General features: G+C 37.3%; 1 protein-coding gene across 1 annotated transcript; it reads right to left on the bottom strand.

The window, feature by feature from the left end:
• Positions 1–59,185: 59,185 nt before the first annotated feature.
• On the bottom strand, positions 59,186–134,586 carry XRCC2 (X-ray repair cross complementing 2). The gene is made up of 3 exons (XM_037835763.1): positions 134,453–134,586; positions 116,985–117,066; positions 59,186–60,154 (listed from the first exon to the last, which is right to left on the bottom strand). Exons 1-3 carry the CDS (start codon positions 134,489–134,491, stop codon positions 59,433–59,435), a joined length of 843 nt encoding a protein of 280 aa, XP_037691691.1. The 5' UTR covers positions 134,492–134,586; the 3' UTR covers positions 59,186–59,432.
• Positions 134,587–144,179: the final 9,593 nt, after the last annotated feature.

Genomic DNA, 144,179 nt, shown 5'->3' with positions numbered 1-144,179 from the left:
CTGTTTCCCTCCCCTACTTTTCTACACATCCATCCATAAACTAGACAAAGTGGTGTTTGGTCCTTATGGCTTTCCCAATCCCATTGTCACCCCTCATAAGCTACATTTTTATACAACTGTCTTCGAGATTCATGGGTTCTGGGTTGTAGTTTGATAGTTTCAGGTATCCACCACCAGCTACCCCAATTCTTTAGAACCTAAAAAGGGTTGTCTAAAGTGTGCATAAGAGTGCCCACCAGAGTGACCTCTCGGCTCCTTTTGGAATCTCTCTGCCACTGAAGCTTATTTCATTTCCTTTCGCATCCCCCTTTTGGTCAAGAAGATGTTCTCCGTCCCACGGTGCCAGGTCTACATTCCTCCCTGGGAGTCATATTCCACGTTGCCAGGGAGATTCACTTCCCTGGGTGTCTGATCCCACGTAGGGGGGAGGGCAGCTTCACTTCACTTTTTATGCTCACTCTTTAGGTGATCTTGTCCAGTCTCATGGTTTTGAATACCATCTATTTGCAGGTGATTCCTGAATTTATATCTATAACCTCAACCTTTCCCCTGGATTCCAGACTCCATATCTAATCATCTGCATGAGATCTCCCATGGTTTAGTGGAAATTCTTTTAATAAACTTTTTATTTTAGAAGAGCTTTAGTTTTATAGAAAAATTGCAAATGTAGTACAGGGAGCTCTCACATACCTCACACCCAGTTTCCCTTGTTATTAGCATCTTACGTTAGTGTGCTACATTTGTTACTATTTATGAACAACTATTGATAAATTATTATCTAAAGTCCAGTCTTTATTCAGATTTTCTTAGGTTTTACACTTACTAGGTATTTTAACTATAGTATAGCCAAACTTAACTCCTGATCACAGCATTCCCAAGCTTGTATCTCTTCCAGTATTCCCCTTCTCAGAAATGTCATCATTATTTTGCTCAGGTCAAACTCTTTGAGGTCATCGTTGGCTGATGTCTACTTTTTTCTCACATTGTACATCAAAACCATTAGCAAAGCATTAAAAATATATGTTGTTTCATATCATTTCTCATCTTCTCCACTGCTACACCTAAGCCTCCACTACCACTCATAATTTCTACAGTGATTGCTTCCTGTTTTTCCTGTTTCCAGTCTGACGGTGATGATCTATTCTCTACAGAACAGCCAGAATTATCCTTCCAAAATGTGAGTCAGATAATGTCACTGCCCAGGACAAAATCCTCCATTGAATTCTGATCACATTTAAAATAAAAGAAAAAATCCTTACCATGGCTTCCAACGTCTTAAATGACCCATCCCCCGACTCCTTGCTGAAATCACCTCCCACTACTCTCCCTTTCACCTTACATTTGAGAACTTTTGCATTTGTTGCCTCCTCTCCTTAGGAGTTTCTTTCCCCAGATTATTTGCAAGACTGTCCCCCTCACTGCTCAAATTAGAACTCTGCTCAAATGTCACCTCCTTGGAGATGCCTTCCCTTACCACCTTATCTAAAATAGCACTCCATCATCACCTACTGCTCCTCTCTGCTCTATTTTTCCTGATAGCACTTGTTAACATCTGACATTATATTATACATTTGTTTATTTATTTGTTATTGTCTGGGTACCTCACTTTATCTTATTCACTGTTATACTCCACTACTTAAAACAGTACCTGGCCAAACTATGTGCTCAGTAAGCTCAGTATTAGTTGAACGAATGAATTTTTGAATCTACTTTTATGTTTTCCACTTGTAAATCTAAGTGGATAGAGACTGTGTCAGCAATAGAATGACCTAGAGGATGAGATGGATGATAAGAGAATTTCAGTTTAAAGAATAGCATCCAAATATAGAATATGATGGGCAGTGTGTGGGAAGACACAAGCAAAAACAGCAGAGTTTGTGTGTGCACAGAGAGAATCAAAAGGAGAAAATTAATTTGGAGAATTTTAAAATTATGAAATGAGTTTTAAATTTTAGAGTAACCTATAGCTGATGCCACAGAAGTGAAGCCAATTTAGAAGATTTGGATGAATTCTTTGATGCTGTTGCCATTACAGTTATCACTATCATCGAGAGGATTTGTTAAGTACTTAATTGGTATATAATGTTCTTCTGGAGAGCTACAAAATCAAGTAAAACCAATATAGTCAGTAGAATAGCAAGATGAGGTAGAATTACTAAATTGAGGTGGGGAAGGAATAAAATTAAATCAACCCAGCAAAAGGTAGAAAGGTTAAAACAAAACTACAAAAATCAAGATAAATAGAAAATTAGACCAGCCAAATCAAGGATCATTATAAATTCAAATAGACTAAATTCCATGATTAAAATACAAAGAACCTTAGATTACATTTTTAAAAAGTTGTATGTTTTTTACAAGAAGCACATGTAAGACAAAATTTCATAGAAGTGTTGAAAATACATGAATCGATAAAGACAAGGAAAAATAATAATAAAGAAAACAAGGCTTGCAAGTCAAGGCAAAAGCATTAATGGTACTAAAACACATACTTTATTGATAAAAGAGAATTTATTAAGAAGATATAATAGTTATGATTCTTTACACATTGAGCAATATAGCTTTAAAATCATAAAGCAAAAACTGGGAGAATATTTTGACATCTAGGAGAATTTGGCAAGCCAACTACAAATAGTGACATAATTTAAGTTCTCTTAAAAATGAAGAAATCAAGTAAATAAGAAATAGGTATAAGAAATCTATTGCAACTTCGTATCAATAAATTTGAAAATATAGACATGACTTTTTTGAAAAACATGAATAAATAAATAAGTATGGAAAAAATTGAAACTGTAGTTACAGATTTATGCCCCCAAAATACACCAAGTCAAGGTGATGCCATAATGGGTAAATCCTATCAAATCTTCCTCAAGTTATGGATAATACAATTTTCTTATTCCACCGTTCCAGAAAATAGAAAAAAAGAGGAAAGATTCTCAATTCATTCTACAAGCCTAGCTTAACCTTGATAACAAAATTGGGCAAAGACAACACCAAAGGAAAATTATAAACATAGATGCAAAAATGCTAAATAAAATACTAGCAAATCAAATCTAGCAGTTGATTAAAAGAATAATATGCAGAGAGATATATTATGAAACCTACTAATAAATTCACTATATTAATAGATAATAGCAGAAAAACAACATATTTCCATAGATGCTAAAGAAGCATTTAATAAAATTCAACAATAAGTCCTGAAAAAAGCTTAGTAATCTAGGAATAGAAGGAAACTCCTTCAACTCAATAAAGAAATTAACAGTAAATGTTATCCTTAAAGGTGAAAGAACATAAGAAAAGGATGCTGAGTGTCACTACTAATTGTCAATTATTTTATTGTAGGCCCTAGCCAATATGATAAAATAAGGAAAGCAAACTAAATTTATAAATGGAAGTGAAAACTTATTATTTAAAGATAATGATTGGCTACTTAAAAAAATCTATGAGAATCAATGGAGAAACTTTCAGATATGAAAAAGACAGTAGAATAACTAGTTATAAGTAAAACACAAAAATGAATAGCAACAGCAATAACCACAATAAATTAGAAGTTTTAATGAAAAAAATCCTATTCAATAGGCCAAAAAAAACCAAAAAAAGCAAAATATTAAAAAATAAACATAACAATAAAAGTGCATGTTTGTATTTCCTATAAAGCAACTCTCTAAAACCAACTGAAGAACATGAAGAATATCTGAATAGAGACTTACATTGGTTATTAGACAGAAAAAGTAGTTATTATGAAGATGCTAATTCTTTCCAAATTCATCTATAAATTCAATGCAATTTTAAATAAAATCCTAATGGGTTTATAATTGTATATTTTTAAGTTGATTCTAAGGTTTATTTAGAAGAGTGTGGGAGAACAACCAGATATATTTTTAAAAAGAAGAATAGTGGTGGGGAAACTTGCCCTCTGAACTATCAACATTTACTTTAAATCTACAATAATTAAAACTGGTATAGGAATAAAGAATGAACCGGAATAAATTCAAGAAAGTTTATAGTTGGAATTTACCATTTGATAAAGATTAAAGATTAAATTTCAATTTAGTAGGGAAATGAAGGTGAAGTAAATACTTTAATATTAAAAACAGAACTACAAAAATACTAGAAGGAAATCTAGGAGGAAAATTTCTGTAATTTTGGGTGTGGAAGGCTCCCCTATGTAAGACACTACCCAGAAGTCATAAAGAATAGATTTTTAGATTTGGTCACTGAAAAAAATGTAAGCTTTCTGTTCAATGGAAGATACCATAATTTAAAGATGACCATCCAGGAGAAGTATATAATGATACAAATAACAAGGGCCAACCAACATAAATAGAGTATTTGTATTTGCCAGGCCTGCTATAACAAATCCCATGGACTGGCTGACTTAAACAACAGGAATTTATTGTCTCACAGTTTTGGAAGCTAGAATCAAAATTAAGGCGTGGGCAGGATCAGGCTCTCTCCGAAGTCTGTAGGCTCTGGTGGTGTCTTACCGGCAATCTGTAACTCAGTCTGTGCCTCTATCACAGAGCCAACTTTTCCTCTATGTCTCTCCCTGTGTGGTTCATTGTTCGAATTTCCTCTACTTGTAAGGAATCCAGTCATATTGGATTAATTCCCCCGTGATTCAGTTTGGCCTCACCTTAACTAACATGATCTTCAAAGATCCTATTTACAAATGAGTTTACATTCACAGGACCAGGGGTTAGAACTTGAACACGTCTTTGTTCAATCCATAACACATAGGGTTTATTATATGGCAGAAATTGTGCTAAGCATTTTAAATGAATTATCTGATTACTACTAATAGGCATTATTATTACTATTCCATTTTAACAAATAAGGAAATTGAGGTTTAGAAAGGTCACATGTATACTAAAAGGCTACTAGAGGGCATTTGCTTTCGGTTGTTTAGCACCCCCATTCTCTGGTCCCATCATTCCCTCGACATGTGAACCAAGTCAACAAATTACAGTCTTTCTGCAGTAGTTTTGGATATGGAGCTAGAGAAGAGTGGACTTATCTCTGGGTTTAAAAAAAACCAGGAGGATGTGAATTTGAGGCTTCCTGTGGCCATCAATGTTTCCGGCTACATAAAGAGAGATTAACACCGGAAGGACGGAATAAAGGCAAACAGAGATAGCTGAGATGAAAAATAGATGGGGAAAAGTTTCGAAGTTATAATTTGGGTCTCTGGATCCAATTGCATCTGAGTTTAGTTTTATTCCTGGACTTCCAATTACGTGAGTTAATGAGCTCCCCCCTTTCTTAAACTAGTTTGAATGGGTTTTCTGATTCTTTTTTTTTTTTTTTTTTTTTTTTTTGTATTTTAAACTTCTGTTTCCACGTTTATTGCTGATACAAAGAAATACAATAAAATACAATAAATTTTTCCATGTTTGTCTTGTATCCTGCAACCTTGCTGAACTCACGTATACACAGCATAGCATGTCATCTGCAAATAGAGGCAAACATACTTCTTTCTTCCTGATCTGTATGCCTTTGATTTCTTTTACTTAACTCATTACCTGACTAGAACTTTCAGTACTATATTGAAGTGGTGAGAGCAGACATCCTTGCCTTGTTACCAATCTGGGAGGGAAAGCATTTAGTCTTTTCACCACTAAGTATAAGATTAGTTGAAGATTTCCTTATCAAGTTGAGGAAGTTCCCTTTTTATTCCTAGTTTGCTAGAAGTTATTATCGTGAGTAGGTACTGAATTTCACCAAAGTTTCTCTGTCAGTGATAACGATTACATGGTTTTTATCCTTTAACCTATTAATTTCATGGATTTCATTTGAGTTTTTAAATATTAAATCAGCCTTGCATCCCTGGAATTAATCCAATCTGATCATGATGTATATTTCTTTTTATATACTGGTGAATTCTATTTGCTAATATTTTGCTAATAATTTTTGTACCTATATTCAAGAGAAATGTCAATATGTAGCCTTCTTTCTGCACTGACTTTGTTTTGGTATCAGGATAATAATGACCTCATAAAATGAACTGGAAAATGTTCTCTCCTCTTTTATATTCTGAAAGTGTTTGTGAAGAATTGGTGTTAATTCTCCTTTAAACAACTGGTAGAATTCTCCATTAAACCAGCAGAGACTGGAGATTTCTTTTGGGGGAGGTTTTTAATTATGAATTTAACTTCCTTAACAGTTGTAGGGCTATTGAAATTACCTATTTCATATTGGGTAAATTGTAGTAGTTTGTGTTTTTTCAAGGAAATGGTCCATTTTATCAAGTGACAAATTAATGTGCATAGAGTATTCTTTCTATACTTTTGATGTTTGTAGGGACTGTAGTGATATCCCCTGGTTCCTTCCTGGCATTGGCAATTCTGCCTTCTTTCTTCTTCATCAGTCTTACTAGAAGTTTATCAATTTATTTATCTTTTCAAAGGAAAGATCAGCTTTTTGTTTCACTGATTTCCTTACTGCTTTTCTGTTTTCAATTTCATTGGTTTCTACCCTTATCTTTATTACTTCCTTCTATTTTTCTGCTTGCTATGAGTTTATTTTACTCTTCTTTTTCAGGTTTCTTAAGGTGGGAGCATAGATAGATAACTTATACTTCCCCCTTTTTCTAATACATGCATTTGGTGCTATAAATTTCCTTCTCAACAATGCTTTAGCTGCATCCCACAAGTTGTGATATCTTGTTTTCTCATTTATATTCAGTCCAATGTATTTTTAAAATTTCCCTTGACCCATGGATTATTTTACTTCTTTGACCCAAGGATTACTTAGACGTATGTTTAGTTTCCAAGTATTTGTATATTTTCCTGTTACCTTTTTGCTAGTGATTCTAGTTTGATTCCGTTGTGGTCAGAAAACACACCCTGAATGATATCAATTCTTTTAAATTTGTTGAGGCTTATTTTATGACTGATAACATGGTCTATTTGGGTTTATGTTCCATGAGCACTTTGAAAGAAAGCATATTTTGCTGTTGGTGGATAGTGTTCTATAAATATCAATGCAATTCTATTGGTTAATGGTATGGTTGAGTTCTATAACCTTAATAATTTTCTGTCTCATTGTTTTATCACTGAGAGAGAAATGCTGAAGTACCCAACCACAGCTGGGGATTTGTCTAGTTCTCTTTTTACTTCTACCAGCTTTTGCTTCACTTATTTTGCAACTCTATCTTTTGGTACATACACATTTAAGGTTCCACTGTCTTGATAGATTAAACCTTTTATCATTATATAATGTCCCTTTCTGTCCCCGGTAATTTTCTTTGCTCTGAAGTCTACTTTATCTCATATTCATGTTGCTACTCCTGTTTGTATGGCATAACTTTATCCATCCTTTTTCTTTAAACCCAGCTATATCATTGTATTTGAAATGAGTTTCATGTAGCTGGGTCATACTGTTTTTAGATAATTTACATGTAATATAGTTATTCATATGTTAGAGCTTAAGTCTGACATTTTATCATTTGCTTTCTCTTTATTCTGTTTCTCCTTTCTATTTTGTTTTTCCTGCCTTTCTAAGGGTTACCTAAAAAATTTTGAGAATCCCATTTTGATTTATTTATACTTTTTTTTTGAATGTATCTTTATATAGTTCTTTTAGTGGTTGCTGTACATATTACATATATATATAATACACATACATACAAATAACTATCCATCTAATGGTGTCAACATTTCAGCAACTCAAGTGACGTATAGAAACCCTACCTCCATTTACATCCCTCTACCCATGCCCCCTATTTATAAAATAACTGTCTTAAGTATTCCCTCTCCATACTCTGAGAACATTTGACAGTGAAACAAAATTTAGAAAACTCAAAACTCATTCACCCATATTTTTGTTCTATTAATCACTCTTTCTTCATTCCTGTTGTTCCAAGATTCCTTCCTTTATCCTTTATTTTCCAGTTAGAGAAACTCCTTTAGCTATTCTTTTAGAGTAGATCTGCTGGTGACAAATTCTTAGTTTTCCTTCATCTGAGAATACCTTGATTTCTCCTTTATTCCTGAAGACATTTTTGCTGTATAGAGAATAATGGATTGACAGTACTTTTTTAGAGCCCTTGAAAAAGGCTGTGCCATTTGCTCATGGCCTCCATGCTTTCATATGAGAAACTGCCTTTCATTTGAATTAGTGTTTCCTTATAACTAATGCTTCATTTCTCTCTGGTTGCTTCCAGGAATTTCCTGTGTTTAGTTTTCAAAATTTTGACTATGAAGTATCTTGGCATGGATTTCTTTCCATTTATCTTATTAGGTGTGTAACCAACTTTTATGTTTTATGTATTTTACCAAATTTGGGAAATTTTCAGTCATTATGTCTTCAAATAGTTTTTCATCCCGACCATTTTTTTCCTCTCCTTCTGGGACTCTGATGACCCGAATGTTACACTTTTTGTTGTAATCCCACAAGTCCGTAGGGCTCTGTACTTTTTTTTTTTTTAGCTCCAGCCTATTTTCTCTGTTTTCGTATTATGTAGTTTCTATCATTCTATTCATAGGTTTACTGATTCAGTCTTCTCTCTTCTTCATTCTGCTATAGCCTATACATTGAGTTTATTTCAGTTACTGTATTTTTTAGATCTAAAATTTCCATTTCTTTCTTCTTTTATCTTTTATTTCTTTGCTGTAAGTTTCTATTTTTTTTCATTTGTTTCAAGCATTCTTGTTATTGCTTGTTGAAGCATCTATTTGATAGTTGCTTTAAAATCTTTCTCAGATAATTCTAGCACCTGTTTCATCTCAGTGTTGGCATCTGTTGATTATTCTTCCTCATTCAGGTTGAGAGCTTCCTAGTTTTTAGGATGGCAAATGATTTTGACGGAGACTTGGTATTATGTCTGTGGATCTAACTGAAATCTTTGTGTTTCGGCAGGCTTTAGGGGGTGTCACCTCATTCCTGCCAGCTGAGGGTGACATCCAGGTGCTTCACTTGGTCTCCATTAACCCCTGGAGATGGAGGGATTCCTTCTGAGTGCTAGGCAGACGCAGAGTTTGGGCTTCCCACTTAGGCCTCTGCTGATACCACCCCAGCTGTAATTTCAATGTATCGATGAATCTATCTTGGTTTCTCACTTCTTGTTCTAGTTGGAGATTATTCTGGTATTTTTCAGCTTCAGAAACTGGAGCCCCTAAACCAAAATCATGTTCTTTGGTGGTACCCTGGCGCTCCGAGCTCCTGCTCCGGCTTCGCGGCCCGCCACCCGCCCCGGAGCTCATCCCGATGACTGCCAGGCCTCGGCCGAAGCCGGTTTTCTGATTCTTACAACCCAAAATGTCTTGACTAGATTAGTACAATATCCACAGTACATAAAGAGTCCTCCTACTAATTAATTAGAAAAAAGAAAAACAAATCAATATTAAAATGCACAAAGCCCGTGATTAGAATTTCAGCGAAGAAATACAAATGGAAGTTAATCCTGGAACTCCTATTTGGTAGGGTTCTAAGCCTCTCTGTGGTAGAGGACCTGTTACTATTTTTATCTGCTCCTCTTGTAGTCTCCCCACGCAGGACATCCATAGTTAGTGTTTAGCAGCTATCTGGGTGTGCAGGTTGTTCTTCATGAGTCCACTTACACCTTACTATATTGATCTATTATTTGGTTCTCAGAAACAATCTTCCTTAAATATGGAGTTAGAAAAGATGAGAAATCGTCAATGCTATATTGTTTCTCCACTACTAAGAAACAGAAAAAAGATTTCCCCAGTTGCTTGGCTTTTGTGAGCACTGTGTGGGCATGGGGGCTTAAGTGTGCTAATGGTGGGGTTTTGGTCATTAACTAGCTGTTTCTCGCAAAATCTTCAACTGCCCTCCCACATGGCTTTCCACAGAGCTGGTAATGAACCTGACAGCTCCAAGAGGCATGTTTTCTTCTTCCTTAATGCGTGGCTTCTTTGGAACAGAATCAATTACAGAATTTTATTTTATTCTATCTCTACTAATCTGTTGTGGGATGACGCTTCTTTGGTGTTGAAAAAAAGTTCCTGGATGAGGGATTGATGTATAGCTGAGAAAGAAATGTCACCACCAAGTATGTGACACAGATGGGGACTTGTGAAAATTCAGTGTAAATGTTTAGTGAGGGCTACTCCGTGCTCAACATTCTGGAGGATTCAAAATGAGTAGAAAACATTCTTTTTGCTCTCAAAAAGCTCTCAATTTGGTTTGGGAGATAAGACAGGTACAAAGATAGATAGATATGAAGTGAGCTGGGAAATTATAAAAACCAGAAGTGCCATTAAGCATTCAGATGAGATATCAATGATGACTTGCAAAATTGGGGAAGGCTTTATGGAAGATGGGAGACTTGGGGAAAAAACTGGTTGGTGAGTAAGACACTGGCCTAATGAAAATAATAACTACCAATAGGGACCCTCTACTATGTGCCAGGCACTACATATACTATTGCTCACCCTCTAACATCACAAGGTATATAGTATTGCTAACCCATCTGACAATATCCTCTTTTACCTATGAGGAAATTGGTCTCGGATGTTGTCTTAGTTTGCCAGGCTATGACAAATACCACCCAAATGATTGCATCAGCAAGTCCCTATCTTTCCCCAAAGTCTGTAGCATTCTGGTGCTGGCTTGTCACAATCCTTGGGGTTCCTTGCTTGCATCTTTGCCTCCCATCACATGGCAATCTCTTTCTCGTGTCTGCTCTTCCAGTTTCCTCTGACTTCTGGTTTCTGGCTCCTCTGTCTGACTTTCTCTGACTTTTGATTTCTTCTCTGCATAAAGCCTTCAGTAATATGGATTAAGAGCCACCCTGATTTAATTGGCCAGAACTTAACTAAAAATAACAGCTTCAAAAGGTATTGTTTCTAAATGATTTCACACCCACAGGAATGTGGATTAAGATTGAGAACATCTCTATGCTGGGGTACATAATTCAGTCTACCATAGAGGTGTTTAATTTGACATGTTAATGGGTCCAAAGTCTCTAGTGGTCTACTCAAACTCTTTGGAAATTAGAAATTAATGCCTCCTCTGGATACATCCAGTCCCCTGGATGCATGACTTGGAAAGTATAAACCATCTTTGAATGAAGGGAATGGTGCCCTTCCTTTTGGTCAATGGAACACTTTTTCCAGAACACTTAGCTTTTGTGGATCAGCCACTGGATTTCATTCCCCACTTGTTCCCTTGGATGGTTCCCAGTTGCACAACCTGTACAAATCTATATTATAGCAATTCAGTATGAGCTATCCAGAGGCGGTACCTAGTGGTCAATTACTTAGCTTTCAAGTCTTAGCTTAAATATCATCTTCTTTAGGGCCTCTCCTTTCCTACACTCTCTAAGGTGGCACTTCCTCCTCAGAACTTTTCATTATATCACTCTATTTGTTGCCTTTATGGAACTGATCAAAACCTATAATTATCTCATATGTCTTTGCTTATTGTCTGCCTTTTGCACTAAAATTTCAGCTCCATGAGTGCAAGGACCTAATGAGGGTGCCCAATGATAGCATGACATTTAAGAGCTGACAGATAATGAGAAACCAGCAAAGGAGATTCTTGAAGAGTGGTCAAAGGCACAGTAGGGGCATCAAGACAGATGGTGTGTTGGAAGACAAGAGAAAAGCTGGTACCAAGAAAGAGGGGATGTTCGAGAGTATGACATGGTACAGAGGAAGTAAGTAAAAGACTAGTGTTCACTGTATTAGGAAATTAGAATGCCAGCAAAGATGTTGGCAAAGTAATTTCAGTGGAGTGGTGATGGAGGCATATGTCAGAATACTACTATTTTAGCAGAGGAAATAAAGTAAGCAAGTGTCAACTTTTTTTTTTTTTTTTTTTACATTTACAAAGTTTTATTTAATATAGAATGAGTAAACATAGTTTTATTTACTGGCTAAACAAGGCTGTTAAAGGGACTTTGTGCTAGTGTTACAGGTTTGTTTGTTACACTTTAAACCTATGGTTTCTATTAGAAGAGGCCTGAGACTTATCAGGTCATCATTTAGCCAGTTTGGGTTTCATTAAGTAGTCTCCCATTCAAATAAGAGTATAGGGACAGATGATAATTTTTTTTTGTTGTTGTTGCTTCATTAACCTTTTTTTTTTGAAATAAATTCAGTTACATGAATAGTTGCAAAAACAATACTAGCCCCATATACAGAATTCCATCATACCCTGACCCCCCTCCCCTGATAACTCAATCCACCAACTTCAACATGCTGTCACATTGCTATTTCTTTCCCTCCCTCCGTCCCTACCTCCCTCGCTATCATCCATCGTCTATTGCTGTCTTCTGAACATATGAGAGTTAGCTGCACACATCCTTGAACATACACTATAATTCACGTATGTACTTCCCATGAACAAGAACATTCTTTTATGTAATTCCATTAAGCACAGCTAAGAAGTATAAGAGATTCAACAATGATACAATGCTTACATTCTATATTTCCTTTTCCTTATGTCTCAACTGTGTCCCTTCAAGCCACCTGTCCTCCACCCTCCAATCCCATCCAAGTTCATCCTTAGCATTCAATTGTCGTCTAGTTAGACTGTCTTTTTTTTTTTTTCTTTTTTCAATTGTGGAAACATATATACAGCCCAAATCTTCCCATTCCACCCCCTCCCTAGCCTTCCATTAGTGGGATTAATCACATTTAGAATGATGTTATGCTCTTTCCCACCATCCATCACTAGAAATTTCCCTTCACCTCAAACAGCAACCCCACACTCATTTCTTAACTCCGCATTGCCCCTTCCCCCATTTCTCTTAACCCAAACTCTACTTTTCATCTCTGTGGTTATATTCTCTGATAATTTCTTTGTGTTTACTGTGGGGCTTAAAATTAACCTTTTAAATCTCTATCAATCTTGTTTTTCTTTGATACCACCTTCACTTCAATAGGGCACATAAACTATGTTCCTATACTCCTTCATTCCCCCACCTTTATATAGTTGTCTAAAATTACGTATTTTACACTGAGTTCAAAACCACTGATTTGTCCTTAGAGTTTGTGTATTTTTTATCATGTAGGAAGTAAATAGTGGAGTTATAGTTCAAAAATTATTGACTTCTATTTGTATTCCATTGTATTTGGAGAATGTTCTTTGAGTATATTCAATTTTTTTTTTTTTTTTTTAATTTCTTGAGGCTTGTTTTATGTCCCAGCTTATGGTCCCTTCTGGAGAAAGATCTGTGATCACTAGAGAAAAATGAGTGTCCTGCTGATTTGGGATGTAAGGTACTATATATGTCTGTTAAAATTCTCTATGTCTCTTTCTCCTTTCTTTGTCTCTCTGTTGGTAGGCTTCCTTTAGAATCTGAAGTAGGGCAGGTCTTTTATTGGCAAAGTCTCTCAGCATTTGTTTGTCTGTGAAAAATTTAAGCTCTCCCTCCAATTTGAAGGAGAGTTTTGCTGGATAAAGTATTCTTGGTTGGAAATTTTTCTCTCTCAGAATTTTAAATATGTCATGCCACTGCCTTCTCACCTCCATAGTGGCCACTGAGTAGTCAGTCACTACTTAGTCTTATGTTGTTTCCTTTGTATGTGGTGAATTGCTTTTCTCTTGCTGCTTTCAGAACTTGCTCCTTCTCTTCAGTATTTGACAGTCTGATCAGAATATGTCTTGGGGTGGGTTTATTTGGATTTATTCTATTTGGAATTCGCTGGGCATTTATGCTTTGTGTGTTTATATTGTGTAGAAGGTTGGGGAAGTTTTCCCCAACAGTTTCTTTGAATACTCTTTCTAGACCTTTATCCTTCTCTTCCCCTTCTGGGACACCAATGAGTCTTAAGTTTGGACATTTTATTTTATCTATCGTTTCCCTGAGATCCATTTTGATTTTTTTGATTTTTTTCTCCATTCTTTCTTTTGTTCCTTCATTTTCTGTTCTGTGGATTTCTGGGACACTGAGATGTTGTTCAGCTTCCTCTAGTCGTCTTGTATTGTGAATATCCAGAGTCTTTTTAATTTGGCCAATAGTTTCTTTTATTTCCATAAGGTCTTCTTTTTTTTTTATTTACTCTTGCTATGTCTTCTTTATGCTCTTCTAGGGTCTTCTTTATGGCACTTATATCCTGGGCCATGGTCCTCTTGATGTCCTTTAAATCCTTTGCCATGTTTTTGTTCTTCGATTGTAGTTCCTTGATTAATTGTGCAAGGTATAATGTTTCTTCCGAAATCTTGATTTGTGTGTTTGGAGCTGGATTCTCCATATCGTCTGGTTTTATCATATGCATTAAGATTTTCTGTTGTTTTTAGCCTCTTGGCATTTGTTATGCTTGATAGGGTTCTTTCAAGTTGTAACAAAAAAATGGCTATCGATCTAATTTTTCAGAGACACAGTTTGGTGATGTACACTTTCTTTAACTAACCAGCAGATGGTGTCTGTGAGTCACCTATATCCCTCAAGTCAGTTCTAAGCCTTTTTTTCCACGGTGTGTGGGGAAATGATTCTTGTGGGTTCAGTTGGAGAACTCAGTTTGGGTGTGTTGCTGGAGCCGTCCGCCCTGAATGTGGGGCGTGTGTACGGGTGGCCAGGGAGGAAGGGCAGTTCTACTGTTCAAATCTCCCAGGTTCCAGGAGATTCAAGGCTGCCTCAAGAGTCTAAGCCTTCATTTCAGTTCAGCCCCAGACCCTCTCTCTTGCTGTCCCACCAACCACCGGACTTGGCGTAGTGCCCCTGGGTTCTCCGAGCATGTCCCCCCTCCCAGCCGCGATCCTCCAGGAGCTCAGCTGAGGGAATGCTGTGCTATGTCACCAGTGCACGCCATCCCTCAAGGGAAGCCCTGGGCCGCTGGGCTGTGCCACGGGGCTCTCAGCTCATTTCAGAATGCAGAATGTCTGAAGCTGTCTTTACTGCAATGTCTTGCAGGCTGAGAACAGCTGAGGTTTTCTCCACAGAGAGAGCGAGGGACAGAAAAACTCCTAGGTTCACCCATCAGCCAGAGATAGCACCTGATTCTCTGGGCTCCCTATCCTGAGACAGATATGTCCCCTGACTCTCCCAAGGTCAGTTGTCACCAAAAGCCTCTGTCTGCTTATTGAGGATTTGCTGTCTGTATTGAGCAGTTAATATTAAAACCTCACTTGGAGCTGGGCTGAAAGAGTGCACAGCGCGGCTTCCGTGAGGGAGGGGCTCTCGGTTCTCAGCGCGGGTCCGCAGTTTTACTTACAGATTTGATGCTGTGATCTCGGGCATCCCTCCCAATTCATGTCAGTGGATGTTGAGTGTACAGTCACGTTTCTCTCCCCGCTGTTATTCCAGGTTATTTACTGGTTTTTTGTTCATTTATGAATTGTTCTGGGGGAGACTAAGTCTTCCACTTCTTTCTATGCCACTATCTTCCCAGAATCTCCAGCATCAACTATTCTTTTGAAAGCCTTGGCTATGTAAAAGAGAGGACGGTCACTAAGGGAACAGAGGAGATTTGTTGATTTTTTAGGATGGGGAAGACTTGAGCTTGGTTTTAGGATGAGAAGCTGCCAACTGTTTCAGTCAGAGAGAGTTTGGTGACAAGAAACAGAAACCCATACCAGAGAGCTTAAGCAAAGAGGTGGTTTATTGAGAAATCAAGGGGAAGGAACCTGATTGTACAACATCCAACTGGGCCTCTTCGGAACTGTCTACATTTTTTTTTTTTCCTAATTCCAAATTCTTGTGAGAAAATCTAACTGGCTCAATCCATCTGATAGGTTGTTATCCTGGCTCAAATGTTCATCTCTGACAAAATAGGCTAAAGCAAGGGCCACTTAGTATGAACTTGGCTCCTTAGTGTACTCTTTCAGCAGGAAGTGGGCTGGAATAGATGTTCTTAAAGGGAGTATTGTTGGGGAAGCAATGCTTGCCAGAAGGAGGACTGTGGTAGATTAAGACATAAGACATAATCCTAACCCACATTCCTGTGGATGTGAACCCTTTTGTAAATAGGACCCTTTGAAGACCTTTACCAGTTAAGGTGTGAACTCATTTATGAATAGGATCTTCTAAGATCCTATTTAGGTGTGGCCAAACTGAATAAGGGTGGGCTTTAATCCATATTACCGGAGGACTTATAAAAGAGGAGGATGAAGCCAGAAGTCTGTGGAAACAGAGGAGCAGACACAAAGAGAGAGAGATTGCCATGTGATAGGAAGCAAAGATGCAAGCCAAGGTACCCCCAGGACTGTTGTGACCAGAAGGCTACAGACTTCAGGCAGAAAGCATGGCCTTGCCTATAGCTTGATTTTAGACTTCTAGCCTTCTAAACCATGAGACAATAAATGCTTGTTTAAGGCAACCTATTGCATGGTATTTGTCACAGCAATTGGCAAAGTAAGACAATTGCCATCTCTGTCCACTGATAGGATAAAGCTGAAGAAAAATGAGAGTAAGGAGATAATTGATGGAGCTTGGTATGGAAGTAAAGATACCAAAAGCATATTTATATATATATATATTTATATATATATAGTTACCCTGCCTTTCCAAACATAAGGGAAAATTCTTCTCTACAGAGAAATCACAGTTAATATATGCCAAGAGAAATGAAAAAAATTAGAATATTACCATTTATTAACCTCTAATGAAATAATCATTTGAGGTATTGATCATCAATATCTGCTAAAACTATTAGGTAAAATGTTTATGGTGAACTTTATAATGGATGGATCAGGCTGACACTGTCTGAACTCACTGATCAATTTTAACATCAGTTAGACATTTTGGGGCTCCTGAAATAAAGGAAAAGAAAGTTCACAGCAACACGTGCAAAGTACCCTTGAAAAGAAAATTATCATTAAGATTCTAGATTTTACTACCAATTTACAGAAAATATGGGGACTACAGAAATGTCAAAGAACACCATGAAGATATAATCTGCCAAGTTTAGAATGCAAAATTCTATAGAACAAATGACCATCTAGTCATTCAGTCATAACAAATACAGTGGTGGATCTTGATTATATCCTGACTAAAACAAAACAAAAAAGTCATCTTTTAAAAAATTCAATTTTATTGAAATATATTCACATACCATACAATCATCCAAAGTGTACAATTGTTCACAGCACCATCATATACTTGTACGTTCATCGCCACAATCAATATTTCACCATTTTCATTACTTCAAAAAAAAACAAATAAAAATTAAAGTAAAAATGAACACCCAGAACATCCCATCCCCCCATCACCCCCTATTATTCATTTAATTTAAAAAGTCATTTTTAAGGCATTGTGGAAATATGAATGTGCCTAGACATTGGGTGATATTAAGGAATTACTATTTATTTTGTTGGGTGTAATAGTGGTACTGTGATTATATTTTTTGAAATGTCTTTAACTAAATTATTATTACACATTAAAACAATTAAAAGTGAAATATGTCTGGGGTTTGCCTTTTAAATGCTTCAATAAAAAGGAAATGAAAAATAGTGGAGTGGGGGATAGATCAAAAACAGTGTAGAGAATTGAATGATGGATACATGGGAGCTTATTATACTCTACTTTTGTGAATTTTAAAGAATTTCCATCACAGAACTTTTTATTTTTAAATCCTTCTCCAATTTCTCCTCTATGATGTAATCCCTGCTATAGGGCAGTTATGCACTTCATTCTTTATCTTCAGTAACTTTGGTGAAAATGTAACCCAAGCCTGTCAGCAGTTTTCCAAAATAAAGAAAAAACATCTATCCATACTCATTTCATGTGAGGAGGAAATTTGCTAGGTCAAGAGTTCTTGTGGAGTCCGGGATACTGGGGGTTAACAGCCTGTCCCTGGCAGTTGGTGGCCCCACAGCTGTCAGCAATTAGGCTAGATGGCATTAGGAAACTCCTGCTGCCTGATTAGGACTAATTGCTAGCCAGAAGCTAAGTCCCTGATCAATAGAAATAGAAATCCATTAGGGAAAGGCTGGGTAGGGAGATATCAGAGACTGACTTCTGGAGAGTATGCATGTATATCCATATGCAAGTATATTAAATAGCTCCCCCAGCACAGGTGGAGTGCTCCAAATGTAGCCCACCTTAGCAGTGTTCCTGGAAAATGACACTGAAACACTCTCTTGGTTTCCTTTTGACCCTAAAAGGAAGTAATCTTTTCCCCCTGATTATATAACTGAAAAAAGCCTCTTTCTGCCGAGACAGACATTATGACAATTGTTTCCTGAAGACACAAACAATGTGTCATGGGAGTGTGGCAGAGGGTAAGATTAATGCTGACTGGGAAGATCTGGAAGGGCTTCTTGCAGATGTGGGAATTTAGCTGAGTTTTGGAGTTTCTGTGTGAGTAGACCCAGTCCAGAGACTCATTGGCAACCTGCTGAAAAAACTTACTTCAGATTCTTGCCAGTTAGAAATCTGTAATTGGGCAAAGACAGGACTGCAGTTTTCATGGGAATGATTTCTACTGACTACATGCTAGGTTCTGAGAATAATAAGAAAGATCTGGTCTTTGCTCTCAAGAATTATATGCTATAAGAAAGTTCAAAAACAAAGAAGACGTGACAGAAGAACTATTTAAACTATGAGAGCAAATGAAGGAGGATTTATACACCCCCTCCCTCCAAATTTTCTCATTTATTTGAGTATTTTGCAAAACGACACACACACATGCTGCCCAAAGAATTTTGATTTTAACCTAAGATATGTCAAAACTCAGGGATATTATAAGGAAGTATGGAATGTATTAATTTGAGAAAATACATGTATGAGAGTATGAGATTACTTTGGATAATTTTCACAAGTGGACACAAATCACATAAAAAGTCCTTGCTTATCAAGTTTTCAGGAACTTTCCTCTATAGATTATTTATAAAGAAAAGATAAATTCAAACTGTGAATTTGCTTCTTCAGAAGTAACATGCTTGTTTTTACAAATTTATGAAAATTAGAGAAGATGAGAGCCACGCTATTATTTTGTAACTTCATGTGGTGCAAATTCTTGCACTAAAAGTGCAAGAAGTCTTGAAGGTGTTAACGTAAAACAATGAATATGATGTGTTCTAAACTTGTGATTTACATTAAATAAAATCTAGAACAACTTTTTTAAACACTTAAGGATATTCATTTGCATTAAAATCAGGTTTGTTACAAATGATCCATTTATTATAAGAAAATTTGGCATCAGCAATTCATTTCAGTTGCTGTGTATGTATGAATTAATGAAACTACATTTCTGTAAAAATGTTCTAAGATTCATATTTTCCCAAAGTAGAATTGCCTTGATGTTCAATTTAGACTTAAATTGATTTTACATACCATAACCACATTATAGGGAAGCACTTAAAATTCCTAGAGGGCTCTCTTTTAGATTAAGTGCTGCAAAAGGGGATAGAAAATATTCCAGCAGAAATTATCTGGATTAAGCTTTATAGTTATATCTCTAAGGTTTTTTGGCTATTAAGCCACTTTTCATTTGAAAGATTACTTGGTAGAAGTGAATTCTTACTATTATTTCATGTTGATGACCTGTGATGAGGTCATGTAGGAACCTAAAAGGGACAGATGAGTTTCACTGACTGAAGAGAGTAGGCCATCAGGAATAGAATTTGTCAGTGACAAGAAAATTTACATTTTAAAGTAGTATTTGTTTCAGAGTTTTCATAAAATAGCCAGATCATAAAGTAAAGAGACTAGTTTTATAAACTACAAAGGAAAACAGAACACATTGTTCTATGCACAGAACTCCTACTTTGTCATTTGACTCAAAGGAAGACAGGTATTAATTATTATTTCATTGGCTAACAATGCAGAGAAAGGAAAGATTTATTAATTGGAATTGGCCCAGGGATCTGATTCCCTCAACTTCTAATCCAATGCTCATCCTTTACTATTCTTTTGATCTTGCTATTTTTTTCCTCAAATGGTTTGTTAATTCTTTATTTCCTTTTTCTTTTCACTCCCTATATTTTCCTCATTTGTATGCTTCTGCTTTCTGCTCTCTACTTTTCTTATAATTTCCTTCTTTCATTGTTGTTTAGTTTTTTATTTCATAATCATAAACTTTGCAATCTAGTTAGACTTGGATGGGGAGTAAAATGTGGAACCCAAAGAACTACAGTGAGACCATAAAGATTATATGATGCTGAGAGCAGACTGGAGGTGGTAGGGTGCTCTCCTGAGCTACACAATGATCTGGTGGTTTAGATAAAACACAAATCAAATTTATCAGACTTGTCTGCAGTCAGCAATGGTAACCTACTTGTGGGTCTTGTCATTCCTGGACTTAAAGTGCTCAACGGCTTCTGCTAATTCTGGTCCCAAAGTGCTTCATGGCTTCCACCATATTCATGCCCTCCTTCACCTTGCCAAAAACCATGTGCTTGCCATCCAACCACTGCCTTAGCAGTGCAGATGAAAAACTGGGAAACATCTGTGATGGGTTCAGCATTGGCCATGGACAAAATGCCAGTCCCGTATGATTCTTTTTTTTTTTTTTGGTATTTATATTTACCATGTGATCTTTACTGGAAATCTTTATTTCTTCATGTAGTTTCAGTCAATTGTTTAGTGTCCCTTCCTTTCACCCTGCTCAACTCCCTTTAGCATTTCTTATAGGACTGATTACTGGTGATGAAGTCCCTCAGCTTTTGATTATCCGGGAATGTTTTTATCTCCTCTTCATTTTTATCCTCCAGGTGTTTGTGAATTCTCCAAGTCTCTGATGGTTATTGACTTCTATTTGTATTCCATTGTGGTCAGAGAATGTGCTTTGAACAAATTCATTTTTTTTTTTTTAATTTATTGAGGCTTGTTCTTATGCCCCAGCATATGGTCCATTCTGGAGAAAGATCCGTGATCACTAGAGAAGAATGTGTGTCCTGGTGACCTGGGATGTAATATTCTATATATGTCTGTTAAAATTTTCTATCTCTCCCTCTCCTTTCTTTGCTTCTCTGTCAGTAGGGCTCCCTTTAAGTATCTGAAGTAGGGCAGGACTTTCATTAGCAAAATCTCTCAGCATTTGTTTGTCTGTGAAAAATTTAAGCTCTCCCTCCCATTTGAAGGAGAGTTTTGCTGGATAAAGTATTCTTGGTTGGAAATTTTTCTCAGAATTTTAAATGTCGTGCCTCTGCCTTCTCGCCTCCATGGTGGCCGCTGAGTAGTCACAACTCTTATGTTGTTTCCTTTGTATGTGGTGAATTGCTTTTCTCTTGCTGCTTTCAGAACTTGCTCCTTCTCTTCAGTATTTGACAGTCTGATCAGAATATGTCTTGGAGTGGGTTTATTTGGATTTATTCTATTTGGAGTTCCCTGGGCATTTATGGCTTTGTGTATTTATATTGTGTAGAAGGTTTGGGAAGTTTTCCCCAACAATTTCTTTGAATACTCTTTCTAGACCTTTACCCTTCTCTTCCTCTTCTGGGACACCAGTGAGTCTTAAATTTGGACGTTTTATTTTATCTAACGTATCCTTGAGATCCATTTCAATTTTTTTGATTATTTTCCCCATTCTTTCGTTTGTTCTTTCATTTTCTGTTCTGTGGTCCTTGAGGAGGCTGAGTTGTTGTTCAGTCTCCTCTAATCTTGTATTATGAGTATCCAGAGTTTTTTTAATTTGGCCTACAGTTTCTTTAATTTCCATAAGGTCTTCTATTGTTTTATTTACTCTTGCAATTTCTTCTTTATGCTCTTCTAGAGTCTTCTTTATGTCTTTTTTTTTTTTTACCAGGGTTATGATTGTTTATTTGTTCAACAAACATTAATTAAGTTATTGTGTCAGACCAATATGTTAAAGTTTTATAAGCAGGCACAAAATAAGTTGATCTTTAAAAAATATTGTAAGTGTACAGTTTTACATTATAATAAAGAAAAAGAACAGGAAAATATACAGAATGTAGAGTGAATTGTAGTACTTTAAAAGTATCTTAAATCATATAATATACTTGATATTTCTTATTAAGTGATATATAATATATTGGAATAATACAAGATATCTAGATGCTTCTTTATGTCTTTTATATCCTGTGCCATGCTCTTCTTCATGTCCTTTACATCCTGAGCCATGCTCTTGTTGCCTGTCTGTAATTCTTTGATTAATTGTGCCAAGTACTGTGTGTCTTCTGATCTTTTGATTTGGATGTTTTGGTTTGGGTTTCCATATCATCTGGTTTTATCATATGCTTTAAGATTTTCTGTTGTTTTTGGCCTCTTGGCATTTGTTTTAGTTGATCCCTAATTTGACAGAACTGCAGCTTGGTGGTGTACACTTTCTCTAACTAACCAGCAGATGCTGTCCGTGAGTCACCTATTCCCCTCAAGTCAGTTCTCCCCAACTTTGTCTTTGTGGTGTGTGGGGGTGTGATTCTTGTGGGGTCCAATTGGTGCACGAAGTTTGGGTGTGTTGCTGGTGCTGCCCACCCTGAATGTGGGGCATGTGTCTGGGTGGTTAGGCAGGCAGGGCAGCTTTAATAATCAAACCTCCCAGGTGTCCTGGAGATTTAAGGCTGTTCTCTGCCACTGACCCACAAGTTCTTGGTATTGGCATAGGTTCCCTGGGATTTCCAAGAGGTTCCCTCTTCCTGGCTGTGCTCTCCCAGGACCTCTGCTGAGGGAGGGCCACACCACGTCACTAGTGAGCACCGGACCGCCAGGGAACCCCTGGGTCGCTGGGCCATGCAGGGGCGCTCCCAGCCCTCTTCAAAGAAGGTTAAATGGGAAGCATTAACTTCCCCCTTTTTTGCACAGCTCTGCCCTCCCAGTTCCAGGACAATCAGCCGTGGGTGTATTAAAGGCCACTGTCCACGGCTGATATTGTGGCTTGTGTGTAGTGCTTCGAGAAAGATTCCCTGTCACACTGGGTTTCTTGGTGCGGCTCTGGGCTGTGGGTCTGGCCCCGGGCAGGAGCGTCTCCCGCCCACTAAGGAGATGGCTGCAAGGAATGAGGTTTTTTTTTCTCCTTTTGGCTCCCCTCTGCTCCTCTGGTCTCAAGACAATCAGCGGCAGATGTGGGAAGGGGTATCCTCCATGCCAGACACTGAGGCGTTAGCCCAGCCCGCTCCCACTGTGCTTCACTGCGCAGCTCTCCCCGTCGTATCTGCAGCCACTCCTCGGCTTTTTTTTTTAAAGAACTAGTCCGTCTCCAAACACCAGCCCACTGTTTCTCCACACTGCAGCATGGCTGTGGGACTTTCAGCCGACTCACTCACTGGTTTCAGAATGCAGGCTCCTGGTTTCACCAAATGCACGTTCCCTGTGGATTTAGCAGACCTTGTCCAGCTGGCACATTGCTGGCAGTGGTGTTCTGGGTCACTCTGGTTTTTATCTAGTATTTTTCATGGAGGTGTTTTTTTGCCCTGTCTCACCTAGCTGCCATCTTAGATTCTCCTCCTGTATGATTCTTGATGAAGTTCTCATCATCAAACTTCTCCTCATGGATGAACTTGCCACCAGAGCCAAAATGACAGCATGTGAAGCCACATAAACCCAGGAATAATTCTGTGAAATAAGGAAATCTTATAAACAAATTCTTTCTCCCCAGTGCTCAGAGAACAAAATTTTCTTCTATCTTTGGAACTTCGCTGCCAACAGTTTATAGGAGACCTGACCCAAGGGCTTGCCTTTGACAGCAATGTCCAAGAACGTGGAGTTGACCAGGGCTGCACATGGGGCTCCAGATGCGGGGTTAGCAAGATCTTCTTCTTTCTAATTATGCAAATTTCCATTAATCTAGGAGTAGTTGACGGCCTTTCTCAACCTGGAAATCTGGGTGTGAGGAGTCTTTACAAATGTATCAGGTATTAGAGACCTTGCTACCTCAAAACTGAAGGACAAATTTACTATTTACAAACTAGAATACTATTCAAACTTGGTATAGTTGATCATACACTTTAGTTTTATGTGTCAACAAGGAGGAAGTGTAAAAGAAAAATACAAATCCTAAAAGGACCTTGATCTTAAACTTTCACATTCTTTTTTTTTTTTTAACAATTTCAGTTATTTCCTTATTGTGAAATATAACATATATACAGAAAGGTGATAACTTCCAAAGTATGATTCAACAAGTAGTTATATAGCAAATTTCAAGGAATGTTGTGGATAACATTTCCACAATTTCAGTTATTTCCTTATTTCACATTCTATTTTTAGATAATTTTAAAAAGAAGTCATCAAGGAGAAACTAAGATGGTGGCTAGGTGAGACAGGGCAAAAAAACACCTCCATGAAAAACACTAGATAAAAACCAGAAAGTGACCCAGAATACCGGTTACAGTGATGCGCCAGCTGGACGAGGTCTGCTAGTATCACAGGGGCCTTATACTTGGTGAAACTGGGAGTCTGCATTCTGAAACGAGTGAGTAAGCTGGCCGGAAGACCCACAGCCACGTGGCGTTGTGCGGAAGCCAGGGCTTGGCATTTGGGGACTGACTGGCTCTTAAAAAAAAAAAAAAGGGAAAAACCCAGGAGCGGCTGCAGTTGCGGGAGCGGGAACCACGCAGTAAAACACAGCAAGAGGGGGCTGGGCCAGCCTCTCAGTGTCTGGCCTGGAGGACAGTCCACTGCAGATACCCTTGGAGCCAGGGGAACAGAGGGGAGAGCCGGAAGCTGAAAGAAACCCTGAGGCTCGCAGCTGGCTCCCCAGAGGGCTGGATAAAATCCTGCCTGGGGCTGTGCCCACAGCCCAGAGCCCCGCCAGTTGTCCCAAAGCTGGGAAGGAGGAACTGTGTGAGGAGAGGGGGGTTGAGACGTCCTGTTTGGCCATCTTTGCATCAGGCGGAGAGTGCCGCTGCATGGCCCAGTGGCCCGGGGCTTCCCTTGAGGGACGGTGCGCACTTGTGACGTAGCACAGCATTCCCTCGGCAGAGCTCCTGGAGGATCGCAGCTGGGAGGGGGGACCCGCTCAGAGAACCCAGGGACACTATGCCAAGTCCGGTGGTTTGTGGGACAGTGAGAGAGGGTCTGGGGCTGAACTGAAATGAAGGCTTAGACTATTTTTTTTTTTTTTTTTTTTTTTTTTTAATCCTTTATTAATAAAGCAACTTATAATCCTTTTCAATATACAAAGCATTCTAATATCCATTATCACATTTAATCTTCGCAATAACTGAGTTAGAAGTGTTCTCATTTTACAGATGAAAATACTGTGATCCAAGGGAGAATAACCTCCCCAATATCATACAACCAGTAGGCTTAGACTCTTGCAGTGGCCTTGAATCTCTGGGAACCTGGGGGATTTGAATATTAAAGCTGTCCTTCCTCCCTGGGTACCCGTACACACACCCCACATTCAGGGCGGACGGCTCCAGCAACACACCCAAACTGAGTTCTCCAACTGAACCCCACAAGAATCATTTCCCCACACACCACAGGAACAAGGTTGAGAACTGACTTGGGTATAGGTGACTCACAGATGCCATCTGCTGTGAGTTAGAGAAAGTGTATGTCACTAAACTGTTTCTGAAAAATTAGATTGGTATCTTTTTTTTTTTTTACAACTTGAAAGAACCCTATCAAGCAAAGCACATGCCAAGAGGCCAAAAACAACAGAAAATCTTAAAGCATATGATAAAACCAGACGATATGCAGAATCCAACTCCAAACACACAAATCAAGATATCAGAAGAGACTCAGTACTTGGCAGAATTAATCAAAGAACTATAATCGAGGAATGAAAACATGGCAAAGGATTTAAAGGACATCAAGAAGACCATGGCCCAGGATATAAGCAACATAAAGAAGACCCTAGAAGAGCATAAAGAAGACATTGCAAGAATAAATTAAAAAATAGAAGATCTCATGGAGATAAAAGAAACTGTTGGCCAAATTAAAAAGACTCTGGATATTCACAATACAAGATTAGAGGAAGCTGAACAACGTCTCAGTGTCCTAGAAGTCCACAAAACAGAAAATGAAAGAACAAAAGAAAGAATGGAGAAAAAAATCGAAAAAATCAAAATGGATCTCAGGGATATGATAGATAAAATAAAACGTCCAAACTTAAGACTCATTGGTGTCCCAGAAGGCGAAGAGAAGGATAAAGATCTAGAAAGAGTATTCAAAGAAACTGTTGGGGAAAACTTCCCCAACCGTCTACACAATATAAACACACAAAGCATAAATGCCCAGCGAATTCCAAATAGAATAAATCCAAATAAACCCACCCCAAGACATATTCTGATCAGACTGTCAAATACTGAAGAGAAGGAGCAAGTTCTGAAAGCAGCAAGAGAAAAGCAATTCACCATACAAAGGAAACAACATAAGACTAAGTTGTGACTACTCAGCGGCCACCATAGAGGCGAGAAGGCAGTGGCATGACATATTTAAAATTCTGAGAAAAATTTCCAACCAAGAATACTTTATCCAGCAAAACTCTCCTTCAAATTGGAGGGAGAGCTTAAATTTTTCACAGACAAACAAATGCTGAGAGACTTTGCCAATAAAAGACCTGCCCTACTTCAGATTCTAAAGGGAGCCCTACCAACAGAGAAACAAAGAAAGGAGAAAGAGATATAGAGAATTTTAACAGACATATATAGTACCTTACATCCCAAATCACCGGGACACTCGTTTTTCTCTAGTGATCATGGATCTTTCTCCAGAAGGGATCATAAGCTGGGACATAAAACAAGCCTCAAGAAATTAAAAAAAAATTTTTTTTTTTTGAATATACTCAAAGCACATTCTCCAACCACAATGGAATACAAATAGAAGTCAATAATTTTTGAACTGTAACTCCACTATTTACTTCCTACATGATATAAAATACACAAACTCTAATGACAAATCAGTGGTTTTGAACTCAAGGTAAAATATGTAATTTTAGACAACTATATAAAGGTGGGGGAATGGAGGAGTTTAGGAACATAGTTTATGTGTCCTATTGAAATGAATGTGGTATCAAAGAAAACCAAGATAGTTATGGATTTAAGAGGTTAATTTTAAGCCCCACAATAAACACAAAGAAATCATCAGAGAATATAACCATAGAGATGAAAAGTAGAGCACGGGTTAAGAGAAATGGGGGAAGGGGCAATGGGGAGTTAAGAAATGAGTGTAGGGTTGCTGTTTGAGGTGAGGGGAAATTTCTAGTAATGGATGGTGGGAAAGAGCATTACAACATTCTAAATGTGATTAATCCCACTAATGGAAGGCTAGGGAGTGGGTGGAATGGGAAGATTTAGGCTGTATATATGTTTCCACAATTGAAAAAAAAAAAAAAGACAGTCTAAATAGATGACAATTGAATGCCAAGGATGAACCTGGATGGGATTGGAGGATGGAGGACAGGAGGCTCAAAGGGACACAGTTGAGACATAAGGAAAACGAAATATAGAATGTAAGCTTTGTATCATTGTTGAATCTCTTGTACTTCTTAGCTGCGCTTAATGGGATTGCATAAAAGAATGTTCTTGTTCATGGGAAGTGTAAAGTGAATTATAGTGTATGTTCAAGGATGTGTGCAGCTAGCTCTCATATGTTCAGAAGACAGAGCAATAGATGATGGATGATAGATAGGGAGGGAAAGAAATAGCGATGTGACAGCATGTTAAAGTTGGTGGATTGAAATATCGGGGGAGAGGGGTCAGGGTATGATGGAATTCTGTGTATGGGGTTAGCATTGTTTTTGCAACTGTTCCTATAACTTTGAATTTATTTCAAAATGGAAAAAAAAAAAGAAGTCATCATGTTTCAGAGGCTCTGCCATTCTGTTAGTGTAAAGTGGGGAACCCTGAAATTACAGGTATTATTTAAGTTACTCATCCTTAGGATCACTTCTTCACCTTCCTTAGTATAACAGGGCTGATGAATTGCGTATTTATTGGTCTGCTTTCAATTCCATTGTCTTTATTTGAACTCTTGTTATTGAATTCTAAGAAGCCCAAAATCTTCCTTAAAGAAATGGTTTAGTTTCACAGGGAAAAGGACTCTAGATTTCAAAACATTCAATGCATTGTATGAAGTGAACTGATAAGAATAAACTCGAGTTAATGGAAAACAAAGAATTAAAAGAGGATGGCTAACGTAGCACAGCAGAGAACTTGAGTGCTCCTAGATGAATATGAAGAGGGCTGTCTCAGGAAGGGCAACTTCATGATTGAAAAAATGAAATCCTGGCTAAAAACTCTTTCACATTTGATTAAAGCAGAATACTGTTAAAAAATTTGTTAATATTTTTCCACGTTTTGTTTAAATGATGTATTTATTTTATTTTTAACAGCTTCATTGAGATATAATTCACCCATTTAATGTATAAAATTTAATGGGTTTTGGTGCGTTCACAGAGTTGTGCAATGACAATCAACATTACAACATTTTCATCTCCCTAAAAAAAGAAATCCTATGCTCATTAACTCCCCAATCAACCATCCCTAATCAATCACTCATTTACTGTCTCTATAGATTTGCCTATTCTGGAATTTTCATATAAATGGAATCATACAACAGGTAATTTTTTTGTGTGTGACTGGCTTCTTTTATTTAGCATGTTTTCAAGATTCATCCATTATATAGCATGTATCAGTAGCTCATTTATTTTCAATGCCAAATAATATTTCATTGAATGGATATATCACCTATAAGAATTTATCCATTTGTCAGTTGAGGAACATTTGGGTTGTTTCCACTTTTTGGCTATTATGATTAAAGTTGCTATGAACATTTCTACAAATTTTCCTGTGGACATATGTTTTCATTTCTTTTGAGAAGATACCTAGGAGGGGAACTGCTAGGTCATATGACAACTCTATCTTTAAACCTTTAAGGAACCACTAGACTGTTTTCCAAAAGTGTTGTACCATTTTACATTGCCACTAGCAGTGTATAAGGACTCCAGTTCTCCACATATTCTACAACACTTGTTATTACTTGTTTTTTGACAAAGTGTGGACTGGTATCTCATTGTGGGTTTTGATTTACATTTCCCTGATGGCTAATTACATTGAACATCTTTTCATCGGGGTATTGGTCATTGTATACCCTCTTTGGAGGAATGTCTACTCAGATACTTTACCAATTTTTAAATCAGGCTATTTGTCTTATTATTGAATTGTAAGTGTGTACTTTATACATCCTAGACACAAGTTCCTTATCAGATATTTTGTCCTATTTTGCAGGTTATCTTTTCACTTTCTTGACTTTTTTGAAGCACAAAAAATTTTAATTTTGATGCAGTCCAATTTATTCTCTTTTCTTGCTTGTGCTTTTAATGCCTTATCTAAGCAATCACTGCCTAATCCAATGTCATGAAGATTTACTGCTATGTTTTCTTCTGAGAGTCCAATAGTTTGAGCTTTTGCATTTAGGTCTATGATCTGTTTTGAGTTAATTTTTGTGTATGGTGTGAGGCAGACATCCAACTTCATCCTTTTGTATGTGGATATACAGTTGTCTCAGCACCATTTGTTGAACAAGAATTCTTTCCCCATTGAATTGTCTTGACAGCCTATTGAAAACCATTTGCCAGTAAACGTGAGGGTTTATTATTCTATTCCAATGATCTATATGTCTATCCTTATGACTTGATTACTGTCATTTTGTAGTAAGTTTTGAGATTGGGGAGTATGTGTCCTCCAACTTTGTGTTTTTCTTTCTTCAATACAGTTTTGGATAATCAGGATCCCTGGAATTTCCAAGTGAATTTTAGGATTAGTCTGTAAATTTCTGCAGAAACAGCAGCTGGGATTTTTATAGGAATTGTTTTGAATCTGTAGTAAATTTGAGGAGTACTACCATTTTAATAATACTAAGTCTTCTAATACATGAAAACGGGGTTTCTTTCCATTTATTTAGGTCTTATTTAATTTCTTTCAACTGTTTTGCAGTTTCCAGATTGTAAGTTTTGCATTCCTTTTTAAAAATTTATCCCTAATTATTTTTATTCTTTTTGACGCTATTGCAAATGCAATTGTTTTCTTTATTTACTTTCGGATTTTGCATTGCTAGTATACAGAAATACAATTGAGTTTTTTTTTTTAAGATTTGAGTAACAATTACTTATTAAATCAGTGCATTTGTTCTTTTATCCCATGCTCCAAGAGAACATCTTTTCGCTGATTTTTATTGCCATTTCTTTTTTTTCTTTTTCTTTCTTGTTTTTAATTCATTTTTACTGAGATATGTTCACATACCATGCAGTCATACAAAGCGTACATTCAGTTGTTCACAGTACCATTATACAGTTGTGCATTCATCACCAAAATTAATTTTTGAACAGTTTCATTACCACACACACAAAAATAATAACAATAAAAATAAAAGTGAAAAAGAACAATTAAAGCAAAAAAAAAACACTGGGTGCCTTTTTTTTTTTTTTTTTGCCCCCATTTTTCTACTCATCCATCCATACACTGGACAAAGGAGAGTATGGTCTATATGGCTTTCTCAATCACTTTGTCACCCCTCATAAGCTACATTTTTATACAATTATCTTCAAGATTCATGGGTTCTGGGTTGTAGTTTGATAGTTTCAGGTATTTACTACTAGCTATTCCAATTCATTAGAACCTAAAAGGGTTGTCTATATTGTAAGAGTGCCCACCAGAGTGACCTCTCAGCTCATTTTGGAATCTCTGTGCCACTGAAGCTTATTTCATTTCCTTTCACATTCCCTCTTTGGTCAAGACACACTTGAGTTTTGTATATTTCTTTTGTATCCTGTAACCTTAAAGAACTCATTTTTAGTTCTAATAATTTTTAGTGAATTCCTCAGTATTTTTTACATGCAAGATCATGTCACCTGCCAACATAGATAGTTTCTCTTTTTCTTTTCCAATCTGTATGCCTTGTATTTCTTTCTCTTGCCTGTTTACCCTGCATTCAATACAATGTTGAATACAAGTGTTTAAAGCAGACATCCTATTCTTGTTCCTGATTGTAGGAGAAAACATTCAGTCTTTCACTATTAAGTATGATGTTAACAGCGAGGTTTCCCTGATGCCCTTTATCAGGTTGAGGAAGTTCCCATGCTTCTTAGTGTGTTATTTTTATTATGAAATGGTGTTAGATTTTTGTCAGATTATTTTTCTGTGTCTGTTGAGAGGAGCATGTGGTTTTTGTCTTTTATTCTGTTGATTTGGTGTAATACATTAATTGATTTTCAGATGTTAAAGCAACCTGGCATTCCTGGGATAAATCCCATGTGGTCATGGTATATAATACTTTTTAAATGTTTCTGGATTCAGTTTGCTAGTATTTTATTGAGGATCTATTATTTCAAGCCTTTTACATGTATTAAGATTTGATTTATGGCCTAGTATATGGTCTCTTCTAGAGAATGTTTCATGTACTCTTGAAAAGAATATGTACAATGCTGTGGTTGGATGGAGGACACTATAGATGTATGTTAGGTATAGTAGGTTTACCATATTGTTTGAAGTTTCTATTTCCTTGCTGATCTTTTGCCTTTTCTACCCAGTAATGAAACTGGGCTACTGAAGTATCCAACTATTGTTGAATTGTCTATTTTTCTCTTTTATTTGTGTGTGTGTGTGTGTACCATGTATTTGTGGCTGTGTTGTTAGGTGCATATATGTTTATAATTTTATTACTTTCTAAATGATTGACACTTCTATTATAAAATGATGCTCTTTATCATGAACTTTTTTTTTGTTTTAAAGTCTATTTTTTTCTGATAGTAATATAACCACTTCAGCTTTCTTATGGATATATGTTTCCATCCTTCTGTCACCAATTTGTATCTTTGAATCTTCAGTGCATCTCCTAAAGAGAGCATATCATTAGATCTTGTAAAGTTTCAGAAGTGGAAAAACCTTGAAGTTGTCCATTTCTCACTAGTGGCAGGTCCATAACTAACTATTTAGGGGTAAGACCAAATTTTGTTTCCTAGATTGCCACTCTACTTTGAAAGGGAGGAGAACTTAACAGTGGCAAAAGTAGAAAGATTTTATCTCATTCATACTGACTGAAAAAAAACATGAAAGTCTTTGAATGGGTGTCCTGTCTAGCACACTCTTCTAGTTTCTTACCCTTTCATTGAATGAGTTATTTTACAACTTTTTAAGCTGAAAACAGAAATGCAAATGATTCTTATCCAGAGAAATGCAAGCAAATTTTTCTAGGAGATGCAATTAATTAACCCTGTGTGATACTGACCAGTTTTCCACCCATTAGCAAATTCATTTTTGCACTCCTCATTGCCAGTATATCTATGTGCTCTTTGAATTCACTTTTGAGCCAGATATAATATCTTCTGGTAATAACGAGGAAACTACACTGGTTCCCTCATTCATTAATGAGTTTAATAAAATCTTTGATATATGTTTATTTATAGTTATCTGAGTGTCACAATTCACCCTTTTTGAACATTATCATTTAACAGTTTTAATGAACTGGATAAAGAAAGCAAAGGATTTGCCATTGTCACAGGCAAAACCATACTCAATCCCAGCCTTGTAAAGGCCCCTAAGTAGAAACAACTTGAAGTTGTATGAACTGTCTCCCACCTGTGGCAGGTCCATATTAAACCTATTATAGGCTAGATTCACGTTTTGTTTCCTAGATGGCCACTATATTTTGAAGTGACAAAGGTAGAAAGATTTCATCCTACCCACTAATACCTTCTTTGGTCAATATCTCCATATTAGCCCAGGCAGTTTCACAATACCAGTGGAAACACAGTACCAGAGGCCAGGTGAGGGGAGTTTTCTAGGGAATGCTCCTGTACGCAGTTAAATTATTCCTTACATTAGAGAAGACCTTTTAGTTTTTTATTTTTGCCTTTAAGACAAAAGAAGGATCATAGTGCAAATTACTCACAAAGCTTTCTAGGTCTTAAGTAACCAGAGGAGCTAAAGAGAAGGTATACAGTTAACCCAGAACAGTGTCCTGTATGTGTGCTACAAAGTTTATGTAGCTGATAGCTATTTAGTATTATTTCTTTTTTGTTTTCTTCACTATCTCACATTTAAAACATTACTTAAAATTTACATTTGGAGCTGGAATTTGAAGACATCAAGGTACTATTCCGTTTGTATTTGTTTGTAGAATGGCTGGAAGTTATTTTCTAAATGAAAATCAGCAGATACACGGTCTTCTGGTTACTGTCCTCCAAAGTTTCCAATTTTCAATACAAAGAAAACTATATTCTGAGATAGAAATTCAGCTTGGTGTGTCATCTCTGTAACTCCTATTAAATACTACTTTGGGTCAAAAGGTGAACACTTGCTTATAAGGTAAAAGACCTAACATTTGTTGGTTTGAATAATCTCGGATGCAGTGAATTCATGTCTGGGAGGCATCTAATACCTTACTTCCTAGTCCTGCTTTGCTATTCCACCACAAACAGCTTATTATTGGAAAGGTAGGGGACTGAGTCCTTTTTGTGTCGGTGAAATGACAGGGATACCCAGTAGGGAGGACAATGGGTCTATGATCTAGAACAAGAAGGAGAAATAGAAACTAAAGGAGCCTCAGGTATAGATAGGTTAGGGCAGCACTGAAAGGTATGAAATTCTCTGAGGCAGTGAATTTCAAAGTGCAATCCAAGGCCAACATCATCAGCACGAAGTGGTTGCTTGTCAGAAATGTTGACTCTCAGGCACACCCAGACATACTGAATCAAAACCTGCACTTTGACTAGATGCCCGAGTGATTTATATATACATTAAATTTTAAGAAGCACTGGTTGAAAGTTCTTGGAATAGGGTTTATAATCACACAGGATAAAATGGCTCCTCATGCTGCCTCTGTGTTAACTGGCAGTTTACACTAACGACTCAGTCAAGAAACATTTAATAAGTCCTATGAGCAAAGTACTATGATATGTGTTATGGAGGACAGATATATTTAAAAACCTCAACTTCTGTGACTGGGAGACATGCTATCTTTAAATAGGAAGTAATCCAGATACCACCCACAAAAAAACCCTTTTAGACTCTAACCTGAAGTGCCAGTTTGTGTATATTATGTCCCTCAGAAAAAGCCATATTCTTTAATGCAATCTTGTGGGGGCAGATTGATTAATCTTTTTGATTAGGGTGTGACCTCTTGATTGAATGGTTCCATGGAGATTTGACCCCACCCATTCAGGGTGGGTCTTTATTAGTTTACTGGAGTCCTTTAAAAGGAGCAGACCCACATGCTAGCTGATGCTTTGAGTTGCTGGCCTAGGGTTTGCTCTGGAGAAGCAAAGAGAGGACAAAACCCCCCAAGAGCAGTTGAGAGAGACTTTTGGAGAGACGTTTGGAAGCCAACGCTTACAGATTCTTAGAGATGCTTGGAGTTGCGAATGGAAAGACTTTGGAGATTCTAAGCTAAGGACACACAGCAGCTGAGAGAGGAGCTGAAACACAACCTGGGACCAGCAGACTGCAGCCATGTGCCTTCCCAGCTGACAAAGTTGTTCCGGAAGTCACTGGCTGTTCTTCAGTGAAGGTATCCTATTGTTGATGCCTTAGTTTGGACACTTTTATGGCCTTAGGACTGTAAATTTGTAACCAAATACACCCCCTTTATAAAAGCCAATCCATTTCTGATATTTTACATAACGGCAGCATTAGCAAACTGGAACACCTGACTGGCTGCCATGAGAGATAAGGCTTGTTGGTGTAATAAATGTTTCATTCAAACAAATGTTAAATGCCTGTGATTACAGAATTAGATTTGCGATCTTACCCTGTTTACACTCTGTTCTTCATTACATGAGTCAAATTTAAATACTACACTGAAAATTTAATAATAGTTTCAGAAGCTCTCTGCTAAATAACTGCAACTTCAATTTAAAGTGCAGTATTGTTCAAAGAAAACAATTATGGGTATGTGTAGCTGAAAAGCTGCTGAACAGAAGACTGTACTTCAAGATCATTCAGAAGTAAATTGTATTATATGCCAACGAATTTGCTTAACGCCTTAAAAAAAAGTTAGGCTCTAGTAACTTTTCTACCTATTTTGGCCAGGAGTAATCTACATTTCCATTGAACCAACCATTCATTATTTAGTGACTACTATGTAACAAACACTAAAGGGCAAAAGGTATAGAAGACAAAACTGGTAGTTCAGGAATATACAGTCTAGATCAGGAGAAAAATTACATGCACATAAGTTAATATTCAAGAGTACAGAAGTCTCAAAGGAGGGATCAAAAAGTGTGCAGAAGTTAACATTGACCTAAGATGATCAGGGAAGCGTCACAGAAAATGCAGTATTTGAGTTGGGACTTGAGGGTCAATCTCAAGTTTCAAAAAATGAAAGAATCAATGTTTTGAGTAAAAGATTCTTCCTCAATTATAGATCTTATGTTGCTTTTCTCAAAGGAAGTATTTTCTTGTGACTCTTAAGTATGAGATCTGATTCTGAGGTCTAAATCTGCTAAGCCCTACTAGAATATTATCCATTCTGTAAAGAAAATGCTAATGTGTTAATTTAATTTCATTACACCTTGTGATTTTTTTTTCCTCCTGATATGGCTAAGAATTCTGTTGAAAACAATAAATAAAGTCAAGCAGCCACCCCTTTATTATGTGCTTCCTGTGCCTTCTAGAGCAGTGCTCTTCATGTACAAATGTTGTTAGCAGATGGATTAACTACAGGAACTACTATGGCAAAGCTCTCTAGCACATCTTTTATAGGTTACAGACAGAGAAAGTATACAATAGTGAAAGATGAAAAAATAAGAAGGCTGGGATTTGATTACCAGTTGGCTTATTATTATTTTTTTGTTGTTTAAAAATTGACATAATCTACATGGAGGCTAAAGAAAATTAACATGACTCTAATACTTTGCCAAAGAATAATTTTCAAAAGGTTACACAACTCTCATGCAAAAATAAAATGAACCATTGAAGCACAATTGGTTTTAATTTTGATGAAATCCGACTTATCTACTTTTTCTTTTGTTGCTTCTCTTTTTTGGTGAAAAAAAAAAAAAAAAGAAATCTTGCCTAACACAAGGTCCTAAAGAATATACCGTATGTTTTCCTCTGGGAGTTTGATAGATTCAGCTCTTATATTTAGGTCTTTGATCCATTTTGAGTTGATTCTTATATATGGTGTGAGGTAAGTGTCCTCTTTTTAGTGTTAATGGAGATCCAGTTTTCCAAGCACCACTTATTGAAGAGACTGTTCTTTCCAAATAGAGTGGTCTCTGCCCCAACTCAAAAATCAATTGGCCATAAATGTGAGGATCGATCTCTGAGCTCTCAATTCAACTCCATTGGTCTATATGCCTGATCCTGTGCCAGTATCATGCTCTTTTCATTACTGTGGCTTTGTATTAAGTTTTAAGATCAGGAAGTGTGGGTCCTCCAACTGCATACCTGTTTTTCAACATGGCTTTAGCTATTTGGGGCCCTTTACCCTTCCATGATTGGCTTTTCCATTTCTGCACAGAAGGCTGTTGGAATTTTGATTCAGATTGCAATGAATGTATAAATTGCTTTGGAGAGTATTGACATTTTAATAATATTTAGTCTTCCAATCAACAAACATGGAATGCTCTTCCATTTATTGAGGTCTTCTTTGATTTTTTTTTAAGCAATGTTTTGTAGTTTTCTGTGTACAAATCCTTTATATCCTTGGTTAGAATTATTCCTAGATATTTAATTCTTTTAGTTGCTATTGTAAATGAAATTTTTTTTCTTGGTTTCTTCTGACTGTTCATTGTATGTGTATAGAAACACTACTGAGTTTTGGGCGTGGATCATGTATCCCACCACTTTGCTGAATTCATTGGTTGTTTAAGAGTATGTTGTTTCATTTCCACGTTTTATGAATTTTTCATTTCTCCCTGTTATCGATTTCTAGCTTTATTCTGTTGTGGTCAGAGAATATGCATAGTTTCATTTCAATATTTTTGAGTTTATTGAGACTTGTTTTGTGACCCAACATATGGTCTATTCTGGAAAATGATCCATGTGCACTAGAAAAGAATGTGTATTCTATTTTGTTGTTCCATATACATCTGTTAGGTCTAGCTGGTTTAGAGTATCATTCAAGACTTGTACTTCTTATTGATCTTCTGAGTAGATGTTCTATCCTTTATTAGGGGTGGTATATTAAAGTCTCCTACTCTTAATGTAGAACTATCAATTTCTCCCTTCAATTATGTCAGTATTTGCATTTGCTTCATGTATATTAGGGCTCTGCTGTTCAGTGTATGTGTATTTATAAGTGTTACATTTCCATTTCCCTGTTGAATTATCCCCTTTATCAGTTTATAATGACCATCTCTGTCCCTTGTAGCTGTTTTTGACTTAAAGTCTATTTCATCCATTATTAGTATTGCTATCCCAATTCTCTTTTGGTTACAACTTGCATGGTATAGTTTTTCCATCCTTTCACCCTCAACCTACTCATATCTTTCACTTTAAGGTGAGTCTTGCAGAAAGCATATAGTTGGATCATGCTTTTTTATCCATTCTGCCAACCTCTGCCTTTTGACTGGAGAGTTAAATCTATTTACATTTAAAATCACTATTGATAATACAGGACTTTCTTCTTCCATTTTGCTATTTAGCCTTTGTAAGTCTTTTATACCTTTTTCTGTCCCTCACTTCTTTTAATGTCTACATAGGTATTCATTTTTGTGTGTGTGCTGTACCATATTGAGTGACTTTTCATTTCTATCTTGATATTTTTCAATTATTTTCTTTGTGGTTACCATGGGGTTAAAATTTAACATCTGAAATATATAACAATCATATTTGGCTTAATAACTTATTTTTAATAACATGCACATATACTTTTACTACACTCTTCCCATTATTTTTTGCTTGTTACCCCATTATATCTTTGTACATTGTATGTTTAACAATATAAATTTATCATTACTTTTATGCATTTGCATTTTAGCACCCAGAGGAAGAAGTGGCCTTAAATGCCAAAGAATACACTACAATAATACTGGCATTTATAATTACCCAAATGGTTACCTTTACCACAGGTCTTCATTTCTTTTTGCCACTTTGAACCATTTGTGTGTTGGTGATGAACTCCCTCAGCTTTTGCTTATCTGAGAATGTCTTTATCTCTCCCTCATTTCTGAAAGAACGCTTACTGGATATAATATTCTTGACAGGCAGTTGTTTTCTTTCAGTACTTTAAGTACTTCAACCCACTGTTTTCTTGCCTCCATGGTTTATGAGGAGAAATCAACACTCAGTTTAATTGGGACTCCCTTGTATGTAACACACTGCTTTTCTCTTGCAGCTTTCAGAACTTTGTCCTTGTCCTTTGCATTTGATAGTATGGTCAATATATGACAGGATGTACTTTAGTTCATGTTTATCCTGTTTGGTAGTCTCTGAGCTTCTTGGATGGGTATATTCACATCTTTTGCTAAGTTTGGGACGTTCTCTGTCATTATTTCTTTGAATATTCCTTCTGTCCCTTTTCTCATTCTGTTCCTTCTGAGACTCCCATAATAAGCATATTGGTGCACTTTGATGGTGTCCCAGAGGCATCTTAGACTATTTTTGCTTTTAATATTTCTTTTTTTCTCTCGGCTCCTCGGCCTGACTCATTTCACGTGTCTTGTCTTCAAGTTCACTGAATCTTCCTTCTTCCATCTCCATTCTGTTCTTGAAAACTTCCTGGGCACATTGCAATTATTGTAGTCTTCAACTCCAGTAGTTCTGTTTGGTTTCTTTACAAAACTTCTGTCTCTTTAATAATATTGCTTGTTCATTGTTTTCCTGATATCCTTTAGTTCTTTCTCTGTATTTTAGTTTATCTTCTTGAGCATTTTTAAGATCATTTTTTAAAAATTCAGTTTTATTGAGATATATTCACATACCATACAGTCATTCACAGTGTACAATCAGTTGTTCACAGTAACATCATACAGTGTGAATTCATCACCACAATCAATTTTTGAACACTTTCCTTACAGCAACAAAAAAATAAGAATAAAAGTAAAAGTATAAAAGAACACCTAAAGCATTCCATCTCCCCATTCCACCCTATTTTTCATTTAGTTTTTGTCCCCATTTTCTACTCATCTGTCTATACACTGGATAAAGGGAAGGTAAGCCACAAGGTTTTCACAATCACACAAACACACTTAACTATGTGTAAGCTACATAGTTATACAATCATCTTCAAGAATCAAGGCTGCCAGACGGCAGTTTGACAGTTTCTGGTATTTCCTTCTAGCTATTGCAATACACTAAAATCTATAAAGGGATATCTACATAGTGCATTAAGAATGCACAAAATTTTGTACAGGAAGCGAATGGAAATACAATTAAGGAAACTAGGAATGATATAAAAAGACTGACTATTAAATACAAACTTTTCTTTTGCATTTAAAAATGGATAATGAGTATCAAATGGCTGATATATAGGTTTTGTTGGATACATTTAATAAATGATACATTTTACTTTAAAATGTTACTGTGTCAGAAATTAAATCCTTTGCCAATATTTAAACTTATGAATGAAAATTTTGAATGTCAACTGAAAAGACAGAGGTGATACATAGTTTTCCAAAAATTTTTCATAGAGCATTGAATAGAAGAGAAGCCCACTGATCCTAATTCAGTCTCTTTATTTTATAAATAAGAGATTACAGGATTTGGATAAGGTAACAGAGCTAGTTGATTGTACTGCATCAGCAAGAATCTAAAACTCCTGACACTCAAGAGTTCCTTCCAATCATAGACTGTCTATAAATTTTATACATTTATTTCAATTTTAAGCACACTAGTCACATATAACCTTATGTGCGAATATTTTGTTTAGTTAATAAGTAATGCCCTATAATTTATCTCTAGCAAAAGTGAGATTTTTATGCAATAGATTTAATTGGTAAACCCATATTTAGTAATATAGTTAGTATTTTATTTTAAATAGGATTAACTGTATCACCCTATAAATGATTAGTACAATAATATGGACTTGTAGAAGAGGTCTTGGAGGTTATTTAGTCCAGAGAACTAGAGAAGAATAAACTAAGGCACAGTGAAGTAAATGATCCCCAATAGCCTTCAGGAAATTCTGAACAATATTTGAAATATTAAAGACATGAATTATGTGACTATCCATAAATATTTCTTAATCTTTTAAAAGGGACCCTGTAAGAAACTTCAAAATAAATGAATGGAATCTAATAATTTAAAACTCAAGTGCTGTTATTTCTACAAGATCTTGGATTATATGTTCATTTCCTCATTGGAAGAAAAACGACATTTTCATTTCGTATATTTTATTTATATTAGAAAGAGCACTTCAATATTAATTCAAATATCTATCCATTAAATGCAAAAATGTTAATGTAATATTAAAAATGAAATTTAAATGAAAGCAAGGGAATATTACATTAAGGTTCCCATGGTAACTCTCTCTACACTTTTCAGCTTCTGAATTGTAATATGGTCATTCATTACAGTCTCACATAAAATATAATTTTGCAGATATTTAAAGATGTATAGGTTAATTCATGTCAACTCAAGACTTCAGTTGAAATGTAATATAATACATCAGGTCAAGAATCCTCCAAACGTTAATCCATATTCTTAATTTAGACATATCTACATAAATCAGATGCAATTTCCTCAATTTTGAGTAATATGATAGAACCCACATGAATCATACCACTTTTACAGCTCCCATCACAGTTGCAATCTGAACCTTACGTTACTTAGATACTAATATAGGCATTGTAAAGCGTCCTTCAGTTTAGCCATATTTGGAAATTACAAACCACAAATTTTGTCAGATAAGGTAAAATGGGAATTCATTAGTTCACACAAAGTCCAGTGGCTGGGTTAAGTAAGAAATCAAATGATACTCATATAGCCCCACCTATGTCACTGGCTCTGTTTTTTTTAATACAGTCTTCAGTAGTGCATATTAATGTATTAAAAACTTACAAAAGTAAAATCATTTAAGCCAGAAATATCTATTTATCAAAAGGAAATAATTCGATTACTACAAAGTCATATGTATGAGAATTCAAGAAAAAATACATACAATCTAAATGTCCACCAATAGGCAGCAAACTAAAGTACAAAGTATACAAAATCATTAAAAATGATGAGATAGGACAATATGTATTGATATTAAAGATGTTCACAGTATATTATTAAGTAAACAAAGTATAAAAAAATGTATAGTAACAACAAAAAAACCCAACAAAACAAAATGCTGAAACATTATCTCAACAATGTGTGTGTATGTGTGTGTGTGTGTGTATTATATATATATATATAGACAAAGTTTAGAATAATATACTCCAAAATGTTAATGGTAGAGATCTCAGGATGGTGGGATTATGGATGGCACTTATTATTTTTCTGAATTTTTTAAAATTCAGATTTCAGATTTTTTCAAATGAATATAATGAGAAAATTAGTAAAGTTTTAAGAAAAATAGTACTAAGTACTGCCTGTTATTGGGTTGGAGACTTTTGATTGGATGTTTCTGTGGAGATGTGATCACTCAACTGTGGCTGAGATCTTTCACTGGATAATTTCCATGGAGGTGTGGCCCCACCCATTCAGTGTGGGCCTTGATTAGTTTACTAGAGCACTATATAAGCTCAGACAGAAGGAGCAAGCTTGTTACAGCCAAGAGGCACACTTGGAAGAAAGCACAGGAGCTAAGAGAGGAGCTTCAGCTTACAGAGACATTTTGGAGATGGACTTTGAAAGTAGACTTTTGCTCTGGAGAAGTTAAGAGAGGACAAACGCCCCCAAGAGCAACCAAGAGTGACATTTTTGAGGAGCTGACACCTAGGGAGGAACGTCCTGGGAGAAAGCCATTTTGAAACCAGAACTCCGGACCAGATGCCAGCCATATGCCTTTCCAGCTAACAGAGGTTTTCTGGATGCCATTGGCCATCCTCCAGCGAAGGTACCTGATTGCTGATGTGTCACCTTGGACACTATGGCCTTAAGACTGTAACTGTGTAACCAAATAACCCCCCCTTTTATAAAAGCCAATCCATTTCTGGTATTTTGCATCCTGGTGGCATTAGCAAACTAGAACAGAGGGAATGATATGCACCTATTAAAAATCATACTGTAGAATATTTATGTGGGAAAACTCTATTTATATACTCTCAAATCAGGTTGCTTTTAGCTGCAAGTAATAGAAAGACCTGACAGCTTAAATTACAAAAGTTTTGGATACCTATGGCAGTTGAACATGCCCATTCACCTCTAATTCCTCTTGAAACTGTAGTAAAATGACAGAAAAGGGACAGGAGTGGGGAGCATAAGCCCATAAAGACAAAGAAAGGGAAGAAGAAAAAATAGCAACAAATTTTTGAAGCCAGAAAGCTGGTGATGGGGTTAGGTCTATTGACCTAGTAGGAAAAATGATATGGAAACAAGCAGACAGCTCAGAACCAGGCTGATTTACCCATCAGAACTAAAAATTTGCTCAGGAAGTGGATCCACATAGAACGTGGGAGTGCAGATGGGGATGAAAATGGAGAGACTAGATGAAATTCTCTATAAGAAATGAGTAGATGCCCATGTTCCCCTAAGAAACCAAAAACTATTTGTAGTTCTCCTGGCTAGTTCTCTTCCTACATCCAACCACTGAACTTTTTAAAATGTTATAGACAGAGCACCCTATTCATATGTATTTGTGTCTATATATGTATGTGCTGGTTTGGAGCTGTTATGTATGCCAGAAAAGGCCATGTTCTTTTAATCCATTTTTGTGGGTGCAGACCTATTGTGGGTAAGACCTTTTGATTAGGTTGTTTCCATGGAGACGTGACCCAGCCCATTCAAGGTGGGTCTTAATCCCCTTGCTGGAGTCCTTTATGAGAGGATAAAAGACAGATGAAACTCAGAGAGTGCAGAGAAGCTGAGAGATGAAATCCAGAGTTTGCTATGGAGAAGCTAAGTGAGAACCCACAGATGCTAAGAAGGAAACACTCAAGAGACATTTTGGAGAGAGCCATTGAAACCAGAACCCTGGAGAGAAGGACCAGCATTTGTCACCAAGTGACTTCCCATGTGACAGAGGAAACCTGGATGCCAGCAGCCTTTCCTCAGAGAAGGTATCTTCCTCTTGATGCCTTAATTTGGACATTTTCATGGCCTTGGAACTGTAAATTTGTCACTTAATACATCCCCACTGAAAAAGCCAACCCATTTCTGATATACTGCATTCCACCAACTTTAGCAAACTGAAACAGTACTTTATGATCATTGTAATATGTGATACATATAAGTTATGAGGCTTGTTAAAAATGAACTTGAATGAACCAGTCAAACCCCAAATCTCCTTCTGCTGTCCTCTTGCTTTTCTAATTTTAGTATGTATTGTATAGATTTGCTTGTTTTTGAACCTTACAAAAAAGTTATCTTCACACAAAAACTTGTATATGAATGCTCATAACATTATTCATAATAGCCCAAAGTTGAAAACAACCCAAATGGCCATCAACTGATGAATGGATTAAGAAAACAAGTGGTATATCTACACAAATGGAGTATTATATGGCAATAAAAAGGAATAAACTACAGATACATACTACAACGTGATCAATCTTGAATACATTATGCTAAGTGAAAGAAGCCTGTCATAAAATACCACATATTGTGTAATTTCATTATATGAAATGTCAAAAACAGGCAAGTCCATAGAAACAAAAAGTCGATTAGTGGTTGTTAGGGGCTGAGAAGTGGGAAAAATGGGTGTGCCTGCTAATGGGTATGGGGTTCCTTTTTGGGTTGATGAAAATATTCCAAAATGAGATGATTGCACAATTCTGAATATACTAAAAACACTGAACTGTATTGTTTAAAGAGTGAGTTTTATGGTATGTGAATTTTATCTCAATAAAGCTGTTAAAAAGGGATTATATTGAATGTATTCTTTAAGAATATTCAACATTGTTTCTTAGATTTATCATATATTTATGCATCTTGCAGTAGTGCATACACTTTTTAAAATTTTTTACAAGTGTTAAGTTTACAGAAAAATCATGAATACAGAGTTCCCCTAAGTGCATTCATTTTTAACAGCACTCATTGTATGAATTTACTACCACTAATTTATCCACTGTATTGTGAAAGAATATTTTAGTTGATTCCAGTTTTTGCCATTATAATGCTAATATAAATATATTTATACCTCTTTTTCAATGCATATGAGCATGAATTGCTGAAGGATATAGACCAGGTTAAAGGGGATACGTATAACTTTATAAAATAATCCCAAATTAGTTTTCCAAGTGCTTATATTACTATGGTTTTATATTCCTATTAAAAATCATACTGTAGAGGCAGGGCAAGATGGTGGCATAGGGAGGTGTGGAATTTAGTTAGTCCTCTGGAACAACTAGCATATAACCAGGAACAACTAGTAAATAGTCTGGAACAACTGTTGGGGGACATCTGTGACCAAACACAATCGTACACCAGTCTGGAATGGGTGGAATGGCTGAGATCTCAGCATAAGAACTGTAAGTAAAGTTTCCCAAACTGCAGAGCTCGTGCTCCTCCCCCCACCAGTAGGGCAGGCTGAGCTGAAACAATTCTTTGTGGGAAAAAGAAGCAGTCTACTAGTAAAATGGGAAGGTAGCTCAACCAAGCTCCAAGTGCAGTTTTAGTTAACAAATTTGGACTACTGAATACAAGCTGTGAGCACAGATAAATCTGGAGCAAGCAGGAAAGGAACCTGGAGGTTTCTCCTGACACAGAGGAGGTGGGTCTGAGTCTGGACCCAGCATCGTGGGATTGAGAAAGCTTTCTTGACCAAAACAGGGAAATGAAACAAAACAAAGTTTCAGTGGCTGAGAGATTTCAAACGGAGTCGAGAGGTCATTCTGGAGGTTATTGTTAGACATTTTATAGATATCCCTTTTTAGTGTATTAGAATAGCTAGAAGGAAATACCTGAAACTGTTAACTGCAATCCAGTATCCTTAATTCTTGAAGATGATTGTATAACCATATAGCTTATATGGTGTGAGGGTGTGATTGTGAAAACCCTGTGGCTCACACTCCCTTTATCCAGTGTATGGACAGATGAGTAGAAAAAAAGGGGGACAAAAAGTAAATGAATAATGGGGGGGGGGAAGGAGTAGGGTATGTTTTGGATGTTCTTTTGTACTTTTATTTTTGTTTTTATTCTTATTTTCATTTTTATTTCTTGGAGTAATGAAAATGTTCAAAAAATTATTGTGGCGATGAATGCACAACTATATTGATGATACCGTGAACAACTGACTGTACACCTGGGATGACTGAATGGCATGTGTATATATTTCAATAAAATTACATTAAAATTATATTGTAGAATATTTACCTGGGAAAATTTCTATTGGTATATTGTCAGATCAGGATGCTTTTAGTAGCATGTAATGCAAAACCCTACCTTGACTTAAATTATAAAATTTCTGGATAGACACAGCAATTCTGCACTGTATAAGAGCTCTCTTTGTCACACATATTCTTCAATACTGATATTGTCACCCTTTAAGTTTGTTATCTAAATGTGTATGAAACATTTTATTGAGATCTTAATTTGTATTTCCAATGACCAATGAAATTAATCCTCATTTCATGTGTTTTGACCATTCATGTTTCTTCTGTAAAAGGCCTCCGAATATCTTTTCCCATTTTTCTGTTCATTAATGTCTTATTGATTAGTTTTGTATACTAAACATTTTTGTTCACGTGGTTGCAAATACACTTTCTCAGTTTGTAGCTTATCTTTTCACTTTGTTAATGGTATCCTTTGATGAATAAAAATTTTAAGTTTTAATGCAATTAAATTTATATCTTTTCCATTAAGAATATTACTTTTCATGTCTGGTTCAAGAAGAACTTCCCTACCCCAAGCTTATAAATATATTTTCCTATATAATCTTCTGTAGTTTGTAATGTCTTGCTTTTATATTTGTCTTTAATCATTTGGGATGGATTGTTATTTTGTAAAACTTTGGTATTATGTAAAGACCTAATTTCCTTTTTTCCATATGCATAGTCCATCATTGCTACAAAGAATCAAATAGTGTGTGAATCCTTTCCACAATGACTTGCTAATTATGACATATATTAAGCTCCACACATGTAGGTTTGTTCTGGAGTTCTATATTCTGTTCTATTTGTTTATCCCTGTACCATTACCCATTATCCTAATTACTTTACATAATAAGTTTATGTCTAGTAGGTGAAGTCCCCCTACCTCAGCCTTCTTTAAGAATGTATTATCAGTTGTGGGATTGTCCTGCTCAGCTCCCGTCAAGAGAGAATCTCCCACAATGAGTGGAGTTAGTTGACAGCCTTCAGCTAAAACCTTCTAGATCTGCTGTAGCACTTGACCTGAGGTTACGCTTTTCTTGGGCAGCGAACCAATGCCCAAGTAAGGCAGGGGTACTGAAGTCTGGCCATTCTGCCCAATGTGGGACTCCTCCACAGATAATGTTTGCATTACTCTGTCATTTCCTCTTTCTATATCCTTTGTGTTTATTCTGTTTTCCTTTTTCTAACTTGTTTCTAGTACCTCCTAATTTTGAATATGATTTATCTGACCTATAAGTAATTTAGAGTTTTTGGAAAAAACATTTCTAAACTTGGAATCTTTCTAGTTATCCTTTTGCTATTGACTTCAAACAATTGCACTGTAATCAAGAGTTGGTCTTCATACTGATTTTTTGAAATTTGATGAGATGGTTTTTATAGTCTACTATGTGCTCAGTTTTCATAAATTTCCCTTTTGTGTTGACACAAGCATTCTTATTCTGTAATAATGAGTTCTATATGTTTATAAGTTCAAGTTTAATTTTGTTCAGATTTCTCTATACTTACTGATTTTTTTAACTGCTTGAACACTCAGTTACTGAAAGAGGTACATTAAAATATCTACCATGATGACTGTCAATTTCTCCTTACAGTTCTCTACATCTCTGCTTTCTATTTTTTGAAGTTATCTTATGAAGGCATACACATTTAAATGATAAATCAAACCTTATATCATTCTGTAGTGATCTTCTTTAAAATAGATTTATACATCTACAAGAACTTCCTTTTGACATTTCTCTGGTATATCTTTTTTGATGTTTTGGCTTTCAATACTTCTTTATCTTTGATTTAGATAAATTTCTTTAAAAAGCATATAGCAGGATTTTAAAAACAAAACAAACAAAAAACTGGTCTGATGACCAAAGATTTTCTACAGAATTCATTCCATTTATATTTGGATTGATTTTTACCACACTGTTTACTGCTTATTTAAGTCCTAACCACTTTTCTCCTGTGCCTTTAATGTTTAGTATTTTTTTAATGTCACATTACTACAGGAACATATATTAATGTTTCTTTTAGAGGCTGCCCTTCAAAATTTCAAATTTTTACTTGATCAAGTCTAAAGTTGGTCCATAACTTTACTTTCCTTCAGGCTAATACAAGATCTTTAGATGGATATAATTTTAATTATCTACCTTACATGTACAGGTTTACATGCAATAGAATACCCAGAATTTTCACTTTATATGTTTTTTTACCCCTACAAATTATATATTATTATTGTTTTATACTATAAATATTTCTTTAGATTTACTCAAGTGCTTACCAATTTCTTTATTTACCATCACTTCTTACATCTCAGGCCCTCTGGGATAATTTTTCCTCCTCATTGAACTATATCTTTTATTTATTTATTTTTTTATCATCATTTTGAGATATATTCACATACCATGCAGTCATACAAAACAAATTGTACTTTCAGTTGTTTACAGTACCATTACATAGTTGTACATTCATCACCTAAATCAATCCCTGACACCTTCATTAGCACACACACAAAAATAACAAGAATAATAATTAGAGTGAAAAAGAGCAATTGAAGTAAAAAAGAATACTGGGTACCTTTGTCTGTTTGTTTCCTTCCCCTACTTTTCTACACATCCATCCATAAACTAGACAAAGTGGAGTTTGGTCCTTATGGCTTTCCCAATCCCATTGTCACCCCTCATAAGCTACATTTTTATACAACTGTCTTCGAGATTCATGGGTTCTGGGTTGTAGTTTGATAGTTTCAGGTATCCACCACCAGCTACCCCAATTCTTTAGAACCTAAAAAGGGTTGTCTAAAGTGTGCATAAGAGTGCCCACCAGAGTGACCTCTCGGCTCATTTTGGAATCTCTCTGCCACTGAAGCTTATTTCATTTCCTTTCACATCCCCCTTTTGGTCAAGAAGATGTTCTCCGTCCCACGATGCTGGGTCTACATTCCTCCCCGGGAGTCATATTCCACGTTGCCAGGGAGATTCACTCCCCTGGGTGTCTGATCCCACGTAGGGGGGAGGGCAGTGATTTCACCTTTCAAGTTGGCTTAGCCAGAGAGAGAGGGCCACATCTGAGCAACAAAGAGGCATTCAGGAGGAGACTCTTAGGCACAAATATAGGGAGGCCTAGCCTCTCCTTTGCAGCAACCGTCTTCCCAAGGGTAAAACTTATGGTAGAGGGCTCAGCTCATCAAACCACCAGTCCCCTATGTCTGTGGTCATGTTAGCAACCATCAAGGTGGGGTAGGCGAATACCCCTGCATTCTCCACAGGCTCCTCAAGGGGGCACTACATCTTTTTTTTTTTCCTTGTTTTTCTTTTTTCTTTTTTTTTTTAACTTTCCCTTCTTTTTTAAATCAACTGTATGAAAAAAAAGTTAAAAAGAAAACAAACATACAATAAAAGAACATTTCAAAGACACCATAACAAGGGAGTAAGAAAAAGACAACTAACCTAAGATAACTGCTTAACTTCCAACATGTTCCTACTTTACCCCAAGAAAGTTACATAATATAGCAACATTTCTGTGAACTTGTTCCTACTATATCCATCAGAAATTAACAGACCATAGTCATTTCTGGGCATCCCCAGGACGTTAAATAGCTTATCTGTTCTTCTTGGATTATTGTTCCCCCTTCCTTAATTGCTCTCTACTGCTAGTTCCCCTACATTCTACATTATAAACCATTTGTTTTACATTTTTCAAAGTTCACATTAGTGGTAGCATATAATATTTCTCTTTCTGTGCCTGGCTTATTTCGCTCAGCATTATGTCTTCAAGGTTCATCCATGTTGTCATATGTTTCACGAGATCGTTCCTTCTTACTGCCGCATAGTATTCCATCATGTGTATATACCACATTTTATTTATCCACTCATCTGTTGAAGGACATTTGGGTTGTTTCCATCTCTTGGCAATTGTGAATAATGCTACTGTGAACATTGGCGTGCAGATATCTGTTCGTGTCACTGCTTTCCGATCTTCCGGGTATATACCGAGAAGTGCAATCGCTGGATCGAATGGTAGCTCTATATCTAGTTTTCTAAGGAACTGCCAGACTGACTTCCAGAGTGGCTGAACCATTATACAGTCCCACCAACAATGAATAAGAGTTCCAATTTCTCCACATCCCCTCCAGCATTTGTAGTTTCCTGTTTGTTCAATGGCAGCCATTCTAACCGGTGTTAGATGGTATCTCATTGTGGTCTTAATTTGCATCTCTCTAATAGCTAGTGAAGCTGAACATTTTTTCATGTGTTTCTTGGCCATTTGTATTTCCTCTTCAGAGAACTGTCTTTTCATATCTTTTGCCCATTTTATAATTGGGCTGTCTGTACTATTGTCATTGAGTTGTAGGATTTCTTTGTATATGCAAGATATCAGTCTTTTGTCAGATACATGGTTTCCAAAAATTTTTTCCCATTGAGTTGCCTGCCTCTTTACCTTTTTGAGAAATTCCTTTGAGGTGCAGAAACTTCTAAGCTTGAGGAGTTCCCATTTATCTATTTTCTCTTTTGTTGCTTGTGCTTTGGGTGTAAAGTCTAGGAAGTGGCCACCTAATACAAGGTCTTGAAGATGTTTTCCTACATTATCTTCTAGGAGTTTTATGGTACTTTCTTTTATATTGAGATCTTTGCTCCATTTTGAGTTAATTTTTGTGTAGGGGGTGAGGTAGGGGTCCTCTTTCATTCTTTTGGATATGGATATCCAACTCTCCCAGCCCCATTTGTTGAAAAGACCATTATGGCTCAGTTCAGTGACTTTGGGGGCCTTATCAAAGATCAGTCAGCCATAGATCTGAGGGTCTATCTCTGAATTATCAATGCGATTCCATTGATCTATATGTCTATCTTTGTGCCAGTACCATGCTGTTTTGGCAACTGTGGCTTTATAATAAGCTTCAAAGTCAGGGAGTGTAAGTCCTCCCACTTTGTTTTTCTTTTTTAGAGTGTCTTTAGCAATTCGAGGCATCTTCCCTTTCCAAATAAATTTCATAACTAGCTTTTCCAAGTCTGCAAAGTAGGTTGTTGGAATTTTGATTGGGATTGCATTGAATCTGCAGATGAGTTTGGGTAGAATTGACATCTTAATGACATTTAGCCTTCCTATCCATGAACATGGAATATTTTTCCATCTTTTAAGGTCCCCTTCTATTTCTTTTAGTAGAGTTATGTAGTTTTCTTTGTATAGGTCTTTTCCATCTTTGGTTAAGTTTATTCCTAGGTACTTGATTTTTTTAGTTGCTATTGAAAATGGTATCTTTTTCTTGAGTGTCTCTTCAGTTTGTTCATTTCTAGCATATAGAAACATTACTGACTTATGTGCATTAATCTTGTATCCCGCTACTTTGCTAAATTTGTTTATTAGCTCTAGTAGCTGTATCGTCGATTTCTCAGGGTTTTCTAGATATAAGATCATATCATCTGCAAACAATGACAGTTTTACTTCTTCTTTTCCAATTTGGATGCCTTTTATTTCTTTGTCTTGCCGGATTGCCCTGGCTAGCACTTCCAGCACAATGTTGAATAACAGTGGTGACAGCGGGCATCCTTGTCTTGTTCCTGATCTTAGAGGGAAGGCTTTCAGTCTCTCACCATTGAGTACTATGCTGGGTGTGGGTTTTTCATATATGCTCTTTATCATGTTGAGGAAGTTTCTTTCAATTCCTACCTTTTGAAGTGTTTTTATCAAAAAGGGATGTTGGATTTTGTCAAATGCTTTTTCAGCATCTATTGAGATGATCAATTGATTTTTCCCTTTTGAGTTTTTAATGTGTTGTAATACATTTATTGTTTTTCTTATGTTGAACCATCCTTGCATGCCTGGAATGAACCCCACTTGGTCATGGTGTATGATTTTTTTAATGTGTCTTTGGATTTGATTTGCAAGTATTTTGTTGAGGATTTTTGCATCTATATTCATTAGGGAGATTGGCCGGTAATTTTCCTTTTTTGTAGCATCTTTGCCTGGTTTTGGTATTAGATTGATGCTAGCTTCATAAAATGAGTTAGGTAGTGTTCCATTTTTTTCAATGTTTTGAAAGAGTTTGAGTAAGATTGGTGTCAGTTCTTTCTGGAAAGTTTGGTAGAATTCCCCTGTGAAGCCATCTGGCCCTGGGCATTTATTTGTGGGAAGATTTCTGATGACTGATTGGATCTCTTTGCTTGTGATGGGTTGGTTGAAGTCTTCTATTTCTTCTCTGGTCAGTCTAGGTTGTTCATATGTTTCCAGGAAATTGTCCATTTCTTCTACATTATCCAGTTTGTTGCCATACAGTTGTTCATAATATCCTCTTATAATTTTTTTAATTTCTTCAGGATCTACAGTTATGTCACCTTTTTCATTCATTATTTTGTTTATATGGGTCTTCTCTTTTTGATTTTGTCAGTCTAGCTAGGGGCTTGTCAATCTTGTTGATCTTCTTAAAGAACCCACTTTTGGTGATATTTATCCTCTCTATTGTTTTCTTGTTCTCTATGTCATTTATTTCTGCTTTAATCCTTGTTATTTCTTTTCTTCTACTTGGTTTAGGATTGGTTTGCTGTTCATTTTCTAGCTTCTTCAGTTGATCCATTAGTTCTTTGATTTTGGCTCTTTCTTCCTTTTTAATATATGCGTTTAGTGCTATAAATTTCCCCCTTAGCACTGCTTTTGCTGCATCCCATAGGTTTTGGTATGTTGTGTTCTCATTTTCTTTCGTCTCTATATATTTAGCAATTTCTCTTGCTATTTCTTCTTTAACCCACTGATTGTTTAGGAGTGTGTTGTTTAACCTCCAGGTATTTGTGAATTTTCTAAGTCTCTGATGGTTATTGACTTCTAATTGTATTCCATTGTGGTCAGAGAATGTGCTTTGAATAATTTCAATCTTTTTAAATTTATTGAGGCTTGTTTTATGTCGCAGCATATGATCTATTCTGGAGAAAGTTCTGTGAGCACTAGAAAAGTATGTGTATCCTGGTGATTTGGGATGTAATGTACTGTATATGTCTGTTAAATCTAATTCATTTATCAGATTGTTTAGGTTTTCAATTTCCTTATTGGTCTTCTGTCTGGTTGATCTATCTATAGGAGAGAGTGATGTGTTGAAGTCTCCCACAATTATTGTGGAAACATCAATTGCTTCCTTTAGTTTTGCCAGTGTTTCTCTCATGTATTTTGTGGCACCTTGATTGGGTGCATAGACATTTACGATTGTTATTTCTTCTTGCTGAATTGCCCCTTTTATTAGTATGTAGTGCCCTTCTTTGTCTCTCAAAACATCCCTGCATTTGAAGTCTATTTTATCTGAGATTAATATTGCTACACCTGCTTTCTTTTGGCTGTAGCTTGCATGAAATATTTTTTTCCATCCTTTCACTTTCAGTTTCTTTGTGTCCCTGTGTCTAAGATGAGTCTCTTGTATGCAACATATTGATGGTTCATTTTTTTTGATCCATTCTGCCAATCTATATCTTTTAATTGGGGAGTTTAATCCATTTACATTCAACGTTATAACCGTGAAGGCATTTCTTGAATCGGCCATCTTATCCTTTGGTTTATGTTTGCCATATTTTTCCCTCTCTCTATTAATATCCTTTATTGTACCCATACCGAATCTCTTTAGTACTGAACCTTTCTCCAAGTCTCTCTGTCCTGTCTTTGTTTCTCTGTCTGTAGGGCTCCCTTTAGTATCTCCAGTAGGGCAGGTCTCTTGTTAGCAAATTCTCTCAGCATTTGTTTGTCTGTGAAAAATTTAAGCTCTCCCTCAAATTTGAAGGAGAGCTTTGCTGAATAAAGTATTCTTGGCTGGAAATGTTTCTCACTCAGAATTTTAAATATATCGTGCCACTGCCTTCTCGCCTCCATGGTGGCTGCTGAGTAGTCACTACTTAGTCTTATGCTGTTTCCTTTGTATGTGGTGAATTGCTTTTCTCTTGCTGCTTTCAGAACTTGCTCCTTCTCTTCTGTGTTTGACAGTGTGATCAGTATATGTCTCGGAGTGGGTTTATTTGGATTTATTCTATTTGGAGTTCGCTGAGCATTTATGATTTGTGTATTTATGTTGTTTAGAAGATTTGGGAAGTTTTCCCGAACAATTTCTTTGAATACTCTTCCTAGACCTTTACCCTTTTCTTCCCCTTCTGGGACACCAATGAGTCTTATATTTGGACGTTTCATGTTATCTATCATATCCCTGAGGTCTGTTTCGATTTTTTCAATTTTTTTCCCCATTCTTTCTTTTATGCTTTCATTTTCCATTCTGTCATCTTCCAGGTCACTGGTTCGTTGTTCAACTTCCTCTAGTCTTGTACTATGAGTGTCCAGAATGTTTTTAATTTGGTCAACAGTTTCTTTAATTTCCATAAGATCATCCATTTTTTTATTTAGTCTTGCAATGTCTTCTTTATGCTCTTCTAGAGTCTTCTTGATTTCCTTCATATCCCGTACTATGGTCTCATTGTTCATCTTTAGTTCTTTGAGTAGCTGCTCTAGGTGCTGTGTCTGTTCTGGTCTTTTGATTTGGGTGCTTGGGCTTGGGTTATCCATATCGTCTGGTTTTTTCATATGCTTTATATTTTTCTGTTGTTTTTGGCCTCGTGGCATTTGCTGAACTTGATAGGGTTCTTTTAGGGTTTGTAGACCTATTGAAGTCCTTATCTCTAATTTATCAGATCTACTGCTTCGTGGAGTACACTTTCTCTAACTAACCAGCAGGTGGCGTCCACGAGCCACCGGTTCTCCACGAGCCAGTTCTCCCCTGCTTAGCCTTTTTGGCGTGTGGGGGAGTGAGTCTTGTGGGGACCAATTGGTGTACCAAGCTTGCGTGTGTAGTTGGTGTTGCCTGCCCTGTATGTGGGGCGTGTTTCTGGGTAGTCGGGGAGGGGGGGTGGCCCTAACAATCAAATCTCCCTGATGATCCTAGAGTTTTAAAGCTGCTGCAATAGTCTAATCCTTCAGTTCAGTCCTGCCACAGTTTGTCTCTGCCACTGACCCACAAGTCTTTGGTATTGGCGTATGGCTCCTGAGACTTGCAAGTGGGCCCCTCTTCCAGGCTGTCCACCCCGGGTCCTCTGTTGAGGGATGACTGTGCTATGTCACAGGTGAGTGCCGTCCCCCCAGGGCAGTTCTGGGCTGCTGGGCTGTGTAGGGAGGCTCCCAGTCTGCTGAAATGATGGCTGAATGGGGCTTTGTTAATTCACACTGCTCCACATTCCCAGTTCTGGGACAATCAGCTGAGGTTGCAGGGAAGGCTAATGTCCACGCCCAGTTTTGTGGTGTGTGCCTGTTATTTGAAGCACTTCCGTCACACTGGGTTGTCTGGGGCAGCTCTGGGCTATGGGGCTGGTGATGGGCAGGAGTGTTTCCTGTCCACCAGGATGGTGGCTGTGAGCGGACACCCCCCTTTTCTTGGGAAGTTGTGGTGTTTAGTGAATTTTCTCAGCCACTGGATTATTGCGTTTTGTCTCAGAGCTCTCTTAGTTCTGCTCTTGACTTGACCTGCCCAAATTGCAATTCTTTGAAGCTTTCTGTATTGGGCTTCTTAGAGTAATTGTTTTTGAAAAAGAAAAAAGGATTAAAAAAAAAAAAAAAAAAGGGCCCTCCTCAGAGATCTAATGGGTTATTGAAATGCTAATAGACAAAGCAACCAGGGCCATTAAGGAAAGGTCCACAGGGCAGAGAGATCAGCTTTTCTTCGGGATTTGCATATGTGCCTCAAGGCCTGAGCTCCGCCCTTCCCCTTTCTGTGTTCACCAGAACTCCAAAAATCCTCTGCTTTTATTTTGGAGTTTTTTGTGTTATTTTTTTTTTTTTTCTATGCCTGTCTCCTCTCTGCTGGGCTGGCAGCTCTCAGATTCTCTGGTGTCTGGTCTCAGTCTATCTATGGTTGGAGTATGGATCAGTAGAATGAGTTTCCGAGAAGGGCTACCACTGCAGTTCTCCCTTCTCCTTCCCGGAGCTGGCAGCCCCTCCTCCCACAGGACTGAGCCTGGCAGGGAGGGGCGCGGGTCCCCTGGCCGCAAAAACTCACAGATTTCGCTGATCTCAGCAGTTCGACATTTTCATGAGTGTTGTATGAAGTATGCCCAAAGACAGATTGCTCTGTGGTGTCCAGTCCACGCAGTTCCTGGCTTTTTACCTACTTTCCTGGAGGAGTAACTAAAACTTACAGCTCACCAGTCCTCCATCTTGCCCCGCCTCCCTGAACTATATCTTTTAGAAGTTCCTTTAGTGAGGTAATTTGGGGGTTAAATTCTCAGTTTTGTTCATTTGAAAATATTTTTATTTCACCCTCATTCTTGGATAATCCATACAGCAAAGAGTGTGCATCATTTTTTAAAAGGATATTAATAATACAGAATTTTATAGTTGCAAGCTGAAAGCTTTATTCAAATAAACTGATAAGTACTGTCTTACTTTTATATAGCATTTGTCAAATGAATGTCTGAAATACCTTTCACATGCATTTTTTTCACTAGATTCTCTCACTGACCCTGAGAAGTCTTCCTGTATGCCAAGTATTTTACAATCCCTACTTTTTATAGGTGAATGGGATAAATTTTCTAAAATATTTTCATCACTCACTCCCATTATTATTTTGGCTCTGTCCATCATATCTTGGTACCTATTGCTATACAACTTAAGATTTTCCATTTCTCTCTCTTTCTTTAAAAGCTTGATTTTTTTATAAATATTAAAACTTCTACAGTATTCACAATGTTCCATTAGTATAATTTTTAGTTAAAAAGGTATTCTTAATTCCTTCCAGCATGCCAGATAACAAACCTTTTTAAGATAACTAAGTCTTTTCTAGCTCTGACATGCTAATATATAATTGATAATTTAAGTTAATATAAAAGTTCATTATTTTTTAATGTTCCCAAAGAATAAGTTATAAATTTGTGAATAAGTCCATAAAATTAACACTTCATTTATACAAAGGAGAAATGGAACATCCTATCATATTCAAGGGTAGAATTCTGGTAATAAAAGTTGCTAAGGTTTTCATATACATGTGAGTAACACACATAAGCACACCATCAGGCCACTAAGCTTGAAAATTAAGAGAATTTTCATACAGCTGAAAGGAGAAGTATTCCTAGAGTAGAACAGATTATTAATTTTATTGATCACACATTCTTTTATCGGGGGAAAAATCAACATATTTCCCAAACATACAAATATTTACAAATCACTATGTATACCATATATTGCACATAATAAAAATGCACAAAAATATAAATTGAAAAAGGATGAACTATAGATAACATATTTTCAACTTTAAATTATATTTGTTAATTATAAAAGTAATATTCAGTGAGAGCATAGAGGTGTTTGTGTGAACAACAGTAATGTGCTCCAATGTAATTTAATTTAATTACCAGTTAGACTGCCATTCTTTTTTTTTTTTTTTTTTTTTTAGGGCTTCCGGTGATTATGATTTCCCTCTCTCCTAAGGCTGTTTCTATGAAAACTCACCTGGCCTTTTCTGAGGAAGTTTTCCTATAGTGTTGTCCTACTCAGGCGTCCCTTACTCACCGACCCTGGGGGAGTTTACTCAGTGTCAACAACTTTTACATAACCTTTAAGCCCATATACTACATTGTTATTATTTTTGTTCCAATAGTCAATTATCTTTTTTTTTTTTAATCTTCATTTTATTGAGATATATTCACATACCACGCAGTCATACAAAACAAATCGTACTTTCGATTGTTTACAGTACCATTACATAGTGGTACATTCATCACCCAAATCAATCCCTGACACCTTCATTAGCACACACACAAAAATAACAAGAATAATAATTAGAGTGAAAAAGAGCAATTGAAGTAAAAAAGAACACTGGGTACCTTTGTCTGTTTGTTTCCTTCCCCTATTTTTCTACTCATCCATCCATAAACTAGACAAAGTGGAGTGTGGTCCTTAAGGCTTTCCCAATCCCATTGTCACCCCTCATAAGCTACATTTTTATACAACTGTCTTCGAGATTCATGGGTTCTGGGTTGTAGTTTGGTAGTTTCAGGTATCCACCACCAGCTACCCCAATTCTTTAGAACCTAAAAAGGGTTGTCTAAAGTGTGCATAAGAGTGCCCACCAGAGTGACCTCTCGGCTCCTTTTGGAATCTCTCTGCCACTGAAGCTTATTTCATTTCCTTTCACATCCCCCTTTTGGTCAAGAAGATGTTCTCCGTCCCACGATGCCAGGTCTACGTTCCTCCCCGGGAGTCATATTCCACGTTGCCAGGGAGATTCACTCCCCTGGGTGTCTGATCCCACATAGGGGGGAGGGCAGTGATTTCACCTTTCAAGTTGGCTTAGCTAGAGAGACAGGGCCACATCTGAGCAACAAAGAGGCATTCGGGAGGAGGCTCTTAGGCACAACCATAGGGAGGCCTAGCCTCTCCTTTGCAGCAACTGTCTTCCCAAGGGTAAAACCTGTGGTAGAGGGCTCAACCCATCAAACCACCAGTCCCCTATGTCTGTGGTCATGTTAGCAACCATGGAGGTGGGGTAGGCGAATACCCCTGCATTCTCCACAGGCTCCTCAAGGGGGCACTACATCTTTTTTTTTCCCTTGTTTTTCTTTTTTTCTTTTTTTTTTTAACTTTCCCTTCTTTTTTAAATCAACTGTATGAAAAAAAAGTTAAAAAGAAAACAAACATACAATAAAAGAACATTTCAAAGAGACCATAACAATGGAGTAAGAAAAAGACAACTAACCTAAGATAACTGCTTAACTTCCAACATACTGCCATTGTTTTTTAATTTCAAAACGTGGCTGCAGAGCAAATGTTGGGCCCAGAAAAGCTGTTAGTCTGGTGAATTTTACTGCCTGCTGACAGTTTGGTTCAACACCTCAACAAATTTCCATAGTAGAATTTGTAGCACATTTGGGAGATGATCCCAGGAAGTACCATGAGAGAGTGGGCAAGTGAGATAGAGAAGGGAGGAAGGCCAGTAAACAGTATGTTAATGAACAGATTATTGCTGTAAGCAACTGGGAATCAATCCTACTGGAACCACTCAGAAATACCTCAGTGTTGCCTCACTGAGGGGTAACGAAGCTGGGGTATTTATATGCCAAATTCTGGGTCCTTAGTGGGAAGGATTTCCCTTTGGGTTTTACCCTTGGCACTTTATGTAGCCCAGGAGGCTCTGGCATTCAGAAGATATCCTCGAAAGTCCTAGGTTTGTGGAAACTTCAGGTGAGTCAGAGAAGGCCCAAAGTATAAGGGTGGGGCACAGACAGCAAATGCTACATCTGTTATGCCCGCATTATTAAGAATAATATCTCCAACCTGTTATCTAATTGATATTAGATAAGTGAATTTATAGTTACAAAGTTTTAAACCCATGAGAACACCACTATCAATCCCTTCCACTTTTCCCACAGGATACTTCAGATACGTATGTGACATAGAACAATCTAACAAATGGATTGAATGAGAGCACCAGTTTTTCTCAGATTAAAATGTATTAACAAAAGTTCTAAATTTCCTTCCCTTGCTGCAATATATTATCTTGTATATTACATTATCTTGTGCACCCTTTGAGGTACACATTCCCCATTCTGGCTGTCACTGGACCAAAAAATAAACAGCCTCATCCAACCCTCAGTTGATATTCAACTCAGTTCAGGGTATGTCTGGACTATTCTCAATGGGTAAGAAAATACTAGTAACATAATGTTCTAATATAGTTTTAGCATTTATCTATCACTTAATGAGGAGATGAAATTTTCAAAAGAAACTTCACAGAATTCCTTGAATGGGTATCTTATTTCCCTGTGTTTTAAAAATTATACTGAAACCCAACCATAATGCACCTCCAACTTGGAATTCGATATAATTCAGATCAAAATGCTGACATTCCATAACCATAGTTTCCATAACCTCGTCAACCACACAAAAGGATATTAATTTTTGATGTGAAAGGTAAATGATTAGTTGTTGATTTCATCCCAAATACAGAAATAGCTGTTATAATGTTTACGTATGTAAACATTATCTGAAGTCACGGTTCCCTAAAAGAATTACATAAGAGATTACAAATGCATTTGAATTTTTCTAAACAAATGAGTATTTACCTGAATTCCAAAAATGTGACACAAGTTATAAAAGTCCATTTTATTTAGGCTGAAATGTGTATATAATTTATTTAGTTTTTTAAAAAGTTTAATACAAAGTTTAATTACTAATATCACTTTGATTAACCTTCAGTGATCTACAAACAGAATACTCTGAAATTTTTCTGTACTAACGTACTAGTTTAATTCCCCTAGAGTTTAAAATTTTAGACTCAAACCACTTAGCCTATGAAAGACTTTTTAAAAATTGCATGATATCCTGCAAAAGACTATTTTATGATACATATCAACAAAACTCAACCCCACTTTCTCTAATAATAAAAAAATGTTTTTTCGTATTGTTACTTTTTAAATGACGTGAAACTAAAGAAAACTGGTTGCTACTTTTAGAACCATCCAGTTTGGAAAAAAAAAATCTATGCTTTACTATTTGTTGCCATGCCTTACAGAGATAGGGTCTATAGTCTACATCTGTATCACACTGATGTTTAAAGGCAAAGGAAGGTCCTTCTGCTGGGTTTGAGGTTTTTTGCATTATAGTTTGTGTTGTTACAAAAAGAACCAAGCGAAACTCATTTACTAGTTTCTCCAAGAACAGAGAACATTTCTTCAGAATAGACTCCTGTAAGTTAACACTTTCTCCTCCATTCACCCGGTCTATCCAGTAAAAAGCCGACAGGCTATCCAAAATCAAAAGGCAGAGAGAGGGGTGACTGCAAAACATAGTTTCTAGTGAGTAGAGTGTGAGAAGTAACTGAGTGCTACTACTGCAGTATACCAAAAAAAATCTTCCAAGGCAATATTTTATTATCTCTTCAGAGCTTTGAGAGAGTCTATGCTCAAGAACTGTAACAAGCCGGAGCATATCAAAGTGGTAGTCTGTATCAATAAATAAGACTTCTACTTCCAGTCCACCTTCTGATTTTGGAAGTATACATCGTGCTGTTAAATGATAAAGCATTTCTGTTTTTCCTGTTCCTTCTGGACCATGAAATTCAAGAATATCACCTGTGTAAAATTTAAGAATGTCAATCAAAATGCAGCAGCATAATAACAGTAGACTACAAAATAAGAACTCTGCAAAAATGTTTAAAAAGACATTTACTGGAATGTGAAAGAAAATCTAAATCCATTTGCCAAGTTGGTCTGTATGAACAAATACAAATAAATAGGAAATCAAAATAAATAATTAAATTTCACATTTGAGAAAAAAGGCAGCAATCAATTAGCATCAAGAAAATTTGAAAAACACAATGACAAGGTTAAAGGTGACTTATGGGAATCTCCTGGGGATGAATCCATGATGCATTCACACTTAAAATGATGATATTAGAGTGCTAAGAATAAGTGCCACAGATCTATGTACTATGGAACACACCTTTTCTGGTAACTGATTACCCAGTATCCATTTTCCCCATCTTCTTTAAGTAAAATAAATCCAACTTTGTTTGGGAAGGTAATGTGCTCAGCTTAAAAACTGTTTTTCTTACCTCCCTTGCAAAGAGTGATCACCAGGTATCATACAGGCATACCTCGTTTTATTGTGCTTTGCTTTATTACACTTCACAGATATTCTATTTTTTTTCTTACAAATTGAAGGTTTGTGGCAACCTTGTGTCAAGCAAGTCTATCAGCACCATTTTTCCAAAAGCATGTGCTCACTTTGGTCTGTCACACTTTGGTAATTCTTGCAATATTTCAAAATTTTTCATTATTATTATTATTTTTTCTTTTTTTCATTTTTATTGAGATTGTTCAGATACCATACAATTATCTAAAGTGTACAATCACTTGCCCCTGGGTACCCTCATACAGCTGTGCATCCATCACACTTAATTTTCGTTCAATTTTTAGAAACTTTTCATTACTCCAGATAAGAAATAAAGTGAAAGATGAAAAAAGAAAAAAAGAAAAGGAAACTCTAAATCTCCCCTATCCCTAAACAACCCCCCTCAATTGTTGACTCCTAGTACTGATATAGTACGTTTGTTACTGTTTATGAAAAAATGTTGAACTACTACTAACTGTAGTATATAGTTTGTAATAGGTATATAGTTCTTCCCTATATGCCCCTCTATTATTAACTTCTAATTGCATTGTCATACATTTGTTCTGGTTCATGAAGTGATTTCTAGTATTTGTACAGTTGATCATGGACATTGCCCACCATAGGATTCAGTTTTATACATTCCCATCTTTTGACCTCCAACTTTCCTTCTGGTGACATATATGACTCTGAGCTTCCCCTTTCCACCTCATTCACACACCATTCAGCGCTGTTAGTTATTCTCACATCTTGCTACCAACACCCCTGTTCATTTCCAAACATTTAAGTTCATCCTAATTGAACATTCTGCTCATACTAAGCAAGAGCATCTACATTTCTTCCACAAGGCAGGAGGGAGAGTCAAAGAGGGTAGAGAGGCAAAAGAAAGAGGAAACAAAAAAATGACAGCTAGGAAGCAGCAAAAGGAAAAATAACCTTAAACCAAAGTAGAATAAAGAATCAGACAATACCACCAATGTCAAGTGTCTAACATGCCTCCCCTATCCCCCCCTCTTATCTGCATTCACCTTGGTATATCACCTTTGTTACATTAAAGGAAGCATAATACAATGATTCTATTAGTTAGTCTCTAGTTTATGCTGATTGCATCCCTCCCCCAATGCCTCCCCATTTTTAACACCTTGCAAGGTTGACATTGGCTTGTTCTCCCTTGTAAAAGAACATATTTGTACATTTTATCACAATTGTTGAATACTCTAGATTTCACCAAGTTACACAGTCCCAGACATTATCTTTCCTCCTTTCTTGTGGTGTCTCACATGCTCCCCACCTTCCTCTCTCAACCGTATTCATAGTTACCTTTGTTCAGTGTACTTACATTGTTGTGCTACCATCTCCCAAAACTGTGTTCCAAACCACACACTCCTGTCTTCTATCACCCTGTAATGCTCCCTTTAGTATTTCCTGTAGGGCAGGTGTCTTGTTCACATAGTCTCTCATAGTCTGTTTGTCAGAAAATATTTTGAGCCCTCCCTCATATTTGAAGGACAGCTTTGCTGGATACAGGATTCTTGGTTGGTGGTTTTTCTCTTTCAGTATCTTAAATATATCACACCACTTCCTTCTTGCCTCCATGGTTTCTGCTGAGAGATCCACACATAGTCTTATTAAGCTGCCTTTGTATGTAATGGATTGCTTTTCTCTTGCTGCTTTCAGGATTCTCTCTTTGTCTTTGACATTTGATAATCTGATTATTAAGTGTCTTGGTGTAGGCCTATTCAGATCTCTTCTGTTTGGAGTACGCTGCGCTTCTTGGATCTGTAATTTTATGTCTTTCATAAGAGATGGGAAATTTTCATTAATTATTTCCTCTATTATTGCTTCTGCCCCTTTTCCCTTCTCTTCTCCTTCTGGGACACCAATGATACGTACATTATTGTACTTTGTTTCATCTTTGAGCTCCCGGAGACGTTGCTCATATTTTTTCATTCTTTTCTCCATCTGCTCCTTTGCGTGTAGGCTTTCAGGTGTTTTGTTCTCCAGTTCCTGAGTGTTTTCTTCTACCTCTTGAGATCTGCTGTTGTATGTTTCAATTGTGTCTTTCATCTCTTGTGTTGTGCCTGTCATTTCCACAGATTCTACTAGTACGTTTTTTGAACTTTTGATTTCTGCCGTATACATGTCCAGTGCTTCCTTTACAGCCTCTATCTCTTTTGCAATATCTTCTCTAAACTTTTTGAATTGATTTAGCATTAGTTGTTTAAATTCCTGTATCTCAGCTGAAGTATACGTTTGTTCCTTTGACTGGGCCATAACTTTGTTTTTCTTAGTGTAGGTTGTAATTTTCTGTTGTCTAGGCATGGTTTCCTTGGTTATCCAAATCAGGTTTTCCCAGACCAGAACAGGCTCAGGTCCCAGAGGGAAGAAATATTCAGTATCTGGTTTCCCTGAGGATGTGTCTTAGAAAATTTCTCCACCCTTTGATGCCTCGGGTCACTGTGCTTTTCTGCCCAGCAGGTGATGCCTGTTAGCCTATAATTCTTGACTGGTGTGAGGAGGTATGGCCGTGTTCCCCCAGGCTCTGGGGTCTGGTTCTGAATGGAAAGGGCCCCACCCCTTTCCTCCTAGAGAAGACAGACCCCTCAGGTGGAGGTCATTAGCATTTCAATGGTCTCGCTCTCTGCTTGTGGTGTCTCCACCCTTACCAGAGTCACAGCCCTGGAAACTGAAAATGACTGGGGCTTTCTCCACTGAGCCAAAGAAGAAACAGATAGTCCCTTTCAGACCGAGTCCAAGGCGACCCTCTGGCTCTCCCAGGTCAGTCGTCACCCAAAGCCTCTGTGTGTTTTTTGGGGCTGCGTACCTGTAGTGAGCAGTTCACACTCGCTACTTAAAACCCCAGTTGGAGCTCAGCTGAGCTATATTCGCTTGCTGGAAAGCTTCTCTGTGGCACCACGAGGCTTTGCAGCTCGGGCTATGGGGGAGGGGGTCTCCTGACCTGGTTCCGCAGGTTTTACTTACAGATTTTATGCTGTGTTCTTGGGCATTCCTCCCAATTCAGGTTGGTGTATGATGAATGGATGGTCTCGTTTGTCCCCCCGCAGTTATTCTGGGTTATTTACTAGTTGTTTCTGGTTTTTTGTAGTTGTTCCAGGGGGACTACTTAGCTTCCACTCCTCTCTATGCCGCCATCTTGCCCGAGTCCCCCATTATTATTTTATCTGTTATGGTGATCTGTGATCAGCGAACTTTGATGTTCTATTGTAATTGTTTTGGGGTGCCACAAACTGTGCCCAATAAGACAGCAAACTTAATCAATAAATGTTGGATGCTCTGATTGCTCCACCAACCAGCCATTCCCAGTCTCTCTTCCTCTCCTTAGGTCTCCTTATTCTCTGAGACACATTGATATTAAGGCCAATTAAGAACCCTACAATGGCATCTAAGTGTTCAAGTGAAAGGAAGAGACCCATGACTCTCACTTTAAATCAAAAGCTAGAAATGATTAAGTTTAGTGAGATAGGCATGACAAAAGACAAGACAGGTCAAAAGCTAGGCCTCTTGCACCCAAGAGTTTGCCACATTGTGAATGCAAAGGAAAAGTTCTGGAAGGAAACTAAAAGTGCTACTCCACTGAACACACAAATGGTAAGAAACGAAACAGCTTATTGCTGATATGGAGAAAGTTTTAGTGGTCTGGATAGAAGATTAAACCAGCCACAACCTTCCCTTAAGCCAAAGCCTAATCCAGAGCAAGGCCCTCACTCTCTTCAATTCCATGATGGCTGAGAGAGGTGAGGAAGCTGCAGAAAAAAAAAAATTGAAGCTAGCAAAGACTGATTCATGAGGTTTAAACAAAGAAGTGGCTTCTCCATAACATAAAGGTGCAAGGTGAAACAGCAAGTGCTAATGTACAAACTGCAGCAAGTTATCCAGGAGATATAGCAAAGATAATGGAGAAGGTGGCTTCATGAAACAACAAATTTTCAGTGTAGACAAAATAGCCTTCTATTGGAGGAAGATGCCATTTAGGACTTCACAGCTAGAGTGGAGAAGTCAATATCTGCCTTCAAAGCTTCAAAGGACAAGCTGACTCTCTTGTTATAGACTAATGCAGCCGGTAACTTGAAGTTGAAGCCAATAATCATTTACCATTCTGAAAATCCTAAAGCTCTTAAGAATTATATTAAATCTTCTCTTCTTTGCCTATGCTATATGAATAGAACAAAGCCTGGATAGGAGCACATCTGTTTAAAACACAGTTTCCTGAATATTTTGAGCCACTATTGAGATTTACTGCTCAGAAAAAAAGATTACTTTCAAAATATGACTGCTCACTGACAATGCACTTGGTCACCCAATGCACCTGACAATTCACCTGGTCACCCAAGAGCTCTGATGGAGATGTACAATGAGATGAATGCAGAATCCATTCTGCAGCCCATGGATCAGGGAGTCATTTTGACTTTAAAGCCTTATTATTTAAGAAATATATTTTGAGTGGCTATAGCTGCCATAAACAGTGATTCTTCTGAAGGATCTGAGCAAAGTCAAGTGAAAACCTTCTGGAAAGGATTTGCCACTCTAAATGCCACAAAGAACTATTGTGATTAATGGGAGGAAGTGAAAAATACCAACATTAACAGGTGCTTGGAAGAAGTTGATTCTAACCCTCATGGATAACTGAGGGAGTCAAGACTTCAGTGGAGGAAGAAACTGCAGATGTTGTGGAAATAACAAGAGAAGTAGAATTAGAAGTGGAGCCTGAAGATGTGATGGAATTGCTGCAATCAATTCTTGAAAAAACTTGAATGGACAAAACTTGAATGGATGAGGAGTTGTCTCTAATGAATGGGCAAAGAAAGTGGTTTCTTCAGATGGAATCTACTTCTGGTGAAGATGCGGTGAACACTGTTAAAATGACAAATGATTTAGAATATTACTTAAACTTAGTTGATAAAGCAGAGGACTAAAGAACGTTCTACTGTGGCTAAAAGGCTATCAAACAGCATCACATGCTTCAGAGAAATCTTTCATGAAAGGAAGAGTCAATTGAAGTGGCAAACTTCATTGTCTTATTTATAAAAATTGCCACAGCTACCCCAACTTTAAGCAATCACCACCCTGATTAGCAGACAAAAGCCTCCACCAGCAAACGATTATGACTCACTGAAGATGAGTTTAAAAATGGTTAGTATTTTTTAACCACTAAAATTTTTTTAAATTAAGGTGCATACATTTTTTAAGACATAATGCCATTGCACGCTTAATAGACAACAGTATGGAATAAGCATAATTTTTATATGCACTGGGAAACCAAAAAATTCTTGTGACCCGTTTTATCTGGAACCAAACCCACAATATCTCCACGGTATGCCTGTACTTCTAGCCAATAAGAAGGAAATTGAGGTCTGCTGTGGATTTCTAAATGTTATTTTCCTGATATAGGTGTCACTCCTGTCGTCCTGCTGCTCCCTTCTTTGGAGTTGAGGCAGCCATCTTGAAACAATGACATGGAAGGCATATGTTAAGGATAGTGGAGCAGGAAGATAGTAGGTGCCCAGAACAAGGATAAGAATGAGAAGCCTGCACCAGCCATGCACAGCCTGCCTCCAAACTACTTGTTATGTGAGGAAAATAAGCCTCTATCTGGTTAAGCCACTAGGTTGGACTTCTCTTACATGCAGTTAAAAGCAATCCATAATTCAGTGTTTTCTCAATGTTATTGGCATTATAAGTAGAACAATTCTTGATTGTGCAGTTTCACTATGATAGGATGCTATAATAGGCCCTAAATGCCAATAACATCCCTCAGCCATTCTGTCAACTAAAAACAGATATACAATCTGCCCTCAGTTATACTTTGCTATATGAATATATCATGAAACTGTGTCGAAGTGGAATGACACCTGAAATATACATTATTTTCCTAGCATTATAAATCAAGGTCAGCTACTCTGAATGTTAAAGACTCCAAATGTTTTTCTATATAGGTGTCAATTAACTCTCTTTCATTGAAGTCTGCACAAGTCAAATAAAACACCTGGAGAAATTTTCTTGCTTCCTGAGGTCTTCAAAACCCACTCTAAATAGTGGCCTTCTAATCCTTGCTAGCTTGTTCGCTTTTATTAATGGCAGAACCACCTGATTAGAAACACTGTGTGAAAAATGCAGATTCTTAGTCCCCAAATTGTAGTCCACCTGAGAATTCAGTTACTTTATTTCCTATTATTACTTAAAAAAAAAAATCACTGTATCTTTGGACAATTACATATTATATATAAGAAATCTAGCAAGTTGCCACCATACCATATTATAAGGTAGTATAAAGCTTCAGCCAATTTCAACTATAATTTACATGCAATTTACAATTCTAAATATTCATTATATTAAAAAGATTCCAGCCTCAAGGAATAAAACCATTTTCATATTAACAACTGTTCATGGATACTATTAAAAACTAATATGACTAAAACTATATTCCACCAGGTGTTCAGTTTACCCTATCCTATTAATTATTGAGGATTTAAGCTGAAACCAATCCCTGACCAAAAAAAAAAAATGGAGGGGGGGGCTTTTACTTTCTATATGTTATAGAAAGAGAAGAAACTATATGTGCTAAATGAAGAAACTTGAGCATAAAACCAATATTAACGGTAGTGAGGGAATGTTGAAAACATACTTTCACAAGATTAATCTGGTTGTTTGTAGGACACAACTGTTTAGAAACAAGAGATTAGGAAACCCAAGGACAGACTGCACTAAATCCTCACTCTTCCTTCCCCAGTAGCCAAACTAGGTGATAGCAACTAACCTTTCTAGAATACTTTATAACTGAAAAAGTGTTTCTTCATACCTCATTTGATCTTAGTAAGACCACCATCCCCATCATCACATTTATCACAATATATAATAATTGACTATTCACTGGATTATGTTCCCTGGTACTTTAGGGTTCTGACTCAAAAATTCTACTCCCAGCACAAAAGACAGTATCTTTTGAATGCACTTCATCAGATTACTTTCTTTTTAAGAAACTCTTAAAAGCCATCTTAAGAATAGGAATGTGAGTCCTGACTTGGTAAGGGTTGAAGGCACAAAATACAAGTTTGAAATGTGGCACTTTGAAAGAAAACAGAGTATTATATGTAGTAGCGTAGTGGCTTTGGTTAGCCAGAGTTCTGTAGATCTGAGCCCTGGACCAAGGCTTGCAACAAGGGAAGAAAACAGGAGCCAAAACAAGAACAAAAGAAACTGCCCAAATACTGGCCTCTGCTCCTCCCCCAGAGACCAAGTATCATTGACACTTGGCTTTTGTCAACTCTTCAGTCCCTTACTCTGCCTAAAATAATTACCGGATTCAAAGGGTAAGGATAAACCTAACGTAAGTGATTTTAAAGTTCTTTTCAGGGATAGGCTTGAAAACACTTGTATGCATAAATATGTGAAGTCACGAAATTTGAGGGAGTATCCTAACAAGAATTTAGCTTTCAAAAATGGTGTATTAAGATATATCTGTAGGTATCACAAAATAAAAATGTCCTGGAGAACCTAAGATGGCAGCTAGGTGAGATGGAAAAAAAACACCTCCGTGAAAAATACTAGATAAAAACCAGAAAATGACCCAGAATACCACTTCCAGCTATGCACCAGCTGGACAAGGTCTGCTAAAAGCATAGGGAGCGTGCACTTGGTGAAACTGGGAGTCTGCATTCTGAAACAAGTGAGTAAGCTGGCTGAAAGTCCTGTGGCTGTGCTGTGGTGTGGGGAAACTGCGGGTTGGCGTTTGGAGATGGACTAGTTCTTTTTTAAAAAACAAAACAAAACCTGGGAGCAGCTGGAGATACAGCAGTGAGAACCGCGCAGTGAAACACTGCAGGAGCAGGCTGTAGCCAATGCCTCAGTGTCTAGCTTGGAGGATAGCCCTCCCCACACCTGCTGCTGATTGTCCTGGGGCCAGAGGGACAGAGGGGAGATCCAAAAGGAGAAAGAAACCGCACCCCTTGCAGCCGGCTTCCCAGCGTGCTGCCAACACTCCTGTCCGGGGCTGTACCCACAGCCCAGAGCTGTGCCAGGAAACCCAGTCTGACGGGGAGTGTATCCCACGGCACCGTGCACACACCACAATATCGGCCGTGGACAGTGGACTCAGGTGCAACCACAGCTAGTTGTCCTGGAGCTGGGAAGGCGGACCTGTGCGAAAAGGGGGGGGGTTGAGATGCCCCATTCAGCCATTTTTGCATCAGGCTGGGAGTGCGCCTGCACAGCCTGGCAGCCCGGGGCTTCCCTTGAGGGAAGGCGTGCACTTGTGACATAGCACAGCCTTCCCTCAGCAGAGGTCCTGGAAGATCACAGCTATCAAGCAAAGCAAATGCCCAAAGGCCGAAAACAAAAGAAAATCTTAAAGCATTTGCTAAAACAAGACGATATGAAGAACCCAATCCCAAACACCCAAATCAAACGATGGGAGGAGACACAGTACTTGGCGCAATTAATCAAAGGACTACAGTCAAAGAATGAGAGCATGGCACAGGATATAAAGGACATGAAGAACATGGCACAGGATATAAAGAACATAAAGAAGACCCTAGAAGAGCACAGAAGAAATTGCAAGAGTAAATAAAAAAAGAGAAGATCTTATGGAAATAAAAGAAACTGTTAACCAAATTAAAAAGATTCTGGATACTCATAGTACAAGACTAGAGGAAGATGAACAATGAATCAGTGACCTCAAGAACCACAGAACGGAAAATGAAAGAACAAAAGAAAGAATGGAGAAAAAAATCGAAAAAATCTGTCCTAGTTAGCTAATGCTGCAGAATGCAAAACACCAGAGATGGATAGGCTTTTATAAAACGGGGGTTTATTTCACTACACAATTACAGTCTTAAGGCCACAAAGCATCCAAGGTAACACATCAGCAATCGGGTACCCTCACTGGAGGATGGCCAATGGCCTCCGGAAAACCTCTGTTAGCTAGGAAGGCAGCTGGCGTCTGCTCCAAAGCTCCGGCCTCAAAACGGCTTTCTCCCAGGAAGTTCCTCTCTAGCAAGCTTGCTTCTCTTCAAAACATCACTCCCAGCTGCACTCTCCTTCTTCCCCCCAAGTCAGCTCATTTATATAGCTCCACTGATCAAGGCCCACCCCGAAGGGGTGGGGCCACGCCTCCATGGGAACATCTCATCAAAATTATCTCCCACAGCTGGGTGGGGCACACTCCAAGCAAATCTAACCAACACCAAAACTTCTGCCCCACACAAGACTACAAAGATAATGGCATTTGGGGGACACAATACACTCAAACTGGCACAAAATCAAAATGGATCTCAGGAATACGATAGATAAAATAAAACATCCAAATTTAAGACTCATTGGTGTCCCAAAAGGGGAAGAGAAGGGCAAAGGTCTAGAAAGAGTATTCAGGGAGGCGGGGCAAGATGGCAGACTGGTGAGCTGTAAGTTTTAGTTACTCCTCCAGGAAAGTAGGTAGAAAGCCAGGAACTGCGTGGACTGGACACCACAGAGCAATCTGTCTTTGGGCATACTTCATACAACACTCATGAAAACGTGGAACTGCTGAGATCAGCGAAATCTGTCAGTTTTTGCGGCCAGGGGACCAACGCCCCTCCCTGCCAGGCTCAGTCCCGTGGGAGGAGGGGCTGCCAGATCCAGGAAGGAGAAGGGAGAACTGCAGTGGCAGCCCTTATCGGAAACTCATTTTACTGATCCATACTCCAACCATAGATAGACTGAGACCAGACACCAGAGAATCTGAGAGCTGCCAGCCCAGCAGAGAGGAGACAGGCATAGAAAAAAAAAAAAACAACACGAAAAACTCCAAAATAAAAGCAGAGGATTTTTGGAGTTCTGGTGAACACAGAAAGGGGAAGGGCGGAGCTCAGGCCTTGAGGCGCATATGCAAATCCCGAAGAAAAGCTGATCTCTCTGCCCTGTGGACCTTTCCTTAATGGCCCTGGTTGCTTTGTCTATTAGCATTTCAATAACCCATTAGATCTCTGAGGAGGGCCCTTTTTTTTTTTTTTTTTTTTTAATCCTTTTTTCTTTTTCTAAAACAATTACTCTAAGAAGCCCAATACAGAAAGCTTCAAAGAATTGCAATTTGGGCAGGTCAAGTCAAGAGCAGAACTAAGAGAGCTCTGAGACAAAACGCAATAATCCAGTGGCTGAGAAAATTCACTAAACACCACAACTTCCCAAGAAAAGGGGGGTGTCCGCTCACAGCCACCATCCTGGTGGACAGGAAACACTCCTGCCCATCGCCAGCCCCATAGCCCAGAGCTGCCCCAGACAACCCAGTGTGACGGAAGTGCTTCAAATAACAGGCACACACCACAAAACTGGGCGTGGACATTAGCCTTCCCTGCAACCTCAGCTGATTGTCCCAGAGTTGGGAAGGTGGAGCAGTGTGAATTAACAAAGCCCCATTCAGCCATCATTTCAGCAGACTGGGAGCCTCCCTACACAGCCCAGCAGCCCAGAACTGCCCTGGGGGGACGGCACTCACCTGTGACATAGCACAGTCATCCCTCAACAGAGGACCCGGGGTGCACGGCCTGGAAGAGGGGCCCACTTGCAAGTCTCAGGAGCCATACGCCAATACCAAGGACTTGTGGGTCAGTGGCAGAGACTAACTGTGGCAGGACTGGACTGAAGGATTAGACTATTGCAGCAGCTTTAAAACTCTAGGATCATCAGGGAGATTTGATTGTTAGGGCCACCCCCCCTCCCCGACTGCCCAGAAACACGCCCCACATACAGAGCAGGCAACACCAACTACACACGCAAGCTTGGTACACCAATTGGGCCCCACAAGACTCACTCCCCCACTCACCAAAAAGGCTAAGCAGGGGAGAACTGGCTCATGGAGAACAGGTGGCTCGTGGACGCCACCTGCTGGTTAGTTAGAGAAAGTGTACTCCACGAAGCAGTAGATCTGATAAATTAGAGATAAGGACTTCAATAGGTCTACAAACCCTAAAAGAACCCTATCAAGTTCAGCAAATGCCACGAGGCCAAAAACAACAGAAAAATATAAAGCATATGAAAAAACCAGACGATATGGATAACCCAAGCCCAAGCACCCAAATCAAAAGACCAGAACAGACACAGCACCTAGAGCAGCTACTCAAAGAACTAAAGATGAACAATGAGACCATAGTACGGGATATGAAGGAAATCAAGAAGACTCTAGAAGAGCATAAAGAAGACATTGCAAGACTAAATAAAAAAATGGATGATCTTATGGAAATTAAAGAAACTGTTGACCAAATTAAAAAGATTCTGGACACTCATAGTACAAGACTAGAGGAAGTTGAACAACGAACCAGTGACCTGGAAGATGACAGAATAGAAAATGAAAGCATAAAAGAAAGAACGGGGAAAAAAATTGAAAAAATCGAAACAGACCTCAGGGATATGATAGATAACATGAAACGTCCAAATATAAGACTCATTGGTGTCCCAGAAGGGGAAGAAAAGGGTAAAGGTCTAGGAAGAGTATTCAAAGAAATTGTTCGGGAAAACTTCCCAAATCTTCTAAACAACATAAATACACAAATCATAAATGCTCAGCGAACTCCAAATAGAAAAAATCCAAATAAACCCACTCCGAGACATATACTGATCACACTGTCAAACACAGAAGAGAAGGAGCAAGTTCTGAAAGCAGCAAGAGAAAAGCAATTCACCACATACAAAGGAAACAGCATAAGACTAAGTAGTGACTACTCAGCAGCCACCATGGAGGCGAGAAGGCAGTGGCACGATATATTTAAAATTCTGAGTGAGAAAAATTTCCAGCCAAGAATACTTTATTCAGCAAAGCTCTCCTTCAAATTTGAGGGAGAGCTTAAATTTTTCACAGACAAACAAATGCTGAGAGAATTTGCTAACAAGAGACCTGCCCTACTGGAGATACTAAAGGGAGCCCTACAGACAGAGAAACAAAGACAGGACAGAGAGACTTGGAGAAAGGTTCAGTACTAAAGAGATTCGGTATGGGTACAATAAAGGATATTAATAGAGAGAGGGAAAAATATGGCAAACATAAACCAAAGGATAAGATGGCCGATTCAAGAAATGCCTTCACGGTTATAACGTTGAATGTAAATGGATTAAACTCCCCAATTAAAAGATATAGATTGGCAGAATGGATCAAAAAAAATGAACCATCAATATGTTGCATACAAGAGACTCATCTTAGACACAGGGACACAAAGAAACTGAAAGTGAAAGGATGGAAAAAAATATTTCATGCAAGCTACAGCCAAAAGAAAGCAGGTGTAGCAATATTAATCTCAGATAAAATAGACTTCAAATGCAGGGATGTTTTGAGAGACAAAGAAGGCCACTACATACTAATAAAAGGGGCAATTCAGCAAGAAGAAATAACAATCGTAAATGTCTATGCACCCAGTCAAGGTGCCACAAAATACATGAGAGAAACACTGGCAAAACTAAAGGAAGCAATTGATGTTTCCACAATAATTGTGGGAGACTTCAACACATCACTCTCTCCTATAGATAGATCAACCAGACAGAAGACCAATAAGGAAATTGAAAACCTAAGCAATCTGATAAATGAATTAGATTTAACAGACATATACAGGACATTACATCCCAAATCACCAGGATACACATACTTTTCTAGTGCTCACGGAACTTTCTCCAGAATAGATCATATGCGGGGACATAAAACAAGCCTCAATAAATTTAAAAAGATTGAAATTATTCAAAGCACATTCTCTGACCACAATGGAATACAATTAGAAGTCAATAACCATCAGAGACTTAGAAAATTCACAAATACCTGGAGGTTAAACAACACACTCCTAAACAATCAGTGGGTTAAAGAAGAAATAGCAAGAGAAATTGCTAAATATATAGAGACGAATGAAAATGAGAACACAACATACCAAAACCTATGGGATGCAGCAAAAGCAGTGCTAAGGGGGAAATTTATAGCACTAAACGCATATATTAAAAAGGAAGAAAGAGCCAAAATCAAAGAACTAATGGATCAACTGAAGAAGCTAGAAAATGAACAGCAAACCAATCCTAAACCAAGTAGAAGAAAAGAAATAACAAGGATTAAAGCAGAAATAAATGACATAGAGAACAAAAAAACAATAGAGAGGATAAATATCACCAAAAGTTGGTTCTTTGAGAAGATCAACAAGATTGACAAGCCCCTAGCTAGACCGACAAAATCAAAAAGAGAGAAGACCCATATAAACAAAATAATGAATGAAAAAGGTGACATAACTGCAGATCCTGAAGAAATTAAAAAAATTATAAGAGGATATTATGAACAACTATATGGCAACAAACTGGACAATGTAGAAGAAATGGACAATTTCCTGGAAACATATGAACAACCTAGACTGACCAGAGAAGAAATAGAAGACCTCAACCAACCCATCACAAGCAAAGAGATCCAATCAGTCATCAAAAATCTTCCCACAAATAAATGCCCAGGGCCAGATGGCTTCACAGGGGAATTCTACCAAACTTTCCAGAAAGAACTGAACACCAATCTTACTCAAACTCTTTCAAAACATCAAAGAAAATGGAACACTACCTAACTCATTTTATGAAGCTAACATCAATCTAATACCAAAACCAGGCAAAGATGCTACAAAAAAGGAAAACTACCGGCCAATCTCCCTAATGAATATAGATGCAAAAATCCTCAACAAAATACTTGCAAATCGAATCCAAAGACACATACACCATGACCAAGTGGGGTTCATTCCAGGCATGCAAGGATGGTTCAACATAAGAAAAACAATAAATGTATTACAACACATTAAAAACTCGAAAGGGAAAAATCAATTGATCATCTCAATAGATGCTGAAAAAGCATTTGACAAAATCCAACATCCCTTTTTGATAAAAACACTTCAAAAGGTAGGAATTGAAAGAAACTTCCTCAACATGATAAAGAGCATATATGAAAAACCCACACCCAGCATAATACTCAATGGTGAGAGACTGAAAGCCTTCCCTCTAAGATCAGGAACAAGACAAGGATGCCCGCTGTCACCACTGTTATTCAACATTGTGCTGGAAGTGCTAGCCAGGGCAATCCGGCAAGACAAAGAAATAAAAGGCATCCAAATTGGAAAAGAAGAAGTAAAACTGTCATTGTTTGCAGATGATATGATCTTATATCTAGAAAACCCTGAGAAATCGACGATACAGCTACTAGAGCTAATAAACAAATTTAGCAAAGTAGCGGGATACAAGATTAATGCACATAAGTCAGTAATGTTTCTATATGCTAGAAATGAACAAACTGAAGAGACACTCAAGAAAAAGATATCATTTTCAATAGCAACTAAAAAAATCAAGTACCTAAGAATAAACTTAACCAAAGATGTAAAAGACCTATACAAAGAAAACTACATAACTCTACTAAAAGAAATAGAAGGGGACCTTAAAAGATGGAAAAATATTCCATGTTCATGGATAGGAAGGCTAAATGTCATTAAGATGTCAATTCTACCCAAACTCATCTACAGATTCAATGCAATCCCAATCAAAATTCCAACAACCTACTTTGCAGACTTGGAAAAGCTAGTTATCAAATTTATTTGGAAAGGGAAGATGCCTCGAATTGCTAAAGATACTCTAAAAAAGAAAAACGAAGTGGGAGAACTTACACTCCCTGACTTTGAAGCTTATTATAAAGCCACAGTTGCCAAAACAGCATGGTACTGGCACAAAGATAGACATATAGATCAATGGAATCGAATTGAGAATTCAGAGATAGACCCTCAGATCTATGGCCGACTGATCTTTGATAAGGCCCCCAAAGTCACTGAACTGAGCCATAATGGTCTTTTCAACAAATGGGGCTGGGAGAGTTGGATATCCATATCCAAAAGAATGAAAGAGGACCCCTACCTCAGCCCCTACACAGGACCCCTACCTCACCCCCTACACAAAAATTAACTCAAAATGGACCAAAGATCTCTATATAAAAGAAAGTACCATAAAACTCCTAGAAGATAATGTAGGAAAACATCTTGAAGACCTTGTATTAGGCGGCCACTTCCTAGACTTTACACCCAAAGCACAAGCAACAAAAGAGAAAATAGATAAATGGGAACTCCTCAAGCTTAGAAGTTTCTGCACCTCAAAGGAATTTCTCAAAAAGGTAAAGAGGCAGCCAACTCAATGGGAAAAAAATTTTGGAAACCATGTATCTGACAAAAGACTGATATCTTGCATATACAAAGAAATCCTACAACTCAATGACAATAGTACAGACAGCCCAATTATAAAATGGGCAAAAGATATGAAAAGACAGTTCTCTGAAGAGGAAATACAAATGGCCAAGAAACACATGAAAAAATGTTCAGCTTCACTAGCTATTAGAGAGATGCAAATTAAGACCACAATGAGATACCATCTAACACCGGTTAGAATGGCTGCCATTAAACAAACAGGAAACTACAGATGCTGGAGGGGATGTGGAGAAATTGGAACTCTTATTCATTGTTGGTGGGACTGTATAATGGTTCAGCCACTCTGGAAGTCAGTCCGGCAGTTCCTTAGAAAACTAGATATAGAGCTACCACTCGGTCCAGGGATTGCACTTCTCGGTATATACCCGGAAGATCGGAAAGCAGTGACACGAACAGATAGCTGCACGCCAATGTTCATAGCAGCATTATTCACAATTGCCAAGAGATGGAAACAACCCAACTGTCCTTCAACAGATGAGTGGATAAATAAAATGTGGTATATACACACGATGGAATACTACGCGGCAGTAAGAAGGAATGATCTCGTGAAACATATGACAACATAGATGAACCTTGAAGATATAATGCTGAGCGAAATAAACCAGGCAGAAAAAGAGAAATATTATATGCTACCACTAATGTGAACTTTGAAAAATGTAAAACAAATGGTTTATAATGTAGAATGTAGGGGAACTAGCAGTAGAGAGCAATTAAGGAAGGGGGAACAATAATCCAAGAAGAACAGATAAGCTATTTAACGTTCTGGGGATGCCCAGAGATAACTATGGTCTGTTAATTTCTGATGGATATAGTAGGAACAAGTTCACAGAAATGTTGCTATATTATGTAACTTTCTTGGAGTAAAGTAGGAACATGTTGGAAGTTAAGCAGTTATCTTAGGTTAGTTGTCTTTTTCTTACTCCGTTGTTATGGTCTCTTTGAAATGTTCTTTTATTGTATGTTTGTTTTCATTTTAACTTTTTTTTTCATACAGTTGATTTAAAAAAGAAGGGAAAGTTAAAAAAAAAAAAAAAGAAAAACAAGGAAAAAAAAAAGATGTAGTGCCCCCTTGAGGAGTCTGTGGAGAATGCAGGGGTATTCGCCTACCCCACCTCCATGGTTGCTAACATGACCACAGACATAGGGGTCTGGTGGTTTGATGGGTTGAGCCCTCTACCATAAGTTTTACCCTTGGGAAGACGGTTGCTGCAAAGGAGAGGCTAGGCCTCCCTATATTTGTGCCTAAGAGTCTCCTCCTGAATGCCTCTTTGTTGCTCGCATGTGGCCCTCTCTCTCTGGCTGAGCCAACTTGAAGGGTGAAATCACTGCCCTCCCCCCTATGTGGGATCACACACCCAGGGGAGTGAATCTCCCTGGCAACGTGGAATATGACTCCCAGGGAGGAATGTAGACCCGGCATCGTGGGACGGAGAACATCTTCTTGACCCAAAGGGGGATGTGAAAGGAGATGAAATAAGCTTCAGTGGCAGAGAGATTCCAAGACGAGCCGAGAGGTCACTCTGGTGGGCACTCTTATGCACACTTTAGACAACCCTTTTTAGGTTCTAAAGAATTGGGGTAGCTGGTGGTGGATGCCTGAAACTATCAAACTACAACCCAGAACCCATGAATCTCGAAGACAGTTGTATAAGAATGTAGCTTATGAGGGGTGACAATGGGATTGGGAAGGCCATAAGGACCACACTCCACTTTGTCTAGTTTATGGATGGATGAGTAGAAAAATAGGGGAAGGAAACAAACAGACAAAGGTACGCAGTGTTCTTTTTTACTTCAATTGCTCTTTTTCACTCTAATTATTATTCTTGTTATTTTTGTGTGTGTGCTAATGAAGGTGTCAGGGATTGATTTAGGTGATGAAATGTACAACTATGTAATGGTAGTGTAAACAATCGAAAGTACGATTTGTTTTGTATGACTGCGTGGTATGTGAATATATCTCAATAAAATGATGATTAAAAAAAAAAAAAAAAAGAAAGAGTATTCAAAGAAATTGTTGGGGAAAACTTCCCAAACCTTCTACACAATATAAATACACAAAGCATAAATGCCCAGCGAACTCCAAATAGAATAAATCCAAATAAACCCACTCCGAGACATATTCTGATCAGACTGTCAAATACTGAAGAGAAGGAGCAAGTTCTGAAAGCAGCAAGAGAAAAGCAATTCACCACATACAAAGGAAACAACATAAGACTAAGTAGTGACTACTCAGAGGCCACCATGGAGGTGAAAAGGCAGTGGCACGACATATTTAAAATTCTGAGAGAGAAAAATTTCCAACCAAGACTACTTTATCCAGCAAAACTCTCCTTCAAATTTGAGGGAGAGCTTAAATTCTTCACAAACAAATGCTGAGAGTTTGCCAATAAAAGATCTGCCCTACTTCAGATACTAAAGGGTGCCCTACAGACAGAGAAACAAAGAAAGGAGAGAAAGATATACAGAATTTTAACAGACATATATAGAACCTTACATCCCAAATCATCAGGACACATTTTTCTCTAGTGATCACGGATCTTTCTCCAGAATAGACCATATGCTGGGACATAAAACAAGCCTCAATAAATTAAAAAAAAAAAAAATTGCATATATTCAAAGTATATTCTCTGACCACAATGGAATACAAATAGAAGTCAATAATTTTTGATTTGTAACTCCACTATTTACTTCCTACAGGATATAAAATATGTAAACTCTAATGACAAATCAGTGGTTTTGGACTCAACATAAAATATGTAATTTTTGACAAGAACTATATAAAGGTCGGGGAATGGAGGAGTATAAGAACATAGTTTACGGGTCCTATTGAAGTTAAGTTGGTATCAAACAAAACCAAGATTGTTATGGATTTAAGAGGTTAAATTTAAGACCCACAGTAAACACAAAGAAATTATCAGAGAATATGACCATAGAGATGAAAAGTAGAGTACGGGTTATGAGAAGTGGGGGAAGGGGCAATGGGGAGTTAAGAAATGAGCGTGGGGTTGCTGTCTGAGGTGAAGGGAAATTTCTAGTAAAGGATGGTGACAAGGTGACAGCATTACAACATTCTAAATGTGATTAATCCCACTAATGGAATGCTAGGGAGGGGGTGGAATGGGAAGATTTAGGCTGTATGTATGCTTCCACAATTGAAAAAAAAAAAAAAAAAAGACAGTCTAAATAGATGACAATTGAATGCCAAGGATGATCCTGGATGGGATCTGAGGATGGAGGACAGGAGACTCAAAGAGACACAGTTGGGACATAAGGAAAAAAAAAAAAAAAGGAAATATAGAATGTAAGCTTTGTTATTAATGTTGAATTTCTTGAACTTCTTAGCTGCACTTAATGGGACTGCATAAAAGAATGTTCTTGTTCATGGGAATTATATATGTGAATTATAGTGTTTGTTCAAGGATATGTGCAGCTTGCTCTCATATGTTCAGAAGACAGAGCAATAGATGATGGATGATAGATAAGGAGGGAGGGAGGGAAGGAAAGAAATGTTGGTGTGACAGGATGTTAAAGTTGATGGATCGGGGTATCGGGGGAGGGGGGTCAAGGTATGCTGTGTATGGGGTTTGTATTGTTTTTGCAACTGTTCCTGTAACTTTGAATTTATTTCAAAATAAAGTTAAAAAAAATGTCCTACAGCAGCTAGGATTTAAGATTCAAAACAGTAATAAGAGGCCAGATAGCAATCTGAGAGTAAACTTACACAGAAACAATAGTTTAAAATGAGAGTACAGAAAACTCTTCTTAGAGAAGTGGGTATAGACTTAAATTTAAGAATAAATGGTCAAACTTAACTCTTGACATATATCCACAGAAGACAGATAAAACAGAAATTTAATAGAAAAATCAAGGAGAACATCTCAGGGCAGAAAAGATGGGTTCAAAAAAATGAAATAGTATTAATATATACTATATGCAGCAGAAAAGTCATAAAAAAAAATTGCAGGGCAGAGACAGAGAAAATATCACTGAATTGATTCAGGATATTAGCCTTAGAGCAGTAAATGTGCAGTTTGTAAAAGTACATTTAATATAAGTAATATTTTATGAAGCAAACTTAAAAACTGAGATACTCAGATGATAGAGTGAAAAAGCACCATAGGGGGAATTCACTGCTTTTAGAAAAGCATCAAGGATAGAAATCAGACAATAGGAAGATAGCAAATACATGAGTAATTAGAAAACGGGTAACTATGGTTTACATTCATTATTCAAAAAGTAAAAAATTAAGTAGTTACATGAGGCTGGAGGGTAATTTAAGGAAGATAATTTAAGGAAATGGAAATATACCATAGTCTAAAGTGAAGAGGAAGGAACATCAGAGAGCGAGAAATATGTATATTGGTCAGAGGGTAAGTGTGAACTATCTCTGGATGTTTCTGGAATTTCCAGAGTGGTGAAATGATGACAACTTTGCCGTGTATTTTTTTGGAGTAAGGGTGCTACTAATAAACATCTTTAGCACAACTCAAAATAATAAGGACTTTAAAGCACTTACCTACATGGTTTAACAAGGGTTTTCTAAATTCATACAGTAACTAAGAAAAACCTGAGATGAATCTATGGATTCCTTAGTTCACTGGCTTGACTTGAATGAAGTTGCGTCTAAGAGTTTAAGGTTAAATCTTTGATTAGGAGATTTTTAGGTAGAGAAAACACTCTTCTTTTCCAGATTATTAGCAAAGCAAAGAGGACATTTTTTTTTTAAATTCAGTTTTATTGAGATATATTCACATACCATACTATCATCCATGGTGTACAATCAACCGTTCTCAGTACCATCATATAGTTGGGCTTCATCACCCCCATCTATTTTTGAACATTTTCCTTACACCAGAAAGAATCAGAATCAGAATAAAAAATAAAAACAAAAATAAAAAAGAACACCCAAATCATCCCCCCCATCCCACCCTATTTTTCATTTAGTTTTTGTCCACATTTATCTACTCATCCATCCACTGGATAAAGGGAGTGTGATCCAGAAGGTTTTCACAATCGTACTGTCACCCCTTATAATCTACATTGTTATACAATTGTCTTCAAGAGTCAAGGCTACTGGGTTGGAGTTTGGTAGTTGCAGGTATTTACTTCTAGTTATTTCAATACATTAAAACCTAAAAAGTGTTATGTATATAGTGTGTAAGAATGTCTACCAGAGTGACCTCTTGACTCCATTTGAAATCTCTCAGCCACTGAAGCTTTATTTCATTTCATTTCACATCCCCTTTTTGGTCAAGAAGATGTTCTCCATCCTACAATGCCAGGTCCAGATTCATCCCCGGGAGTCATATCCTGTGTTGCCAGGGAGCTTTACACCCCTGGGTGTCAGATCCCACGTAGGGGGGAGGGCAGCAAGATCACCTGCCAAGGTGGCTTAGTTAGAGAGAGAGGGCCAAATCTGAGCAACAAAGAGGCACTCAGTGGGAGACTCTTAGGCACAATTACAGGCAGGTTTAGCCTCTCTTTGCAGTAACAAGCTTCATAAGGGCAAGCCCCAAGACAGAGGGCTCAGCATGTCAAGCCGTCAGTCCCCAGTGTTTGTGAGAGCATCAGCAACAATCCAGGTGAGGAAGTCCAACAAAAGAGGTCATTTTTAACAACTGGAAGAGTAAAATCTGTAAACTTGTAAATAATCCATTAATATTATAATTAATATCACTAGGTTTACTATAAATACGTTTAATGCTGAATTGAAATTAGTTAACTGATTTCATAAAAATGTACTGTTTAATCTTATCAAAAATCATATTCAAATATTATGTTCTATAGGACTCTACACAGTCCTTTTAACTTAATTGAAGTCTCTATCGCATATGTTTCTATAAACTGTTACAAAAAATGCACCCTTGCCCAGCAAAAGGATTAAATATGACAACTTGCGGTTAAAAAAAAATCCCTACAGTTTGGCACTTGACAAATTAAACTAACTAAGAAAATCTGGATGGTTTGGCCTTGACAGTTACTCTCACAAATAGAATGCTGAAAGGAGTTTGGGTAACAGATTGTTGGAGTGAGTTTATGAATCTAAAGATCCTTCAAAATAAGGAAAAGAAAGAAAGCCAAAAAAATACATCTTGGTACCAATGAACTAACTGTATAACAAATTTTTGAATTTGCAGATTACAATCATTACAATACTGAAGACGTAAAGAATTGGTAATTGGTGTTGAGTAACTACTATTAAAAAAAAGCATTAAAAATGTTTACAATAGCATTAGAGACTTCTATAACCCGAAATCTCTTACTGCTTCAACATCAGTTACCCTATAACAATTTCTGATAAATTGTTGTTGATAAATAAACCTTATGATACCAGTCTTATATTTGCTATTGCTCCAATGGAGTATTTATCTAACTAGTTTTCAGCTATAAGAACTACAGTAGTTTTAAGTAAACTTTTTTGTTAGTGACTAAACATGATAGCATTTATTGACTTTTCTATAAATGTAATATTGTAATATAGAAGTTGGGCTGCAGACTACTTTCTATAATAGATTACTTCTCTTCATGTTAGTCTTTACAGAGTATACTAAAATACTGACATAGTACTGACTTACTCTAGTGGGCACAGAGAAACAACACTCAAGAAAAAAAATCCAGATACATATATGAGAGTCATAAGAGTCATAAGAGCTATTACAGTATATAGAATAATGGGATAGAGTGTAATTAATAGAAAATTTGGTAACTTGAAGTGGAGAGCTACTGTAACAGAACCCAAAATTGGTGGCATTGATGTAGCAGGCAATGAGAATAGATATTAAAGGATGGACAGCTGGGAACAAGTGTCAGGCTGGGATAAAACTATTGTCTATATATGTAGGAAAACAGACTATAGGCCTAGCCTGTGCTCTAGAGGAAGAGACTGGGGAGAGCCAGAATGTTAGTAGGTGCTGGCTGCCCTTGCCTCTTCAACCAGGGTTCAAAGTTAGCCAGTTTGCAAGCAGAAATGGAAGGCAAGAGAAATGGCTTTTGTAAAGGTAGCTTAAGTAGGAAGTAAAAACGGTGTTTCCAAACCTTTTTCAAGTACCTCTCAACAGTTCTTCACCAGACATCTTGTGCTAGGAGTCTTTATGAGAGGATACAACACAGAAGAATCCCAGAGATTTCAGAGAAACAATCAGAGAAATTTGGAGAGAAAAAGCCCCTGGAGATGCTGAGAGAGGAAGCCACTGAAGCCAGGAGCTGAAAGCAATGACACCCAGGAGAGAAGGACCAGCCAACACCAGCAATGTGCCTTCCCATGTGACAGAAATCTATAACAGAAATGCCAGTGGCCTGTCTTCAGAGTCCAGGTATCAGCCTATTGATGACTTAGTTGAGACATTCTCATGGCCTTAGAACTAAATTGTAAGTTAATAAACCCTCATTGTAAAAGCCAATCCATTTCTGATATATTGCATTCTGGCAGCTTTAACAAACCAAAACAACCACCTCTAGAATGGCTACTATTTAAAATATGAAAAATAATAAGTGTGAGGATGCAGAGCATTGGTAAAATGGTGCAGACACTGTGGAAAAGCGTTTGGGGTTCCTCAAAAAGTTAAACATATAACAATTATATAAATCAGCAATTGTACTTCTAGGTACATACCCTCAAAAATCGAAAGGAGGGACTTGGACAGATATTTGTACACCAATATGCATAGCACATATTATTCACAATAGCCAAAAGGTGGAAACAACCCAAATGTACATCAGCAGATGAATGGGAAAACAAAATTTTGTATATACATACCATGGAATAGTATTCAGCCATAAAATGGAATTAAGTTATGATACATGCTACAATATTAATGAACCTTGAAAATAATATGCTTAGTGAAATAAGCAAGACACATAAGGGCAAACAATATTATTCCACTTATATGAAATAACTTGAATATGCAAATGCATAAAGATAGAAAGTAGAGTACAAGTTGCCAGGGGCGCAGAGTAAGGAAAAGGGGGAAGTTAATACATAATGGGCAGAGGGCTGCTGTTTGGGATGATTGGAGAGTTCTAGTAATGGATGGTGGCGAGTAGCATAACACTGTGAAAGTGATTAATCTCACTGAATTGTACACTTGGGAGTGGCTGGTGTGGGAAATTTTATGTTGTAAATGTGGATGCATATTTAAAAAGATGAGTGGCTAAAAAGAGACAATTAGAATTAAATGCAATATGTAAGCCTCTATTGGATGTAATAGAAGAGAAGATGCCTAAGACATTATTGAGACATAAAAAAAAAATGGAAAATAGACTGTAAGCCTTATATCAATGTTGTATTACTCGAACACTGTAACTGTACTTACATGGTTACGTAAGTCAATATCCTTGTTCTAAGAAAATATATATGGAAGTATTAAGTGTTCTAGGAGCATGATGTATACAACCTACTCTCAAATGTTTAAAATACAGATAGACAGATAGATAGATGGAGTGGGAAAGAAAGAAAGAAATGGCAAATTGGCAAAATGTTAAAAGTTGTTCCATCCAACAGGTTGGAAGTAAAGCAGTTATCTTAGGTTAGTTGTCTTTTTCTTACTCCCTTGTTATGGTCTCTTTGAAATGTTCTTTTATTGTATGTTTTTCTTTTTTGTTTTTTTGTTTTTGTTTTTAATTTTTTTTTTCCATACAGTTGATTTAAAAAGGAAGAACAGTTTAAAAAAACAAACAAACAAACAAAAAAAACCAGGAAAAAAATATGTAGTGCCCCCTTGAGGAGCCTGTGGAGAATGCAGGGGTATTGGCCTACCTCACCTCAATGGTTGCTAACATGACCACAGACATAGGGGACTGGTGGTTTGATGGGTTGAGCCCTCTACCGTAGGTTTTACCCTTGGGAAGACGGTTGCTGCAAAGGAGAGGCTAGGCCTCCCTATAATTGTGCCTAAGAGCCTCCTCCCGAATGCCTCTTTGTTGCTCAGATGTGGCCCTCTCTCTCTGGCTAAGCCAACTTGAAAGGTGAAATCACTGCCCTCCCCCCTACGTGGGATCAGACACCCAGGGGAGTGAATCTCCCTGGCAACGTGGAATATGACTCCCGGGGAGGAATGTAGACCCGGCATCGTGGGACGGAGAACATCTTCTTGACCAAAAGGGGGATGTGAAAGGAAATGAAATAAGCTTCAGTGGCAGAGAGATTCCAGAAAGAGTCAAGAGGTCACTCTGGTGGGCACTCTTACGCACAATTTAGACAACCCTTTTTGGTTCGAAAGAATTGGGGTAGCTGGTGGTGGATACCTGAAACTATCAAACTACAACCCAGAACCCATGAATCTCGAAGACAATTGTATAAAAATGTAGCTTATGAGGAGTGACAATGGGATTGGGAAAACCATAAGGACCACACTCCACTTTGTCTAGTTTATGGATGGATGAGTAGAAAATTAGGGGAAGGAAACAAACAAACAGACAAAGGTACCCAGTGTTCTTTTTTACTTCAATTGCTCTTTTTCACTTTAATTATTATTCTTATTATTTTTGTGTGTGTGCTAATGAAGGTGTCAGGGATTGATTTAGGTGATGAATGTACAACTATGTAATGGTACTGTGAACAATCGAATGTACGATTTGTTTTGTATGACTGTGTGGTATGTGAATATATCTCAATAAAATGAAGATTTAAAAAAAAAAAAGTTGTTCCATCTAGCTATGTGGACGGGGGGTATGTTGGAGTTCTCTTTACGAGTTTTGTATTATTTTTGCAACTGTCCTCTATGTTTTAAATTATTTGAAAATAAAGATTGAAAAAGAAATGAAGCAGAATCAAGACATTCCAGTTTTATCAAAAAGAAAAAAAACCAAGGGAATATTTCTAGAGCAGACCTGCCCTACAAGAAATACTAAAGGAAGTCCTTCAGGCTGAAGTGAAAGGACACTAGACTGTAACTTAGTACATGTAAGGAAATAAAAGAGCACAGATACAGGTAACTACACAAGTAAGCAAAGAAGACAGAATAAATGTGTTTTTGTTAGTTTTTTTTTAAAATTTCATCTACTGGATTTAAAATAAAACTGCATTAAGTAATAATTATAAATATGTGTTCAAAGGCCATAAAATGTATAAAGTTGTAATTTGTATAACAATAACAGCACAAAGAAGGGGAGAAGGAATGGAGTTATGTAGGGGCAAAGTTTTTCTAAAATACCGAAATTAAGTTTGTCTTAATCCAACCTATTTATTCAAATAAAGATGTTAAGTGTAATTCCCAGGACAAACATTAATAAAATAACTAAAAAATATATAGCAAAAGTAAAGACAAGAGAATTAAAATGGTACACTAGAGAATATCTATTTAGCACAAAAAAAGGCAGCAAAGGAGAAATAAAAATTCATTAGACATAAAGAAAACAAATAGACCTTATATTAAAGGCTGTTTAAGATTTTCACTTTACATTATTTTCCTAATAGTTGTTGGAAATGATCTGATTTCTTCCTTGCAAGGTGACCAGCCTCCCCAACAATTACCTGTTCTCCCGAACAGTCTGGTATTCTTCATAGTCATCATCTCAAGAGGAAATTGGTTCATATCATATGGCAGCTTCTCTTAAAGTTCTTCTGTAGGTGCTCAAGGAAGCCCAGGGACATGGTAGGGGTCTGTTGAGAGCTTAACTCTTCCTGGGGACAGAGGGCACTATGATGTACTCAAACAATCCAAGGAAAATTGGTGCTGGGGATCACTGCATATCACCGGTGATGATGTTTCAGATATGTTTTTACCAATAAAACTTAATGTTTGATGCAGCCATGAATTATATTTCACCAAGTGATCTTAGACTATACTGGAGGTTCAGGGATGGGTAAAAGAAAGGTTTTGCTTGTGTGTTTGTTTCTTCATTTTGTTTTTATTTGTTTTTGTTTCCCCAAAAGGGAAAATTTTATTTTGATTGCATAGAATTGAGAAATGATTAGAAAACTTTAGCTGGACTTACTACTTTGAATTTTGAGAGAATGGTCTGCACTAGAAATACAGCCTTGTGATTCTTCAAAAGATGGACAGTAATTGCAGCTACTGGACTGTGTGGTAGAGTAAGGAGGAGACATGTATGCAATCTTTTAAATTTCCTGATTAACTTGTTTCCTAATTTCTCCATATGTAAAACTTTGCCTGAATAAAAACGTCATCATTAAATGTAAAAAAAAAAAAAGAAAAGAAAATAAATAGTAAAAGAGGAAGCATAAATCCAATCTTAATAATTACACTACATAAGTGGATTAAATACTCCAATCAAAAGGCCTGAGTAGTGAAATAGAATAAAAAAACATTATTCAGAGAGTTGAACCCTCTCTCTCTCCCCTATTGTGATACCCTTCCCTACTACATTTAACTTTGTAAAAGTCATTCTTGCTTGTTTAAAAAAAAAAACATGATTCAACTATAGGCTGTCTACAATGGACATATTTTAGATTCAAAGACGCAAATAGGTTTTAACAAAAAGCGAGCTCAGTGGCTATACTATTGAGAGAAAACAGACTTTTAAGACAAAAAATATTAGAGACAAAGAAGAGTATTTTATAATTATAAATGGGTGATATAATCAAGAAGATATTGCAATAAAATTACTTACATGGAATTGACTGAGTCCCAAAATACATTAAGCAAAAACCGACAGAATTAAAGGGAAAAATAGGCAATTCAACAATAACAGATGAACAGGTCAGTAACCCATTTTCAATAATAGATAGAATAACTAGACAGAAGACCAGCAAAGAAATAGAAGACTTGAACACTATAAACAATACCAAAGCTTACAGACATCAATAGAATGCTCAATCCAACCACAACAGAATACTCATTCTTTTCAACTGCACATGGAACATTCTCCAGGATACATCATATGGCCATAAACCAATTCTCAATAAATTGAAGGACTGAAATCATAGAAATATATTTTCCAATCAGAAAAGAGTGAAATTCACAAATAAATGGAAATCTAAAATTATGCTCCTAAGTAACTGCTCTAGTTTGCTAATGCTGCCAGGATGCAAAACACCAAAAATGGATTGGCTTTTATAAAAGGGGGGTTATTTGGTTACACAGTTACAGTCTTAAGGCCATAAAGTGTCCAAGGTAATGCAACAAGAATCTGGTACCTTCATAGGAGGATGGCCAATGATGTCCGGAAAACCTCTGTTAGCTGGGAAGGCACGTGGCTGGCGTCTGCTCCAGAGTTCTGGTTTCAAAATGGCTTTCTCCTGGGACATTCCTCTCTAGGCCTCAGCTTCTCTCCAAAACATCATTCTCAGTTGCTCTTGGAGCATTTGTCCTCTCTTAGCTTCTCTGGAGCAAGAGTCTGCTTTCAACAGCCGTCTTCCAAACTGTCTCTCATCTGCAGCTACTCTCTCAGCTTCTGTGCATTCTTCAAAGTGTCCCTCTTGGCTGTAGCAAGTTCGCTCCTTCTGTCTGAGCTTATATAGTGCTCCAGTAAATAATCAAGGCCCATGCTGAATGGGCAGGGATGCACCTCCATGGAAATTATCCAATCAGAGTCATCACCCACAGTTGGGTGGGGCACATTTGCATGGAAACAACCTAATCCAAATGTTCCAACTTAATCCCCACTAATATGTCTGCCCCCACAAGACTGCATCAAAGAACATGGCTTTTTCTGGGGGACACAGTATATACAAACCAGTACAGTAACCAATGAGTCAAAGAAAAAAACCACAAAGGAAATTTAAAAATGCTTTGAAATGAATGAAAATAAAAACACAACATAGCAGCTAGAGTAGTGCTTTGAGGGGGCAATTTAGAGTTGTAAACGCCTATACTAAAACATAATTTATAATACATCAAACCGTAATCTAACTTTCCATATTCAGAAACTAAGAAAAAGAGCAAACTAAACTCAAAGTAAGCAGAAGAATGGACTTAATAAAGATTAAGAAATAAATAAAATCAAGAATAGAAAAAAAAAAAGAAAAATCAATGAAAAGAGTGGGCTCATTGAAAAGATCAACAAAATTGACAACACTTTAGTTAGACTGACCAAGAAAAAAATAGTGAAGATGTATATTAGAAAAATCATGAGTGAAAGACAGCACATTATTCTAGACCTTATTGAAATAAAACTAATTATAACTATGAATAACTGTTCTAGTTTGCTAATGCTGCCGGAATGCAAAACACCAGAAATGGATTGACTTTTGTAAAAGGGGGTTTATTTGGTTACACAGTTACAGTCTGAAGGCCATAAAGTGTCCAAGGTAATGCATAAGCAATCGGGTACCTTCACTGGAGGATGGCCAATGGTGTCCAGAAAACCTCTGTTAGCTGGGAAGGCACGTGGCTGCCATCTGCTCCAAAGTTCTGGTTTCAAAATGGCTTTCTCCCAGGACATTCCTCTCCAGGCTGCAGTTCCTCAAAATGTCACTCTTAGTTGCACTTGGGGTATTTGTCCTCTCTTAGCTTCTCTGGAGCAAGAATCTGCTTTCAATGGCTGTCTTCAAAATGTCTCTCATCTGCAGCTCCTGTGCTTTCTTCAAAGTCTCCCTCTTGGCTGTAGTGCCTCTTGAGAACATCACTCACAGCTGCACTGAGTTCCCTCTGCCCGTCAGCTCATTTATATGGCTCCACTGATCAAGGCCCACCCAATGGGCGGGCCAACACTCCATGGAAATTATCCAATTGAAGTCATCGCTCACAGTTGGGTGGGGCGCATCTCCACAGAAACACTCAAAGAATTACAATCTAATCATCACTGATAATGTCTGCCCACACAAGATTACATCAAAGATAATGGCATTCAGGGGACACAATATATTCAAACTGGCACAATAACTATGCCAACATATTAGATAACTTAGAAGAACCAGACAAATTCTTAGAAAGATAAAAATTATCAAAACTGAATCAAGAAAAAATAGAATATCTAAGCAGACCTATACAAGTAAAGAGATTGAATTAGAAATCAAAAAATCTCCTACAAAGACAGCCAAGGACCAGATGGCATTATTGGTGAAGTCCTCCAAATACTTGAAGAGGAAACCATACCAATTCCTCACAAACTCTTCCAAAAAATAGAAGAGGAGGAAACACACTTCCCAACTCATTCTATGAGGCTAGTATTACACTAATACCAAAACCCTACAAAGACCTCAAAAGAAAACTAGGGCACCTATCCTTTATGAACAAAGATGCAAAACTCATCAACAAAGTATTAATACACCAAATCCAGCAACATATAAAAAGGATTTTACACCAGCAACAAATAAAAAGGATTTATCCCAAAGATGCAAGTTGGTTTAATGAAATCCAGAAATCTGTTACTTTAAAAACCATGATTATCACAACAGATACAGCAAAATCATTTGACAAACTCCAACACCCTTTTGTGATAAAAACACTCAAACTAGGAATACAAGGGAACCTCCTCAACTTCATAAAGGACATCTAGGAAAAACCTACAGCTAACCGCATACTTAATGGTGAAAAACTGAATGCTTTCCCCTAAGATCAGGAATAAGAAGAGGATGTGTACTCTAATCACTTCTACTTAACGTTATGTTCTGTATTCAATGGGATGTTCTATCCAAGGCAATTAGGCAAGTACAATTTTTTAAAAAAGGCATTTAGATTGGAAAGAAGTAAAACTGTCTCTACTTGCATATTATATGATGTTGAAGGTAGAAAACCCTAAGGAATCAACAAATACAAAGAAAAAAAAAACACTTCAGAACTAAAAAAAATAAGTTAAGCAAGGTTGTAGGATACAGGAACAATATGTAAGAATCCACTGTATTTCTATACACTATTAAAGAACAATCCAAAAAGGAAATTAAGAAAACAGTTTCATTTACAATAGCACAAAACAGAATTAAAAGTTATAAGTAAACAAAAGATGTACAAAATTTATACTCTGAAACTACCAAACATTATTGAAAGAAATTAAAGAAAACTTAAATAAATGTTAAGACATCCTGGGTGCTAGATTCAAAGACTTAATTATATATTAATAATTATATATTAATATTGTTCTACATATTTAATAATTCTCTTTCAAAATTCCATGTACCCCTTTTCCAGAAATTGGCAAGCTGACCCTAAAATGCACATGGAAATTCAAGGGACCCAGACTAGCCAAAACAATCCTGAAATGTAAGAGCAAAGTTGGAGGACTCACATTTTCCAATCTCAAAACTTACTACAAATCTATAATAATCAAGACAGTGTGGTACTGGCATAGTTAAATATATGGATCAATGGAATAGAATTGAGTCCATAAAGAAATGGAAATGTTCTCATATATACTGTGGTGGTGAATGCATAACCATGTGATTATACCGGGAGCTACTGATTATTCACTTAGGATAGATTGTATGGTGTGTGAATAAAACTGTTTGAAAAATAAACAGAAAGATACAGGGCTAGAGAAGCTGTGGAGAGAGAGAGATACCTATTCACTGTTAGTAGTATACTGATTCCACCAGAGGCTAAGTATAGGGTTGCCATATGATCGTGCAACACCATTATTTGATATATACTTGAAAGAACTGAAAGCAGGGACACGAATAGGCATTTGCATACAGTTTATGGCAGTAGAATTCATGACTTGCAATGGATGGAGGTGTCCTAAGGGTACCTCGACAGATGAATGGAAAGGCTAACTGTGGTGTATAGATACAGTGGAATATTGTTCAGCTGGAAGAAGGAATGAAGTTGTAAGGCAAGCAACTAGGTGAATGAACCATGAGGTCATTATGTTGAGTGAAATAAGCCAGAAATGAAAGGACAAATTGTAAATCTAATATAAACTAATATAAACTTAGTATAATGAGCAAATGCTGAGAATTGAATTCAAGAGCATAGGTTATCAGGGGCTAGAATGTGGGCAGAGATTGGGCAATTGATGTTGCAGGAGTACAGAATTCAATAAGGTTTATTGTAAAGTTTCCTAGATTGTCAGCTCTTAAAGCAGTCACATCTATTCCTGAGTTTTAACTGTTATTTAAGAGATGTTTATTTATTAAAAAATTTATATTCTCTGTAGCACACTAATTTAACCTGTATGGTCAGTTTATTTAAACAAGATAATTACATAGAACCTAGAATGGGGAATGAGATTTTGCTATTCTGTATAGTTAATGTAATACTCTGATACATCCCAGAGTATTTTGGGCAGAAAATAAAGTAGTATTTGCAAAGTTCCCTTGAGGGACTGGGGAAAAACGTGAAAATATTAAACTTCTCGACCTGGGGAATTCCTGATATTCTCACAAGCATTAGGGACTCTCAATTTAGCAAGTCAAGCCCTTGATCTTGGGGCTTGCACTGATGAAACTTATTCCTGCAAAGAAGAAGTTAAGCCTACTTATAATTATGCCTAAGAGTCACCCCCAGAGAACCTCTTCTGTTGCTCAGGCATGGCCTCTCTCAGCCTACCTGCTAATAAACTCACTACTCCCCACCCCTCCACCACCTCCCAAAGTGGGACATGACTCCCAGGAGTGTAAGTCTCCCTGGGAATAAGTGACAGGGCTCCTAGGGATGAGTGGCCCTGGCATTGGAGGACTGAGAAAGCCTTCTTGACCAAAAGGGGGAAAAGAAATAAACAAAATAAAATTTCAGTGGCAAAGAGATTTCAAATAGCATTGAGAGGTCATTCAGGAGGTTATTCTTAGGCATTCTGTAGATATTCCTTTTTAGTGTCTAGTGTATTAGAATAGCTAGAAGGAAATACCTGAATCTGTTGAACTGTAATCCAGTAGACTTGATTCTTGATGATGACTGTGTAACTATATAGCTTTTATCACGTAACTGTGTGATTGTGAAAACTTGTGACTGACACTCCCTTTATCCAGTGTATGGGCAGATGAGTAATAAAATAAAGACAAAAAATAAATAAATAATGAGTGGGGGGAGGTAAGGGGTATAGGATGTTCTGTTGTCCTTTTCTCTTTTTCTTTTTTACTCTTTTTTCTTTTTCTTTCTTTATTATTATCATTATTATTATTTTTGGAGTAATGAAAATGTTCTAAAATTGTTTGTGGTGATGATGCACAACTATTTGATGATACTGTTTGCCACTGATTATATACTTTGGATGATTATATGGTGTGTGAATATATCTCAATAAAACTGCATTAAAAAAGTATAAACTATAAAGGAAACATTTCACAAATTAGCCTAAATTAAAACTTTATGACTCAATAAAGTTACCATAAACAAAGTAAAAAAAAAAAGTAAAAAAAAAAAAAAAAAAGAGAATTTAGTCCATAAATAAATCCATACACTTAAGGCAAATTAATTTTTAACAAGGGTGCCAAGCCAATTAAAAGGGAATAGTCCTTCCAACAAATGGTGCTAGGACAACTGGATATCTACATGAGAAAGAATAAGTGATAAATTTGATTTATCAAAATTAATAACTTTTGTGCTTCCAAGTACAGTATATAAAAAGTGAAAAGATAATCCAAGAATAGAGAAAATAATTTGCAAATCATGTATTTGATAAGGAACTTGTATTTAAAATATGTAAAGGACTTTTACAACTCAACAACAAAATAACAAATACTCCAATTAAAAAATGGGCAAAGGATACGGACATTTCTTCAAGGAAGATATATAAATGCCCAAAAAGCACAAAGATGACCAACATCATTAGCCAACAGCGAAATGCAAATCAAAACCACAATGAGATACCACTTCATATCCACTACGATGGCTAATCAAAAAGACAATAACACTTGTTCAGAGGATATCAAGAAACTGGAACCCTGGTGGCAAGGTTATATAAAATACCATAATGATTTTTGACTAAGAGAAGATCAATGTTCATTTACATGCTAAAAATATATAACTGCATTTTAAGAAATAAGTCAATCAAAAGAACTCCCCCATTTTATATAACAATATTTAAACATGCTAGCATTGTACAAAATTAAATTCATGCATAACTATGTAAAGAGCAAAATATAAACTACTTTTCTATATGTGCTCCATTCATTAGTAGGTGACCACTTTCAAGAATTTAGTATATATTTTTCTTAACTCCTTTCTATATGTCTGCATGTTGACAGATTGGTATGGGTATACCACCAGGCACCTACAGGGGCACAAATGAACATACCACATACACACTGTGTCCATGTTCACAGTTACCTGTATGCTGAGCCACATGTGCTCATAACTACTCAGCTAGCTCCTTAAAGATCTTTCCATGTCAGCATTTCCTTCTTTCCCAACTGATTTTTTTTTTATTGAGGTTGTTCACATACCATACAATTATCCAAAGATCCAAAGTGTACAATGAATTGCCCACGGCATCCACTACCACAATTAATTTTTGAATTTTTAGAACATTTTCATTACTCCAGAAAAGAAATAAAGACAAAAAAAGGAAACTTAACTCCTCCCATACCCCTAACCAACCCCCATCCAATACTGACTCATAGTATTGGTATAGCATATTTGTTACTGTTGATGAAAGAACGTTAAAATACTACTAACTGTGGTATATAATTTGCAATAGGTATATTTTCCCCCATATGCCCCTCTATTATTAACTTCTAGTTATATTGTCATATATTTGCTCTAGTTCATGAAAGAAATTTCTAATATTTGTCCAGTTAATCACGGACACTGCCCACCACAGGATTCAGTTTTATACATTCCTATCTTTTAACCTCCAAATTTCCTTCTGGTGACATATGTGACTCTGAGCTTCCCCTTTCCACCACATTCACACACCATTCAGCACTGTTAGTTATTCTCTCAATGTGCTACTGTCACCTCTGTCCATTTCCAAACACATAAGTTCAACCTAGTTGAACATTCTGCTCATGATAAGCAATCGCTCTGCATGTTTAAATATTGTTATATAAAAAGGGGGAGTTCTTTAGTCTTATTCTATATCCTGGTAACTTATATTTTGTGCCTGAGTTTACATATTATAATTAGTTCATATCAGCAAGACCCTGCAATATTTGTCCTTATATGTCTGACTTATATACTTAATAGAGTGTCCTCAAGGTTTCTTCATCAACCCATTGTTTTTAAAGATGGTTTTGTTCACACACCATACATTCCGTCCTAAGAAAACAACCGATGGCTCCCTGTATAGTCACATATTTATGTATTCACCACCATCACCACTATCTATAGAAGGACATCTCCACTTCTTCCACAGAGGAGGAAAAGTCAAAGATTGAGACACAAAAGAAAAAGAAAACAGAGTTAAAAAAAAGAAACTTGACAGCTAGGAAGCAACAAAAGGAAAGACAGCATTAAACTAAAGTAGAATAAAGAGTAAGACAACATCACGAATGCCAAGGGTCCCATACCCCTCCCTTATGTCCCCCTCTTACATGCATTCAGCTTTTGTATATTGCCTTTGTTACATTAAAGGAAGCATAATACAATGTTTAATTATAGTCTCCAGTTTGCATTGACTGTATTTTCCCCCCAATACCACCCTACTTTTAACACCTTGCAAGGTTGACATTCATTTGTTCTCCCCCATGTAAAAACATATTTGTACATTTTATCACAGTTGTTGAGCACTCTAGGTTTCACTGAGTTATACAGACCCAATCTTTATCTTTCCTCCTTCCTTCTGGTGTCCCACATGCTCCTAACCTTCCTCTTTCAACCATACAGTCATCTTTGTTCAGCATACTTACATTGCTGTGCTACCATGACCCAAAATTGTGTTCCAAATCTCTCACTCCTATCTTTCCCTATTTGTCTGTAATGCTCCCTTTAGTATTTCCTGTAGTGCAGGTATCTTGTTCACAAACTCTCTCATTGCCTGTTTGTCAGAGAATATTTTAAACTCACCCTCATATTTGAAGGACATAGGATTTTTGGTTTGCAGTTTTCCTCTTTCAGTATCTTAAATATATCACACCACTGCCTTCTTGACTCCATGGTTTGTACTGAGAAATCTGCATCTAGTCTTATCAAGCTTCCTTTGTATGTGATGGATCGCTTTTCTCTTGCTACTTTCAGGATTCCCTCTTTGTCTTTGATGTTTGATAATCTGATACATTAAGTGTCTTGGTGTAGGCCTATTCAGATTTATTCTGTTTGGGGGACGCTGCACTTCTTGGATCTGTAATTTTACGTATTTCATAAGACATGGGAAATTTTCATTGATTATTTCCTCTATTATTGCTTCTGCCCCTTTTCCCTTCTCTTCTCCTTCTGGGACACCATGACACATACAGTCATGCATTTCATGTTGTCATTCAGTTCCCTGAGACGTTGCTCATATTTTCCCATTCTTTTTCCTATCTGTTCTTTTGTGTGTAGGATTTCAGGGTCTTGTTCTCCAGTTCCTGAGTGTTTTTTTCTGCCTCTTGAGGTCTGCTGTTGTATGTCTCCATTGTGCTTTTCATCTCTTGTGTTGTGCCTTTCATTTCCATAGATTCTGCCAGTTGTTTGTTGTAGTTTTCTGTTGTCTAGGCATCTGGTTTCCTTGGTTACCCCAATCAGTTTTCCCAGACAGAACGAGATCAGATTTTAGAAGGGGGCAATATTCAGTAACAGGTTTCCCTGAGGGTGTATCTTAGAAGATTGACACACCCTGTGAGGCCTCTAGCTGCTGTGCTTTTCCTAACCTGCCCAGTGGCGTCTGTCAGCCTGTTGCTCCTGACTGGTGTAAGGAGGTGTGGCCCACTTAGTTTCTGTTTTGGCTGCTTTCCCCCAGGCTCTGGAATCTGGTTCTGAATGGGAGGGTAGTAGGGCTGGGTGCCACCTCCTTCCTCTTAGGGAAGATACACCCCCTAGGGACTGATCGTCAGTATTTAAATAGGTTCTTTGTCTCTCTGACTCTGCTATGTCCACCCTTGTCTGGGTCAGAGCGCTGTGAATTGAAAATGGCTGTGGCTTTCTCCACTGAGCCGCCCAGGTTGAGAAAGATAAAAAGGGACAGAAAGCCCCCCTTCAGGGCCAGTCCACTCCCCCCATCCCTACCCCCCCAGCTTCACCAGTCAACCAGAGACAGCACCTGGTCCTCTGGGCTCCCCCTCCCAGGACAGAGAATTCCTTCGGCTCTTTAAGGTCAGTCAACACTAAAAGCCTCTGTCTGCTTGTTGGGGATTTGTAGCTTGTATTGGGCAGTCCACGTTTGTTAATTAAAACCCCAGTTGCAGCTGGACTGAGGCATATTCGCTTCTTCAGAGAGTGCTGCTCTCTATCACAACAAGGTTCTGCAGTTGGGGAAGGGGGCTCCTGGCTTGGGTCCACAGTTTTTACTTACAGATTTTATGCTGCGATCTCAAGCATTCCTCCCAATCCAGGATGGTGTACAATGTGTGGATGGTCACGGTTCTCCCCCAGCTTTCATTCCAGATTGTTTACTAGTTGTTCCTGGTTTATTAGTTGTTCAGGTGGACTAGCTTCCACTCCTCTCTATGCCACCATCTTCTTCCTTCCTTTCCATCTGATTTTAATTATCCTATTATAGTCTGCATTTAATTAATTCTAAAATGCACAACTTTTTTCAAACTTCAAACCTCTGATGTTGGGATACATCTTACAATTCATGGTGACTTACAAATGCTATAGGCCAAGTGGTGAAAATATTGCCTGCCTATGTGAGAATGAATGGTTGTTATTTCTAATGCCATACTAAGACAACAACATCACCTTAAAGTTTTAATTAAACTATTTAGGGGCCATTTGAAAAAGGCATATGAGTCCTCATTGCGCTCTGAAACCTTTCTTTAGTATCTGCTACTAAGATCCATAAAGTCATGCAAAATGTGTGTCAGCAACTTGGAAGGTAATCCTGGAGATAATCCTGGAGAGCACTCATTTAAGAAAGACTTTATTAGAAACAATTTGATGGCAGAGCAAATGATAATGCATGGAAAAACAGACATTGTGATTCCAAATCAAAAAGTGATTCTGAAGAATCAAACTCCCTGAAAAGGTCATAGATATGTTACCCAATTTATTTAGCTTACATTTGCCCAACAGTCTATGCTTAACAAAAAAAAAAAAAAAAAAAAAAAATCAACATCTAAATTAGTCTACGAGAATTCTTCCAATAAGTATAAAATAACATTTGTAAGCAGAAAGAAGGCACTTTCAGTTTAATAGGCAGTCTTCTTTGTCTTCTTAGAAATACATAAAATAGTAGTGTGCCTTATATTCGATAGCTTTTTATATTTGATGTAATATGGTATTTTGATATTCAAAGGAACGACTAAATATACCTTCAAGTACCTCAACTATTCAGGTACTTGAAATAATGGCTGGATTGCCGTTAATTGGACAGTTTACTTAGTTCCATCAAACTTGTTTAAAACCTAGTTCTCAAGCAGGGATCCAGCATTTGAGATAGATATTATAAATATATTTCAAAATTTCATCTTTCAAACTCGGAATTTAAAGAGTTTATTTGACCTTGCTAACCAAAAGTGGGGTTTGAGGGAATGACAACTGAAAAGGAAAAGAAGTATTTATCTAATGTTAGCAAGATCATAGGGTTTTAGTTCTTATGTACTTTGTGACAAAATTTTCTATTCATTTATGTACCACAATAACTTCTTTCTATTTCAAATAATGTTATAAGGGCAATATTTGCTTGCATTATATTCCATGGAGGTTAAGTGCTCTGGAAATTGTGTCTTAATAATTTATATTTTTCCATTTAATGAACTATTTGCATTAATTCAAATTTGAAAGTTTTAACTTTTATGTGAAAATAAACACAAATGTGATCACAATCATGGTAATGATGCTAATTAGTAAATATATTCTTTTCTATGAATTTACGTAAAATACTTTCCTACAACCGGGTATCTTATTAGGTTCTTTAGCAATAGCATTTCTATTTTGATGGAGAATTTCAGTTTTACACATAAGAAAACTAAAGAAAAGAAATTGACTTTAGAATTGAATTTCTCTCTAGCCTTAGTATATTAATTCAGACCTACAATAGCTCTCACTTGGATTAATAAAGTAGACCCTCAACTGTTGCTATTGACTCAGTGTTTTGCAGCCAGTCCATTTTCAACATTGCTGTAAGACTCATCTTTTCATAAACATATACAATTATCTCACCTTCTTACTTAAACTCTCTTGATCACTCCCCCTGATTTTCTCCAGCATTTCCCAAAATGTTTCATGGAATTCTAATTCTAAATGTTAATACAGGTGTTTCCTATTTTAAAAAGAGTTTTACGGTCAAACACAGTGGGGCATAGTAAGTTAAACATTTCTTTTATTATAGGACTTCTCAGAGCCATAAATAGTAATTAATCTCCAGAAAGGGGAATGTAGTATCTGGGCACAGAATTCTTTTCCAACAGAGTATCTTATGGGATAGGGCTCGCGGAAATAATTTTTTGGAAATAAGGCCTACAGAATGTACTTTCAACTTTATTTCACATGACAAACTAGACTTTTCATAAACAGGACAACAAGCACTCTAGCCTCATTCCATCCCAACCTCCTCTAAGCAAAAACACATACCAAGAATAAATACCTTCTTTCTAAATACACTTTTCTTTCACAATTTTTTGATTCTGTACTTCGTATTCTTCTCACCTGGACTGCCCATCACCCAATATTGTATTGGCCAACTCCTATTCATCTTTCAAAAACAATTTCAAAGGTTTCCATTTCTATTAGGACTTCAATTCAGTCCAGAAGAGTTAAATGGTACCACTTCTAAACTTGCAGCATTTTGTACATATTTCTAACAAAAGCAATTATCATTCTGCAATATAATTATTTTCTTATATTATGTTCCCTCTGAATGCTCCTTGATAGGGATGATATCTCATTTACAGTGTGCTCTTTGTTAACCACAGAAGCTAATTACAGTAAGCATTATATTAAATGCATTAATAATAAAGTCATGGACACATTATTTTAAGAATATAATTTCATTCTGAGATCTATTTCTTTTGAAAAAAGAGTGCTATTACCCAAACTAACTTGATCCAAAATTTCAAACTGAACCATTTTATGTAGATTGTGACCTATGAATTTGCTTTTTTTGTGGATTAAAAATTGTCACATATTAGCAATTTCACATTGTTCAATTTATACGCACTGAATGCAGACTATATTATTTACTAAGGCCAAAAAAGAATTCCTCCATAAATTAAGCTTTGGATTCAGTGCATTTTCATTACTAATTTAAAAGCATAAAAGTACAATTAAACACGTGTTTCTAATATACTTGGTAATTTAAAAATAACTACACCTGTGTTTACTTCAATAATTATATATTTCCAAAAGCAAACATTATGCTTGTAGAAGGTAAACAGCAAAATGTAGTTAGAGAACACAAACCACACAATACTCTTTTATCTAGTATCACTTACCAGGTAAAACTAGATATACTCTGTCACTCAGAATAACATAAAATATTTTGTTAATACTGTACTAATTTCCTCACTTGATTTAATTTAATTAATACAATCTTTTTTGGTGTATCAGTACCATAATGCTGATTCAATTCTTTTTTCCTACTATTTAATAACTTTGATAATTAATAGAGATATTCCATTAAGTACATGTTTTCCATTAAGTACATGTTTTCTATAAAATTCAAGAAAAAAATAAGGAAAAATTATTTTTATAGCATGATAAATGTTCTATTATTAGTCTTCCTGATCATTTAAATTAAAGAGCAGTTAAATGGATGGTAATTCAAAATTGGTTCTATTGCCTCTATTTTGGCTTAAATATCTAATTTTTTTTTTTTTTTTTTTTTTTTTTTTTTTTTTAATTTGCCTGCTTACTCCTTCATTTCAACTAGACCTGAACTTCTCTGCTCAGGAAAAAGATGGCCACAGCCTTTAAGGATTGACACGCTAACCCTCAGGGGGCTGTGGTATTTAAAAACTATTGGTTTGAATTAAGATATTGGTCAAGGACAGGGTTCTCAAAGCCCCTTGGAATATCTCAAAGCTGCAGCCTTCCCCAGCAGCTAAGCCCTTTGGGGTGGGGTTGAGAAGCATTTGCTGCCATGGAACCCCCGAGGGCAGAGCCTCCTCCTCTGCCTCACCCCCAGACTCTCAGGATCTTGAGACTTTGGATAATTACAAAAACTTCTCTCTTCATGCCATGGCAGTGAAGAGGTGATGTTCTGGAAGAAGTTTCCTGGTCTCTGGTCTTTGTGGTCCTTTCAGGAGAGGTGGGGTGGAAATGTGGTGGAATGCCCAGCGTATCTCAGTCAGGCCTTCATGTAGCAAGTGAGGGTTTTATTTTCTTGTTTGGTGCTATCAAAGTCAGCACTGTTATCAGTGTGCTTTTCCTAATACAGCCCCCTCCCTTCCGTGGCAGTAAAAAGCTTAGAGCATCTTGGAGTGGGGGCAAGTTGTGGAAAAGACTACCATTTCCAGAGCCTTTAGTTGGCTTTTTTTTTTTTTTTTTAAGAAAGTTTTAGATTTACAGAAAAATGGGGCAGATAATACAGAGAGTTGCCATATACACCTCCCAAGTCACACACAGTTTTCCTCTATTATTAACATCTTATATTAGTACAGTACAGATGTTATAATTAATGAACCAATATTGATACATTATTACTAACTAAAATCTATACTTTAATCATATTTCCTTAGTTTTTACCTAACATGCTTTTATCTTCCAGGATCCTACCAGGATACCACATTACATTTAGTTGCCATGTCTCTTACTTGGCTTTTCTTTTTTTTTTTTTAAATACATTTTTTACTGTGAAATTTAACATACATAAAGAGCAGTAATAACTTTCAAAGTACAATTTAACAAGTAATTAGAGGGAGCAAATTTCAAAGAATGTTATGGGTTACAGTTCCACAATTTCAGTTATTTCCTTATTGTGATATATAACATATATACAGAAAGGTGATAACTTTCAAAGTATGATTTAACAAGTAGTTAGAGCCAATTTCAAAGAATGTTATGGATTACATTTCCACAGTTTCAGTTATCACAATATCTAATTTGGTCTGGAATATTCTCTATGAAAAAAACAGACAAAGACCTTGGATGCAACAGTAATTACAGAATAAGATATGTATTATATAAATAATTACTTAATTCCGTACAATGGTATGCACTCCCCCACCTCTACTTTTTATCAAAGCATAAAAAAGAGATAGCGAAGTACATCAAATGCCAAGGACAGAGAGAGAGTTCCGAAAGCTGCAAGAGAAAAGCAACGTGTTACATACAAGGGAGTCCCAATTAGATTGAGTGCCAATTTTTCATCAAAAACAATGGAGGCAAGAAAGCAGTGGGAAAAAAAATAATTAAACTTCTGAAAGAAAACAATTGACAACTAAGAATTTTATATGCAGCACAACTTTCTTTTCAAAAATGGGGAGAGATTAAGACATTCCCAGATAAACTGAGCTGAGGGAGTTCATCACGAGACCTTCCCTACAAGCATACTAAAGGAAGTTCCTGAGACTGAAAGGAAAGGACACGAGACAGCAGATCAAAGACCTCCAGTATAGGTAACCATATGGGTAATTATAAATGCCAGTACTATTGTATTGTGTGTTTTTGGTATACAACTCCAATTGTTACTTCTTATAGTTGGTAAAATGCAAATACATAAAAAGTAATGATAAATCTATGGTTTGGGACAAACAATGTACAAAGCTATAATATGTAACAACAACAAAAAAAGGTGGGAGGACGGAGGAGTATAGGAACACTATGTGTATGCTATTGAATATAAGATGGTATAAAATAAAACGTGATTGCTATTTAGGATTTTAACGCCATGGTAACCACAATGAAAATACATAAAAAATAAATTCAGAAAGAAATAAGAAGGGACTCAAAATGGTACATATAAAAATACAAATAAATATGAAAGTAGGCATTAATGAAAGTACTGAGGGTCAAAAAAGATAATGAGATTTACAATGACAAAATAGAAAAATGGCAGAAGTGAGTACTACATTATCAATACTTAGTATAAAGGTGAATGTATTAAACTATCCACTCAAAAGGAAGAGACTGGCAGAATGGATTAAAAGCATGACCCAGCCATATACTGCTTATAAGAGACTCACCTTAAATTCAGAGATAGGTAAGTTGCAAGTGAAAGGATGCAAAAAATATATAACATTCAAATAGTAACCAAAAGAGATCTGGGGAGCTATACTAAGATCAAATAAAATAGACTTTAACAAAAAAATTGTTACAGGGGACAAAGAATGTCATGATGTACTGATAAAGGTGTCAATTCAAAAACAAGACATAATAATTTTGAGTATAAATGCACCTAATGGCAAAGACCCAAAGTATATGAAGCAAATATTCACAGTTTTGACAGAAGAACTAAACAGTTATACATTACTAGTAGATTTTAATGTACCATTTTCAATAATCGATAGAACATCTTGACAGAAGATTAATAAGGAAATATGACTTGAACGATACTTTAAATCAACTAGAGCTAATAGACATATAGAATGCTTCGCCCAACAGCAGCAGAATACACATTCTTCTCTAGTACATGTGGATCATTCTCCAGGATAGACTATATGTTAGCTCAAAAACCAACTCTCAATATATTAAAAAAAAAACAGTGAAATCATACAATATATATTTTCTGATCAAAATAGTTGAGGCCAGAAGTCAGTAACAGAGGAAGAAATGAAAAATTCAAAAATAAATGGAAGTTAAACAACGTACTGTAAAACAAACAATGGGCAAAAAAAGAAATAACAAGGAAAATTTAGAAATATCTTGGGGCAAATAAAAATGAAAACACAATATACCAGAACATGTGGGATGCAGCCAAGTGAGTGCTGACAGGGAAATTTATAGCTCTAAATACTTCATCAAAAGAAGGAAGATCTCAAATCAGAGACCTAACCTCAAAACTAGATCCTCTAGTAAAAGAGGGGAAAAAAAGAAAGTCAAAAGTGGGTAGAAGGAAGGAAATAATAAAAGTCTACAATGGACATAAATGCAATAGAGGTTAAAAAAAAAAAAAAAAACAGAGACAATCAACAAAATAAAAAATTAGTTTTTTGAAAAGATGTATAAAATTGTGAGCCTTTAGCAAGAGAAAGAAAGAGAGGTCACAAATAACTCAAATCAGAAATGAAAAGGGGAACATCACTAGCAAACCCACAGAAATAAAAAGGACTATAAGAGGTACTGTGAACAACTGTACACCAAGAAATTAAATAACCTAGGTGAAATAAATTCCAAGACTCAAACTACTTTCAGAGACTTTAGAAGAAATAGAAGATCTCAACATACCAATAACAAGTAAAAATATTGAATCAGTAATCAAAAATCTTCCAACATACTGAGAAAGTCTTCTTGACCAAAAGGGAGAAGAGAAATGAAACAAAATAAAGTTTCAGTGGCTGAGAGATCTCAAATGGAGTCAAGAGGTCATTCTGGAGGTTATTTTTATGCATTATACAGAGATCTCTTTTTAGTTCTTAAGTGTATTGGAATAGCTAGAAGGAAATATCTGAAACTGTAGCCTTGATTCTTGAAGATGACTGTATAACTATATAGCTTACACAGTGTGACTGTGATTGTGAAACCTCTGTGGCTCACACTCCCTTTATCCAGTTATGGATAGACGAGTAAAAAAATGGAGACAAAAATTAAATGAATAATGGGGGGGATGTGGGCGGTGGGATGTTTTGCATTTCTTTTTTACTTTTATTTTTATTCTTATTTTTATTTATTCATTTACTTTGGAGTAATGAAAATGTTCAAAATTTATTGTGGTCATGAATGCACTACTATACGATAGTACAGGGGACAAATGATTGTACACTTTGGATGACCGTATGGTATGTGAATATATCTGTGCTGGTTTGAATGTATTATGTCCCCCAGAAAAAGCCATATTCTTTGATGCAGTCTTGTGGGGCAGACGTTTTGGTACTGATTAGATTTGCATGGAAATGCACCCCACCCAACTGTAGGTGATAACTCTGATGAGATATTTCCATGGAGGCATGGCCCCACCCGTTCAGGGTGGGCCTTGATCAGTGGAGCCATATAAATGAGCTGACAGGCAGAGGGAACTCAGTGCAGCTGTGAGTGACATTTTGAAGAGGAGCTACAGCCAAGAGGGACACTTTGAAGAAAGCACAGGAGATACAGATGAGAGACATTTTGAAGACAGCCATTGAAAGCAGACTCTTGCTCCAGAGAAGCTAAGAGAGGACAAATACTCCAAGAGCAACTAAGAGTGACATTTTTGAGGAACTGCAGCCTAGAGAGGAATGTTCTGGGAGAAAGCCATTTTGAAACCAGAACTTTGGAGCAGACACCAGCCACGTGCCTTCCTAGCTAACAGAGGTTTTCCGGACACCACTGACCATCCTCCAGTAAAGATACCCGATTGCTGATGTGTTACCTTGGACACTTTATGGCCTTCAGACTGTAACTGTGTAACCAGATAAACCCCCTTTTATAAAAGCCAATCCATCTCTGGTGTTTTGCATTCCAGCAGCATTAGCAAACTAGAACAATATCCCAATAAAATTGAATTAGAAAAAAAAAATCTCCCAACAAAGAAAATCCCAGCACCAGATGGCTTTAAAGGTGAATTTTACTAAACATTCCAAGAATTACCACCAATCCTGCTCAAAATCTAACAACAACAACAACAAAAAAAAAAAAAAAATGAAGAGGAGAAAACATTCTCTAACTCATTTATGAGACCAACATCAACCTAATACCAAAGACAGACTGCAGCTTTGGATTAACAATTCAGATTGCTGGGTTCCAGCTCTGAGGACAGATAACAGTTTCAACCCGCCCAGGACAGAAAACAGCCATGGCCTCTGTTTCAACCTCTCCCCTAGCAGGGGTGGAAACTGGGCTGAATTAGAGACACAATGCCTTCTTTGGGCAGTGAGAAATGGTTTGCTGAAAGGCTGCTCTTCCCCAGGGAATTCGGGTGGGGTAGGATGGGAGGGAGGCATAGTCCAGCCTAGTTTTCAGCCTATGATTACAGAATTATTCAGATCACAGGGTCTGGAATTCGATCAACAGTTTGTACCCCACTCTGGCCAAAAATTGCTGGAAGTCTCTGTCCCATCCATGCTCCAGGCAGGAGCAGAATTGGTTGAGTACCACTTTAGGATTGCAGGGAACAGCTGGTTGAAGATTACCACCTGCTGGTCAGGCCAAGAAAGCACAGATTTGGGGTGCCGTCAAAGAAGATTGGCATCCTTCCGGGACTCTGAAACCAATCTGCACACTTTCGTGGGTCCCTGGGCCAGTCTGACTAGGAAAAAATGACTTGGGGAAGTTCTCTCTGGGGGGAAAACCCTCCTTTAGAATTAGCCCTCCAGATAAAAGCAGCTAGAGAAAGTCAAAGGAGAGTTAAAAATACAGAGAGGCAAATCAAAAATAAACACTACAGATCAGCTTTACCAGAGGAGGAACAGGGGAAAGGAAGCTTTCTCCTGGTAGTGAAAGAATTGGACAAATAGTACAATCTAAAAAATTGTACCATGTATCCAGGGCAAGAATTAGATGAATAAGAGCTGACAAAATCTGATCAGTTAAATGCAAGCTATTCTAAAGCTCAAGAGTAAGTCAAACCAAGTGTAAAAGAAGAGCTTTCACGCAAAGCCAATCAAACAAGAAAACCCTAGGCAAGAGAGAGAAACTGATCTCCAAAGTAAACTTAGCAAAAAAGTCAGATGCCTAGACACCAGCAAAAAATTACAAGCCAAACTAAGAAACAGGAAGATATGATCAGTCAAAGGAACAAATTAAAACTTCAGATGAGACACAGGATTTGAAACAACTAATCAATGATTTTGAAACAAATCTCCTAAGTCAACTCAGGAGATGAAGAAAAATATAGCAAAAGAGATAAAGGATATGAAGAAGACACTAGGTGGGCACGAAGAATTTAACACATGCCAAAAAATAAATAACAGAACTTACAGGAATGAAACATATAATGAAAGAGATTAAAAATATAAGAGAGGCATACAACAGCAGAATTGAACAGGCAGAGAAGAAAGAATCAGCGAACTAGGATAGAACAACTTAAATCTTATACACGAAAGATCAGATAAAGAAAAGAATGTTAAAAATTGAGTAGGAAATCAGAGAATTGAATTACAGCACAAAGCACATAAATTTATACATCATGGGTGACCCACAGGAGAAGAGAAGGGAAAAGGGGCAGAAAAAAATATTTGAGAAAATTTGGCTGAAAATTACCCAACTCTTATGAAAGACATAAAGGTACATGTCCAAGAAGCACAACATCAAACAGATTAAATCCTAATAGACCCATTCCCAGAAACATACTAATCAGAATGTCTAATGCAAAAGACAGAATTCTGAAAGCAACAGGAGAAAAGTGATTCAACACATACAAGAAACATTCAGTAAGACTAAGTGCTGATATCTCATCAGAAACGATAGAGGCTAGAAGGCAGTGGTATGATATATTCAAGGTACTGAAAGAGAAAAACTGCCAGCAAAGAAGTCTTTATCCACAAAATTGTCCTTCAAAAAATGAGGGAGAATTTAAAATATTCACAGAAACAGAAACTGAGAGAGTTCATCAATAAGAGACCTGCCCTACAAAAAATACTTAAGGGAATTCTACAAGCTGAAAGGAAAAGACAGGAAAGAGAGGCTTGGAGGAGAGTGTAGAAATGATGATTATCAGTAATGGTAGCTAAAAGGGTAAAAAAAGAGACAAAAGTAGGATGATATACAAAAGTCAAAGGATAAATGGTTGCAGTAAGTACAGCCTTTACAGTAATATCACTGAATGCTAATGGATTAAACTCTCCAATCAAAAGACACAGATTGGAGAATGGAAAAAAATGTACGAAAGTGAAAAGTTGGAAAAAATATTCTATGCACAAAGTAAACAAAACAAGAGCTGGAGTAGCTATACTAATATTGGACAAAACAGACTTTAAATGCAAAACTGTTATAAGAGACAAAGAAGAATACTATATAGTAATAGAAAGGGGCAATCCACCAAGAAAGAATAATAATAAATATTTATGCACCTAACCAGGGTGCCCCAAAAAACATGAGGCAAACACTGGCAAAAAGAGAAGTGACAAATAGAAATCTCTACAATAATAGACTTCAGTACACCACTCTCATAAATAAAACATCTAGACAGAGGATCAATAAAGAAACAGAGAACCTGAATAACATGATAAATGAACTAGATCTAACACACACATATAGAACATTATACCCCCAAATAGCAGACTACACATTCTTTTCATGTGCATATGGATTGTTCTCCAGGACAGATCACATGTTGGCTCTCAAAACAAGTCTCAGTAAATTTAAAAAGATTCAAATTATACAATGTACTTTCTCTGACCATAATGGAATGGAGCTGGAAATCAATAACAAGTGCAAAACTGGAAAATTCACTAATATATGGAGTTTAAACAACACACACTCAAACATCAGTGGGTCAAAGAAGAAATTACAAGAGAAATCAGAAATAACCCTAGACAAATAAAAATGAGAACACAATATACCAAAACTTATGGGAGGTAGTACTGAATAAGAAATTTATAGCCCTACATGATACATTAAAAAATAAGAAAGAGCTAAAATCAAAGACCTAACTGAATGTGGAGGAACTACAGAAAGAACAGCAAACTAATCCAAAGCAAGCAGAAGGAAAGAAATAAAGATTAGAGCAGAAATAAATGAAATTGAGAACAAAAAAAAAAAAAAGAGAGAGAATCAACAAACTAAAGTTGATTCTTTGAGAAAATCAACAAGATTGACAAACCCTTAGCTAGACTGATGAAGAAAAGAGAGAAGATGCAAATAAATAAAATCAGAAATGAGAGGGAAGACATTATTACTGACCCCACAGAAATAAAAAGGCTCATAAGAATATACTATGAACAACTGTACGCCAACAAATTAGAGAACTTAGATGAAAATGGACAAATTCCTAGAAACACACAACCAAGCTAAAGTGACTTGAGAAGAAAAAGATCTCAACAGATGAATTGCAAGTAAAGAGATAGAATTAATTATTCAAAACCTCCCAACAAAGAAAAACCCAGGACCAGATGGCTTTACAGGTGAATTCTAGTAATCATTCCAAGAAGAATTAATAACAATCCTGCTCAAATTCTTCCAAAATGTTGAAGAGGGAACACTACATAACTCATACTATGGGGCCAACATCAACCTCATACCAAAGCCAGATAAAGGTACTACAAAAAAGAAAATTACGGACCAATTTCTTGAATGAATATAGATGCAAAAATCCTCAGCAAAATATTTGCAAATCAAATTCAACAGCACATTAAAAGAATTATACACAATGATCAAGTGGGTTTTATCCTAGGTAAGCAAGGGTGGCTCAACAAAAGAAAATCAATTAGTTTAATTCACCACATTAGCAAATTGAATGGGGCAAAACACAAGATCATCTTGATTGATGCAGAGAAGACATCTGACAAAAATCCAGACTCCTTTCTTGATAAAAACACTTTGAAAGAAAGGAATAGAAGGAAACTTCCTCAAAATGATAAAGGCTATATATTAAAAACCCACAGCTAACATCATACTCACTGTTGAAATACTGAAAGTTTTCCCTCTAAGATCTGGAATAAAACAAGGATGCCCACTGTTGGATGCCCATTGTTATTCAACATTTTGCTAGAAGTTCTAGTTAGGGCAGTTAGACAAGAAAAAGAAATAAAAGGCAGTCAAATTGAAAAGGAAGAAGTAAACCTTTCCCTATTTTCAGATGACATGATCCTATGTATGGAAAGCCTTGAAAAATCTACAACAAAGCTACTAGCTCTAATAAATGAGTTCAACAAAGTGGCAGGATAGAAGACCAACACACAAAAATCAACAGTGTTTCTATACACTAGTAATGAGCAATCTGAAGAGGAAATAAAAAAAATTCCATTTATAACAGCAAGTAGAGGAATCACGTATCCTGGAATAAATTTAAGCAAGGATGTAAAGGACCTGTACCCAGAAAACTACAAAACATTGCTAAAAGAAATCAAAGAAGACCTAAATAAACAGAAGGACATTCCATGTTCATGGCTTGGAAGACTAAATAGCATTAAGATGTCAATTCTACCCAAATTGATTTACAGATTCAACACAATCCCAATAAAAATTCCACAGCCTACTTTGTAGAAATGCAAAAGTCAATTATCAAATTTATTTGGAAGGGTAAGGGGTATGGAATAGAAAAAAACATACTGAAAAAGAACAATGAAGTTGGAGGACTCACACTTCTTGACTTTAAAGCATATTACAAATCTACAGTGGTCAAATAGCATGGTCCTTGCATAACGACAGATATATTGGCCAATGGAATCATACTGAGAGGTCAGAAATAGACCCTTACATCTATGGTCAATTAATTTTTGACAAGGCCGCAATGTCCACTCAACTGGAGCAGAACAGTTTCTTCAACAAAAGATGCCGTGAGACTGGATATCCATAACCAAAAGAATGAAAGAAGACCTTATACAAAAAGGACCATAAAAAAGAGGACCTTGTACACCTTATACAAAATTTATCTCAAAATAGATCAAAGACCTAAATTTAAGAGCCAGGACCATAAAAATCCTAGAGAAAATATAGGGAAGCATCTTCAAGATCTTGTGGTAGGCAATGATTTCTTAGACTTTACACCCAAAACACAAGCAACGGAAGAAAAAATAAATAAATTGCCACCTCCTCAAAACTGAAAACTTTCATGCTTCAAAGGGCTTTGTCTAGAAAGTGAAAAGGCAGCCTACTCAATGGGAGAAAATATTTGGAAACCACATATCCTATAAGTGTTTAATATCCACAATATATGAAGAGATCCTACCACTCAACAATAAAAATTCAAACAACCCAATTTTAAAATGGGCAAAAGACTGAATAGACATTTTTTAAAGAGGATATACAAGTGGAGAAAAACCACATGAATACAGAATTTTTAACTAGGTCAAACTTAAATGTTTGGAAATGAATAGAGATGATGATAGCATGCTATCATGGGCATAATTAACATGCTGAACTGTGGGTGAATGTGGTGGAAAGGGGAAGTTTACAGCCGTATGTCACCAGAAGGAAAGCTATCAGTTAAAACATGGGAATGAATAACACAGTGAATCTTGTGGTGGACTATGACTGTGATTAACTGTATAAATATTAAAAAGTTCTTTCATGAACTAGAACAAATGTATGACACTATTACACGGAGTTAATAATAGAGGGGTATATGGGAAAAATGTACCTATTGCAAACTATGGACTATACTAAATGGTAATATATTAATATTCTTTCATCAACAGTAACACATGTACCACATGAATACAAGGGGTCAATAATGGGGAGGAGATTAGGGGTGTGGGATGTTTTGGGTTTTCTTTTCTATTTTTGTTTCTTTTTTTGAGTAATGAAAACGTTCTAAAATTGATTATGGTTATGAATGCACAACTATGTGATGATACTGTGAGCCACTGACTGTATACTTAGGATGGATTGAATGGTGTGTGAATATATTACAATAAAATTGCATTAAAAATAAAAGCACATGAAAAGATGCTCAACATCATTAGCCATCAGGGAAATGAGAATGAAAACCACAATGAGATATTTCACACTTACTAGAATGGCCACTGTTGTAAAAACCGAAAAATAACAAGTGTTGGAGAGGATAGAGAGAAACAGCAACACTCATTCATTGTTGTTGGCAACGTAAAATGGTATAGCTGGTGTGGAAGACAGTTTGGCAGTTTTCTCATGAAGCTATGTACAGATTTGCTATATGATCTGGCAATCTGGTATATCCCCAAAAGAACTGAAACCAGGGACTCAAACAGATAGGGACTGGAGACTAAAGTTCAGCCATGTGAACAGTGTAACAACTCTAAAAAGGCTCAGGTGAGCTTCCCTAGCTGCCAATATTTGAAGCATATGTCACAAATCAATGGCAGGTACCATAATGGGTCTAGCTAGACTCAATGGTGGGAGCATAATGGACACTCTACATTTGGTACTTCCCTGAACCCCTTCCTTTGTGCTCTTGCCTTGGCTGATTTAAACCACATCCTTTCTCTGTAATAAACAGCAACCGTGCGTGTGACAGCTTTCAGTAAGTTCTGTGAGTCCTTGTGGCTTATTATCAAAACTGGGGGTGGTTTAGGGAACCCTACAACTGACTATTGGTGTCAAAAGTGAGGGTAGTCCTGTATGGATTCTGCTACCCCAAATTCTATAGTTGGCTAAAATCTCTACAAGTAAAGAGAGTTAGTTGATAATCAAGTAATAGAAGAGAAGGGAAGCCGCCTCAATTCATCCTATGAGGCAGAATTACCCTGATACTAAAACCGCACAAAGCTCACAAGAAAAGACATGTTGTAACATGTAGTGACTACCACTTATGAATATAAACAAAAGAAATCCTCAACAAATACTAGCACACTGAATTCAGCAGCACATAAAGGATTATGTACCATAACCATATGGGATTTATCCAAGGAATGCAAAGTTGGTTTAATATCTGAAAATCAATTAATGTAATACACTCTAATAATACAATCAAGGGGGAAGGGCACATTTTATTTCAATAGGTGTAGAAAAAACATTTGACAAAATCCAACATCCTTTATAATAAAAACACTTTACAAACTAGGAACAGAAGGGAACTTCTCTAAACTCATTATATGGATAAGCTCTGAAGGAGAGCACTCATACAGGTTAATCTTCAAAGACCAGGAAAAGTGTTTTCTTCCTTCCCCTCTCTCTCTTTTTTTTTAAGCTCCTGGCATTCAAGGAAAGCTGTGTCATTAACACTAGCCGGATACAAGATTAAGTAATAGACACTTCAGAGTCTAAATTCCAGTGTAAACACATTAAATTATCAAAATGTCAAAGTTTCAATGAAAGATTATAATACATACAAAGAAACAGAAATTGATGGTTCAGGCAAAAGAAAGATTAAAGCATTGGAAACTACCAATGAGAAGGACCAAACCTGGGACATTCCAGACAGATACCTCAAAAAATAAAAAAAGAAAAAAAGAATCCTAAACATGCTTAAAAGCTAAAGGAAAGCATTGACAAATAACTAAAGGAAATCAGGAAAATGATAGATGTGAACAAAGAGAATATTAACAGAGGGGTGGAATTATGAAAAGGAATGAAATAGAACTGAAGACCACAGTAATAGAAATTAAAAATTCTCTGGAAGGATTCAATAGCAGATTAGAGCCAGCAAAAGAAAGAATGAAAGAACTTGAGGACAATTCAAATCATTCAGACACCATCAAGCGTACCAATATTTGCACTGTGGGAATCCCAGAGGGAAGAAAGAAAAGAACAGAGAGGATATTCAAAGAATAATGGCTGAAAACTTCCCATATTTAACGAAAGACATGAATCAACACATCCCAGATGCTCAATGGATTACAAACAGGGTAAACACAATTAGACCCATACCACACACCACGTTGTAATCAAACTGTTTAATGTCAACGAATTCTGAAATCTGCAAAAGAGAAGCAGGTGTCACACACAAAGCAGCCTCAATTAGTTTAGATACTGATTTTTCATTGGAACCATGGAGGTAAGAAGGCAGTGGAATGACATATTTAAAGTGCTGAAAGCAAAAAACTGTCAATTAGGAATTCTATATCCTCAATACTGTCTTTCAAAAATGAAGGAGGTTGGGGCTTGCCCCTATGAAGCTTGTTACTACAAAGGAGAGGCTAAACATGCATATAAATTTTGCCTAAGAGTCTCCCCCTGAGTGCCTCTTTGTTGCTCAGATGGGGACCTCTCTCTCTAACTAAGCCACCTTGGCAGGTGATCTCACTGCCCTCCCCGCTACATGGGACCTGACCCCCGGGGTGTAAATCTTCCTGGCAATGCAGGTTATGACTCCTGGGCATGAATCTGGACCCAGCATCATGGGATTGAGAACATCTTCTTGACCAAAAGGGGGATGCAAAATGAAACAAAATAAAGCTTCAGTGGCTGAGAGAGTTGAGAGGTCACTCTGGTGGACATTCTTACACACTATATAGATAAGACATTTTATGTTTTAATGTATTGGAATAGCTAGAAGTAAATACCTGAAACTATCAAACTCCAACCCAGTAGCCTGGACTCTTGAAGATGATTGCATAACAATGTAGATTACAAGGGGTAACAGTGTGATTATGAAAACCTTGTGGATCGCACCCCCTTTATCCAGTGTATGGATGGATGAGTAGAAAAATGGGGACAAAAACTAAATGAAAAATAGGGTGGGATGGGGGGGATGATTTGGGTGTTCTTTTTTATATTTATTTTTTATTCTTATTCTGATTCTTTCTGGTGTAAGGAAAATGTTCAAAAATAGATTGGGGTGATGAATGCCTAACTATATGATGGTAATATGAACAGTTGATTGTACACCATGGATAACTGTATGGTATATGAATATATCTCAATAAAACTGAATTTAAAAAAATGAAGGAGGGATTAAGACATTCCTATATAAACAAAAGCTGAAGGACTTCATCTCTGCCAGACCAGCCCACAAGTAACACTAAATGTAGTTCTGCAGGTTGAAAGGAAAGGGCACTAGACAACTGACTGAAGCCACATAAAGAAATAAAGATCTCTGGTTAAGAATAATGACATAGGTAAATATAAATACAAGTAATATTATTTTGTGTTTTTTTTTTTTAACTCCACTTTTTATTTCCTACATGAACTAAAAGATAAATGCATAGAATGTAATGATAAATCAGGGATTTTGGAGTCATAATATACAAATATGTAATTTGTGACAAGAACTACATAAAGGTAGGTGTATAGTATAGGATCATAGTTCATATATGCTCAGGAAGTTAAGTTGGTATCAAAGCAAAAATGATTGTTATAGACATAGGATGTTAAATTTAAGCCCCATGGTAACCACAAAGAAAATTTTGGGGAATATATAAACTCATAGAGACAGAAAGTAGAGTATATGTTATCAGGGGTGGGAGGAAGAAGCAATGGGAAGTTATCACAAAATGAATGTAGGGTTTCTCTTTTAGGTGAAGGGAAAGTTCTAGTAATGGATGGTGGTGACAGTACTGCAACATTTGAATGTGATTAATCCCAATGAATCGTATGCTTAGGAGCAGTTGGAATGGGAAGATTTATGTTGCATATGTTTCGACATTAAAAAAAAAAAAGAATGAGAAACTAAAGAGATAATGACAATTAAATGCAATGCATGATACTAAGTGGGATCAAAGAATGGAGATGAAAGGCTCAAAAGGACATTTTTGGAACATAAGAAAAAGTTGGAATATAGAATGTAAGCTTTATATCAATGTTAAATTTCTTGAAATTGATAACTGCACTTAAGGTGATTACATAAGTGAGTATACTTGTTCATAGGAAATGTACAGGGAAGTATTATGTGTTCAAGGAGTATAATGTGGGCAACCTGCTCTCAAGTGTTCAGAAGAAAGACAGAAAGACAAATGGAATAAATCAAAAAGAGAGAGAGAGAGAAGTGAAAGAAAAAAGAGATGGCAAAGGTGCCAAAATGTTAAAATTAGTGGATCTAGGTGTCTGGGGAGGTGGGGTTATGTTGGAGTTCTCTGTGTGGGATTTTATCATTTTTGCAACTGTCCTGTTACTTTGAAATCATTGCAAAATAAACAGCTGAAAAAAGAAAACAAAAGAAAGCATAGCCATAAATCTCTTGGATCAGGCAATAGTTTTCTTAGATAGACACCAAAGGCATGAGAAACAAAAAATTAGATAAATGAGATGCCTGCAAAATTAATAACTTTTCTGCTTCAAACACTACTATCAAGAAAGCAAAAAAGACAACAGAAAATGACAAATTATTTGAAAATCATGTATCTGATAAAGGATTTGTATCTTGAATACATAAAGAAGTTTTGCAATTCAATAAATAAATAATACAACATCATTAGTGATCAGGGAGACATAAACCAAAACCACAAGATAAATTTTACAAATTTATCAAAAAGATGATAACTGTTGGAAAAGATGTGGAGAACCTGGATCTTTCATATACTGCAGATGTGGCAGAGTAAAGTGCATAGCTCTTTGGTAAACTCTCTGGCAGTTCTTCAAAAGGTTAAACATAAAGTTATCATATGACCTAGCAATTACACGCCTACACATATACTGAAGAGAACTGAAAACATGCTCACACAAAAACTTGCACACAAATTATCATAGCAACATTATTCATAACAATAAAAAACATGAAAACCACCCAAATGTCCATCAATGAGTAGATAAACAAAACATGGCATAATGGACTATTATTTAGAAAATGAAAAATAATGAACTGCTAATACATGGTACAATATAGATGAACTTTATAGAAACTACGCTAAGTGAAAGAAGCCAGTCACAGAAGACCACATTATTGTATGATTCCAATTATATGAAATGTCCAGAATTGATAAATCTATAAAGTGAGAAAGATTATGGTTGCCTAGGGGTACGGAGGTATAGAGTTTCTTTGTGGAGTGATGAAAATGTTCTAAAATTCACTGTGGTGATAGTCACACATCTCTGTGAATACACTAAAAACCACTGAATTGTAGTTTAAATGGGTTAATTGTATGGCATGTGAATTAGATGTCAATAACACTGTTACATTTTTTAAAAACCAACAACAATCTAAGCACACTACCTTCCTTATAAATTTTTTCAATTATAGAGGTGCTGATAGAATTAGTGGATACCTATTTTCCCCCGTGTAGAACTACTAATAGAACATGCTGACACCTAAGGATTTTCCTGTGACTCTGCAAACTTAAGAGGGAGAATAAAAAATAAATGACAATTTTAAAAAACCTCCCACAAACATAATATGGGATTAAAGAGGGAAGTCAATGTTTATTCCTATGACTTACCACATATAAGCAAGAATTCATCTCATTTGGCACAGACAAAGAAGGATTGAAGAGATCTGGTTAATGACTCTTCAATCATGGTCTGTTTCTCAATTTTTAATTTTACCATTTAACCTATATGACCTCTTGGTAGGAGTATGTATAACATATGTAAATATACGTGAAAAAATTTGCTTTATAAAACTTAATTTATGCCATCATATTATACTTTGAGGTTTTTTTTTTTTTTTTTTTTTTTACCATGCACAGGTGATTCTTCATCAGCAAACAGATATGGTTCTATTTCTTTCAAGGAACTTCTACCTTCAAGTCGGGCAAGAAGCTTACGAAAGAAAGAAAGAGAAGGAAAACTTATTACTAGAAATCTACATTTATACAACTTTCCTACTGTCTATAAAAAAGAATGATTTTGAGAAAATTATGAAATAGGAAATACAATTTTTGAGAAATATTACATTCATTTATTCAGAAAACATTGTGTTTTTATTAAATAACAAATACTGATGATATAAAATGAGTCCCTATCCTCAAAGGAGCACATAGTTTGGTTTGGGATATAGGACCAAACTGCTAATTGTAAAATATATACCTTCATTATACCATATTATATTTCTCACTACTTACCATGCATGTTATACAGTTATCTGCTTTTATCTGTCTCCCCCATTGTATCAACAACTCCTTATCTAGTAGGGAGAGGGGACAAAGAGAAAGGTCAAGGAAAACTTCCTTGGGTAGCTACCACCTGGGCTGTGTCTCAAAAGATAAGGAGGAATTTCTTAGGTGACTGGTGCAGAGGCAGGCATATAGGGAGATGGGACAGCATCAGCCATGTACAGAGGTTATAAATACCATTGTGTGTAGGTAAATAATAGGCAAATTGGAATTGCTAGAGTCTATAGAATGAAACAAGCACAAGGAAATAATGATGCCCTAAAAGAGAGCAGAAGTCAGATTGTGGATGGTCTTAAATTCATATTTAGGAACTTGGTCTTGAGCCTGTAGACAAGAAGAGCAACCAAGAGTTTTTGATTTTCTTTTCTTTTTTCACCAAGGGGTTTTAAGCTAGCAGAGTCAGGCTAGCAGAGTAGTTGACACTGGGACTCCAGAATCAGAACATCTAGGTCATTTCTCTGGGACTTACATTTCTGATTTGTAAAGTGAGGATACCAAACAAACTTCCCTCACAAGGTTGTTGAAAGTTAAATGTGTTAAAAATTACACAGCCCTGCAGCCCAGAACTGCCCTGGAGGGACGGCACTCACCTGTGACATAGCACAGTCATCCCTCAACAGAGGACCTGGGGGTGCACAGCCTGGAAGAAGGACCCACTCCCAAGTCTCATGGGCCATACGCCAATACCAAGGACTTGTGGGTCAGTGGCAGAGACAAACTGTGGCAGGACAGAACTGAAGGATTAGACTATTGCAGCAGCTTTAAAACTCCAGGAACACCAGGGAGATTTGATTGTTAGAGCTGCCACCCCTCCCTGACTGCCCAGACACATGACCCATATACAGGGTGGGCAACACCAACGACACACACAAGCTTGGTACACCAACTGGACCCCACAAGATTCACTCCCCCACTCAGCACAAAGACAAAGCGGGGGAGAACTGACTTGAGGGGAATAGGTGGCTCATGGACACCACCTGCTGGTTAGTTAGAGAAAGTGTACTCCACGAAGCTGTAGATCTGACAAATTAGAGATAAGGATTTCAATCGGTCTACAAATCCTAAAAGAACTCTATCAAGTTAAGCAAATGCCAAGAGGCCAAAAACAACAGAAAATTTTAAGGCATACGAAAAAACCAGATGATATGGATAACCCAAGCCCAAGCACCCAAATCAAAAGATCAGAGGAGGCACAGTACTTGGAGCAATTAATCAAAGAACTAAAGATGAACAATGAGACCATGGCACAGGATATAAAGGACATGAAGAAGAGCATGACACAGGATACAAAGGACAACAAGAAGACTCTAGAAGAGCATAAAGAAGACATCACAAGAGTAAATAAAAAAATAGATGATCTTATGGAAATTAAAGAAACTGTTGACCAAATTAAAAAGATTCTGGATACTGATTGTACAAGACTAGAGGAAGCTGAACAACGAATCAGTGACCTGGAAGACGACAGAATGGAAAATGAAAGAACAAAAGAAAGAATGGGGAAAAAAATTGAAAAAATCGAAATGGACCTCAGGGATATGATAGATAATATAAAATGTCCAAATATAAGACTCATTGGTGTTCCAGATGAGGAAGAGAAGGGTAAAGGTCTAGGAAGAGTATTCAAAGAAATTGTTGGGGAAAACTTCCCAAATCTTCTAAACATCATCAATACACAAACCATAAAAGCCCAGCAAACTCCAAATAGAATAAATCCCAGTAAACTCACTCCGAGACATATTCTGAACACACTGTCAAATACAGAAGAGAAGGAGCAAGTTCTGAGAGCAGCAAGAGAAAAGCAATTCACCACATACAAAGGAAACAGCATAAGACTAAGTAGTGACTACTCAGCGGCCACCATGGAGGTGAGAAGGCAGCGGCATGACATATTTAAAATTCTGAGTGAGAAAAATTTCCAACCAAGAATACCTTATCCAGCAAAGCTTTCCTTCAAATTTGAGGGAGAGCTTAAATTTTTCACAGACAAACAAATGCTGAGAGAATTTGCTAACAAGAGACCTGCCCTACTGGAGATACTAAAGGGAGCCCTACAGACAGAGAAAGAAAGAAAGGAGAGAGAGACATGGAGAAAGGTTCAGTACTAAAGAGATTCAGTATGGGTACATTAAAGGATATTAATAGAGAGAGGGAAAAAATATATATGACAAACATAAACCAAAGGATAAGATGGCTGATTCAAGAAATGCCTTCACGGTTACAATGTTGAATGTAAATGGATTAAACTCCCCAATTAAAAGATGTACATTTGCAGAATGGATAAAAAAAAAATGAACCATCAATATGTTGCATACAAGAGACTCAACTTAGATACAGGGACATAAAGAAATTGAAAGTGAAAGGATGGAAAAAAACACTTCCTGCAAGCTACAGCCGAAAGAAAGCAGGTGTAGCAATATTAATCTCAGATAAAATAGACTTCAAATGCAAGGATGTTACGAGAGACAAAGAAGGCCACTACCTACTAATAAAAGGGGTAATGCAACAAGAAGAAATAACAATCATAAATGTTTATGCACCCAATCAAGGTGCCACAAAACACAAGAGAGAAACACTGGCAAAACTAAAGGAAGCAATTCATGTTTCCACAATAATTGTGGGAGACTTCAACACATCACTCTCTCCTATAGATAGATCACCCAGACAGAAGACCAATAAGGAAAATGAAAACCTAAACAATCTGATAAATGAATTGGATTTAACAGACATATATAGAACATTACATCCCAAATCACCAGGATACACATTCTTCTCTAGTGATCATGGAACTTTCTCCAGAATAGATCATATGCTGGGACATAAAACAAGGCGCAATAAATTTAAAAAGATTGAAATTATTCAAAGCACATTCTCTGAACACAATGGAATATAATTAGAAGTCAATAACCATCAGAGACTTAGAAAATTCACAAATACCTGGAGGTTAAACAACATGCTCCTAAACAATCAGTGAGTTAAAGAAGAAATAGCAAGAGAAATTGCTAAATATATAGAGACGAATGAAAATGAGAACCCAACATAACAAAACCTATGGGATGCAGCAAAAGCAGTGCTGAGGGGGAAATTTATAGCACTAAATGCATATATCAAAAAGGAAGAAAGAGCCAAAATCAAAGAACTAATGGATGAAATGAAGAAGCTAGAAAATGAACAGCAAACCAATGCTAAACAAAGTAGAAAAAAAGAAATAACAAGGATTAAAGCAGAAATAAATGACATAGAGAACAAAAAAACAATAGAGAGGATAAATAACACCAAAAGTTGGTTCTTTGAGAAGATCAACAAGATTGACAAGCCCCGGCTAGATTGACAAAATAAAAAAGAGAGAAGACCTGTATAAACAAAATAATGAATGAGAAAGGTGACATTACTGCAGGTCCTGAAGAAATTAAAAAAATTATAAGAGGATACTATGAACAACTGTATGGCAACAAACTGGATAATGTAGAGGAAATGGACAATTTCCTGGAAACATATGAACAACCTAGACTGACCAGAGAAGAAACAGAAGACCTCAACCAACCAATGACAAGCAAAGAGATCCAATCATTCATCAGAAAGCTTCCCACGAATAAATGCCCAGGGCCAGATGACTTCACAAGGGAATTCTACCAAACTTTCCAAAAAGAACTGCCACCAATCTTACTTAAACTCTTTCAAAACATCAAAGAAAATGGAACACTACCTAACTCATTTTATGAAGCTAACATCAATCCAATACCAAAACCAGGCAAAGACGCTACAAAAAAGGAAAACTACTGGCCAATCTCCCTAATGAATATAGATGTAAAAATCCTCAACAAAATACTTGCAAATTGAATCCAAAGACACATTAAAAAAATCATACACCATGACCAAGTGGGGTTCATTCCAAGCATGCAAGGATGGCTCAACATAAGAAAATCAATCAATGTATGACAACAGATTAACAAATCAAAAGGGAAAAATCAAATGATCATCTCAATAGATGCTGAAAAAGCATTTGACAAAATCCAACATCCCTTTTTGATAAAAACACTTCAAAAGGTAGGAATTGAAGGAAACTTCCTTAATATGATAAAGAACATATATGGAAAACCCACAGCCAGCATAGTACTCAATGGTGAGAGACTGAAAGACTTCCCTCTAAGATCAGGAACAAGACAAGGATGCCCCCATCACCATTGTTATTCAACATTGTGCTGGAAGTGCTAGCCAGGGCAATCCGGCAAGACAAAGAAATAAAAGGCATCCAAATTGGAAAGGAAGACGTAAAACTGTCATTGTTTGCAGATGATATGATCTTATATCTGGAAAACCCTGAGAAATTGACAATACAGCTACTAGAGCTAATAAACAAATTCAGCAAAGTAGCGGGATACAAGATTAATGCACCTAAGTCAGTAATGTTTCTATATGCTAGAAATGAACAAACTGAAGAGACACTCAAGAAAAAGATACCATTTTCAATAGCAACTAAAAAAATCAAGTACCTAGGAGTAAACTTAACCAAAGATGTAAAAGACCTATACAAAGAAAACTACATAACTCTACTAAAAGAAATAGAAGGGGACCTTAAAAGATGGAAAAATATTCCATGTTCATGGATAGGAATGCTAAATGTCATTAAGATGTCAATTCTACCCAAACTCATCTACAGATTCAATGCAATCTCAATCAAAATTCCAACAACCTACTCTGCAGACTTGGAAAATCTAGTAATCAAATTTATTTGGAAAGGGAAGATGCCTCGAATTGTTAGACACTCTAAAAAAGAAAAACGAAGTGGGAGGACTTACACTCCCTCACTTTGAAGCTTATTATAAAGCCACAGTTGCCAAAACAGCATGGTACTGGCACAAAGATAGACATATAGATCAATGGAATCGAATTGAGAATTCAGAGATAGACCCTCAGATCTATGGCCGACTGATCTTTGATAAGGCTCCCAAAGTCACTGAACTGGGTCACAATGGTCTTTTCAACAAATGGGGCTGGGAGAGTTGGACAGCCATATACAAAAGAATGAAAGAGGACCCCTACCTCACCCCCTACACAAAAATTAACTCAAAATGGACCAAAGATCTCAATATAAAAGAAAGTACCATAAAACTCCTAGAAGATAATGTAGGAAAACATCTTCAAGACCTTGTATTAGGTGGCCACTTCCTAGACTTTACACCCAAAACACAAGCAACAAAAGAAAAAATAGATAAATGGGAACTCCGCAAGCTTAGAAGTTTCTGCACCTCAAAGAAATTTCTCAAAAAGGTAAAGAGGCAGCCAACTCAATGGGAAAAAATTTTTGGAAACCATGTATCTGACAAAAGACTGACATCTTGCATATATAAAGGAATCCTACAACTCAATGACGATAGTACAGACAGCCCAATTATAAAATGGGCAAAAGATATGAAAAGACAGTTCTCTGAAGAGGAAATACAAATGGCCAAGAAACACATGAAAAAATGTTCAGCTTCACTAGCTATTAGAGAGATGCAAATTAAGACCACAATGAGATACCATCTAACACCGGTTAGAATGGCTGCCATTAATCAAACAGGAAACTACAAATGCTGGAGGGGATGTGGAGAAATTGGAACTCTTATTCATTGTTGGTGGGACTGTATAATGGTTCAGCCACTCTGGAAGTCAGTCTGACAGTTCCTTAGAAAACTAGATACAGAGTTACCCTTCCATCCAGCGATTGCACTTCTCGGTATATACCCGGAAGATCAGAAAGCAGTGACATGAACAGATATCTGCACGCCAATGTTCATAGCAGCATTATTCACAATTGCCAAGAGATGGAAACAACCGAAATGTCCTTCAACAGATGAGTGGATAAATAAAATGTGGTATATACACACGATGGAATATTACGCGGCAGTAAGAAGGAACGATGTCATGAGACATATGACAACATGGATGAACCTTGAAGACATAATGCTGAGTGAAATAAGCCAGGCACAAAAAGAGAAATATTATATTCTACCACTAATGTGAACTTTGAAAAATGTAAAACAAATGGTTTATAATGTTGAATGTAGGGGAACTAGCAATATAGAGCAATTAAGGAAGGGGGAACGATAATCCAATAAGAACAGATAAGCTATCGTGGGTAAATTTAATGTTTTGGGAATGCCCAGGAATGACTATAGTCTGTTAATTTCTGATGGGTATAGTAGGAACAAGTTCACAGAAATGTTGCTATATTAGGTTACTTTCTTGGGGTAGAGTAGGAACATGTTGGAAGTAAAGTAGTTATCTTAGGTTAGTTGTCTTTTTCTTATTCCCTTTTTATGGTCTGTTTGAAATGTTCTTTTATTGTATTTTATTTTAAATTTTTTTATTTTTATTTTTTATACAGTTGATTAAAAAAAGTTTAAAAAAAACAAGAAAAAAAGTTAATACTGGCACAGAGTATTAACTTTATTATTATTTGTATTTCAAACAGATCATATAAATGGTTCGTAGGAGCTAGATTTGAGAGTACAACCAGATGTGGAGAGAAGATTGGCGTCTGCCACACTAATTTGGAGGAGGACTCCCTGAACTAAGACAGAAGTAGTCAGGATGAAATGAAGCAGAATTTGGTGACTGATTTAAATGTCAATGAGGGAAATGTAATAAAAAAGTATCTGGGGAAACAGCATGGCATAAAAAAAAAAGAAGAAAAAAATCACGAATGAGAAGAAAACAGTCATATTTTATTTCTAATTTTTAAAGTGCAGCAGTTTTAAAAAGTTGCCTGAATTGATGAAAAGGTTCTACACATTAATGTAGCAAATATTCATTGAATTTCTATTATGTACAAAGCACCACGCTAAGTAAAATGGAGACTACAAAGAATAATATGACAATTAACCTATCCTCAAAGAAGTTGCAGTCTAGGTTCTCTAGGAGATGATATTAAATTACAAAATAAGGTAGAGACAGATAAATACCATGAGAAAGATACAGACATCACTTCCTTTTTAAACCAGGTTGACAGTTTCACTGATGGTGCAAAAGCAATGGTGGGTGATACTGCTGGCACTTAGCACAATCAAGGCAGTAACATTAAAATGTACTGGTATACAAGCACCACAAGCTCACAGTAAAAACCAAATAACAACAGCAAAAAGTTTCATATAAGAATGTTTCTAATGAAGCACTAAAAATTATTAGTTTTATTAAATGACAACTCTTGAATACACATATTTTTAATACTCTTTGTGATAACATGGGAAGCATGCTGTTTAGTAAAGAATTTAATCTTTCCCAAAGAGAGGTGTGATCTTTGCCCTTGGCTCCTAGGAGATAATCTCTAAATCTCTGGAATGTCCTACCTGATAAAAAAGTCTGCTTACCTGGGGACCTTGGGCCATGCTAGGCAGTCTAACAATGTGATTTACGGTGGGTGCTTTAGGTCACACAGTATCAGCTTGACCTCAAAGGGGATGGATACTGAGGACAGCTGCATGGGCAACTGACCATGTTTTATGCAGTAGAGCCCCAACAAAGACTCTGGACACCAAGGTTCAGGTGAGCTTCCCTGGACCCATTATCACCTATTATTATTACTAGGAGGACTTAACATTGCCCATGATGCCACTAGGAGAGAACAACTGGAAGCTCTGCATTTGGAACTCTCCTGAACTCTGTCCCAGGCATCTCTTCTCTTGGCAAATTTTAATGTTTCCTCTGGCTATAATAAACCATAACTATGAGTATAACAATTTTCAGTGAGTTCCTTGAGTCTTCCCAACAAATTATCAAACCTCAAGGTGGTCTTGGGGACTCTTGAACTTGCAACTGGTGTTAGAAGTGAGGACGGTCTTGGGGACCTCTGAACTCTGCAGTTGGTCAGAGTGAAGGCAGTCTTGGGCAATGCTCCCTAACTTCACACATACCTACCATGCTTCTGTTCCATACTGAAATACAACGGTTTCCTCTACAATAAGCATTTGTGTGATTATTTGAGTTGGACACTAAACTAGTTGCTTCTTTCATGGAACAATATTTTATTTGAAAGAGTGGCTGATGGATGTGGCCCTCTCTCTCTAGCTAAGCCAACTTGAAAGGTGAAATCACTGCCCTCCCCCCCACATGGGATCAGACACCCAGGGGAATGAATCTCCCTGGCAACGTGGAATATGACTCCCGGGGAGGAATGTAGACCTGGCATCGTGGGACGGAGAACATCTTCTTGACCAAAAGGGGGATGTGAAAGGAAATGAAATAAGCTTCAGTAGCAGAGAGATTCCAAAAGGAGCCGAGAGGTCACTCTGGTGGGCACTCTTACGCACACTTTAGACAACCCTTTTTAGGTTCTAAAGAATTGGGGTAGCTGGTGGTGGATACCTGAAACTATCAAACTACAACCCAGAACCCATGAATCTCGAAGACAGTTGTATAAAAATGTAGCTTATGAGGGGTGACAATGGGATTGGGAAAGCCATAAGGACCACACTCCACTTTGTCTAGTTTATGGATGGATGAGTAGAAAAATAGGGGAAGGAAACAAACAGACAAAGGTACCCAGTGTTCTTTTTTACTTCAATTGCTCTTTTTCACTCTAATTATTATTCTTGTTATTTTTGTGTGTGTGCTAATGAAGGTGTCAGGGATTGATTTAGGTGATGAATGTACAACTATGTAATGGTACTGTGAACAATCGAAAGTGCGATTTGTTTTGTATGACTGCGTGGTATGTGAATATATCTCAATAAAATGAAGAAAAAAAAAAAGAATGGCTGATGGACAAACTATCATTACATAGACTGGGATTGAGCAGACATTTTATCAAAAGTGATCCTGTCACTTCAAGGAAAATAATTGACATAATTGTTGCCAATGACAAATTTTGAATTTTGGAAAACCTCTATCCACCACTGTGTGACAGCTTCCTGATACTTAAAGACCGTCTTAGTGAAGTCAGTGGTGATCTTAATGAAAGTGATTTTTGGATGATATATACAGAAATGTGTCAGTATTTGAAGATCTGAATAACCCAATGAACCAATATTTTGAAATGACCAATGCATGATGTCAAATCATTCCTAGGTAAAAGATCCACTCAAAGTATTAGACAGACCAATGGATTTCACTGTATGAAATGTTTGTTGACATTATGTTAGATTCCACGCTGCAATCTACTTTTAAGAAAACTATTACTTGTCAAATTTTGGTCTAATATCAAAGAAAATTATCCACATTATCTGAAAAGATCTTCAAAGACTCCTCCCTTTTCCAGTTACACATCTGTGAGAGGCCAGATAGCCCTAATATGCTTTAATCAGAACACCGTAATATAGCAGATTGGATACAGAAGGAGAGATGAGAATTCAGCTAACTTTTACTAAGCCAACATTAAAGAGATTTGCAAATATGTAAAACAATGTTACTATTCTAAGTTGTTTTGTTAAAGTTATTTTTCATAAAATTATGTATTATTTATGATAATATTCAATGGTTTATTATTGTTACTTGGGCATAAATGTAAATTTTTTAAATTAAAAATTTCTCAATTTCATTGATAACTTACATAAACAAAATCCTCAATAATTTTTAAATGTGTAATGTAGTCCTAAGATTAAAAAGTATGAGAACCATGAGATGGAAGATTGAAAGAATCCAGGTTGAAGGAGAAGACTGAGAAACTTTCAATGACAAGATGGAACATACGATACAACTATAAAATATTTTTTAAAAGCATGTATAGAGATGAATAACAACCTCATCAGAATGGTTAATGTGGGACATTATATACTTCAATTGTTTACTCTGTCATTGATTAACACATTTAAGGAAACCTCCCCTCTGAGAATGCCTTGTAATATAATATTTAAGAAAGTATTATAATTTTATTGACAACTTTTGAACAGAGGTGGTATTATTCCTTAGTTACCTACCTTACTCAGCCAATTTGGAAATAACTTTCCAGTATTATTTTAAAAATCACATTTATTCTCAAAGGATGAAAACTCTCCACCATTGAGAATACTCATATCAATGTTCTACAATGCCCAAAGTAGAGGAGGTGTGCCAGTTTGAAACTGTTTTGTACCCCAGGAAAGACTACGTTCTGTAATGTAACCTTTTAGGGGCAGATTTATTATGGTGGGATCTTTTGATTAGGTTGTTTCCATGGAGCTGTGACCCACCCAAATGTGGATGAGACTTTTGATTAGATTATTTCTGTGGAGGTGTGACCCCACCCATTTACGATGGGTCTTGATTAGTTTACTGGGGTCCTTAAGAGATCTCAGGGGCTGACACAGACCCAGATGCCTGGAGATGCAGACAGTAAGACGTGTGGAGATACTAAGCTAAGAGATGAAGCAAAGAGTTTGCCCCAGAGAAGCTAAGAGAGGATTCCTAGATGTTTAGAGAGAAACACTTTGGGAGAACAAGCAAGGATACACAGGAACTGAGAGAGAGAAACTAAGAGAGACAGAAGCCCAGAGACATTTAGGAGAAGGTCATTTTGAAACACAACCTGTGAGCAAAGGAGCAGCAGATGCCAGCCACATGCCTTCCAAGCTGACAGAGGTGTTCTAGACACCATCAGCCTTTCTTCAGTGAAGGTAGCCTCTTGTTGAAGTCTTAGTTTGGACACTTCTATGGCCTTAGAACTGTAAATTTGTACCTGAATAAACCCCCTTCATAAAAGCCAATCCATTTCTGGTGTTTTGCATAAAGGCAGCTTTAGCAAACCAGAACAGGGAGTAAACATACCTCCTAGAACTTGGAAACAGATTTACCCTTAGATTTAAATTTACAAAGAGTGAATAATATTAACAATTTTTAGAAGTCAATTTATGAGAACAAGATATCTTTCAAACCTAAGCAGAAAATGCCCTAAAAATCTGACATACACTTGATTGACTGTAATCGAAAATTATAATTAATAATGTTGTCTGGATTTGGGGCATGTTCTAGTTTGTTAATGCTGCCAGGATGAAAATACCAGAAATGGATTGGCTTTTAGAAAGGGGGTTATTTGGTTACACAATTAGAGTTTAGGCCATAAAGTGTCCAAGGTAACACATGAACAATCAGGTACCTTCACTGGAGGATGGCCAATGACATCCAGAAAACCTCTGTTAGCTGGGAAGGCACATGGCTGGCATCTGTTCCAAGTTCCAGTTTCAAAATGGCTTTGTCCCAGGATGTTCCTCAATAGGCCACAGCTCCTCTTCAAAATGTCACTCTCAGTTGCTCTTGGGGCATTTGTCCTCACTTAGCTTCTCCTGAGCAAGAGTCTGCTTTCATGGCCATCTTCAAACTGTCTTTCATCTGTAGCTCCTCTCTCAGCTCCTGTGCATTTTTCAAAGTGTCCCTCTTGGCTGTAGCAAGCTTGCTCCTTCTATCTGAGCTTATACAACGCTCCAGTAAACTAATCAAGGCCCATACTGAATGGGTGGGGCCTCACCTCCATGGAAATTATCCAATGAAAGATCTCACCCACAGTTTGAGCGATCACATCTCCATGGAAACATCCAATCAAAAGTCTCCAGCCCAATCAAAACCAGTAAGTTTCCTGTCCACACAAGACTGCATCAAAGATTTGTCCATCCAAACCAGCACAGGGCATGAGTCAAAAGAAGCAAGATATAGTCAACCTGGAGTTTCAGAGGGGCAAAGAAGAATTTGTTAAGTATCCAGGGTAAAGGGAAACCAAGTAAGTGCTGCTTCACACTGACAGGTGAATCCTTTTAGGGAAGATTGGTGATCTGAGCTTGATGATAGTAGCCATTCAGATAATTCAAGCATTTCTTTTGATTCTCTAAGCAATTGTTTGATTATAATTTGGTTTCTAAGACAGATTTTTCTAACTAGGAAAAAATACAAAGCAGACACAGAATTTTAGCCTATTTGGAAGTTTCACTAATCACTGTAAATTAATAGATTCAGTATTTGATTATAAATCAGTATCTGCTAGGTTTTGTAATCGTAATAGGTTTCTAATAGCTACTACTATTGAGTGCTTACTGTATCAACAATACATACTTTTAAACATTATCTCTTTTAATTGTCACATTAACCCTATTTGTTATTATTCTATTTTTCAGATGAGAAAACTAATAAATGCGGAGACAGGATTTAACTGAGATCTTTCTGACTCTTAATTAGAAGTTTTCTACTTTGCTAGACGTTAGCATCAGTATCACTGAGTCTGATCAAATCTTGAGTATAGGAACTAAATTGAGTTTTTGGACCTATTAAGCTGAGGATCAAACCAATCTGGAGTCCTCTCTAGGCAATTATCTGACCTCTCTCAAACATCTCTATTAGTACTCCTAATGTCAACAAAGAGCCTTAAATGTTTCCAGCCTCATCATCATTATTGGAGCAAGGATATAGTTGGCAAAAACGTATCACTCAATTATACAGATATTCATTGGTAAACATTAAATGCAAGCCAAGTGTGTTCCAGGGACTGAGCTAGGTGGTGAGGAGATAAAGATGTGGCCAGACAAATTAAGCACTGGCTGTACAGTACCCAAAAGCACCTGGAGGAAAAGAGGCTCACTTAGTTGGTTTTGTTAACAGAAAAGAAAAAGACAAAAGTAGCAGCAATTACCTAGCTCCCTATTCTCCCCACCAACCTCATCCCTACTCTACTCCAAAGTAATACATTCTTATGAGCTAGGCAGTCTTCCTTAGGATCTTCAGACAAATATGGCAGGCATAGCAGCTGAAGTTAAATTCTCATCCATGACTTAAACGTGTTGGGCTTCTAGTTTTTGGATGCTAGGCTTGCGCCAACATAAAAGTCATCAAAGTTAACCTGGGTTTCAAATTATCAATTAAATAAGTAAGGTTTTAACTGTAGCAGCTCTTATCCCAAGCTGTGGCTCTAGCCTTAGAGCAAAGGTCAGCAAATAGCAGCCCATAGGCCAAATCCAAAATCCAAAAGTTTAAAGTTTAAAAATAAAATTTTATTGGATCACAGCCATGCTCATTTGTTTACATATCTATGGCTGTCTTCATATTTATAACAGCAGAGTTGAGTAGTTGCAATGGAAACTACACAGCCATGCAAAACCTAAATATCTGCTATATGGCCCCTCACAGAAAAAGTCTGCTGACCCATTTTAGAGTACTAACTTCTCTCCCTCAACCTTGCTGAATACATGAACATCAGAAGCAGAACCACTTCTGATTAGATCCAACTTCTCTAAGGATATTTCATTAAAGGGTCTACCTCTCTCTGAGTAGTTTCTTCCCAAGAACTGATCAAAGTATTTGCCTAATTACTATTGACACATAACTTCATCTTATTTAAGGAGGAACGTGTAGCAACAGGAGAAATTGAAACATTTCTCTGGTCAGGTCATGCCAATCAGTCCAAAGTTATATAATTCTCAACATAGCTACTATCTGAACTCCAAATATAGCAAGACATCTTTTTCTTTGTCCAAGAAGAGAAAATTATAACAATATTCTGTTAAGAAAATCCTTAATAAATAGGTTGACACTGTTCTACTTTTCTTCTCAATTAAAAACGAGATTAATTACATACAACTTTCTTGTACCTAAGCCATGCTCTGACTCTGTGCCTTTGCACATTCAGTTTCTTTTGCCTGGAAACTTTTTTCTCTATATTACCCATTTATCTAATTCTATTTACCCATCCTTTAAGTTTTAGCTAAAATGTCAACTCCTCTAACAGACTTCAGCTTCCCCCTCTGAAAATGCACAGAACTTTCTACACTACTACAACTTTTTAAAAACATACCTGTCGAGATAGATAGATACAGCTAGTTAGCTAGATGGATGGATAGATAGAATGATATGGCAAATGTGGCAAAAGTTAAAATTGGTGGATCCTGGTATCTGAGGGAGGGGATATGTTGGAGTTGTCTGTATGGGTTTGGATTATTTTTCCAACTTTCCTGTAAATTTGAAATTATTTCAAAATAAAAAGTTTAAGGGGGAAAAAGCAACCAAAAATCACCTCTTGCCATAATTAGACTAAGCCCCTCTCAAGGGCAGGGAGGGACCATGATCTATTCACTTTAAAAGTCTTAGTGAAATTAATTAAAATATTGACTGCTTTTATGCCAGGCACTGTGGTAGGTGCCTTCACAAGCATCTTAATTAAATCCTCAACAATCATGCTCAAACGATGAACCTGAGGTTTATGGAAGTTCATAACTCAGCCCCAGACTTTCTCCTTTCTCATTCTAAATCTCTTCCTAGGTGGTCTCTCCACAACCAAAACTTTGACAACCCCTTCTAGACAAGTGACTCATTTCTAATACCTCACTGCTCTCTTGACATCTCTGGTAAAACGAATGTCTCAAAGGCACTTTAAACTTCACTATTCAAAATCAACCTCCAGCCACTGCCCACTCCACCTTCCAAATGAAAACCACCTGGTCCTATTCCAAGGTTTCACTACTTGAATGACACCATCAATCTTATGAGCCAGAAACTATGGTATTATCACAGACACCACCCTCTTCTTCACCTGCCATCATCAAGTCTTATCTAATTACCTCCTAAATATTTCTGAATCTACACACATCTTCTTATTTCCATTACCACCATCTTATGTTCAAGCTACCATAATTTTTCACCCAGATAAAAGCAAAAACCTTCTGCATCCACTCTGAGCCCTCTCAAATTCACTTAGAAGTACTAAAGTCACAGTAATCTTTTAAAATTGCAAATTTGATCATGTCACTGACCATTTAAAGACTTTCCATGGCTTCACACTTCATTACTATCAAAACAAAACTCCTTAACATAAGGCCTTGTATGATTTGAACCCAACCCACCTCTTCAGCCTCCCTCGCACCACATTCCCCCTACTCTGACAATGCCAGTCACACTGGCTACTGTTTAATCCTTCAAACCACAGGTCTTTTAACATGCTGACAAAATATTCTACTTGGAATCTTCTATTCCATCAGTGCCTAGTTACGCCTGCTCCTTCAGATCTTAGCTTAAATGTCACTGGGAAACTTTCCCTAAGTAGGTCAAAATTCCCTAGTATAACCTAATACAGCACAGTTGAAATTTTAATTTGTTTCTGTGATTTGATTAATGTGTGCCTCATCCACTAGACTACACTTTATCAGGGCAAGTGTAGGGAATTGAATCATGCCCCCACAAAAGCATGTTAAGGTCTCAACCCCTGGTTCTGTGGGTGTGAGCCCATTTGTAAATATGACCTTTGAAGATGTTGTTAGTTAAGATGTGCCCCAACTGAGTGAGGGTGGGCCTTAATCCAATATGGCTAAAGTTCTCACAAGTGAAGGAAATTGAACTGAGAGAAGACTCCAGAAGCAGTCAGAAGCTAGAAGTCAACAGAGCCCAGAAGAGAAAGGAGAAGACACCTCCATGTGTATTGCCACAGGACAGAAAAGCCAAGGAATCCCAAATTTTGCTGGCCAGCCAGAAGATACTGACCCCGGGAGGAAGCAAACCTAGTCTCTGAAACTGTGAGCCAATAAATTCTCACTGTCTAAGCCAACCCATTGTATGGCATTTGTTTTAGCACCATTGTACCCCCAGCACACTGCAGCGTAGACACACAGCAGGTGCTCAATCAGTATTTAATGAATGAAATATAAGAAGTTAAATGTCTTCTTCAAGGTCACAAAGCTAATAAATAGAAAAAGCTAGGATTTGAAAGTACTGTCTTTGGAGTTTGTGCTCATCACCACAAATCGGCACTGTTTCTAAAACTCGAGCATGCTCAGAAAAATAAGAAGTGCTCAATGAAAATACTTTTAAATGACTAAGTATACTATCACCCCACCAGGTATAACAATGCTTCTATAGGGAAAAGCATCCAGGATTCAGTTGGAGATACTAGAAACACTCATTCATTTAGAATACAGCTCCGTCTTCCTTCCCCATGCCCTTCCGCCAGTATAAAAGATCCCTCATGATCCGCCAATACCTATTTCTCAAGGTTTACTTCCCAACACTGTTCTCTCTCAATGCCTCTGTTCCAACTATACAGAAGTACTTGCAGTTCCCCCAAATAAGCCACTGTCCCTTAACTCAGAATCCTGTAATTGCTACTCTCTTAATGCCAGCCCTTCTTGCCAAAGCAACTTCACATGTTCCTTAAAACTTCAGTTCAATCATCTCCTCCTCTAGTAACTCTTCCACTATGCTATCCTCCCCCCAACCCCTACCGTGTAGCATGCTTTTCCTACATAGATGGCCATTTTTAAGTCAGCCTTCCTTACCAGTTCTTAAATGGCAGAAGTTGTAACTTTTGCTTCTAATTCTATCCCTTAACCAGTGGTTGGCACAAGTGCTTAATACTTGGCTAAATTCCTCAATAAATTCTTTCGATGTATCAAACGGCTTGTTGTGCCTCTGAAAGATATTTGCGTTGGAAACGTAAATTTGGGATAGCAACGTCTTGATGCCAATAAGCAGACATCTGTAAACTAGAGGGAGAAAAACTACAGATGCTAGAAAAGCTACTATAAGCGCTCCAAATTAACGCGATCCATCCCTTTTCCTAGCTTCTCTTGTGTATCATACCATCTTCAACTGTAGTTAATTTGTGACAGGTTTTATACCATAATCTCTTTGAAGAGAGATACCGTATTTTACTTGCACCAGTCTGTGCCCATAGTAAGTCCTCAGCAAACGCATATTTTATCTATCAGTAATGACTTTCTCTGGAGTGAGCGTTAGGCTTCCCATTTCGGAGGACCGCCTATTCCTGGTACAAAGGTGAGAAACTGTGCAAGTTGCAAGGACCGCTAGTGTCTGGGCAAAGCGTACCTTTCCACCCCTTCAGGTCAGAAGGAAGCCGCAGAGTGAAGGAGACGGTCGGTGCCTGAGGACGTCGCGCCGCCCTCGCAACCACCCTGGCAGCGCCCGCCCTAGTCGCCGTCTGACCTGTTCCGGAAGCCGAGAACCGTCACGGCCTCAGCCGCTTCCCGGCCTCTCCCAGCCTTACTGGTTCCCTCGAGTCTCTCCTCACCCAGCGGACCTTGTTTTCATCTCCCTCACACCACAGCCCGGACCCTCGAGTGTTCCTTCCCCTTTTTCCACTCGGCGGCTCTCACCTCCGTCCCCGACTCAGCCCTTTGGAAGTCACTACACATCGTCCCGGCGACTTCACGGACCAGGGACTCAATTTTCCCGCTACCAGCGCCATTTACCAACAACCCTGGTGCGGTAGCCAAAGTCACACCCACTAGCCAACAGCGCTCGGGAAAGTGAGCATGCGCACGACACCAAAGCTCCGGCCCAGGGCGCCGAGGCAGGGAGCATGCGCAATAGGGCTTGTGGGCAGCCGGCCGGTAGCGGAAGAGACCTATCTCAGCACAGCGCCTTTCCTGGCTAAAGTGAGGTTATACTTCAGTCTCCCTGCCTCACCACCTCGGGTCTCCTTGGTTACCAGACAGCTAGTGATTTCATTTTCTACGCTGTCATAAACTTCCACCCGTTTTTATTAGATGAAAGTAGCAGCATGTATTTTTAGTTTTTACGATCGAAAATTAACGAGCAGGCTTTTATGTCTATTCTTGGGTTAGAAACCTATGGCTGTACTGTATTTCTGATTAAAGGTTAATTCTAGAAAAAAGAACACTAGACTAAATTTAAAGAATTACAACACTGAGACTGTAGTTTTGCCAGGTTCTTTTTAGGGGTGAAAGAATTCTATTACCGTTGACATTCAAGTGTCGATTCATTAACTATATGTATATTTCTTAGTGCTTACCATGTGCCAGACGTTGTGCTAAATTCTGGGGGAAAACTGAGTTTGGCACTCTCCCAATTCTCTTTTCTTGTCGTTACACTTTTGCACCTGTGTAATTAAGAAATAATGATTTTAATGATAGTTAACACGTAATACCAGTGTATACCAGGCACTGTTCTAAGTGCTTTATATATAATAACCCATTTAATCCCCACTGTCCAGTGAGGTGGGTACCCCTGTTTTACAGATGAGGAAACTGAGGCACAATTTTGGCTCATATTACATTGTCAACCACATTGTAATGGGCTGATACATTATTGGGAAATTGGGAATTGATGACCGTGATTTTAGACAATTTGAACAAGCTTGGCTGTGAATGAAGAAGATAAAATAGTATCTAGAAAAGAAATATGGAATCAAGGAAGTGTTTGTTTAAGAAGGCAAAGACTTGGGCATGGTTAAGTGCTGACAGGAAAGAACTGGTAGGGACTTAATGGTCAAGGACATGATCTGAGAAAGGACACTTAATGGATACGTAAATATGGAGGAGGACCTGAACTCCAGAAGGCATATGTCTTAGTTTGTCAGAGGAGCTACTATAAATACCACACAGTGGGTTGGCTTAAACAGTAAGAATTGATTGGCTCATGGTTTTAGAGGCCAGAAATACCGAATCAAAGGTGTTGGGAAGGCCATGTTTTCTCTTGGAGTCTGCAGCATTCTAGTGATCCTTAGGATTCCGTGACTTGCATCCCTGCCTCCATCATGTGGCAATGTCTTTGGTCTCCTCCTGTGACTTTCTCTGACTTCTTGCTTCTGTGGCTTCTGACTTCTGGTTTGCTGTACTGACTTTCCAAATTTTCTCTCTTTATAAGCAGTAATACAGCTTAAAAACCACCCTGATTCTATTTGGGTACACCTTAACTAATAATAACATCTTCAAAAGGTCCTATTTACAAATGTGTTCACACCCACAGGAACGCGGATTAAAATGAGGTACATGATTCAAACTGCCACAGTATGGGAATTAGCCTTAGAAAAGGGCTTCTCTTCCTTTGTGACCAGAGACAAGAAATCGTGAGTGGGTGCTGATGCAGATAAATTTTGAGATGGAGAGGTCAAAAAGTTTGAGAAAGTTCTAGTCTGAAGGCTTATGTTTTCTAGTAGAAAGTGAGGTCATGATCAAAAACTTGCATTTAATTCCCCTTTTGAAAATTAAGGTCTGCAACCAGTCAAGTACCTAAATAATGATACTGTATCTATGGGCTCTGCTAAAAATCTTCCTCAGAAAGCCATTCTTGGTCCATTCTAGTACACAGAGGAGTGGGCAATAAAAGAACAGAAGTGCTATGCTAATATACAGTATGGCACTAATTATTTTAACTAGGAAATTTTTCCTTGAGGACTTATCTATAATTGCATTTAATACTCAACATATGTTAGTAGTATTTTTTTTATTGCAAAGAGCTTTTCTTCCTAACTTGGTTGTAATTTTCTTGAATTCCAAGACAAATCTTCTGAATTCATGATGGACTTTGATATCAGATATACCTAGAATTTTTTAAACCTGGTTCTGTCTGTTATAGTCATACCTTGGTACTTGACTGCTTTGAAACTTGTTGAATTTGGTACTCAGTGCATTTTGATGTGAAAATTTTGTTCCAGTACTCATTGTTTGTTTGGTACTTGATGTGCAAGCTAGAATTTGTTGGTATCAGTTGTCTCATGACTCGCTATCCTTTCCAGCTGAAGCAAAGGGTCACGTGTTAGTCATGCAGTAGTTCTTGCCCTATGCACATCTTCTTGCAGTCTTATCTTAGCTTCTGTGGTCACTTTGTGTATTTTTGCACTTTTTTTCATCATGGGTCCTGAGAAAATGAACAGTGATAGTGCTGAGCAGAAAAGAAAGTTACTTCGCACCACCGTTGAGCAAAAGAAAAAGAAATAATAGGCAAATATGAGAGCGGTATTTGCATTACTGATCTTGCTAGGGAATACAGTATGCCTAGAACAATGGTCTGCACTATAATTAAGAATAAAGAAGTGATAAAAAAGGCTGATGTTGCAAAAGGAGTTAAAGCAGTAACAAAGCAGCGTTCCCAAACACTCGAGGAAGTTGAAAAGCTGTTATTAATTTGGGTAAATGAGAAGCAGTTAGCGGGTGAGGGTATATCAGAAGCCATGATATGTGAAAAAGCGAAAGTGTTGCAGGCCGAACTTTTGAAAACCTGGGACTGAGTGATGAGTGTTGAAGTTTTTAAGGCCATTCACGGATGGTTTGATGATTTTAAAAAGAGGACTTGTATCCATAGCATCGTGAGGCATGTCATGAAGCCTGGCGAGACAGCAAGTTCTAATAAAAAGGCTGCAGGTACAAAGCGTACAGTTGTGCAGGATAGTATATCTTTGGGCCAGTCCATGGGTTTGGAGGTCGATACTGCTGATGTTGAGGAGTTAGTGGGGGAATATTGTGAAGAGCCCAGTACTGAGGAGCTGTAGGAACTACAGAAAGAGCAGCAACAAGAGGTGGCCAAAGATATTTATTCAGTTTAGGAGGAGATAAGGGAGGACGTCCCCAGTTCCTTGATAAAAGAAATGTGCGCAAAATGAGCAGAAGTTCAAAACTTTGTGAGAAGCACCATCCAGACAAAACTCTAACAAGCAGAAATATGAAGTAATTGAATGACCAAACAATTTCACATTTTCAAGGAATTCTGAAAAGAAGACAGAAGCAGTCCTCATTGGATAAGTTTTCAGTGAAGGTGACAAAGAGTGTGTCAGAGCCTGTGGTGCAAGTTGAAAACAAGCAGAAAAGAGAAAGAACACCTGAAGTGCCAGTGCCCGATGTTCTATTGGAGGGGGACTCTCCTTCCAAGCAACACTCCATGTAACCTCTCCCTCTCACCACTCTCCTCCCACCATCCCATTAGGCCATGGACTCTTCTCAGTACAGTAAAGTGAAGTTTTTATTTTATTTAGTCTAAGTATTTAATAGTTAAAGTAATGATATACAACCGTATCTTTTTACATATTGCCTTTAAATTGTGCATTGTCTTTGGTTTGGGAACACATTAAATCTATTTACATTATTCCTTATGGGAAAAATGTGTTTGTACTCATCATTTTTGATACTCATCATGTGAGAAACAAGCATTATTCCCAAAAAGGAATAAATGCTCACCCGATTGTGGAGAAGAAAAGTATTTATTCACGATCTTGCCAGCCAAAATGTGGGGGTTGGCCCCCAGAATAATAGACCCAGCAGTATTTATTCCCTACACCTAACTGCAAGTCCCTCCCCTGTTTCTCCATTGGCTGGATATTTCAGAGGTTACATTCTATTCGACAAGCCTAACTAGCCCACGCAAATTTGAAACATGCAGCCCACCCAAATTGGAAACTTTTGAAAAAAAAGTCTCCTGTGCAAACTTGGAACATTTGAAAGAAGTGTCCACCCCTCTTTCCTTTGTTCTTGAACTGCAGAGCCAGTCTGAGCTAGTTTGGTAACAACTTATGAAGCTGTTTAAGGAACCTCCTCCCCCCCCCCCCGCCAGTCTCCACCTTGCAAGGACAGTGGGCGGATAAACAGGAGGACTGGCCACCGATTATAGCTTGGCTTCTTGACCCTCTGCCATTCCCCTGAGCTGCCCCCACCCGGTGTGAAAGCTAGACTTAATCTAATTCTCACAATCATGCCTCCTGGAAACATTTAACGATGAGTACTGTGCCAGTTTGGTTGCATTATGTCCCCCAAAACACCATTATCTTTGATGCAGTCTTGTGGGGGCAAATGTATTGGTGTTGATTAGGTTGGAACCTTGTAATTGAGTGTTTCCATGGAGATGTGACCCACCCAACTGTGAGTGACACCTTTGATTAGGGTGTGACCTCTTGACTGAATGTTTCCATGGAGGTGTGACTCCACTCATTCAGTGTGGATCATTATTGGATCACTGGAGCACTTTAAAAAGAGCCACGTAGGCCCAGACGCTGCTTCAGCCTAGAGACGAACATCCTGGGAGAAAGCCATTTTGAAACCAGAACTCTGGAGCAGTCACCAGATCTGTGCTTTCCTAGCTGATGGAGGCTTTCTAGACGCCATTAGCCATCCTCCAGTGAAGGTACCCGATTGCTGATGTGTTACCTTGGACCCTTTATGGCCTTAAGACTGTAACTGTGTAACCAAATAACCCCCCTTTTATAAAAGCCAATCTGTTTCTGGTGTTTTGCATTCCGGCAGCATTAGCAAACCAGAACAGATTTTGGTACCAGAGAAGTGGGGTGCTGCTGAGCTTGCAAATACCAAATATGTTGGAATGGCTTTTTAAATGCATGAGGGGAAGATTCTGGAAGAATTGTGAGGAGCGTGATAGAAAAGGCCTAGACTGCTTTGAAGAGACTGTAGAAATATGGACTCTAAAGATACTTCTGATGAGGCCTTAAACAGAAATGATGAATGTGCCATTGCCAACTGGAAGAAAGGTGATCCTTGTTTTAAAGTGACAGAGCATTTGGAAAAATGAGTCCTGTTGTTGGATAGAAGGCAGAATTTGAAAATGACAAGCTGGGATACTTAGATGAATAGATATTGAAATATTGAAATTGTGGCCTGGCTTCTCCTTGCAACTTATAGTAAAATGCGAGAGGAGAGAGATAAACTTAGAACTGAACTCTTGGGTTCAAAGAAACCAGAAACTGATGGTTTGGAAAATTCTGGACTTCCAAAAAGTAAGACCCCAGAAGCTACAGCCCCACGTGAGGATTTAACCAAACATGGAATCCGACCTCCATTTCAGTACAAGCCAAGATTGGAGATGGAGTTATCCAAAAATGATTTGTGAAAACTCCTGTTGTCTGACATTTTTGGCCCCTGTAAACATCATGCCAAGCCAACAAGATTTTTGCAAAATCTGCATAGATGGAGCCACTGCTGGTCTGAACTGGAGGGAATGGAAAAGGAACAAACTGAAGGAAAAATTTCTTTGAAGACAGAGCCATGGAGATTGAGGTCTGGAGTCAAGAAGTCTTGGGCTAGGAGAATGGAGCAACCCATGCACATTGGAAAGGGTGAGTTTGCCCCAGAGGCGGAGCATAGGCCTTCCTCCTCATTGCTCAGGAAGAGTGCTGGCACCCCAGGCCCCAAAGAGGCTGGAGCACATTCCCTGGGGATTGGGGAGAGCCTGGCCACCACCCCACTGTTCAAAGAGGGGAGAGCCTTTGCCCCGGAGAGGCAGAGTCTGGGTGGCACCCTGATGTTTGATGAGGGTGGGGCCAGGAATAAGGTGGACTCCCCAGTGTGTGGATATGTTGGAGCACTCATCCCAGTGTTTGGAGAGGAAAGGGCTGCTGCAAAGGCCCTTGGAAAGGGTTGGACTCCCACTCTCTCAAGCCCCAAGGATAAAACACCATTCTCTAAATGACTCTCAGACTTTGAAATCTAATGAAGGATGCCCTACCAGTTTTAGGAACTGTTTTGGTCCCTTAAACCCTGTTTTCCTTACTGTTTCTCCTTATGGTAATGGGAATGTTTATCCTATGATGGTCCCTCCTTTGTATATTGGAAGCAGTTAACTTGTTCTAAGTTTCACATGTCACAGCTAGAGGGGAATTTTGCTTTTGGACAGACCATGCCTATGACTGATTTTGATGGGATCTTGTACTTAGCTATTGTGCCAGTTTGGATATATTGTGTCCCCCAAAATGTCATTATCTTTAATGCAACCTTGTGTGGGCAGAAAACATATTAGTGTTGATTAGTTTGGAAACTTTTGATTGGACATTTCTATGGAGATGTGACTCAATCAACTGTGGGTGATTCCTTTCACTGAATTATTTCCATGGAGGTGTTGCCCCACCCATTCAGGGTGGGTCTTTATTTGATCACTGGAGTACTTTAAAAAGAGCCACATAGGCCCAGACAGAGCTGCAACTTAGAGAGAAATTTTGCAGACTGTCATTGAAAGCAGACTTTTGCTGATATTTTGGAGAATGCCACTTTGCAACGCAACCTGGGAGAAAGCAGATGCCAGCCATATGCCTTCCCAGCCAACAGAGGTTTTCTGGATGCCAGTGGCCTTTCTTCATTAAAGGTACACTATGGTTGATGCCTTACCTTGGACACTTTATGGCATTAAGACTAACTTGGTAACCAAATAAACCCCCTTTCTAAAAGCCAATCCATTTCCGGTATTTTGTATAACTGCAGCATTAGCAAACTGGAACAACTATTGTTACTGAAATGATTTAAGTTTCTGTAATATTGTAGTGGGATAAATGTATTTTGTATGTGGAAAGATCATGTCATTTTGGGGTCCTGAGGGTGGAATGTCCCAGTTTAGATGTATTATGTCCCCCAAAACACCATTATCTTTGATGCAGTCTTGTGGGGGCAGATGTATTGGTGTTGATTAGGTTGGAATCTTGTAACTGAGTGTTTCCATGGAGATGTGACCCACCCAACTTTGAGTGACACCTTTGATTAGGGAGTGACCTCTTGATTGAATGTTTCCATGGAGGTGTGACTCCCCTCATTCAGTGTGGATCATTATTGGATCACTGGAGCACTTTAAAAAGAGCCACGTAGGCCCAGACGCTGCTTCAGCCTAGAGAGGAACATCCTGGGAGAAAGCCATTTTGAAACCAGAACTCTGGAGCAGTCACCAGATCTGTGCCTTCCCAGCTGACGGAGGCTTTCTGGACGCCATTGGCCATCCTCCAGTGAAGGTACCTGATTGTCGACGCAATACCTTGGATGCTTTATGGCCTTAAGATTGTAACTGTGTAACCAAATAATCCCCCTTTTATGAAAGTCAATCCGTTTCTGGAGTTTTGCATTCTGGTGGCATTAGCAAACCGGAACAAGTACTAGGGTACCACTATACTTACTTAACCTCTCTGTTACTTGTACTTAACCTCTCTGAACCTTTATTATCATAGTGTCTTAAGGACTAAATGAAATAATGTATTTAAAACAGTGAACAGCGCCTGACCCCAAATACTGATTCCCTTCTACCTCCCTCTTTTTTTTAGATCATCACTTAGCATGGTGCCCTAAACACAATAAACATTCAATGCCTAACTGTTGTTTACCATGTTGGGTAAACATGATTAGGGCCAGATTAAGGGATGTTGAGTCTGTTGGGCAGTTGTCCAGGGTGGCACACCATAAAGCATGCTAAAACTTCTCTAGGCACTAAAATATCACTGGAATATGAGATGAAAAAAACTATTTTTATTACAACTCTTTTGAAATAGAATACTGTATGTGTTTGGGAAGGTAAGGCACTTGGAAATAGGTGAAAGAGAGACACAACGAAAGACATTCTTGAGTAACAACAGTTATCTTTATTCCATATGTATGTTTAATCAATTCTATGGTTCTTGGAGGGAAGTTGAACAAGCTCATGCATAACCACCACAAACATTCTTCTACTCTGCCTCCTCACTACCTCCTCCCACACACAGAAGCAGGACTTTGAATCTCTAAAAATGTACAAATCTTTAAAATACATCAATTGGAAGAGGTGTCAGATTATTTGCTCAACCAAACAAGTACACAAATCTCATTCAATTCTAATGGATTTACCTGCTGGTAATGATGATGCTGATGATTTGGGCTGCGATAGCTTGAATTACATACCCTAGAAAAATATGTTCTTAATTATAATCTTTTTCTGTGGGTGTTAATAGGATCTTTTGAAGATGCTATTTTTAGTTAAGGTATGGCCAACTGAGTAAGTATAAGTCTTAATTCTGTTATTAGAGGCCTTATAGAGAAGGCCACAGGGGAAAAGCCACAGAAAAGCAAGAAACTGGAAGTCAATGGAACCCAGAAGAGAAAGAAGAGGATGTTACCCTGGTGGTTTGGAAATACATATACATCAGAAAATCATGTCCTTAAAGCTAATCCATTCCTGTGGGTGTAAGAGGGACCCTTTGATTAGGTTACTTCAGGTAAGGCATGGCCCAGAGTGGGTCTTAATCCTCTTACTGGAGTCCTTTAGACAGGGGTTATACAGAAAGAGAGAGAAAGCCATGGAAGCAAGAAGCTGAAAGCAACGAAACCTGAAAAAGAAGGGAGAGACCAGCAGATGCCATCCTGTGCCTTGCCATGTAACAGAGGAATCCAGGCTTGATGGCAGCTGGTCTTTAGAAGAAAGCATCATCTTGATGATGCCTTGATTTGGACATTGTCAAGGCTTCAAAACTATAAGCTGTAAGCTAATAAATTCCCTTAGTTAAAGCCAACACATTTCATGGTAGCTGCTTTGAGCAGCTTAGCAAACTAAAACAGCTACCATATGCACTGCCATGTGACAGAAAAGCCAAGGACCCAAGGATTGCTGGCAGCCAGCCCCAGAACACCACAGTCTTCCAGGAGAGAGCATTGCCTTGCTGACACCTCAAATTTGGACTTCTCCTAGCCTCAAAACTGTGACCCAATAAATTCCTTTTCTTGAAGCAAACCCATATGCAGTATTTGTTTTAGTAGCTGGGAAACTAAGATGGTTATAACCTTTTTTAATTAAAGTTCTGGATTTCTTATCTTGTAGAAAGGAAAGCAAAGTCTATTTTTTTTAATTACAGAAGAAATATTTATTTTTAAGATTCAAGCAATGCACAGGTTTATAAAGTAAAAAATTAAGTTCTACCTAATTCTCAGTATCCTAGCTCCCTGGCAATTTTACTGCCCAGGAGTGACCATTCTTAAAAGATTTGTTGTGTAGCCTGACAGACTTTTACTATGTATATTCATGTGTGTGTGTCTGTGTGTGCTGTGTGTGTCTGTGTGTGTACACTGACACAGACACACATGCACATGCAAAATACAGAGCTGGTACAATTTATAGGCACATTTTGAACATTGATACATAATTGTCACATCTTCTTTTGTTGACATTCCTACCAGCAGTGTATGAGTCAAGTCCCCATTCTAGTAACTTTCTTCTATCCTTCTTCCTTCCGTCCTTCCAGCATGTATGGTTCCCTATTACTTATTAAGCAAACTCCACATTTCTTAAACTAACAATGAAAGGTCTCCACATTATTGACCAAAATTAGTTTTCAGTGTTACCACTTGGTGAATTCTC

The sequence above is a fragment of the Choloepus didactylus genome, chromosome 5 (genome assembly GCF_015220235.1).
Source record: "Choloepus didactylus isolate mChoDid1 chromosome 5, mChoDid1.pri, whole genome shotgun sequence".
NCBI lineage: Eukaryota > Metazoa > Chordata > Mammalia > Pilosa > Megalonychidae > Choloepus > Choloepus didactylus.
The sequence above is the reverse complement of the archived record's forward strand: the minus strand, read 5'-3'. Positions and strand labels throughout refer to the sequence as shown.

What these genes read in the sequence shown, in the direction of transcription:
- XRCC2 (XM_037835763.1), bottom strand. Translation starts at nt 134,491, where the DNA reads ATGTGTAGTGACTTCCAAAGGGCTGAGTCGGGGACGGAG. An exon ending in GGGCTGAGTCGGGGACGGAG is followed by an intron (nt 117,067 to 134,452) that starts GTGAGAGCCGCC and finishes TTCTTTCGTAAG; the next exon opens with CTTCTTGCCCGACTTGAAGG. An exon ending in TGAAGAATCACCTGTGCATG is followed by an intron (nt 60,155 to 116,984) that starts GTAAAAAAAAAA and finishes AATTTTACACAG; the next exon opens with GTGATATTCTTGAATTTCAT.